Source organism: Bos javanicus, chromosome 4, assembly GCF_032452875.1.
Source record: "Bos javanicus breed banteng chromosome 4, ARS-OSU_banteng_1.0, whole genome shotgun sequence".
Classification (NCBI taxonomy): domain Eukaryota; kingdom Metazoa; phylum Chordata; class Mammalia; order Artiodactyla; family Bovidae; genus Bos; species Bos javanicus.
This window is the reverse complement of record NC_083871.1, coordinates 88,689,231-88,833,409: the sequence shown is the minus strand read 5'-3', so window position 1 is coordinate 88,833,409 and position 144,179 is coordinate 88,689,231. Positions and strand designations below refer to the sequence as shown.

At 39.3% G+C, this 144,179-nt stretch overlaps 2 protein-coding genes, 1 long non-coding RNA gene, 1 other non-coding gene and 1 pseudogene across 8 annotated transcripts; 3 read left to right on the top strand and 2 right to left on the bottom strand.

Moving 5' to 3' along the window:
• The first annotated feature begins 9,804 nt into the window (after nucleotides 1–9,804).
• Nucleotides 9,805–9,983, top strand: LOC133246982 (small nucleolar RNA U3; annotated as a pseudogene).
• A 33,663-nt stretch (nucleotides 9,984–43,646) lies between these two features.
• LOC133246361 (hyaluronidase PH-20-like) lies at nucleotides 43,647–63,108 on the bottom strand. Of its 5 annotated transcripts, none has more exons than XM_061414574.1 (4): nucleotides 63,023–63,108; nucleotides 50,239–51,385; nucleotides 49,678–49,767; nucleotides 43,647–44,280 (listed from the first exon to the last, which is right to left on the bottom strand). In XM_061414574.1, exons 2-4 carry the CDS (start codon nucleotides 51,196–51,198, stop codon nucleotides 43,666–43,668), a joined length of 1,665 nt encoding a protein of 554 aa, XP_061270558.1. In that variant the 5' UTR covers nucleotides 51,199–51,385; nucleotides 63,023–63,108; the 3' UTR covers nucleotides 43,647–43,665. The 5 variants fall into 5 exon arrangements, with proteins under 5 accessions (XP_061270558.1, XP_061270560.1, XP_061270561.1 ...); XM_061414576.1 differs by having other exon boundaries at nucleotides 50,239–51,379; nucleotides 63,023–63,106; XM_061414577.1 differs by having other exon boundaries at nucleotides 50,239–51,379; nucleotides 62,971–63,072.
• Nucleotides 60,770–77,118, top strand: LOC133246364 (uncharacterized). Its single transcript, XR_009736019.1, has 3 exons — nucleotides 60,770–62,592; nucleotides 71,808–71,898; nucleotides 75,788–77,118. It is a non-coding gene; the product is annotated as an uncharacterized LOC133246364 (long non-coding RNA).
• On the bottom strand, nucleotides 73,404–85,019 carry LOC133246363 (hyaluronidase-4). Its single transcript, XM_061414580.1, has 3 exons — nucleotides 83,855–85,019; nucleotides 77,577–77,666; nucleotides 73,404–75,484 (listed from the first exon to the last, which is right to left on the bottom strand). Exons 1-3 carry the CDS (start codon nucleotides 84,806–84,808, stop codon nucleotides 75,083–75,085), a joined length of 1,446 nt encoding a protein of 481 aa, XP_061270564.1. The 5' UTR covers nucleotides 84,809–85,019; the 3' UTR covers nucleotides 73,404–75,082.
• Nucleotides 85,020–120,574: 35,555 nt separating this feature from the next.
• On the top strand, nucleotides 120,575–120,779 carry LOC133246981 (small nucleolar RNA U3). The gene has a single exon (XR_009736226.1). It is a non-coding gene; the product is annotated as a small nucleolar RNA U3 (small nucleolar RNA).
• Nucleotides 120,780–144,179: the final 23,400 nt, after the last annotated feature.

Below are 144,179 nucleotides of genomic sequence, written 5' to 3'. Positions count from 1 at the left end.
CCAACTTCCAGAGTTCACCCAAACACATGTCCATTGAGTTGGTGATGCCATCCAACCAACTCATTTTCTATTGTCCCCATATCCTCCCACCCTCAATCTTTCCCAGTAACAGGGCCTTTTCAAATGAGTCAGCTCTTCACATCAGGTAGCCAAAGTATTGGAGTTTCAGCTTCAACATCAGCCCTACCAATGAACACCCAGGACTGATCTCCTCTAGAATGGACTGGTTGGATCTCCTTGCAGTCCAAGGGACTCTCAAGAGTCTTCTCCATTACCACAGTTCAAAAGCATCAATTCTTTGTGCTCAGCTTTCTTTACAGTCCAGCTCTCACATCCATACATGACCACAGGAAAAACCATAGCCTTGACTAGACAGACCTTTGTTGGCAAAGTAATGTCTCTGCTTTTTTAAATATGCTGTCTAGGTTGGTCATAACTTTCCTTCCAAGGAGTAAGCATCTTTTAATTTCATGGCTGCAGTCACCATCTTCAGTGATTTTGGAGCCCAGAAAAATAGTCAGCCACTGTTTCCACTGTTTTCCCATCTACTTGCCATGAAGTGATGAGACCAGATGCCATGATCTTCGTTTTCTGAATGTTGAGCTTTAAGCCAAATTTTTCACTCTCCTCTTTCACTTTCATCAAGAGGCTCTTTGTTCTTCTTCACTTTCTGCCATAAGGGTGATGTCATCTATATATCTGAGGTTATTGATATTTCTCCTGGAAAACTTGATTCCAGCTTGTGCTTCTTCCAGCCCAGCATTTCTCAGGATGTACCTGCCCTGCCTCTTGAGAAACCTATATGCAGGTCAGGAAGCAACAGTTAGAGCTGGACATGGAACAACAAACTGGTTCCAAATAGGAAAAGGAGTATGTCAAGGCTGTATATTGTCACCCTGCTTATTTAACTTCTATGCAGAGTACATCATGAAAAACACTTGGCTGGAAGAGGCACAAGCTGGAATCAAGATTGCCGGGAGAAATATCAATAACCTCAGATATGCAGATATACCACCCTTATGGCAGAAAGTGAAGAGGAACTAAAAAGCCTCTTGATGAAAGTGAAAGAGAAGAGTGAAAAAATTGGCTTAAAGCTCAACATTCATAAAACTTTTAGATCGTGGCATCCGGTCCCATTACTTCATGGGAAATAGATGGGGAAACAGTGGAAACAGTGTCAGACTTTATTTTGGGGGGCTCCAAAATCACTGCAAATGGTGATTGCAGCCATGAAATTAAAAGATCCTTACTCCTTGGAAGGAAAGTTATGTCCAACCTAGATAGCATATTCAAAAGCAGACACATTACTTTGCCAAAAAGGGTCCGTCTAGTCAAGGCTATGGTTTTTCCAGTAGTCATGTATGGATGTGAGAGTTGGACTGTGAAAAAAGCTGAGTGCCAAAGAATTGATGCTTTTGAACTGTGGTGTTGGAGAAGACTCTTGAGAGTCCCTTGGACTGCAAGGAGATCAAACCAGTCCATCCTAGAGGAGATCATTCCTGGGTGTTCATTGGAAGGACTGATGCTAAAACTGAAACTCCAGTACTTTGGCTACCTCATGCAAAGAGTTGACTCATTGGAAAAGACTCTGATGCTGGGAGGGATTGGGGGCAGGAGGAGAAGGAGACGACAGAGGATGACATGGCTGGATGGCATCACCAACTCGATGGACGTGAGTTTGAGTGAACTCTGGGAGTTGGTGATGGACAGAGAGACCTGGCATGCTGCAGTTCATGGGGTCACAAGGAGTTGGACACGACTGAGCGACTGAACTGAACTGAAGTGAACTCTGCATATAAGTTAAATAAGCAGGGGAACAATATACAGCCTTGACGTACTGCTTTTCCTATTTGGAGCCAGTCTATTGTTCCATGTCCAGTTCTAACTGTTGCTTCCTGACCTGCATACAGGTTTCTGAAGAGGCAGGTCAGGTGGTCTGGTATTCCCATCTCTTTCAGAATTTTCCAGTTTATTGTGATGCAATACGGTCAAAGACTTTGGCATAGTCAATAAGCAGAAATACGTGTTTTTCTGGAACTCTCTTGCTTTTTCAATGATCCAGCAAATGTTGGCAATTTGGTCTCTGGTTTCTTTGGCTTTTCTATATCCAGCTTGAACATCTGGAAATTCATGGTTCATGTACTGCTGAAGTCTGGCTTGGAGAATTTGAGCGTTACTTTACTAGCGTGTGGGTCTTCCCTGGTGGCCTGCCTGCAATGCAGGAGACCTGGGTTCGATCCCTGGGTCAGGAAGTTCCCCTGGAGAAGGAAATGGAAACCCACTCCAGTATTCTTGCCTATAGAATCCCATGGACAGAGGAGCCTGGTGGGCTATAGTCTATAGCCCACGGGGTCGCAAAGAGTTGGGCATGACTGAGCGACTTTACTTACTTACTAGCGTGTGAGATGAGTGCAATTGTGTGGTAGTTTGTGTATTCTTTGGCATTGCCTTTCTTTGGGATTGGAATCAAAACTGACCTTTTCCAGTCCTGTGGCCACTGCTGAGTTTTCCATATTTGCTGGCATATTGACTGCAGCACTTTCACAGCATCATCTTTTAGGATTTGAAATAGCTCAACCTGAATTCCATCACTTCCACCAACTTTGTTCATAGTGATGCTTCCTAAGGCCCACTTGACTTAACATTCCAGGTTGTCTAGCTCTAGTCCAGTGATCACACTATTGTGGTTATCTTGGTCATTAAGATCTTTTTGGATGGCATCACCAACTCAATGGACATGAGTTTGAGTAAACTCTATTAGTTGGTGATGGACAGAGAGGCCTGGTGTGCTGTGGTTCATGGGATCACAAAGAGTTGGACATGACTGAGTGACTGAACTGACCTGAAGATCTGTTTTGTATTGTGTTGGTTGGTTTAGTCGCTAAGTCTTGTCCAACTCTTGTGGACCCAATGGATTGTAGCCTGCCAGGCTCCTCTGCCCATGGGATTCTCCAGGCAAGAATACTGGAGTGGGTTGCCATTTCCTCCTCCAGGGGATCTTCTCAACCCAAGAATTGAACTCCAGTCTCAGCATTGCAGGCAGATTCTTTACCGACTGAACTATGTGTGCTAAGTCGCTTCAGTCGTGTCAGACTCTGTGTGACCCCATAGACGGCAGCCCCCCAGGCTCCCGCATCCCTGGGATTCTCCAGGCAAGAACACTGTAGTGGGTTGCCATTTCCTTCTCTAATGCATGAAAGGAAAAGTGAAAGTGAAGTTGCTCAGTCATGTCTGACTCTTAGCACTCCCATGGACTGCAGCCTACCAGGCTCCTTTGTCCATGGGATTTTCCAGTCGAGAGTACTGGAGTGGGTTGCCATTGCCTTTTCCAGAACTATGTATAGTTTTTCTGTATATTTTTGCCACGTCTTCTTAATATCTTCTGTTTCTGTTAGGTCCATACCATTTCTGTCCTTTGTTGTGCCTATCTTTGCATGAAATGTTTCCTTGGTATCTCCAGTTTTCCTGAAGAGATCTCTAGTCTTTCCCATTCTATTGTTTTCCTCTATTTCTTTGCGTTGATCATTGAGAAAGGCTTTCTTATCTCTCCTTTCTGTTCTTTGGAACTCTGCATTCAGATACTTATATCTTTCCTTTTCTCCTTTGCCTTTCTCTTCTCTTCTATTTGTAAGGCCTCCTCAGACAACCATTTTGCATTTTTTGCATTTCTTTTTCTTGGTGACGGTCTTGATTACTGCTTCCTGTACAATGTCATGAACCTTGGTCCACAGTTCTTCAGGCACTTTATCAGATCTAATTCCTTGAACCTGTTTGTCACTTCCACTGTATAATCGTAAGGGATTTGATTTAGGTCATACCTGAATGGTCTAGTGGTTTTCCCTACTTTCTTCAATTTAAGTCTGAATTTGGCCATAAGTAGTTCATGAACTGAGCCATAGTCAGCTCCTGGTCTTGTTTTTGCTGACTGTATAGAGCTTCTTCATCTTTGGCTGCAAAGAATTTAATCAATCTGATTTTGGTATTGACCATTTGATGATGTCCATGTGTAGAGTCTTCTCTTGTCTTGTTGGAAGAGGGTGTTTGCTATGACCCTCTTTGCGTTCTCTTGGCAAAACTCTGTTAACCTTTGAGTTGCTTCATTTTGTACTCCAAGGCCAAATTTGCCTGTTACTCCAGGTGTTTCTTGACTTCCTACTTTTGCATTCCAGTCCCCTATGATAAAAAGGACATCTTTTTTGGGTGTTAGTTCTAGAAGCTCTTGTTGGTCTTCTTAGAACCATTCAACTTCAGCTTCTTCAGCATCACTGGTAGGACATAGACTTGGATTACTGTGATATTGAATGGTTTGCCTTGGAGTCAAACAGAGATCATTCTGTCATTTTTGAGACTGCATCCAAGTATTACATTTTGGACTCTTTTTTTTGACTATGAGGGCTACTCCATTTCTTCTAAGGGATTCTTGCCCACAGTAGTAGATATAATGGTCATCTGAGTTAAATTTGCCCATTCCAGTCCATTTTAGTTCACTGACTCCTAAAATGTCAATGTTCACTCATGCCATCTCCTGTTTGACCACTGTTTATTTACCTTGATTCATGTACCTAACATACCTGGTTCCTATGCAATATCGTTCTTTACAGCATCGGGTTTTACTTCCATCACCAGTTACATCCATAAGTAGGCACTGTTTTTGCTTTGGCTGCATCTCTTCATTCTTTCTGAAGTTTTCCACTCTTCTGCAGTAACATATTGGCATCTACCGACCTGGGGAGTTCATCTTTCAATGTCATATCTTTTTGCCTTTTCATACTTTTCATGGGTTTCTCAAGGCAAGAATACTGAAGTGGTTTGCCAATCCCTTCTCTAGTGGACCATGTTTTGTCAGCACTCTCCACCATGACCCGCTGTCTTGGGTGGCCCTACGTGCCATAGCTGACAGTCCCATTGAGTTAGACAAGGCTGTAGTCTGTGTGATCAGTTTGATTAGTTTTCTATGATTGTGGCTTTCATTCCATTGAGGAAGAAGGATAAGAGGCTTATGGAAGCTTCCTGATGGGAGAGACTAACTGTGGGGGTAACTGGGTCTTGTTCTGATGGGTGAGGCCCTGCTCAGTAAATCTTTAATCCAATTTTCTGTTGATAGGTGGAGCTGTCTTCCCTCCCTGTTGTTGACCTGAGACCAAACTATGGTGGAGGTAATGTAAATAATGGCAACCTCTTTCAAAAGCTCCCATGCAGGCACTGCTGCACGCAGTGCCCCCAACACTGTAGCAGGCCACTGCCGACCCACGCCTCTGCTAGAGACTCCTGGACACCCACAGGCAAGTCTGGGTCAGTCTCTTGTGGGGCCACTGCTCCTTTCTGCTGGGTCCTGGAATGCACAAGGTTTTGTTTTTGCCCTCAGAGTATGTTTCCCCAGTCCTGTGTAAGTTCTGGTGACTCTCAGTTCAGTTCAGTTGCTCAGTCATGTCTGACTCTTTGCAACCCCATGGACTGCAGCACACCAGGCCTCCCTGTCCATCACCAACTTTTGGTGTTTATCCATTAAGTCAGTGATGCCATCCAACCATCTCAGCCTCTGTAATCCCCTTCTCCTTCTGCCTTCAATCTTGCCCAGCCCTAACTCTAACCCTAACCCTAATTTGTCTTTTCTAATGAGTCAGTTCTTTGAATCAGGTGGCCAAAGGATTGGAGTTTCAGCTACAGCATCAGTCCTTCCAATGAATATTCAGGACTGATTTCTTTTAGGATGGACTGTTTGGATCTCCTTTGTAGTCCAAGGGACTCTCGAGAGTCTTCTCCAACACCACAGTTCAAAAGCATCAATTCTTTGGCGCTCAGCTTTCTTCACAGTCCAACTCTCACATCTATACATGACCACTGGAAAAACCATAGCTTTGACTAGATGGACCTTTGTTGGCAAAGTAATGTCTCTGCTTTTGAATATGCTATCTAGGTTGGTCATAACTTTCCTTCCAAGGACCAAGAGTCTTTTAATTTCATGACTGCAGTCACCATCTGCAGTGATTTTGGAGCCCCCAAAAATAAAGTCAGCCACTGTTTCCACTGTTTCCCCATCTATTTGAAGTGATGGGACCATATGCTATGATCTGAGGTTTCTGGATGTTGAGTTTTAAGCCAGCTTTTTCACTCTCTTTCACTTTCATCAAGAGGCTCTTTAGTTCTTCTTTGCTTTCTGCCATAATGGTGGTGTCATCTGCATATGTGTAAGGTTATTGATATTTCTCCTGGCAAACTTAATTCCAGCTTGTGCTTCATCCAGCCCAGCATTTCTCATGATGTACTCTGCATATAAGTTAAATAAGCCGGGCGACAATATACAATCCTGATGTACTCCTTTCCCGATTTGGGAACAGTCTGTTGTTCCATCCCCAGTTCTAACTGTTGCTTCTTGACCTGCATACAGATTTCTCAAGAGGCAGGTCAGGTGGTCTGGTATTCCCATCTCTTTCAGAATTTTACACAGTTTGTTGTAGCCCACACAGTCAAAGGCTTTGGCATAGTCAATACAGCAGAAGTAGACGTTTTTCTGGAATTCTTGCTTTTTCAATGATCGAATGGATATTGGCAATTTGATCTCTGGCTCCTCTGCCTTTTCTAAACTCAACTTGAATATCTGGAAATTCATAGTTCATATACTGTGGAAGCCTAGTTTGGAGAATTTTGAGTATTCCTTTACTGGTGGCTCTATGCTGGGGTTAATGCTGACCTCCTCCAAGAGGGTTTATGCCACACCCAGGTCTGCTGCACCCAGAGCCCCTGCCCTTGTGGCAGGCCACTGCTGACCTGGACCTCTGCAGGAGACACTCAAACACTCAAAGGCAGGTAGTCTGGCTCAGTCTCTGTGGGGTCTCCTGGTGCACTCTAGGTTTTGTTTGAGCCTTCTGAGTGTCTCTGGTGGGTATGGGGTTTGATTCTAAACACAATTTCGCCCCTCTTACCATCTTGCTGGGGCTTCTGCTTTGCCCTTGGATGTGGGGTATTTTTTTGGTGGGATCCAACATTCTCCTGTCTATGGTTGTTCAGCAGCAAGTTGTAATTTTGGAGTTCTCACAGGAGAAGATGAGCATACATCCTTCTACTCTGCCATCTTGCGTTTTTTCCTGGATAGTTCAGGACTCTTGAATTCACTATCAGTTCAGTTCAGTTCAGTTGCTCAGTCATGTCCGACTCTTTGTGACCCCATGAGCACGCCAGCCCTCCCTGTCCATCACCAACTCCCGGAGTCCACTGAAACTATGTCCATTGAGTTGGTGATGCTATCCAACCATCTCATCCTCTGTGGCCCCCTTCTCCTCCTGCCCTCAATCTTTCCCAGCATCAGGGTCTTTTCAAATGAGTCAGCTCTTTGCATCAGGTAGCCAAAGTATTGAAGTTTCAGCTTCAACATCAGTCCTACCAATGAACACTCAGGACTGATCTCCTTTAGGATGGACTGGTTGGACCTCCTTGCAGTCCAAGGGACTCTCAAGAGTCTTCTCCAACACCACAATTAAAAAGCATCAATTCTTCGGTGCTCAGCTTTCTTTACAGTCCAACTCTCACATCCATACATGACCACTGGAAATACCATAGCCTTGACTAGACGAATTCACTATACTCAACTTATTTACTCCTGATGAACTAAAAGATCAAACTGATACTAGGTTGAGAGTCATAGCAAAATAATCAGGTGTGTGGAGCTTGATGTCTTTTAGTTTTGAAATACTAGCAAGGTCAGTTTTGACATATTTAAGAGATAATGGTAATGGTAGCTTTTACAATAGTATTCTACTGTAGATATTTCATAATCTAAAAAGTATATTACATTTGAATAGCATTGTATCTTTCTTTTTAATTTATTAAGCCATCTTATTTTTTTCAAACAGTTTAAAATAGGCATTTGTTAATGTTTAGCTTTGCCTTTAGAACCTTTTGTTTCTGATTTTAAAATTAAAGAGTCAATAAAGGGAAAGAGCTATAAGCTGCTCAACAGTGACATATATTCAAGCTGCAAATTTTTGTAGGGAAGTCTTTAAAAGACGAAAAAAACAAAAACTTCCCAACTTGGGCTCCCCAACATTGGGTTAGGGTTTAAACTTTGGATTAATAATAAATGTAGCTCTAGAATACACAAAATAAAGTGGTTTGAGCTTGATTTTCACCCTTAATGGGTACAAAAATTCAAAGTATAAATTTAAATTTTATTAAACAGGATTCTCAGAAACAGAGAAGCCATTTTTTGATAATATGGAAAAATGAGAAGAAAGTGTTCATTTAAAGACTCTCTACCTGAAGATTATGAAAAGGTTTATAATAGAGAGAGCTGTAGGGAAGAGAGAGATATTTTTAAATTTAATTTTTCAGAACTCCATATGGATATTTAAATTTAGAATTATCAAGCAAATTTATTTTATAAAATATCAGAAACTTCTGGGGAAATAAAGAAAAAACTTTCTGGGGAAATCTTTATTTTGGGAAGTATCAAGTATTATATTGGTTGCTTTAGCAGTCGTTATACTTGGAGATTTCATGCTCAGCTTTCTCCCAAACTCATCAATCTCTTCTTCTTCAAGGGATGGATAAGAGATGAGGCAGAGAAAAGATAGAAGTGTTCCTACCATACTATTCTGGAAACTTGTTTCTCTTCAGTACATGAAAATGGTGGGAACAAATTTCTAATACATGTCTATAGGGTGAGCAGATGTTCTGATGTGCTGGCTTAGTGGCTCAGCTGTATCTGACTCTTTGTTACCCCATGGACTATAGCCTGGCAGGCTCCTCTGTCCATGGAATTCTCCAGGCAAGAAAACTGGAGTGGGTTGCTACTTCCTTCTCCAGGGGATCTTCCCAACCAAGGGATCAAACTTGGGTCTCCCACATTTCAGACAAATGCTTTGAGTGCTAGGGAATGTCACAATTACACCCATTATCCCAGATGATTATTAGTAGTACACCTTTTAATTCTTAATTTAGCTACAATTCAGACAATAAATATGTACATCTAGCATATGTAGTAAGTGCCCTATATAGACTGAGGAGAAGAATAACACAGATCTTTCTCAGTTTACCATGGGATTAAGTCTTTGTGGCTCAGCTGGTAAAGAATCCACCTGCAATGCAGGAGACCTGGGTTTGATCCCTGGGTTGGGAAGATCCTCCAGAGAAGGCAAAGGCTATCCTCTCCAGTATTCTGGCCTGGAGAATTCCATGGACTGTATAGTCCATGGAGTCACAGAGTTGGATACGACTGAGCAACTTTCACTTTCACAAGTCTCAATAAGGCCATTATAAGTTGAAACTCCATTTAGTAAACCTAATCTATAGAACATCATAGCTGTGTGCAGCCTACCTTAAACATACTCAGAACACATACATTAACCTCCTGTTGGGCAAAATCAACTAGCAAAAGTCTATTTTATAATACAATGTTTAATATCTCATGAAATTTATTGACTACGCTAAGGAAAAGAAAAAAAAAAAAGAATGGTTGAATGGGAGCAGAATAGTTATAAGTGTATGAGCTATTTACCCCCATGATCATGTGGCCAGCTGGAAGCTGTGGCACTGCAGCTGCCCAGCATCATAAGAAAGTGAGTAAGACAAATCACTAGACCCTGGAAAAGATCAGAATTCAAGACTGGAAGTATGGTTTTCACTGGATGAATATTGCTTTTTGCATCATTGTAAAGCAGAAAAATCATGGAACCACCCTAAGTCAGAACCATCTGCACCAAAAATAGAAATTTCAAATTTCAAGGATCATTTCTATGAGCTTCCCCTCATTGCTCAGACAGTAAAATCGTCCGCTTTCAATGCTGAAGACCCGGGTTCAATCCCTAGTTCATTATGAAAGAAGTTTCTCTGAATGTGTAGAGCACCTGAAACCCTAAGTAAGAAGCTCAGTGTTCCCTTGTGAGTGTGAAGCTGCTTTTTGGTGTTGGTTCTGCAACTGCCATTTGCCACTGATGATCATTCTTCTTTTCCTTTGGGGAGCAAGAGGGAGAGGACACTGCCTGAGTAAAACAAAGGACAAAAAATAAGCTTTAAAGTACTTTCTAATTTGCCTACAAACTGGAGGAATATGTGAAATTGCAAAAAATGTAAAATTGAAACAATAAATTGGTGACATCAGTTCATATGAGAATTTTATTAACTTTATTCTTTATTTATGGGAATTTAACAGCTTAGAAATGAGTAGGTTTTTTTATTTTAAAATTTAACTAGAGAATTATTAGTAATCTTCGTTAAGCCAATTTATACTTTTTCCCCTCTTTCTTCTCATGAGAGGAAAGTCTTCATATAATCTTTGGTTTAAGTTAATGAGCACATTGAAATATTTTATATATTTGCAAGAGAATGTTAACATTCATTCATACAGAGTAAACAAAAATTTCTTTTCTGGATTCATAACTACAATGCTACCCCCAACACCACCCAATACCACTTAAATTTAAGAAATAATAGTTTTGGACACATAAATTGATAGAACAGAATAGAGAGTTCAGAAATAAACCCACTTATATATATAGTCAATTAAATTATGAGAAGGGAGCCAAGAATATACAATGGGGAAAGGAAGCTTCTTCAATAAATGGTTTTGGGAAAACCAAAAAGCCACATGCAAAAGAATGAAATGGGACCACTAACTTATACCATATGCAAAAATTAACTCAAAGTGGATTAAAGTCTTGAATGTAGGACCTGAAACCATAAAACTCCTAGAAGAAAGCACAAGTCACAAATTCCTTGAATTATTTTTATAATTATTTTTTTTAAATTTTATACTAGAAATAAAGGCAATGAAGTTGAAAATAAACAAGTTGGATTACATCAAAGTAAAATTTCTACACAGCAAAGGAAACCATCAGCAAAATTAAAAAGCAACCTACTGAATGGGAGAAAATCTTTGCAAAACATAAAGGATCAAGGGTTAATATTCAAAATATACAAAGAATCAGAACAACTCAGTTAAAAAAAACAATGATTTTAAATGGGCAGAAGACCTGAATATTAATTTTTCCAAAGAAGACATAGAGAAGGCCAACAGGTACATGAAAAGGTGATCAACATCACAAATCATTAGGAAATCAAAATCAAAATCACAGTGAAATACCACCTGACAGCTATTAAAGTGAATATTACTAAAAAAGCTGGAAATAGGAAATGCTGGTGAGGAAGGATGTGGAGAAAGACAACCCTTGTACACTAATGGCTGCTGCTGCTGCTAAAGCAGATTCAGTCGTGTCCGACTCTGTGCGACCCCATAGACAGCAACCCACCAGGCTCCCCCGTCCCTGGGATTCTCCAGGCAAGAACACTGGAGTGGGTTGCCATTGCCTTCTCCAATGCAAGAAAGTGAAAAGTGAAAGTGAATCGCTCAGTCGTGTCTGACTACTAGCGAACCCATGGACTGCAGCCCACCAGGCCCCTCCGTCCATGGAATTTTCCAGGCAAGAGTACTGGAGTGGGATGCCATTGCCTTCTCCACACTAATGGCAGTAAAGTAAATTGGTGTAGTCACTGTGGAAAACAGTATAGAGGTTCCTCAAAAATTAAATGTGCTGCTATCACATGATACAGAAATTCCACTTCTGGGTATTTATCTAAAGAAAACAAAAATACCCAACTAGAAAAGATATATGCATTCCCATGTTCAATGAAGCATTATTTACAATCAAGATATGGAAACAATCTGTGTTCATGGATCAATGGATTAAAAAATGTGATACACACATATGTATATATAATGAAATGTTATTTAGACATAAAAAGTGATTGTCATTTTCAACAACATGGATGGATTTGTGGGGATTACATTAGGTAAAACAAACCAGACAGAGAAAGACAAACACAATAGGAGCCCATTTATATGAGGAATCTAAAACCAAGCTCATAGATACAGAGAACAGACAGCTGGGTCCCAGATTGGGGAGTGGGAAGGAGGAGATGGGAGAAATGGGTAAAGTGAGTCAGAAGGCAAAAACTTCCAGTTATAAAAGAAATAATCCAAGGGGATGTAATGTACAGCAGAGTGATCATCATTAATAATACTATATTTCATATTTGGAAGTTTCTAAGAGAATAAATATTAAAATTTTTATGATTAAAATTAAAATTATAATAAATTAAAATTATTAATATTAAAAAAATTTGTAACTATATATGGTGACAGATAGTTAACTAGACTTATGATGGATACCATCTAGCAGTATATTCAGATATCAAATCATTATGTTCTACACCTGACATTAATATAATATTGTATGTCAGTTATGGGGCTTCCCTGGTGGCTCAGACTGTAAAGGATCCCCCTGCAAAGCAGAAGACCTGGGTTCAATCCCTGGGTCGGGAAGACCCCCTGGAGAAGGAGATGACTGCCCACTCAGTATTCTTGCCTGGAGTGTTCTTGCCTGCTCCTCAGTCCATGGGGTCGCAAAAGAGTCAGACATGACTTAGCGACTAACACTTCATTTCATAAGTTATATCTCAATTTCTTTTTTGTTTTAGTTTTTAAATGTTTTAGTTTAATAAGATTTTTTTCAAGTGTTTCAGTATGAACCAAAAATTAATGAGAAAAAAATAAGTAAACATCAAAATTGATACCATCCACATGAGTCAACAAGGGACAAGAAATGAGCAGTTGATAAAGGAAAATTAATGAGGCTTCAAGAGAATGAAATAGAAATACAAAATAATAAATTATGTTTCAAAATAATATTGAGATTTGAAATGGATGAGTATTATACTAGAAAGAATTTTTAAATGCAGAGAAATAGTGACTGCATTCTAATTAAATCATAACAGATGATAGACTTTTTTGACTTTTTAAGTACCAAAAGAAACATCTATTTTTACTTTATAATGAATTCATGTACTAAAAAATGATTTCAGAAAAAAATTCATATTGGGATTGAAGTCAAAGAAAGACCTAGTTTAAAATGCAAGACATTCATTGTAGAAAAATGTCTGCTAAAAAGAACAAAAAGAACAAAAAATATGAAGCCAAAATGGATAAATAAAGTGATTAACAAAAATGTTAACAAAAGAATTCATAATTGCCTTTCAAAGTAGTATATATTTGAAAAGATCTAGGAAAATGAACTGCTCATGAAAGAATAATGAATTGAAAATATTACCTAAAAAGGAGTTATGAAAATAAGTCATTTTTTTCTTGCCTCATAACAAGAAAATTACAGGCAATGTACAATTAAAAGATAACACATCTTTATGTAAGGCCGTGAGGGGAAGGAAGAGAAGAGAATACTTTGAATGTGAATCAGTCATAGAGAACTGGCCCTACTATTTAACAATATGAAAGGAGTTTGGAATAAGTCTACTGATGTATTTAGAGTTAACTGATAAATATGGGTGCCTCACCTGAATGATTGTAATACCCTCTTACAAGTCTTCCATGAGCTTCTCAGGTGGTGCAGTGGTAAAGAATATGCCTGCCAATGCAGGAGGCCCAAGAGATGTAGGTTTGATCCCTGGGTCTGGCAGATCCCCTGGAACAGGAAATGGCAAGTACTCCAGTATTCTTGCCTGGAAAATTCCATGGACAGAGGAGCCTACAGTGGACTACAGTCCATAGGGTCACAAAGAGTCAAATGCAACAGAGGGCATGCACACACACACACACACACACACAAGTCTCCCAACTTATACTCCTGCATCCTCCAATCTAGTTGCAACATGACAACCACAGAGTCCTCTTAAAATCTTAAGTCAGACAATACCCCTCCTGTGCTCAAAGCTTTTCAATGATGCCCCATGTGCCTCAGCATAAAACAAGGTTTTATATGATTCTGGAAGGCCCTGAATGATTAGGACACAGTTACCTACCTCTCTGACTTCCTCTCCTTACTCTCCCCAGGATCACTCTCTGTAGTCACATGGGCACCCTTGGAGTCATGACAACAGACCAGTGAGGTGTCTTCCTCAGAGCCTTTGCACAATAAATATTATATCTATTGTCTATCTCTACAACTCTAGAATGCAAACTTTGAAAGGGTGAACACCATGGTCTCTTTCGTTCACTGATCCATCCCAAGAACATGGTAGAGTCTCTGATACATAGTAGATTCTTGCCGAGTGAATACATGAATGATGAAGAGTTAATAAAAATAGATTTCCAAGATATGTTGAAGTAATAGGTTTATAAAATAAAGTAAATGCTACACAAATTCATCAAAATTTAATAATTGGGGGAAATGTTTGCACTGTGCTCAGTCATAGCTGACTCTTTTCAGCCCCACAGACTGTAGCCCACCAGGCTCCTCTGTCCATGGGGATTCTCCAGGCAAGAATACTAGAGTAGGTTGCCAGTCCCTTCTCCAGGGGACCTCCTCCACCCAGGGATCAAATCGAGTCTTCTGCATTGCAGGTAGATTCTTTACCATCTGAGCAACCAGGGAAGCCCCTAAACACATAAACAACAAACAATAATAAAAAGCAACATAAAGGCTACAGGTTTCTTTGGTGAAACTATGGCAGAGGAAAAAAATCTTTGAAAGACCTTGCATCAGTAATTATATGATCTTGTCTGGGAATTACATATAACACTTCCATCACAACCCATTACCCATTAACTAGAAATAGCCACGTGCCTCACCCAACAAAAGCAGGGACCAGAAAGTACATTTCTACAATTTATCTGAAGGCAGGAAGCTAGAAACACTTGATGAATTAAGTGTTCATGATTAAGTATTGAATCCAAGTTTCCTGCATTGCAGGTGGATTCTTTACCATCTGAGCTACCAGGGAAGCCCTAAGATATGTTACAGTCATCCTAACAAATTTCATTAATGATTTGGACTTGAGGGCATTAATCTGTTACCCACATCTTTCCTTCCTTCCTTCTTCACTTTCTTCCTTTTTCCCGTCCCTCTTCCTCCCTTCAGCAAATATTTAGTGAACCCTTCTATGTGCAGCTAATGGTACTGGACTATGAAGACACAACACTTCATAGCAAGATTCCTGCCCCCACAGAGCTTATAGTCTACCAACAATAAACAGATGAGCAAAATTTTTAAATGTAAATAGTCATGGATTGTGGTAAATGTTATAATGGAGATAAATACTTGATAAAGAATGAGCAGGATAGTCAGGAAAATCTGAAGAGATATTGGAGATGAGATCTGGGGACTCATCTGGGGATTGCAAAGATCCAGCTAAATTCTGAAGAGAATTCCAGACATAAGGCACATGATTGAGAAATAAGAGAGTCTTGTATGGTCTAAACCATAAGAGAGAGAAGGAAAGTGATGAGGAATGAAGTTAGAGAAGCAAGCAGAGACCAACCTATGCAGAGCCTTACCCATGCAGAGCCTTGTTGATGAAGGTGATGGGTTTTGATTTTATTCCAAGATCAATGGAAAGTAATCAAAGGGTTTTAAGCAGGATTAATATGATTTCTTTTGTGCTTTTAAAAGATTACATTGACTTCTAGGGGAAATATAGAATGGATGGGAGACTATTAGGAAGTCAAATGCAGAAACAGAGTAGGTTTTCATTAATTTTAGGAAAGGAAAGGAATCAAACATATTTAATAAGAAAGTCAACAAGATTTCCAGTTGGATTAGCTGTAGAGATAAAAGGGAAAACTCAAAGACTGAGGAAATTGACTGAAGAGTGAGGCCATTTACTGAAATGGAAGAGACAGAGAAGAAATAAATCGGAATTGAGGATAGTCAAGAATCCTTTATTTAACACACTAAATTATAAAGGCTTCTCAAATATCCAAGAGGAGATGCCACGCATGCTAGATGTTTTAACCTTGATTTAACATTTATTAAAGCGTCCCAGGTAGCGCTAGTGGTGAAGAACCTGCTTCCCAATGCAGGAGACACAAGAGACAGGTTTAATCCGTGGTTGGGAAGATCCCCTGGAGGAGGGCATAGCAATCCACTGCTGTATTCTTGCCTGGGGAATCCCATGGACAGAGGAGCCTGGCGGACTACAGTCCATGGGGTCACAAACAGACATAATTGAAGCAATTTAGCATGCACACACACACACTTATTATGAGCAATGGATGCATTATTTAATGTATATAGCATGGTCATAACTTTAAGTCATATTGTGTCATATATACATTTCACATATATATGTTTATTTATGAATGTACTTATTGTCTTAAAAAATTACATAAAATGCAACTGCTTTCTCTACAACTACTTTGGTTTTCAGTTTCAATCCTCTACATCTGAATAAGAAAAAATTTAACTGTCCAATTCCATTTAAATTTAATCCAATCCAACATCTTTAAAAGTATAATGTTTCTTTCTATAGTAAAAAAGTCTCAGCTGGTCTCCTCAATTTTGCCTCTCCTCTAGAGATGGTGTGCTTTCACGCAGGGGTACCTGGGGGCAACTCCTACAACCTCACAGCAGCAGGGAGCCATCAGGGGTCTCGAGTATCATGGCCTCTGCCTCTTCTGGTTTCAGTGGAATTTCTTTATCCATCAGGATGTTGCTGAAAGCTCTCCAGCCCAGTGTTCAATTTCTTGAGATCAGCTTATCCTATATAGGCTCAAAGGCAACGCAGCTCCAGGCCTTCCTCCTCCTGACCTTGGTTCATTCTCAGGTTGGAATATGACCGCCCACATGTGTGCTTCCTCCCAGAGCCTCAGATGGAGAGTAGAGGGTGAAAGTGAACCTCCCCACTCTTGGTGTTCCTCTCACTTAAAGAATGCCCAGATCTAGATGGGATTCACAACCCAGAGAGGGAAAAATGTGGAGAGACATCCGCTTTGTTCGCTCTCTTACTGTTCTCTTCTTCCCATAATTACCCTACCTTTGAAAGTGGTGAGTTTTACCCAGAGAGGGCCTGGCTGCTGTCACAGGTAGAAGGGGTAAGATCTCTCCATCACTGGTGAACTGCTAAGCCAAATCCTCCAAGCTTATAAGGCTGTCATCCTACTATACAATCCAAATGTATAAGTCAGAATCAGAATTTATTAATATATTCTATTTGTATTCCTCATATAACAAATTTTAGATTTATCCTGCACAGAAAGAAACTTTCTTAAGACCAAGATAAAAGTCATGAGTTCAGAGAAGTCAAAAAGAAAATTATTTATTTTAAAAATTACTCAAAATATATTTATTATCTAATTTAACCAACTCTCACATCAGTGTTTTTATTAATCCTATTTTAGAAAGGAGATGAATGATATGAAGTTTCTGTAACACAAGTTATAAAATGACTGTTGGGATTTCAACCAATTCTATCTACCAAGTTCCTGCTAAAACGCCTTTTCTCAAAATTTTTGTGGTTAATCCTTACAAAGAGAAGAAAATGAAAGTCAAGGATTCCAACACAATATGTAATACAGATGAATATAGATCGATTTAAAATCTATACATTAACAAGAGCCCCAAAGCTAAATAATCTGAAATGGATTCAAGTTATGTATTGGTTAGGAATGATGTAAGAAAGTAGAACATATTTGCTGAGAGAAAGCTGGCGTTATTTTGGGCATGTGCTCAAGGGTTACGATCAACCCAAAAATCTGAGTAGCTTAACATAAGAAGTTTATTTTTTGTCCACATTACGTCTCCCACTATGAGGTAGCCAACTTTCTGCACCTCACAGTCACTCAGAGACCCAGGCCAGTGGAGCTGCCGCCATATTGGAGCTGCACCAGCCTGAGCATGCAGCTTCCTCAGGTGTTCTGTTAGGGGTAAGGGGAAATGAGCCACTTGCAAAGGTGTTTCAAATAATACAGTTACACCCATTAGGATTTCTCTGGTCAGAACTAATCCCTCGGACCCTTCTAATTGCGAGGTGAGGAGAAAATGCAGGAGAGCAAATGGAATGTTTGAGCTGCTCTGCCACGGCGCCCTGAACATAATCCGCGTATCCAGCCTCCTGCCCACTCCTGACTTCAGCTCTTTCATTTCCAAGGTTGCTTTTACATTCAGGATAAATATTATTATCCTTGTTTTAGAGACTGCTTTACATATCATGGTCAAGGAAGAATACTACAAAATCTTTACAAATCTTTATTAAAGGCTACGTTCTACAATCATTGTAGGTAATACCATGTGAGTGTTTTATAATGAAGCAGTGTTTATGGAATGAGAAGACATCTATTCTTATACCTGTCAGTGGTAAGGCACCACACAAGTAGAAGAGTGGAGTCTGCTGATTGCATGGTTTCTATCCCCATAGCTTGCCTTTAACTTTGGTCTTACTTCTAGTTTAAACACACAAGAGTGACTTCAGAGTTAAACATCTGAATGTGTTGCAACCGGCTTTTCACCTACAACCGACTGGGTTCCATTTACAAAATTCCTTACTACATTATGAGTCTCGAATAACAGAAGTTTGAGAATTTGAATATTAACACGTGGAATTAAGCCTCCTGAAAAAAAGTTACTTCAGAAGTTGAGGTCTTTAGGAAATGTAAGGAAGTAGCACCACCTGGTGGGTAAGAATGACAGGAGAATCCGGAGATTTGTTAGAAGAAATGATAATGGCTATAAATATAATCATGTTCCCAAATAAAAGCCTTTAGAGAGCTTTGGAATTGAGACTTGAGGAATGAAATTCTCTTCCTAGGAAACAGGGACAAATAGAGGGTGTATGACTTTAAAAAAAAAACAACTCACGTTTTCGTTTCTGATTGACAGCTTCTCAGTGGGACCTGGGGAAACCCAGGTCAATGAAAGTGGCCTATGGTAATGATGAAAGGGTGGTTTACAAACTAACCCGACACTATTATCACCAAAGAGCTGAGTGTCTTGGAAAGCTTAGAAAGTTTACACACGGTAGACCAAGGCACTGACCACGGGCTCCAACTCACTTAGTATCTGAGTCAGCAGGAGGTCCGTCTTCACATCTGTTTACTGGTCAGTATCGGAAATTAATGGTGAGATTTTTTTGACAAAAGCAAGAACAACAAAAATTTTCCGTTTTCAAGTATCTGTGCCTCATTTATTTAGCTGACATTTTCTCACAGTGTGAAGATTGCGTTGTTAACCTGAAACAAATATTTCTGCCAGGTATTTCTCCAGCAAAGATAGGTTTGTTTGGGATCAGTAAAGAATCCCAATTCAGGGTCTGCAACCAGGTCAAGCCACGAGAGGGGCAAAGGAAGTTGGGAGGGCTCTAGTAGACAGAGTCCATGACTTTTCATTGGCTGAGTCCTTGCCAGGAAAGAAGAGGAGTCTTCTCTTGTTGGGGTACAAGCTGAAATGGCTCCCACCATAGCGCAATACCATGACTCTCCCTGGTGATTATTGTACATTCCACTAATTCTATTTCTGATTAAGCCAGTCAAGCTGATAATCATGTAGACTACATTAATAGTAAGCTCTCAAGTCCTGAGGAGCTCTATTTAACAATAGGGACCAAGAGATATTTGGATCTCAGATTTTACCACTGTAAAATCAGTTTGCTTGGCATAAAGATAAAATATGCTTTATAGTCATCTGTCTAGCAAATACATCAAATTGTTCTTAAGCGAAGAATACAGAAGGGGACTTCTATTTGCTGAGAGCTTACTATGTTGCACATGCTAGTTGCTATAAGGAATATTTTGGACCAGGTCAAGGTTCAGCATGTCATAAGGTCCTCTATGTGTGCCTGATAGCAAAACTTCTTCTCACAGAAAGTTCAGAGGAGTTGTGACCATCGCAGAATGCTCTTAAGGACTGATACAGATGCCCTGACACACATTTTGTTTTGCACAGGTCCAGGATATCTGTAGGTGAGAACTTAAACTTGGTCCACATATTGTATTCGGGCATCCAAACCAGTCTAGGAGCCTGGGATTCCTTGAAGAAGGCTGGCCTGGAGAAAGGGACCTCAGAAGCTATAAGAAGATATGGAAGAGCAACTCTAAGCTGGTAACTTGTCTGGATGTCAAAGGGAGGCAGGATGTGGCAGCAGGAGGCTGCACATGACCTTCCCTGATATTGCTCTTCATCAAGTGTGAGTGTGCTATGGCTGAGACCTACCTGAAGACCTGGCTCGAGAGAACTTACTTGAAATATCTTTCATCACGAGACCCGACAGGAATTTTTCTACTATTCAGAGAGGGAAACATGAGAGCAGTGGCCTGGGACTAAACATAGAGGATGTGAGGACAAAGTGACTGCAGGCAAACCTTACCCACAGGGCCCCCATACAAAATTAAGATAATGGGAAGAGCTGTCACCAAAAACCTGACTTTTTTTATTAATTTAGCAGCTATAGACTCAAAGCCTTGAGATTCAGGATATTATCAGAAATGTGAAATACTTATATGTCCTGTCAGCTGAAGTCTAAGGCTATAGATTATGTTCATTTAACCAACACAATTAATTTTACATAAAAAAAAATTGAGGCTGGATGAAATAAGTCATCTAAGTGCACAGAGATAATAAGCAGCAGAGCCAGGATCAACACCTGAGCTGTGTGACTGCAAAAACCAGGATTATTCCTTATATCCTTTGCTTCATGAGATACAGAAGGTTTGGTGGAGCATAATCAACATGCATTATAGTCTTCCAAATAACACTGACAAAAAGCAACGTATGTTGAGCAACTACTCAATGCCTGTGCATCAATGTGGTTACTGAATAATTAATATATTGATTTTATTGGGTTTTCACCAAAGAACAATGCCAAGGCTCTATGCCTCTGAAATTCAGATTTCTTTTAGCCTCAGAGTGAGAGTATAGAACTCATTCCAAAGTCCTCAGCCAAAATAGGGATTAAACTGGATTGTCCCAAAGGAGATGAAAATGGAGGCTTTGGGAGAGTGGCTCAACCCTGGAGGTGGTCCCTGAAACATGGGGAGAATTGTAGATTTCTTCAAGTGCCTAGACTCAGCATTCTGGAGACAACAAGCCCTTGTATGAGAATGGATGTTTGAGAATTATCTTTAAATGTTGCATCTTGAGTACCTCCAGTAAGACATTTTTGGCTATGAAGTCAGCAGAAAGGAACACTTTCAAGTATTAGTATATATTGGTTAGCTCACCCAAGGAGACCCCTTTCAGTTTATGGTATAGAAGCAGTGCCCAACTATTGTGGAGCATTTAAAAGACTGAGCTGCCATCCATTTCTTTGAAGGTTGTACCCCAGTATATAACAAGCAGATGGAGCCAATGGGGAAAATAGTCGTCCCTATTGACCCAGAGCCAGGCCCTTCCCCATTTTCCTAGGAATATGTAAGCCCCAGGGATTTTGTAAGCATCAGTGAAAATAACCTCATCTAATCACTTAAATTGGATTCAGTAAGTTGATCTTAATAAATTGTGATTTGGAGAAGGCTTTATTTACAAAAAGAGAATCATGACATCTCTTGCACCTTGATTGTTATGGAACTAGTCATATCCACTATACATATGGTAGGCTTCCCAGGTAGCACTAGTGGTAAAGAACCTTCCTGCCAATGCAGAAGATGTAAGAGATGTGGGTTTGATCCCTGGTCCTGGAAGATCATTGGAAGGACTGATGCTGAAGCTGAAGCTCCAATACTTTGGCCACTTGATGCGAAGAACTGACTCATTGGAAAAGACCCTGACGCCGGGAAAGATTGAAGGCAGGAGGGGAAAGGGACCACAGAGGATGAGATGGTTGGATGGCATCACCGACTCAATGGACATGAGTTTGAGCAAGCTCTGGGACTTGGTGATAGACAAGGAAGCTTGGCGTCCTATAGTCCATGGGGTCACAAAGGGTCGGACATGAGTGAGCGACTGAACTGAACTGATACATATAGTAACTCACTTTCTATTCACACAACACATTCTTAAGGTTCTAGTATCTTCCTCCTTTTTAAAGATAAATTAGACCTTAAAGAAGTTGAGCAATTTGCCCTTGTTCACACAACTCTTGAGCCTTTCTTAATATAGATAATTTAGGCTTTTTTTTTTTTTTTGACTTGCCAGCCTTATAAAAGGCACTGCAATATAGCTTCTTCCACATGCCTTGAAAATTTTATTCAAGGAGTCTGTCACCGCAAGCTATATAAACAAATGGTTATCAGCATTAATAGGATTTGTAGCAGAATTAATTCTTTAAAAATGTTTATTGATAGTCAATTATATATAGGGCATAACAGGGTTATCTGTAATAAGGCAAGTCTTAGAATTTAGTTGGAGACAGAATATATATCAATAAAAGTACAGTTAACTAAGTGTCAGAAGAGTGTTACAGATAATAAGTACTATAGGAATTTGGATTGGAAAAGTAATAGATGGTACAATGAAAAGATTAGATGAGGCATAAGATATCAGTTCTCTTCTGACACCAACTGTGCCACTTTTAGCTCCCTAACCTTCAAGATTCTGAATTTCTCAGCGCCTCAGATTTGTCATTTAGAAATTGTTCCCACTGCTGGGCATACACACTGAGAAAACCAGAAGGGAAAGAGACACATGTACCCCAATGTTCATCGCAGCACTGTTTATAATAGCCAGGACATGGAAGCAACCTAGATGTCCATCAGCAGATGAATGGATAAGAGAGCTATGGTACATATAAACAATGGAGTATTACTCAGCCATTAAAAAGAATACATTTGAATCAGTTCTAATGAGGTGGATGAAACTGGAGCCTATTATACAGAGTGAAGTAAGCCAGAAAGAAAAACACCAATACAGTATACTAACGCGTATATATGGAGTTTAGAAAAATGGTAACAATAACCCTGCATACAAGAAAGCAAAAGAGACACTGATGTATAGAACAGTCTTATGGACTCTGTGGAAGGAGAGGGTGGGAAGATTTGGGACAATGGCATTGAAACATGTATAATATCATGTATGAAACGAGTTGCCAGTCCAGGTTCAATGCACGATACTGGATGCTTGGGGCTAGTGCACTGGGACGACCCAGAGGGATGGTATGGGGAGGGAGGAGGGAGGAGGGTTCAGGATGGGGAACACATGTATACCTGTGGCGGATTCATTTTGATATTTGGCAAAACTAATACAATTTTGTAAAGTTTAAAAATAAAATAAAATTTTTTAAAAAAAAGATGCTAAATCAAAGATGAAGTAATTGATTTAGAAGAAAATTTGATGATATATAGTTAAATAGATGAATATGGCTATATATTAGCCTAATAAAAAGTCCTTTAAAAAAAAAGAAATTGTTGATAGCAATGTGTTCCATGATTTCCTCACAGAGTTTTTAACATTATATGTGAAAAAATGTTTACAAAACTATGATGAACTATACAAAGATACTATTTCTCTCTTTTTATTACTGACAGGTTTTCATGATTCATGGTAACTATTCATATGAAGATACTTTTGTGTGTCAACTTGGCTATAATGCCCAGTTGTTTCATCAAATATCAGTCTAGATGTTGCTATGAATTCTTTTTTTTTATTTTTTTACGTTATTATCTAAATAAGTAGACTTTAAGTAAAGCAGATTACCCTGCATAATGTTGCCAGGCTTCATTCAATCAGTAGAAGAACTCAAGAGAAAAACTGAAGTTCCCTGAAAAAAGAAGGAAGTTTGCTTCCAGGCTGACTTCAGACTCAAGGCTACAACAGCAACTCCTGCTTATTGGTCAGCTCTCTAAATATCAGACTTGCCACCCCCTGAAATTGTATGAGACAACTCTTAAAAAAGCTCTCTCCCAAATCAATATAAAATGTATATATATATATATACACATACATATATAAATGTATATGTATATATGTGCGTGAGTATACATAAATAAACAGTCTTCCCTTGGTGTCCACGGGGGATTAGTTCCAGAAGCCACCATCGATACCAAATCCATGGATACTCAAGTCCCTTATATAAAATGACATAGTATTAATACAATGAATACCGTTGGTGCTCCTTATTTGCAGATATGGAGACCTCACCATATGAGTATATATACATCAGTGAATACGTACACATGCACACACACACGCATCCTATTGGTTCTGCTTCTCTGGAGAATATTGACTAATATAATAACTGTTCTGAATGAGGAGCTTACTTTGACAAGAAAAACATGTAAAGCAATCCAAGAAAATTCAGAAAATACTATTTTATTCTTAACATATTTTCTGTTGGTAGATTTTTTAATTATATATGAAATAGTAATTAAAGAGCATATTTCATGATAATACCTTTCATTAGTTAATGAAATATTTACACACATTTAATATATCCAAGTAGGAAGTATGATGAAATACAAATGTTTGCTACTGGGGGAGCTGATTGGCCTGTTGCGGCCTGAGTGTGTGCCTTTGCTCAAGGCACCCCTTGCATTTGAAATACCTTCCCTCCTAGACACCCTTTGTGTAAATAGTAAGCAACCCATTTTTCTAAGGCATAGTTGAATGACTCCTCTAAGGGGGAAATGCCCAATTGCTCTAGCTGAAAGTTGTCGCTACCTCTTTTACTCTGTTCCTCTTACAGTATTCATCACTTTATGTTCTGAAGTACAGTTATTTGTGTTTGTGTTTTTCCATCTCTGTAAATAGCAATTTTCTTGAGGACAGTAGTCACTGATAAATCATAGTTTTCATCAGAGTCTGCAGCAGCTTGCCTAAGATATCTTGATAAATACATACTGCGTAAATAAACCTTCATGGGTCATTTTGGTCTCTCAATAAGCTCTTTTCTCTAATTTGTCTATAACAAGTGCCATAAGGAGTTTCTATCAGAGTGACTGTGATCACTCACATGTGGCAGAGCTCCAGTGGTGAGTATTTATTTATTAGGTAGTGAAAGAATGAAAAGCAGCATCATGGGGCTTTAGCTGCAAGGTTGAAAGTTAACTTAAAATGATATTTTAAATGAGGGAATTTTATGAACAGAGGTAGCTGAAAGCACATAGGCTTTGAAGTGCACTCTGGTGACTTCACAATAACCAAGGTACTTCCTTGTTGTCCCATGTTTTTGATATTTATCAGTGAAATAAACTCACTGCTAAATATGTAACAAAAGCAAACCACAAGTATCCATGTACACATCAAATATTTCACTTTCAAAGATATTTCTGTGTCCTCAATGAATACTGTGTACTTTCTATCTGAATTTAGAGCACTTTATTAACTTTTCTCATTGTTGTCGCTCAGTCACTCTTTAGACCCCATGGACTGCAGCACACCAGGCTTCCCTGTCCTTCACTATCCCCTGGAGTTTGCTCAAATTCATGTCCATTGAGTCAATGGAGCCAACTCAATGTCCATCCAACCATCTTATGTCCATTGAGCCATCCAACCATCTCATTCTCTGCTGCCTCCTTCTCCTCCTGCCCTTAGTCTTTCCCAGCATCAGGGTCTTTTCCAATGAGTCGGGTCTTTTCTAATGAGTTGATTCTTTGAATCAGGTGGCCAAAGTATTATAGCTCAGCATCAGTCCTTCCAATGAATTTGTTGTTGTTCAGTGGCTAAGTTGTGTCTGACTCTTCGTGACCCCATGAACTTCACCACTGCAGGTTTCTCTGAATTTCACTATTTCCTGGAGTTTGCTCAGATTCATGTCCACTGAATCAGTGATGCTATCTAAACCATCTCATCTTCTGCTGTTCTGTTCTCGTTTTGCTTTCGATCTTTCCCAGCAGCTTTTCCAATGAGTCAGCTCTTTGCATCAGGTGGTCAAAGTACATGAGCTTCAGCATCAGTCCCTCCAATGAATTTGTTGTTGTTCAGTTGCTCAGTCATCTCTGACTCTTTGTGACCCCATGGATTGCAGCATGCCAGGCTTCTCTGTCCTTCACTATCTCCCAGAGTTGGCTCAAACTCATGCCCATTGAGTAGATGATGCTGTCCAACTATCTTATCCTCTGTCGTCCCCTTCTCCTCCTGCCCTCAATCTTTCCCAGCATCAGGGTCTTTTCCAATGAGTCAGTTTTTTGCACCAGGTGGCCAGAGTATTGCAGCTTCAGTTTCAGCATCAGTTCTTCCAATGAATATTCAGGGTTAATTTCTTTTAGGATTGACTTGTCTGATCTCCTTGCAGTCCAAGGGACTTTCGCAGGTCGAAAGCATCAATTCTCTGGCACTCAGACTTCTTTATAGTCCAACTATCACATCCATATAGGACTACTGGAAAAACCATAGCTTAGACTATATGGACCTTTGTTGGCAAAGTGATGTCTCTGCTTTTTAATACATTGTCTAGGTTTGTCATAGCTTTTCTTCCAAAGAACAAGCATCTTTTAATTTCATGGCTACAGTCACTCTTTGCAGTGGTTTTGAAGCCCAAGAAAATAAAGTTTGTCACTGTTTCCATATTTTCCCCTAATTATTTGCCATAAAGTGATGGGACCAAATGGCCATGATTTTAGTTTTTTGAATGTTGAATTTCAAGCCAGATTTTTCACTCTCCTCTTTCACCCTCACCAAGAAGATCTTTAGTTCCTCTTTGCTTTCTGCCATAATGCTGGTGTTATCCGCATATCTGATGTTACTGATATTTCTCCCCGCAATCTTGATTCCAATCACTTGTGATTCATCCAGCCCGGTATTTCGCATGATGTACTTTGCATATAAGTTAAATGGGCAAGGTGACAATATACAGCTTTGACATACTCCTTTCCTAATTTTGAACCAGTCTGTTGTTGCATGTCCAGTCCTAACTGTTGCTTCTTGACCTGCATACAAGTTTCTCAGGAGACTGATAAGGTGATCTGGTATTCCCATCTCTTTAAGGATTTTGCACAGTTTGTTGTGATCCACACAGTCAAAGGCTTTAGCATAGTCAATGAATCAGTAGTAGATGTTTTTCTGGAATTCCCTTGCTTTCAGAACAGAATATAGGCCATTAGAAACCCAAATTTAGTAGAACTTTTCAGTTAAGAGCTATAGGATTAGAAGTTGGCGAGTGGGAAACCCAACAATGTATTTGTTGAAGAAAGAATGCAGGTGCTGCTTGGTTGCTTCAGTCACGTCTAACTCTGTGCAACCCTATGGACTGTAGCTAGCCAGGTTCCTCTGTCCATGGAATTCTCCAGGCAAGATTACTGGAATGGGTTGCCATGCCCTCCTCCTCCAGGGGATCTTCCCAACCCAGGGATCGAACCCAGATCTCCTGCATTGCATGCAAATTCTTTACCACTGAGCCACCAGGGAAGCCCCAAAGAGAGGATATGCATTATAATAAAATAATAGCAACAGGCAAATGAGAGAAACATCAGGAATTGGCCTTGGAAAGCATATCTTTGGAAGGAAGTAACCCTAACCCAACGAAAGGCAATGCCAAAGAATGCTCAAACTACCACACAATTGCACTCATCTCACACGCTAGTAAAGTAATGCTCAAAATTCTCCAAGCCAGGCTTCAGCAGTATGTGAACCATGAACTTCCTGATGTTCAAGCTGGTTTTAGAAAAGGCAGAGGAACCAGAGATCAAATTGCCAACATCTGCTAGATCATCGAAAAAGCAAGAGAGTTCCAGAAAAACATCTATTTCTGCTTTATTGACTATGCCAAAGTCTTTGACTGTGTGGCTCACAATAAACTGTGGAAAATTCTGAAAGAGATGGGACTACCAGACCACCTGATCTGCCTCTTGAAAAATTTGTATGCAGGTCAGGAAGCAACAGTTAGAACTGGACATGGAACAACAGACTGGTTCCAAATAGGAAAAGGAGTTCATCAAGGCTGTATATTGCCACTCTACTTATTTAACTTATATGCAGAGTACATCATGAGAAACGCTGGACAGGAAGAAACACAAGCTGGAATCAAGATTGCCGGGAGAAATATCAATAACCTCAGATATGCAGATGATACCACCCTTATGGCAGAAAGTGAAGAGGAACTCAAAAGCCTCTTGATGAAAGTAAAAGTGGAGAGTGAAAAAGTTGGCTTAAAGCTCAACATTCAGAAAACGAAGATCATGGCATCCGGTCCCATCACTTCATGGGAAATAGAAGGGGAAACAGTGGAAACAGTGTCAGACTTTATTTATTTGGGTTCCAAAATCACTGCAGATGGTGACTGCAGCCACGGAATTAAAAGATGCTTACTCCTTGGAAGGAAAGTTATGACCAACCTGGATAGCATATTCAAAAGCAGAGACATTACTTTGCCGACAAAGGTTCCTCTAGTCAAGGCTATGGTTTTTCCAGTGGTCAAGTATGGATGTGAGAGTTGGACTGTGAAGAAGGCTGAGCGCTGAAGAATTGATGCTTTTGAACTGTGGTGTTGGAGAAGACTCTTGAGAGTCCCTTGGACTGCAAGGAGATCCAACCAGTCCATTCTGAAGGAGATCAGCCCTGGAATTTCTTTGGAAGGAATGATACTAAAGCTGAAACTCCAGTACTTTGGCCACCTCATGCGAAGAGTTGCCTCATTGGAAAAGACTCTGATGCTGGGAGGGATTGGGGCAAGAGTAGAAGGGGATGACAGAGAATGAGATGGCTGGATGGCATCACTGACTCGATGGACGTGAGTCTGAGTGAACTCCGGGAGTTGGTGATGGACAGGGAGGCCTGGCGTGCTGCAATTCATGGGGTCGCAAAGAGTCGGACACGACTGAGGGACTGATCTGATCTGATCTGAAAGATGGCTTTAGATAGAGTAAAGTGATAAAAAATGAAACCTGACCTAACAAAAGAGAGTGATAGAACATATCCAGAGAATAAAGCTCCTTGTGACCATGCTTTGCTTCCTATTCTTTGGTATGAAATAGTTTTAGTCATAGCCTTGGCTTAAACTGTCTTAATTGAAGTTCTTTCTCCAATGAATGATTACATTTTAAAACCTTGACTGGCATAAATCCATAATATATTATAGCCGCAACAATTGTATATTGTTAATTTCTCTCTTTACTTACAGGCTTGGTCTCTCTTTCCTATTCCTGCCCAACTAGCTTAGAAAACAAGATTGTTCAGTACAGGCAATATCACCACTTGATTATCTGCTTTCTTCATTCTCAGTGTAACAATTCATTTTTTTAATCACTTGTAGCTTTGTTAATTCAAAACAGATAAAAGACAAGAGCTTCCAGACAAAGGTATGTTCCTTTTTCCATGAGAAATTTACAAGTTTTCTGGTTAATATATACTTTGAATGGTAAATAAAATGTTCAAAATGATCAGCTTCGGTCTTTAATGTTGCATTTTTGCAGTGGAAGTGTATTCTATTCTACTATTATTGTGTGCATTTCTATCACTAACAGTCATTGCCACCTTCAAAATAAACTTATTTTCTTTGCTTATGAAACTATTATGTATCAGGAGTGTCAAAAAGTCAAGTAAGATGGGACAGGGAGCTGATACCCGGCAAAAGCTCTCCCAGTGAAAATGGGAGAATTTTGAAGGAACTTACCTGGCTGTTTTTTTGTTTGTTTGTTTGTTTTTCAGTCGCTCAGTCATGTCCAACTCTTTGCAACCCCATGAATCACAGCACACCAGGCCTCCCTGTCCATCACCACCTCCCGGAGTTCACTCAAACTCACGTCCATCGAGTCAGTGATGCCATTCAGCCATCTCATTCTCTGTCGTCCCCTGCTCCTCCTGCCACCAATCCCTCCCAGCATCAGAGTCTTTTCCAATGAGTCAACTCTTCGCATGAGGTGGCCAAAGTACTGGAGTTTCAGCTTTAGCATCAATCCTTCCAAAAAACACCCAGGACTGATCTCCTTTAGGATGGACTAGTTGGATCTCCTTCCAGTCCAAGGGACTCTAGAGGGGAGCTTTACCATTGATATCTTGATGGATCAAAACAGAAATGTCAGCTGGGATTTAAAAATTTTGCATTGGGAAAGCCAAGATTATTTAGAAGAAAAGGAGATAGAGAACTACACAATATAAAGTAGTTTCTTAGAACTCTGAACAGTCTTATTTTAGATTTTCCCTCCCTTCCCTTCCCTTCTATGTTTTTTCCAAATTTTAGACAACAAATATTTATTGAGAATCTGTGCTAAGCAATGGGGAATCGTGTAACTGAAAAATTCAGATATATGGGATTGTATGCACATCCAAATATCACTTGCCCACATGTTCATGAGAGTAAGGAATTCTATTTGCAGTGTAATTTCCCACTTACATTTACCATATTTTAAGAAAAGAGAGTTGGGAGAACCCTAGAGAAAAGCAAAAATAACAATGAAAGGGCATAAAATAAGAACTTAAATTGCAATATTGTGGACAAAACCATACTTACAATTTGAAGGAAAGGTTAAATAAATATTTGAGGCTTGAGCCAAAACTTATGGTTATTATAATTTTTCACCTTCTTTTATAAAGAAAAAAGAAGGGCAAGTAGTTAACAAATGGCATTTAGAAATGTTAGGTAGGAAGTTAGGCATGAGTAATGAGGCCTAGCCAAAAAGGATGTAAACCGATGTCTAAACTCCATCCTAGACATGCCCATAAACCAAGTCAACAGATACAGATAAGATGTTGAAAATTTTCTGACAGAAAAAAATCAATTAAGACATATATAGTCAAGGCTAACAAGAGATTGTAAAAGGACTGGAACCCAGCAGTTCTCAGTATGGGATAGATTCTTCAACTCGTAGCTACTGTTCATTCATCTGTCCTCCTATATAGCTTCTTTTTTTCACAATGCTTTTCCACATCTCTCTCCCCCATCTTCAAAACAGTTTGGTAGTCTACAAGTTTAAAAACTGGCATTCTGGCATAAAAATTACTATCTTTCATATTTTAATAATTAGAAACATTAGATTCTTTCTCTAGACTTGTAATTTTTAAAAATTTTGGAATTTCTCCAAAAACACTTCTGGGATACATACAGCCTACATGGCATAACTTAATAGCCTAATTAGAAATTCTGCTAACAAAGAAATTATGCCCCAAATCCACCACTATATATTTGAAGAATTACAATGCAGATTCTTTACCGACTGAGCTATGAGGGAAGTACTTGAAGAATTACATAGGATGCCAAAAATGAAGGACAGTTTCAAAGTAGGAGGCTTAGATGCAACAAGGTAAAAGTAACACTTCAACTCAACAGCTTGTTCCCTTAGCTAAGTGAAGGCAGAGCAGATCACAGGAAATGATGGTCAATGACAAAACAAATAGTATTTGAGTAACAACTCTGCACTGGTAATTTACACATGCAACCTTGGTGAATTTTATAACTTTCAAGTAGGATTAATGATTTCTATTTCTTTATTAAATAAAAATTATTTTCATTTTATGGATAAGGAAGCAAACTTAGAAAAGCAACTTGGCCAAACCCATAAGGTTAAAGTGGAAGAACCAGAACTCCAATTTAGGACTACCTGAAACCTACGTTTTTGTCACTATCCTGGTTCACAGGTTTGAAACTATTAGAGCTCTAATCTCTACTTCTCAGGAATTTATAATGCTTTCCACTATCAATGTGGCTTTAATTCATAGGAACCTCACTTTTGATACTAGAGGCAAACTGATTCAACTTCTAAGTTTCTCTTGTTAGTTCTGAAATTCAGGGTCAACTCCTGGTTTATATTTCTAATATTTCCCTTCTAAACCTGATTATTTTATAAAAAGTTTGCTTGCTTTAAAAAAAAAAAATCACTTTTTAACCTAACATTATTAATGAAGTTTAACCCAAATTTCATGTGAAAATTCCTAGGACTATATGATCACATTTTCTTTTGTAGATTTATTACTACTTAGCTAATTTCATTATGAGCAGCTTTAATTTTTTGTAACATTTCTTTTTGCTTGTGGCCAGGCCTTCAGGCTGTGTGGGATCTCAGTTCCCCCACCAGAAACTGAACCCAGGCCTACATAGTGAAAGTCAGAATCCTAACCAGTAGGCCACCAGGGAACTCCGGATTTTTAACTATATTTTTAAAGAAAGTGAAAGTGAAAGTCCTCAGTTGTGTCCCACTCTTTGAGACCCCATGGACTATACAGTCCATGGAATTCTCCAGGCCAGAATACTGGAGTGGGTACTGGAGTGGGTAGCCTTTCCCTTCTCCAGGAGATCTTCCCAATCCAGGGATCGAACCCAGGTCTCCCATATCCCAAGTGGATCTCCGACATCGCAGGTGGATTCTTTACTAGTTGGGCCACAAGGGAAGCCCAAGAATACTGGAGTGGATAGCCTATCTCTTCTCCAGGGGATCTTCCGGACCCAGGAATCGAACCAGGGTCTCCTGCATTGCAGGCGGATTCTTTACCAACTGAGCTATGAAGAAAACCTCATATTTTTAGAGTGGTTTAGCAATCTGTTTAGTACATTCATAATTTATACTGCGACCTTTCAGAAAGGTTAAAATCAAATCGTTCTACCAAATTTAATTTGGTATAGATGTCTTAAGTTTAATATAGGGAACTTTTTTGTTTATTGAAATGAAATAATCGTCAAGCATAATAAAGTTTATGCAACAAACGCTAATTTGTTTAAAATGGAGATGCTTACTCTATAATTCACAGCCATGGTTATCATGTATTATTTCCATACTCCAAAACTTCATTTTAAGGCAGTTGTCTAGTATTTAATTTACTGAACAGAGGCGGTTATCCTAGGCAGTTTTCAATATTCTGAGGCATACAAACTTAAAACAAACAAACAAAAAAACTCCTGAAATTTAGTGTAAGGATTAGATCAATGGATGTATTTTTCCTGAGTGACATCCCTAAATGGGTACATTCATTTTCGATAAAAAGAAAACAAGTCCTTTGGGGTCTGAGAGAAAAGGGCGAGGGCGGGGTAAATATTTTTTAATTCACAGAACTTGGGGGTGCGAGATGTGTGGTGGACTCTCAGAGACATAAGCCTGAATTGCAATGTTACGTTTATCCTACTAGACACACCAGCAGGCGGTAGAAACCTTTCTATGTACGTTGCTTTTTTGAAACATCCATCAGCAAGAACTCTCACAATCCTGGGAGAGGCCTGTTTGTCCATTCCCAAAAGTCTGGACAAAGTTTGAGAAACCGCGGGCAACTGCTAAGGAAATCGGCAAAGAGCACGGAGGAGCGCGTCCGTTCTCCCATCTTCGTCTCCAGCTTCCTTTCTGATAGGAGGTGCAAATGTCCCGCTGTCACGCCTCAGAAAGAAGAGCTATTTCAGGAAGGGAGAACAGTCTTCACTGACGCACCGCAAAGGTGTGCGTCGCAGAAGAGAGCCGGGCAGCTTGGCCGCGGAGACCTCCTCTCTCCCGGGCTCTGCTAACCGAGAACACCGGAGGGAAGAGCCTAAGACCCCGGAGCCGACAACCGACCGGTAGCCCCGCCTTGGACAGCGCTGCCCTCGTCTCTGCCGGAAGGGGCGTGGCCTCGGGCGCCGCCAGCCTCGACGTTGGTGGGGGCGGGTCTTCCCCACCTCTTGCGTCATGTGGTTTCACCGGTCCCCGCCTGGTTGGATTGCCCGGCTGCCAGCGAAGCTGCGGTCAAAGGAGGGTTGGAGGAGTTGGGAGTTTATCCCATTCACAGGAGGAGACGACGCTGGCCTTCCTACTCCGCCGGAGAAACATGAGCTCCGGCCAGCAGCAGCCGCCGCCGCCGCCGCCGCCGCGGAGGATCACCAACGTGGGGTTCCTGCTACTCACCCTGCAGGAGAACGAGAACGAGTCCCTCTTCACCTTCCTCGTCAAGAAATGTGTGGTCAGTGGCCGAGACCCGCATCGCCGCCCCACCCTTAGCCTCCGGAGCCCGGAAGGGAGCGCCGGGAGGTGGGAGTGGGGAAGGAGGCGGGAGCGACGCGGGGAGGGTCGGACTGCCGGCCAGGCCTCTCTCTTACCCGGCTCCGTGGTTCCGGGCAGTGCGGGCCGGAGGCCGCCTCTAAGACCTACCGGGGGAGCAGGGAAGTGTCAGGTCCGCAGGCCTGTCCTGGAACCCTGCTCGCTCGGACTCGGGTCCGTGCCTCTGCTGCAGGTTCAGACTTTACTATCAGGCCTCGCGGGGATCTTTTTACAGGAGCTGCTTGATCGTAGTAACTGGGCTCCTGGACTGGCCCTCGCTTCTCCTCCTACGACCCCGATGTAGGGGACACCTTTCTTCACCTGGGCTTCTCAGGCGGCGCCTTGGTAAAGAATCAGCCTGCCAATGCAGAAGACTCAGGAGGTAGGGAAGGGGTTGGATCCCTGGGTGGGAAAGAACCCACTCCAGTCTTCTTCCAGGAAAAGTCTCAGTCTCATGGGCAGGGGTGCCTGGCGGTCTGCAGTCCATGGAGTTGCTGGAATGGACTGAGCACGTGTAGTGTTGTGAACTTCACAATGCCAGAGATTTCAGGAGTGGGTAGATCGGGGACTGAAACCCAAATATGAATGAATCGGACCATAAGGTGGTTTTTTTAATCTCCCTTTAAGATCTCAGGAGAGAATGGAGCCCAGTGCCTCGGTTCAGAACAGGGGGCAGGAAATGCTATTGCTCACCACTGCAGAGAAACGAGGTTTATTTCTCCAGCAGTCTCGCTCAGGACTGGTTTCTCTCCTCTCCACTGTTTTTGTTGTTGTTTGTTTGCATTGGTGGGAGATGCTGCTCTCCCAGAACCAAGCTCAGGGGAACCGCGATCTCCAGCAGTTCTTGGCCTTTTGGGATCTGAGAATGGGTCTTAGGTCGGTGCTGTGCGGCCTATTCCAACTCCAGATGGCCGGTTGGAGCCAGCAGCTCTTCTGTGGGAAGGGGAATGTGTTGTTGATGGAAGCATTCATTACATTGGCTGCTGGTGCTTCTGGGGTTGGGGAGGTTGTGCTCTGTGGGCACAACCAGTAAGATGTCAGCCTGCATCTTACTGGGGTGGCCGAGTTGAGCTGTGGTTGAGATTGTTGAAACGCTGTTCAGGTCCGTTTCTCCCCACTTAACTGGTTAACACCTGCAGAGTCTGTGCCACTGGCCCCAGGGAATCATCAAGGAAATGTCAACAGTGGGTGAACATGCTAAGTTGCTTCAGTCGTGTGCTACCCTATGGACTGTAGCCTACCAGGTTCCTCTGTCCATGGGATTCTCTGGGCAAGAATACTGGAGTGGGTTGCCATGCTCTCCGCCAATGGGTCTTCCTGAACCAGGGATCAAATCTGTGTCTCTTAAATCTCACGCATTAACAAGCAGGTTCTTTACCAGTAGTGCAATGTGGGAAGTCCATGTGTTACATACCAGACACAATAAGTTTAGGCAGAAAGTATATTACATTTATGCACAAGTATACTGTTTAATTGCTTTGTGTTTACCTGTAATGTTTACTGGTTTAGAAAAAAATGACAGGTATAGAAGAATACAAGAGAGTTAGAATGAATTTTTGTCATTTAAGTGCCTCAATGTTGTGAAATCAAGACGCCAAGGACAACTATTCACAAATAGTCCACTAGGTGTTAAACTCTTTGCAACCCCATGGATTTACCAGGCCAGAATTCTGGAGTGGATAACCATTCCCTTCTTCAGGGGATCTTCCCAACCCAGGAACTGAACCCAGGTGTCCCACATTACAGGCAGATTCTTTACCAGCTGAGCCACCATAATTTCCTGTCTTTGTTTCTGCACTTTCTCTGTATAAGTCTCACCCCTGGCGCCTGACCTCAGAGTGCCCCTAACCACTTCTGGTTTGGTGCTACTGAATTCTCTTTGATTTTTGCTCAGATAAACTTTTTAAATTGTTCATTTGCCTCATTTTAGAAACAAACACACAAATTCACTTCCTTATTCCTAGGGAATTTCTGGAATTACATACAAGAAACCATAACCAGAAGTTATCACTGGTAGAGGGAAGAGGAAAGAGGACTTTTGATTTTCCACTGTGTAATGGGAAATAGATGGGGAAACAGTGTCAGACTTTATTTTTTTGGGCTCCAAAATCACTGCAAATGGTGACTGCAGCCATGAAATTAAAAGATGCTTACTCCTTGGAAGGAAAGTTATGACCAACCTAGATAGCATATTGAAAAGCAGAGACATTACTTTGCCAACAAAGGTCCATCTAGTCAAGGCTATGGTTTCTCCAGTCGTCATGTATGGATGTGAGAGTTGGACTGTGAAGAAAGCTGAGCGCCAAAGAATTGATGCTTTTGAACTGTGGTGTTGGAGAAGACTCTTGAGAGTTCCTTGGACTGCAAGGAGATCCAACCAGTCCATTCTAAAGGAGATCAGCCTTGGGTGTTCTTTGGAAGGAATGATGCTAAAGCTGAAACTCCAGTACTTTGGCCACCTCGTGCGAAGAGTTGCTTCATTGGAAAAGACTCTGATGCTGGGAGGGATTGGGGGCAGGAGGAGAAGGGGACGACAGAGGTGCGAAGAGTTGCCTCATTGGAAAAGACTCTGATGCTGGGAGGGATTGGGGGCAGGAGGAGAAGGGGACGACAGAGGATGAGATGGCTGGATGGCATCACTGACTCGATGGTCGTGAGTCTGAGTGAACTCCGGGAGTTGGTGATGGACAAGGAGGCCTGGCATGCTGCAATTCATGTCCCAAAGAGTCAGACACAACTGAGGGACTGAACTGAACTGAATGTTATATTATTCTACTGTGAGCAGTAATAACTTTAAAAGAATAAAAAAAGATTTTAAACCAAAACAGTATAAAACACTGTACATGCTGACACATGTATAAAAAATTATTGGAGCTTAAAAATGTACAGTAACACTCTGAATCATCTTGATTGCTTTTGCAACTCCATCAGAGTTTAGACATAAAGAGAAAAAGTCTGTAACAAATACAGCATGTTCTTTTTTCCTCACAGGAAATAGAATGCCTCAGACAGTTTACTTTTAAGATATTAGTGACTTTGTACCACAACCTGCAAGTCTGTAGCCCCCTTGGATTTGGCACATACCGCACAGTGCCACCGCTGTGTGCCTTCGTGTTTGCTTCTTAAAAGAAATCCGAGGCCCAAGTAGAAGGAGGTGGCAGTGACATTTGTGCAGATGAGCCCAGGTAGGGCATTCGAGTACAAGCACTCTTCTGTTTTACAGGGAATTGAAGGCTATCTGTGGCTACATCTGAAGTTCTTTTCAACCCTGTGCAAATTAAGTCCTCAGTGGAAGCAGAAAGCATTCTATTTCTTTTTCCTTGTCTCTTCTCTCCTTTTCTTTTCTTTTCTCCCAAGCCTCCTTTCTTCCTTTGCCATCTGACTGCAAGCAGAGGAGAAAAGAAAATACTGAATTTTATTGATGGGTTTTATCGATAGGTTTTCAATTTCCAAAGTTTAACCACTCCATATGAAATTGCAGTGTCATCAAAATGTCAGTATCTTGTGCGGATGACTGTGTTGACACAATCCTGGCAGTTTTGCCTGTGAAACAGATCATCTTAGAGGACATCTCAGTCCTCTAAGCTGGGGCCACTGGTGGGCAAACTGCTGAGTCCTGAAATATCAGTCCTAGACCCAGGATTGAGATTGCACTGTTTGTCAGGTTCAAAGGAAACTGCCATTCACCAGGTGTAGTAATTCAAAAAGGTCTTTCCAAAATGAGTTCTCCATGAGAGATGCTCCTTTGGGACCCAATTAGTATACAAAGCACACCTTAAAATGGGCATATTGTTCATTTCAGCTACCAAATAGGCTTATGAACTTATTACAGAGGAACACAATACTAACAAAGGGAAAAGAATCTCTGCTTTCCCATTTGTTCTGTGAGTCTTCGTTTATAAAGGTGACTGAGTGGCTACATAGAGGACCACATGAAAAACATCAGATTTTGGACAAAACACAGAAGCAGGATCAGGGGAGAACTTATACCAGGGTGAACAGTTCGGTACAGGCTCATTTGAATAACAACAGCTGGCTTTGGGCTGCAGGGAGGAAAACATTCTATTTGACCCTCTTATGGTCCTTGGTTGGGTCTGAAAATTAAACTGACAAAGGCAGATTACCAGAAGAAAAGCATACAAATTTATTTAATATAAGTTTTATAGGACATCAGAGCCTTCATTAAAATATGAAGGCCCCAAGAAAGTTAAACCTGTGTGTTTTTATTCTAGGCTGCATTAAGAAGGGCAGTGGGAGAGAAATATAGGTTAAGGAGTATAAGGTAATTGTAGGAAACCAGGGGAAACAGCAAGGGCTGTTGGTTAGGTTCTTCTTGGCATCCCTTTGTCTTCAGTGAAAAAGCTGCTGCTTTCCTCCAGGTCCACAGGGGACAACTTTCACATGAGGATTCTAGTGTCTGTTTTGGGGAAGAAGGGTGAGGTGGGGAGGTTCTTAAAGTGATCTTCCTGCTCCTGCTGTTTTCTCAAAACTCCTTCAGCTGAAAATTTTCAGTATGTAAAAGTGACATATTTAGGGAAGTATGTTCTGAACTGCATCAGGGCTATCGAGGTGCTCTCTAGTTGCCTGGTACCTGGCCCTGGGATAATGAAGGCAGAGGAGTATTGCCTCCTGAGGCTTCCCTGATAGCTCAGTAGGTAAAGAATCTGCCTGCATTGCAAGAGACTCCGCTTCATTCCTGGTCAGGAAGATCCTCTGAAGAAGGGAAAGGCTACCCAGCCCCAGTACTCTTGGGCTTCCCTTGTGGCTCAGCTGGTAAAGAATCTGCCTGCAATGAGGGAGACCTGGGTTTGATCCCTGGGTTGGAAAGATCCTCTGGAGAAGGGAAAGGCTTCCCACTCCAGTATTCTGGCCTGGAGAATTCCATGGACTGTCTAGTGCATGCGGTCCCGAAGAGTTGGACAGTACTAAGTGACTTTCACTTTTCTGTGCAGGCTGCAGAGAGGAGGTAGGACTCTGGATTGGTTAGTTTTCATATCAAATAGCATGTTTTTTGCTACCTCTCAAGATTGACTAGCTTTGGAAGAGGCAGTCCCTTCCCTGCAAGAAACGTGTTTTAAGATGTCGGAACATCCAAGTATGCAGAAAGTAAAAAAAAAAAATTATTAATCTGTTTTTATTAAACAGGAATTTAGGAGTGAGATCATTTTCAGCATGTGCCCAAAGAAAGAGGAGAGTGGTAAGGAGCATTTCCAAAGTCAAAAAACTATTTTTAAATGAAGTAAAAAATAATTTTAAATGAAATGTTTCAAAATAAATACCTTTCTAGCAAAGAAAAAAATGCATTCATCACATGGTAGCTAACCAACTAAATTAGAAACATATCAAATTGGCTCTCAATCCATAGTAATTATATTCAGTAATCATTGCAACATTTTTTCAACTTTTTATTGAGCACCTATTCTGTGCCAGGAATTGTGCTGTGTCGTAGGATCTCAGCACGTGGTTGTGCCTTCACTAAGCTTATCTGAGAGTGGGGCGGAGAGAATACAGGTCAGAATCCCTAGAGCAGTGCAGTGTGAAGATACATGTCAAATAAATGTCCTCACCATCCTCAAACATCTAGTCACACAACAGTAGTATGTGCCTAACTGTCCTCCTCCTCAGTGCTGGGTTATGTACCTTCTAAAGTGAAAGTGAAAGTCACTGAGTCATGTCAGACTCTTTGCCACCCTATGGACTTCACAGCCCATGGAATTCTCCAGGCCAGAATACTGGAGTGGGTAGCCTTTCTCTTTAAAGACCAATAAATTTGCAAATTTATTTTTAAAAATTGAGAAATTTCTTTTATTGCCTCTACGTTACCAAATAAAGCTCAGAATTTTGAAAATACTTCTTGTTCCGTGGCCTTCTACTCTCCCTTTTATCATATCTACTCCTGTGGGCTATCATTTTCCTGTTAGTCATTTTTGTGTTAGCATAATCCAACAACTAATTTTCCTAAATGAGTATATTTATCCAAAGTTCACTCTTAGAGGTTTTTAACACTACATCTCATTACTACTTAATACCCTTAATTCATTGCATTAGTGAATGTCTGTTTACTTCCCACAATATTGAATTATATCTATGCAGTAAATCCAGAGGTCTACTATATATTATTCTCCTTTCAAATTCACTTGCAGAAATAAAAGCATATATTCTCTGTATAACTTTGGGACCGAGCCCTCTGCTGGAAAGGAGACAGGTTTTGTATGTTAGTTGAAAGTTCAGAGATGCCATGTATATCTAACAAATTAATTCCCTATCTTTTGAAATGAAATTACACAATTCCTTTGTACTCTGTTAATTAGATGAATCTGTGTTCTCGTAGCACTTTTTTTATACTTCAGAATTATGCCACATTCTGTGGACAAGTTCTGTTTACACACCGAGCATTTCTATCATTGTGCAAGTTCATGAAGAGCAGGGGTACTGTTCTACTTTCTACTATTCTCTTTGTATCTCAGATACAAGGATGATTTCTGCAAAAATCCTGGATCTAAATGGAAATACAACTTTGCCTCTATGAACCTAACCATATACAAAGTTATATAGAATATTCCTGCCAAGTCTCTTTGTCTGTTTAATGGTCTCTTTTCTCATGGGCTTCATGGCTAAGTCTGCCATGATGGAACTTTACTGTTTGGACCTTCCCCCAACAATAGTAATATAAGCATCTTCCATACTCATTGAAAACATATCCACCCCCCCACAGACATTTACTGTGTTATTTCTAAGGCCAAATGCTTTTCATGTGCTATTCAATAATCTCAAGAACCTCTAAAAAGTATAATTATTGCCATTAAAACCTAGAGAGCATATTAAAAAGCAGAGACATCACTTTGCCAACAAAGGTCTGTATGGTTAAAACTATGGTTTTTCCAGTAGTCATGTATAGATGTGAGAGTTGGGACCATAAAGAAGCCTAAGCACCGAAGAATTGATGCTTTCGAACTGTATTATTGGAGAAGACTCTTTAGAATCTTTAGGACAGCAAGGAGATCAAACCAGTCAATCCTAAAGGAAATCAATCCTGAATATTCATTGGAAGGACTGATGATAAAGCTGAAGCTTCAATATTTCAGCCACTTGATGCAAAGGACCAAGTCATTGGAAAAGACCCTGATGCTTGCAAAGATTAAAGGCAGGAGGAGAAGGGGACAACAGAGGATGAGATGGTTGGATGGCATCACTGACTCGATGGTCGTGAGTCTGAGTGAACTCCGGGAGTTGGTGATGGACAAGGAGGCCTGGCGTGCTGCAATTCATGTCCCAAAGAGTCAGACACAACTGAGGGACTGAACTGAACTGAATGTTATATTATTCTACTGTGAGCAGTAATAACTTTAAAAGAATAAAAAAAGATTTTAAACCAAAACAGTATAAAACACTGTACATGCTGACACATGTATAAAAAATTATTGGAGCTTAAAAATGTACAGTAACACTCTGAATCATCTTGATTGCTTTTGCAACTCCATCAGAGTTTAGACATAAAGAGAAAAAGTCTGTAACAAATACAGCATGTTCTTTTTTCCTCACAGGAAATAGAATGCCTCAGACAGTTTACTTTTAAGATATTAGTGACTTTGTAGTGAAGGACAGAGAAGCCTGACATGCTGCAGTCCATGGCGTCTCAGAGCTGGACATGACTGAGCAACTGAACAACAACAAAATATAATAGGAACTGATCCAAGTTAACATCAGGTTCATATAGCTAGTCAGTGTTGAAAGTTGGTATTTGCCCTTGTAACTGTCTATCTCCCAAATTCATACCTTTTTCAATTCATCTTGCTATCTCCATTCTATCACCTGACAATCATTTATGTATTCTAAGGAACCTAGTCCATATATAGTGTCCTTTTCAGAGCATTATCAAATTGTCTCTTTTTGTGGCTTACTTGTGAAAACATGACTTTCACAGTAGAATCATAATTGGAGAAAAAACCGAAGGACAGAACTAAGGAAAAGGGCAGCATCAGTTCAAGATGATTCAAGTGACTATGACAACTCCCACACTTAAAATTCTTTAGTGGCTCCCCATTGGCTTTGATTTGTTCAACAAATATTTCGTGGGCATCTACTAAGTCCTGGAGAAGGAAATGGCAACCCACTCCAATATTCTTGCCTGGGAAATCCCACAGACAGAAGAGCCTGGTGGGCTACAGTCCATGAGGTCACAAAAGAATCCAACATGATTTAGCGATGAAACAATGACTAAGTTTCAGATGCTATTCATTACACTGTGAATTACAGCAGCAAGATATATCCCTTATAGGAAGGTGATGGGAAGTAAAAATGGAGAAATATGTCATGCTATGATATATGTCAGAGAAGGCAATAGCACCCCACTCCAGTACTCTTGCTTGGAAAATCCCATGGACGGAGGAGCCTGGTAGGCTGAAGTCCATGGGGTCGCTAAGAGTTGGACATGACTGAGCGACTTCACTTTCACTTTTCACTTTCATGCATTGGAGAAGGAAATGGCAACCCACTCCAGTGTTCTTGCCTGGAGAATCCCAGGGATGGCTGAGTCTGGCGGGCTGCTGTCTATGGGGTCGCACAGAGTCGGACATGACTGAAGCGACTTAGCAGCAGCAGCAGCAGCATGATATATGTGCATGGGGAAAAAATGAGGTAGGTCAAGAAGTTTGGGAGCATCTTCCTTGTAAAGTCCAGACATCTTAGTATGTTTACAGCAGCCCTCACCAGGTGACTACCATCTACATCTACTGAATACCATCATAATAACCACATTCAGTATTCTGTTCTACTGAAATTCCATTTTTCTCATGTACTCACATGAGCTAACTGCTGTTCAACCTACAACGCAAAGGACACATCATCTCATGATGTCTCTGAAATCTTTCTTCTCTGACACCCTCAGATTCTTGTTTGTATGCCAGAGCATACTGAACTATATCTGTGTTGTAATTTTCCACTTTGAGTGTCTATCTTCAAATATACAGCAAACTCATTGATGGCAAGAAGTATACTATTTCACCTTGAATCTGGGACTCTTAATTTTATGCCTAGCAGAGAATAAACAATAAATGCTCTATGAAAGATGCTTAATTGAAATAAGACATTTTAATAAGATATACAAGATTGTCAAATTTGACAAGGATGAAAAGAAAATTAGAATAATTTATATAAGAATTCTAAAGACATATTAAACCATGTACAGAAGTTGACAGGGTAATCACTTTTTAAAGATTATCTTTTTATAAAACAGAACGAACACATTATCAAGGTAAAATAAAAAAACATGATTCCATGTTTCAGACAGACTAGTACACTTAGGATATTACATTTTAAAAGATATTGGAATTAATATTTTCTTGACAATTTTATTACATACTACAAACTACTTGTAAAGATATTTTATTTGCAGTAAATTGGTATTATTCACATCTTTACTTTTCTCAGAAGAAAATTAGGCCTCTAAGTATTCTGGGCCTTATATAATCAGTCTTTGGTAGAATCAAGAATATAACAGGTACCTCTTAGTATATATACATTCACAGTATGTAAAATATTTGCAATACACTCATGGCAATTGGGCTTCCCTGGTGGCTCAGCTGGTAAAGAATCCACCTGCAAAGCGGGAGACCTGGGTTCAATCCCTGGATTGGGAAGATCCCCTGGAGAAGGGAAGGGCTACCCACTCCAGTATTCTGGCCTGGAGAATTCCAGGGACTGTATAGTTATGAAGGGTCGCAGAGTCAGACACAACTGAGCAACTTTCACATGGCAATTAGAGAATACAAAATTGGATATCTTCCATAGCAAATTCTATCTATCTTCTTTATCAAGTGTCTACTTTGAGTTTCAAAAGCAAAATGTGGTATGAGTGGATTTATTAACACCTGCCCCAACTATGAGTTTGAAAATTAAAGGCACTGGTCACAATTCTTTATCAATTAATAATAACTCCAGGTTCAATTTAATCATGAAAAACAATCTTTGCTCAAAAACTTAAAATACTCTCTTGGCCATGAGTTTTGATTCACATTTCAAATGTAAAAGTTTATATAGGTATCATTACTTGCCTAAAAAAAAAATCATCTGGCTAAATATTAAATATAAAAATGTACAAAATATAAAAGCACAAAGCATGTAGACAGGAAACTTAAGTACTGAATTTAATTTTAATAGGTTGTTTGATTTTTAATATTTTGAATAGGTGACTGATAGGAAATGTTCTTCAATTTAACACTTTGACACGCCTTTTGGGTGACGTTGGGGATGACTTCCGAACACCTGACTTTGAGGCACTCAGGGGAGTGTTTCTCAGGAGTACATGGAGATACTGTGGCAGTTGTAGTGGAGGGTGAGATACTGCTGAAGGTGGTAGTAGATGCCTCCTTCTGGCTGGAGGAATGATCACTGGGTTGTAACTTCACAGGGCTGTCTATACAAATGTCTTCTGCCATACATACGTTAACACTATGAACATTTTTTATATCAACTCTCTTCTTACAGTGGATGTTGGCATAACAACTGCAATAAAATGTATCAGAAAACTTTTGCAGGTCTTCAAGTGTGACTGTCCCAGGTACTGTGTATTTTCCACCTTCCCCAGTTTGAATAGCAAAATTCATTGGGTTCAGGTGAAGATAGTCGCTTGAATTCCAGTGTTTCCTTGTACACACTCCTTCATCATGGCAAAGCACTTGGCTGCACATTTTGGCGGCTAGGGTGACGTTGATTATGTAAGGATTCAGTGTAGTGTTCAAGTAAGTGCCTAGGTTCATGCAAGATTGCTGTAAAATTATAAGATCAGATTATTAAGATCTAAGTAAATTAGTTCATATATGAATTAATTCACTACATAAAGCAATTTTAAAGGAAGTACCAAAAAATCAGTAAGAGGTAGGAAATATTTCATCTTTTTTGCTTTATCAAGACCATTCCAGCTATTTTTTTGTGTGTGACATTTGTAAGTAAGTTTCACATGCCATTTCATGTCACTAAATCACGGACCCATTGAGGTTTAATACATCCTAGCCACAGTCTCCTCAATAATTCCTACACTAACAGGGATGGAAGGGGCGGAATGGTACAGTGGAGTGGAGTGGGGGTGGAGGGCTTAGAGCATGGAGTCTGGAGCCCATCTGCCCAGATTGGAGTCACAGTTCTATCAATGGCTAGCTATGTGAGCTTGGGAATCCCGTAAGCTTTCTAAGTCTTGGTTTCCTTTCTGGGTGACCTTGGGAAAATTAATTAACCTGACTATGCTTCAGCTTCATCATCTAAAGATAATTATAGAACCTACCTCATAGGGTTGTTGTGAAGATGAAAAGATGCAGTGTACATAAAAGGGCTAAGCACAGGGTCCAGCATATCATTTTTTACCTCAATGTGTAGCTAATATGAAGTACAAATAAAGATAAGAAGTATCACATTGCTCAGACACTTTTAAGCACTGGAAAGAGTGGTTTCTGAATTGCTAGCTCACCAGCTATCCCATCTTAACACCTGAGAGTGTGTATGTTGGTGCTGCCTTCTCCCTTCATCCCCCTCTCTCCCTCCCCCACTGCGTGCACAAGTCCATTCTCCACATCTGCATCTCCATTCCTTCCCTGCAAAGAGGTTCATCAATACCATTTTAGATTCCATACATATGCGTTAATATATTTGTTTTTTTTCTTTTTTACTTTCTTCAGTCTGTATAACAGGCTCTATGTTCATCCACCTCACTAGAAGGGGTGAGAAGTTGCTGTGTAGGTCAAGGAGCCTGATCTGACACTCTGTGATACCTGGAGGGATGGGATGTGGGGAGAGGAGGAAGGCTGAGGAAAGGGATCTATATATAATTATGGCTGATTTGCATTGTTGTATGACAGAAACCAACACAACCTTGTAAAAAAAAAATTAAATATTTAAAAAAAGAAAAAAATCGCTAGCTCAAAACACCTAAACAGGTTCAACCGACTATATATTAAATGTTACATATAATTCAAGTATGGTTGAACTATGACAGCTGTTTTGCAGATATACTTATTTGGCAGAGTATGAGTGATGAGTCACTAAAATGATTCATCTTGAAATGGATACTTCTTAAAAGTAGGAATCCATCCTTTTCAAAACATAGAAGGTAGTTGCTTTCTTTCATGATCAACAATTCCATTGAGTGAGTTGGCTGTGCTCATCCTTCATTAAGATCAAAGGAAGTGTTTGTTTGTGGTAGGTTGGCAGGCAAGTTGAGGAACCTTGGCAGCTTCCACTTGAATCTATTTCTTGTTACCTTCTTGAAATGATGCCATCAATGGTAGGCAGAATAAGATCCTTCCAAGGATGTTCATACTCCAGTCCCTTGGAACCTGTGACTGTGTTACTTTACATGGCAAAAGGGACCCTCTAGATTTGATTAAGGCTGTGGATCTTGAGATTGGGAAAGTCTAAGGCCAAACCACCCTGAATATACCTGATCTCATCTGATCTCGGAAGCTAAGCAGGGTCGGGCCTGGTTAGTACTTGGACGGGAGGAGATGGGGAGAATATTCTGAACCATCTGATGGACTCAATCTAACCACGAGTCCGTAAAAATGTAGAAACGTTTTCTATTTGGATTTTAAAAATGAGCTGGGAGAAAGAGGACAAACACAAAGGTAAGGGAGACTCAACCCAGCATTGCTGGCTTTGAATGTAGAGGAAAAGGCCAAAAGCTAAAGAATATAGTGACCTCCTGAGAAATGAAATCACTTTAACCATAGCCAGACAGGAAATAGAGATCTTTATGCTATAAACACAAGAAAGTGAATTCTGTCAACAACCCAAATGAGCAAATGAGGGTCTTTCCCTAGACAGGAACGCAGTCCTGCTGACATCTTGATTTTAGTGCATTAAGGTCCATGTTGGACTTTTGAACTACTGAATTGTAAGACAATAATTTTCTGCTGTTTAAACCACTGTTTGTTGTAGTTTTTATGGCAGCAATAGAAAACCTCTTCTTAATCCTCTAATAGCTTTACATGGTGTTAAGAATATAATTCATCTTGTATACAGCCTGCTGAGGTGTAACCTCACCCATCTCTTGTACCCTCACCCACTTGGCCTTAGACACACTAGTTGTTTCACAAGCATGGCAGGTTCATTTCAAGCTGCACTTACTGTTTCCTCTGCCCAGAATGCTCTTCCATCTCATTTTAAACATTACTGACTCCATCTTGTCATTCAGATTGCAGTTTTCATTAGACCAGACCCTTCTTAGACACCTTTCCTGTTCATTTTCTTACATCTCTCTATTTAAATTTTCTGCATAGAACTTACCACATAAAATATTTTTATTGTTTTGTGTTGCCTCTACTGGGCTTACCTGGTAGCACAGTGGGAAAGAATCTGCCTGCCAATGCAGGAGACGTGGGTTCAATCCCTGGGTAGAGAAGATCCCCTGGAGTAGAATATGGCAGCCCACTCCAGTATTCTTGCCTGGGAAATCCCATGGACAGAGGATCCTGTGGCCTACAGTCCATGGGGTTTCAAAAGAGTCAGACACAACTTAGCAACTAAACAACAAGAACAATTGCTTTTATCCCTCCAACTATATGAGCTTCATGAAGGCAGGGACTTTGTCAGTATTCTTCAACACAGTATCACCAGTGCCAAGGGTATATGAGAATTTATACCAAGATCAAAGACATTGATCTGGGCTGCCTAGGTGGCACTAGTGGTAAAGAACCTATGTGCAAAAGCAAGAGACATAAGAGACAAGGGTTCAATCCCTGGATCAGGAAGATCCCCTGGAGAAGGAGATGGCAACCCATTCCAGTATTCTTGCCTAGAAATCCCATGGACAGTGGGGCCTGATGGACTACAGTCCATAGGGTCGCAAAGAGCTGAACACCACTGAAGTGACTTAGCACAGATGACATTAGAGTTGTCTACAGAGACAAGAACTAGGCAGGAAGAGGAGTGAAAGGATGAGAATGTTTGAGAGTCAGTAGCCTACACAAGATGCAGTCTTTGTAGGCTTAAAGTCTTTCTCTAAGACATAAAGTCTAGTTTATAGTATTCATCAAAATCCATGCTGTAAATACTCCTACCATGGCCAATTTTAAGCTACCAACATGACATCACCATTACATAGGACAGGATTATGGTAGGAAGAAACACACCATTGCATAATACCATTTCCACTTACACATATATGATTGATATAAATAAATCAAAAGTACGGATGATAGGACAATGAAGTAAATGATTGATACATTTTTAGTATTTATTGCTTTTGTTTTTAGCATACTTAGCATACTTTTGTTTTTGCATACTTATTCTAAGTTTTTGTAATTTAATTTTTAACAAACAGTTCACAAAATTTCTGAATATTTAACAATGAGGTCTCATGAACTAAAGCCAGTAGAAGCTGACTCTGTCTCACAGTTGGGTCTAGTAAGATGAAATGGAAGGAATGGTTTGCCTACATTTGATAACCATTGTTTTAAGTCACTTCCAATCATTGCAAGTAAACTTGGAATTACCAGTTTTTTAAGTTGTCAGTGGATCAGAGAAAACACAGGCAATCCATAACAGTATTGATGACATAGGAAAAAGGCAAAGTAATGATAGAATTAACATTCAAAATGATTGTAAATTGGGAAAGGTCTACAGGGAACAAGTTCAAATCAGTGTCATTAACTAGGAAGTCTTCATATTAAAGTTGAAGGACTGTCTCTATGTGAATACTGAAGGTGATTTGAGAGTCATGGTAGAAGAATGCGAATCTAAGATTGAAGTGCAATTGAAAAAAAAAGTGTAGCAGTTGAATTCTATGCCATGTCATACTGCTAATGTCACCCTACTAATTGGAGAAGGCATGATTCATTCCTTATCAGAGTAAGTGTGAAGTTCTCAATTAAAAAAAAATTATAAATGGGGAATTTATAAATGGTTCCATCAAAGAACTAATGGGATCCTTGAGAAGAGAGTTTATACATTTGAGAAAACAACTGATAAAAATCAGGAATATTCCTATGAGAATTATAATTCTTAAATAATTTTCTGACATATAAAAGATATTACAAAAGGGACATATCCCATTATCTGAACTTATAGTCTATATTATTTCCCTTTACTGGTGATCAAACCAGAGATAATAGAATCTACCAAATAGGTAGGAGGGCTCAGATAATCTTGAAACGAATTTCAAAAAGCTAAATACCTTTACAAATGAAGGAGAAATACAGCTAGTGTATCTGAAGGACAAGATACAAAAGATCTCTTTTGGTCTTAGAGTGTAAATTCTGTTCTTTGTAAGTCCTAGGATGAAACCTCTGGACCAAGAGCTTCATAAGACACACTCCATGGCACCTAGGTTACTAGTATTTCCACATCGATCAGAGAAGGAAAGTTCAGCTCCAACTCAGCAGTGTCCATGTGACAGCTCTATTCATGTTTTGAGTCAAGAAAACTGAAGAGGTAAAGGATAAAGACCTGATATGGAGAAGGAAAGAGAGAAAAGAGAAAGAAAGAGAGAAAAGGAGTAGGTCATGATAGAATGGTTTAAGGCTTTTTGAAGTAAAGAAAATGCATTAGGAAAAAATGAATACAGTTCATACTATGTAGAGCTAAATAAGCCTTCCTTCCTGATAAAACAAGTTTTGCTTAAAATGGACACTATTAAATACAACCTGTGGAAAATAAAGTGTTCCTTTTCCTCTCCCTTAGGGAAGCTTTGAACAATCTAATACATTTTCAAAGACTAACTGCCAACTGCCCACACCATCCCAGTTGCTGACCCCCAACAGTAAACTGTCATTAACTTAGTAAATAAGTAAGTGCTTAATAAAACAGTAATTGGGTGAATGAAAGAATGAGTGAATGAATGTTGACTAGTTGAGCTCTTCTTTTGAGAAGCAACACGGCACAATAGAGTAAGTAAAAAAAAAAAAAACAAGAATATAGTCCTGTTTTTGCTACTTCTTAGCCAGGTAGCATAGAGAATTTCAATTAATCTCAACAAATTTCTGTTTCCTCACTGGAAAGCTGCCTTATAACACAACCATACAATTGATAGTTTGATTTAACCACTATTAATTGAGCACCAACTACTTTGTGCCAAAGATCATGTTTATTACTTAATCCCACAACAATTCTCATAAACATTCAAACTAGAAATGTTTTCACCTGTTTCCACATCTATTTTCATCATTTCAACTTACCATAGATAAGCTTAGATTGAGACTGCCCCACATTATAATCCCAGAGGCACCTAGAGAAACGATCTCACCAACCGAATTCACAAGGTCACCCTGGCAAAGGTGATAGGGAGAGTTAACAGGGAGGAATACAATGAAGTGTTATACACAGGACAGTAATGCCAAAGCCAAGAATGCTAACCCAACAATAATTATGTAAGTATTTCTCCACTATTCATTTCTATCTTTTATGCCACCACTGTCCTACTATAACAAAAACATGAATTTTCTGCTACTATTTTAATTACTTTTATTGACAAGAGAGTAGGCCCATAAAAGGAGCTAAATTAATACATTGTTTATACTACCCAGTTGTCTATGGTTGCTAAAATATTGTATGATTACATTAAAAATGAAATATATTCTTATTTTACATTCATATAAGGATGCAGAACTACCTGAGTGCATATTCCTAAAGATTATTAAAAGCTAAGTTTTACTCCCTTCAAAAATGGTGTTCCATTCCACTAAACACCATTTGTGGACAATATTCCATAGCTTTCTTACCTTGCTTTATTTACTTACCTGAGAAAGATATGTTGAAGACCCATCAGTAAAAACTGGACGGGCATATACAAAAACCGGAAGTGGACTTTCGACACTCGCTATTTTAGACAACCGAATGGCTTCCTGGACACGATTACGAACATACAAGGCAGCATTTTGAGTAGATTTTAACCTGATATTCAAATAAACAGAAGGGAAAAGGGCAGTGCTTTCCTTCCACAACCAGTCGAGATCATCATTTCTCCTTTTTTCTACATCAGGGCAATTTCCATTGTAAGTAGGTTGGTTATAATTATGATTGTAACAATCAGGAAAAAGATAATAACCCCATAAGTGATTTGGCCGAAGTAATTTTCCCAGTTTTAAAGTCTCTTGCATGAAACTCTTTCCTGCTGTCTCAAAATCCACTTTTGCAATCTTGGAAGCCTCTGGGAAACTGAGTTGCGGATTTTTTTGCAGAACCAACTCAACTGACTCATCCCTGTAAACATCTTTAGGTTTCCAGTTTCTTGCCCAGGTAGGCCTCCAGTTTTCCCAGTCAATGACCGCCAAGCCCACGCTGTCATTTGGTATGTAATAGGCAATGTCATTTTTTGCTTTCTCCAAATGACTTTTTAAGTTTCCCAACTGGGGAATCCCTCCGAATACGGTTTTGCCTGTTTTTTCATCTATATGAGGATAGTAGCCAAGTCTATCAGCATAAAATAATGTAATAAATTGTCCTGTAGCACTTTTCTGGGGGCTTCCTTTTACAGAGAAGAGTCTCAGATCTGGAGGTAGTTGAAATCTTCTGTTAACACAACGTTCAACTGGGGCATTCCAGGCCCAGAGGAAAGAAGTGTTTGAAATAAGAGGGGGTGCTCTGAAGTCCAGAGCCAAACAACACGGAAGCAGAAGGAAGGTGAACACTGCCTGGGGTGTTCCGCTAGACCCAGCAAAGCTCCTAGAGGAGATATGGTGGTGCCTCAGCATTCTCATCACAAAGAGCGATGACTATGAAAGGCACTTTTTTCTCCTACACGCTTTGGTGTACCTAATATTTGATGCAAGATATGAACACAGAATGAAGCCACTTTGATGGATAAAAATGAATAATGATGATTTACATTTAAATATTCTTCTTCCTTCGTATTTAGGAATGTTTTGCAAGTTGCTGCATCTGTAACTGAAAAAAAAAAAAAATAGTAAATGTAGAATGTGTCATTACACTACATTTCCATGTCAGAGATTGTAAGCTTCACAGTCAAGTTCTTGACTTTAAGTGCAGGGAGTTTAATTCAATGTTTGAAGATGAAGGACTCCTGTGTTTGAATTAATGAAATTATTTTCTCTTATGTGTGATACAGATTGTATAGTGACTAATGCTTGTCTCATGTTTCCAAATCACTGTTGAACCTACAGAGAAATGAAGGTGGCTCTTTTACCTTGTGCCTTCCTAGCTGTGCAGAATGCTGTACCAAACAATGCCTTAGCAACAAACTGTTAAATAAAAATAAATTCCAAGTTGAACCTCTCAGTTTGTTATTTCTTGAAAGAACATTTTTCAGTGTTCTGCCAAAAAGTGGGAAAAAACCTCTCATGGAATGGTGAGATTTCACCATTATTTTTTTTTCCCTTTCTTAAGGAAGGCAGGTAGAAGAGGTAAAAGTCACTTCTGCCAGAGGAAATAAGTCAAAAGTTTGCTCGAAACTATTGAATCAAATAAAATCGCCTTTTGAGGGGTACGTTGAAGTGCTATTTTTTGTGCTCCATACTATATCAAAGTAATGTACATTTGTGTTTAAAGTTAATAAAATATTTTATGACTTTATATCTTCCAGTAAAAGGATTGGTTCTGGCCTACCTCATGGAAAGGAATACATGAACTTTGGCCTTTTATAGTCTTCTATAGTTGACATTGTATTATATCATTTTGATTGTCACAGTGTGAAGTGTTAGGGCACATTTTGTGGTACAATAAAACATTCTGAGTCAAGGATAAGAAATTAAACTATGTATTATTTAACATTTGGTATTTGTAAAAATTACCTGCAAGAAGACGCATTTAAATGTTCTGTGATTCTAGGAAGAAACTAGAATGTTGAATTGGATTACTAGCATACTGCTATGTAACTGTATAAAGAGAATTTAACATTTTTCCCAGGAACATGTGGTCTTACCATAAATATCCATTTATTCCCATTGCTGAAAAGCAGTTGCTCTAAAGAGACCACCACAGACAGAATAAAATAAAATCTTAAGAACCATTACAGTCTCATGCTTTGAAGAAAATGGATTTTCCCTGCTAATGTTTAAAACATATAAAAGAACTAAAATTTTTCATAGTTTAAGCCCTTATAAACTTTCTTACTTAGGAGTTAGAAAATCTTCACCTTAAGTAGCATTGGAGGAAACACTCCTCTAAACTACCAATACAAACACCTGAATGGCAGCTGGTGAGACAACTACATGGAATAAAGAAAGGATTAGGTTAAACTTGTTGAAATAAGGTTCATACCTAATTTCCACATGATCATTTCATATAAAAAAAGCTTGGGGAAGAATGAGCCTAATGGGAAGATCTCTACTTACAGAAATTGTCAAAAAAAAGAATGGACACTTCTATCCTTAATTGTGAATTTGAATTTTAAAAAGTAACAAAGCTATGACATTTAAAGGAGGATAGTTACTCTAATGGGTTGAACAGTGTGCCCCCCGCAAATGCAATTCTACCTCAAACCTCATAAGAATATGACCTTATTTGGAAATAGAGTCTTTGCAAATATAAATAGTTAAAGATATAAGATGATATCATCTTGGATTAGGGGAGGCCCTAAATTCAGTGACTGGTACCCATAGAAGAAGAGTAAAGGACACAAAGATGTAGGGAAGAAGGCCATGTGACTATGAAGATGGAGACTGAAGTAACACAGCTTCAAACCAAGGCATGCCAAGGTGCCCTGAGCCAACAGGAGCTAGGTAAAGACAAAAAAGACTCTTTTCTGGTGTCTTGAAAGGGAACACAACCCTGCTGACACCCTGATTTAGAACTTCTGGCCTTCAGAACTAAATCATAAATGTCTGTAGTTTTAAGCCACTAAGTTAATTGCAGTTTGTTTCAGCAACCCTGGAAAACTCGTTCTAATCACCAAAGGTAAAAAGGATTGTAGTTTCTACAAGTTTCTTTTCTCAAGCCAGTTTCATCTTCAAGATTAAAAATTAGCATGTTTATATGCATCATAATGTAACTCTTTTACTCAAACTGACCTAATTATAACAAACCAGTGACAGAGCCAGAACCAGAAACTGCATTTCTGTGGAATAAAACCTTCTTGAAGTCTTCAGAGTTTAAGTAAAACTCCATCCTTTGGCCCACCTGATGATCGTCAACCTAACCTCAAATGTCACTGTTTCATACATAGCAAGATGTTTGGTGTCTGTGTGAGCCAAGGCAATGACCAGAGGCAAAAGCCCATGAGGCCAGGAAGACTCACTTGAGCTTGAAACTGATTGCAGGTTTGAGTTTCAGTGGGAATCACTCTGTGTGTGTGTGCTCAGTTGCATCACTCTTTGCTACCCCTCAGACTGTAGCCCGCTAGACTCCTCCGTCCATGGAATTCTCCAGGCAAGAATACTGGAGTGGGTAGCCATTCCCTTCTCCAGGCAATCTTCCCGACCCAGGGATCGAACGCACATCTCCTGAATTGCAGGTAGATTCTTTACTGTTGACCCACCAGGAAGCCCTAGGAAGAAATCTACAGGAATTTAATTTTCCAAACAGATAGTTGGGAGACTGCTGTGTTAATTCATAGGTGAGAGAAAATAAACAGGAGCATTTTTAGGTCTAAAATACAAAGGCAAGATTGAGAAATCACAGATCAGAGGTTTCTGACTATAGTCAGAGAATTAAATGGATTACATTTACAGCAGAAACTTCGAGGTTCTCAACATTCACTTCTGAGACCCGGTTAAAGGAACTAGCCTAAGTCCAGAGCTTTATGAGTAGCAAAGAGCATATTTGGACTAGCTGGGATCTTCATTGTCATAAGCAATTCTTGTTAATAAGAATAAGTCATGATGTTTTATAAGTAATGTGGCCGGAAATAGGTAATAAACTTGATTGAATAAGAGAAGTTAATGACATTTGTGGCTGCGTTCGATCGACTCCTTTCCCTTTTCCCTTTATCATTATCATCACCAGTATTCTTTATTATTCATTCCTTCTCCTACTTTGTCTCGGGTTTGTCAGTATCTCCCACAGATTAAATTTACACAGACTGGAGACCCTCAAGGCTAAAGAAATTGCTAATTTTTAATCTGTGTATCCCCTGTAAGATAAGTTGCTTCAGTCATGTCCAACTCTTTGTAATGCTATGGACTGTAGTCCACCAGGCTCCTCTGTCCATGGGATTCTCCAGACAAGAATACTGGAGTGGGTTACCATTTGGTTCTCCAGGGGATCTTCCCAACCCAGGGATCAAACATCTCTTATGTCTCCTGCATTGGCAGGCAGGTTCTTCACCTCTAGCGCCACCTGGGAAGCTCCTAGCAAGCACAGTTAAGTGCCAAACAACTTCCAAACCCAGAGTGTTGGTCTTAAAAACAGCACATTATGGAACTTCTAATTTTTTTCACCAAAAGTCATACCTCATTTTCCCTATAAACTTATACAATACAATTTTAAAAGACAACTTATTTTTGAAGCACCTTTAAAAGTTTTCCTCTAAGAAGTCAGTAGGTTAGAAACTGTTTCAATCTATTAGCTCTGCAGTGTTTAACCTACTGGGTGAGAAAAGGCAGATCTTTGCCCAGTCAGTTAAAGACTTAAATCTTTTGAGATGTTATTGTATGATGGGGGGAAAGGGGCTTTTCTGTGTGTGCCTGTACATGTGTGTGTATGTTTGAATATGTGTGTGTGAATCCTGGAAACTCAAGTGCCTCCTAACCAAGAGGGTTAGCAATGATGGTAAATTAACATAAGAATGCTATGAATTTTTCTATTAGCATTTGAAATGAGTTTAAGAATGCAATGATAGAACAAATTCTCATTTGCAGTAATTTTGATGTGTTTTGTTAAATAGTGACAAATTTCTGTAGTGTAATATAGATGAAGAATGGACTCAAGGCACCCATTTCAAGGAAGTACAGCATTCACTGCAAAGGTAATCTCTCCTTACAAAATTGGTAAAAATAATTAGATTTCACATTTTCAAAATGTAAAGCTATACTTGATATCTGTTAGCTAAAGGAAAATATTAATTTTCTGAATTCTGCTCCTTAAAATGGGAAGGGAGAGGAGAAAAAAAAGAGCCAAGTAAATAACAAAGTTCCTCAAGAGGAGTTCTGAAACTCTATTTAATGGCTGTAGTGGAACACAGAGATGTAATCTATACATGCTCACTTTATGCAATAAAAGTTTGTCCTATTGTGCCACGATAAAATCAGGGAGTAATATAGCTAAGAAGCTAGAAAACCACAGTATCCTTAAACATGAAAATTCTAAATATTAAAACTGTAAGCAAAGTTATATTGTTACTTTGTAAAAGATATAAATATTTCAGCTTTGGAAAATGCTTGGTAGGTCAATACCTAGGACAATGTTTAATTGAAAATAAGAAAGCAGTTTCATCTTATTCTTAAACAAAAATCCCTTTGGAAAGAATATGAATGTGCTTATAAGGACTTTCTGTGTCCAGAATACCTTTGCAAAATCCAGAGGCCTTGTAAAAGAAGTACATAATATACCTTTAACTGTAGGATTAGGTTATTGTCAACTTTCTAAGCCACTAGTTGATACACAATAGATACACACAGGGATTAGTTATTAAAGGAATGAATGACATACTTTGAATTTCAATAAGCTGAAAATCATGGCTTATGGTGACACTTTAAAGTGAAGATATTTAAACAAGAACCAAAATGTATCATCCAGAAGCCACAGAACTATTAAATAAAAACCAGAACAAGACAGTAATTAAAGCAGTAAAAACAAATTTTGTGAAGACAAACTACTGCAATAGGGGAAAAGAGACCTCAGCATACAACTGGGCTCCATTTTTGAATACAGCAAGGACTCTGAGAATTTATAACCGAGGAACAGAGGGCTGAGGGTGGTCAGTGGCTACAAAATTACTAAAGGAAACATCAGGGGTGAGGGGAGAGTCTGGCTAAAGACACCTGACAGGATTCTTACTGAATGCAAGCCAGGTGGTCAGAGGTCATGTGGGGGATGGTGGCAGATGAGGAAGCTGCTACAGGTCCAGGGGACAGAGAAGGAGGATGGGGCATTCGTGGTAAACTGCCTTCAGAAGGTTCCTGCTAGAATTGGACTCTACAAAGAAGGCTACAGAAGAAGCCCAGCGTTTGAGGCAATGACGAAAAGAGACCTTAGCGAGCCTGACACTAGGGTCCAGTGGAGAATCTTTGTCAGCCCCCTGTTTGTAGATGCAGAGTGAGTTAACCAGTTAATGAAATAAATGACTTTAATGTATCTGAAATTCCAGTAAACTCAAAATCATGGCTTGTGGTGACACTTTAAAATGAAGATGTTCAAATAGACTAAAAAAGAGCTGTAGCATCCATAGCCAGAATTCAAACATTACTCAGAAAACAAGTATGTCTTCTATAGCCAAGCATGACTTCCTGATAAACTCAGATATGACTGAAATGAAGTAATTGAACAGTGGAATAAAGCCATGAAGAGTCTCTAAATCCTAGAGGCTAATTAGAAGTACAGTAGCTTCCCCAGGGGTGCTCCTGTCAGACTGCAGGCTGAGCGCCATGACGCCTGACTTGCAGTCATCCCACCAATATTCCATCACGTAAAGCTGGGACCAGGGCTGGTTCTTCTGTGGTTCCAGTGCCTCAGCTGCCTGCTACTGATGGACAAAGGGGGCTTAGCAGGTTGGAGTTCAGGGCACACAGCCTGCCCCCAAAGATGCCAAAGCTGCATATTGATTATTTCTAATTAATGTTACTTGAAAAGCAGCGCATATGTGAACCCTTTGATCCTTCTTTGTCTCCCTGAATACAGGAGATAAATCTCCCCTCTGAAGGCTGCTAGTAGAGATATCTTTATCACCAGAGATAATTCATTTCAGGGTTGAGAAGCTCATATACACAAACCCTGTTCCTTCTCTAATAATTTATTACACACGTCTAAACTTTCCTTCGGAGAAGGCAATGGCACCCCACTGCAATACTCTTGCCTGGAGAATCCCATGGGCGGAGGAGCCTGGTGGGCGGCAGTCCATGGGGTCGCTAAGAGTCGGACATGACTGAGCAACCTCACTTTCACTTTTCACTTTTTATGCATTGGAGAAGGAAATGGCAACCCACTCCAGTGTTCTTGCCTGGAGAATCCCAGGGACGGGGGAGCCTGGTGGGCTGCCGTCTATGGGGTCGCACAGAGTCGGACACGACTGAAGCGACTTAGCAGCAGCAGCAGCAAACTTTCTTTAATTTTCTTATTTATTACGGCTCCAAACCTAAACTTCTTTGTCCTATCCAATGCTCACAAATTTATTCTTTACATAAAAGATATAAAAGCTGCCCACTTTTGATCAATAAGCATCATTTTATGATCTCTGGTGTACATGAAATTAATTTTTCTCCTGTTAATCTATCTTGTGTCAATTTTATTACCTGTCCATGCACAAAAACTCAAGAGGGGTAGCAAGGAATAGTTTCCCCTTCTGGACAATACCAGTCAAGTTCAAATTCAGGAAGAATAATGAAAACCTCCAATCTTACCAGTGCTTTGCACAACGAAATTCACAACAGTAAAATAGATATAACATGGGCCATGAGTTTGCACTTGGCCTCCTATTAGCCATAAGCATTGTTTCTCCTCCCTTGACGAGTCAGATGACTTTTGGGTTTTATTTCTCTGAATCATCAAAGTCCCAGTTACTAAATCTTCTACATATGGGATTATAGCAGAGGTCCAAATGGTCGCTATAGTCTAACATAAACAGAAAACACCTGTCTATTCATAAATTTCCTTTCTCTAGAGACAAGAGGGACCCAATGGCATTAAATGTATGTGAGCACATTTACTCAGGGTGAAGATAAATACTGTTAAAGATGAGCTCAGCTTCAGAAGACAATACAACAAACAGATGTTTTCATCATATCTGTTTAAGATATCTGAAGCCTACAGAGATATCAGGCTTCTACATGGAAGACCCAGGATGCAGACTGAATTTTTTTCTTAGAATAGAGGACTGGTTCAAAAATGTCAGAATTTGAAGTGATTTAACATTATCACCCTAAAAAGCCACGCTCTTCAGTCTACCATAAGAATGCGTAACCGTGCTTTGCTTTTGTGAAAGCAAAACCATTGGCTGAAGTCTCAAGCAACTAGATGATTTCTCAGCAGGCACGTGTGACCATCCAGTCTAGGCCAGCTTTTCAGCCAAGATGCAAACTAAAATAAAACTCAAATTTTTCAGTGTACCTGAAAGTTCCTGTTCCTTTGAAGGAGAAGTTTGGGGAGTTACAGGTTCTCACAGACAGAATTAATTCTATATGGAAATTCTATATGTCTTATTCCAGTGAGATCCTGCTATGTACCTCTCATGTTAATCTTTCTTAGATTTTAAAAATCTCTATTACAAGCCTAGGGAAATAACTCTATAAGACTGTTCCCACTATGCAGCCTTTCCAAATATCAACAGATCTGACAAGGCTATTTTAAGCGTACCAAAGTGGTCAGAAAAAATGTACTTATTTCTTAGTACACCAGCCACAATTCCTGTTCAAATTTGAAATATCTCCCTCCCTGACAGACTGTAAATTCACTGTTATGTTCCAGTTTCCAGTAGTGTGCCTGTCATGTAGTAGGAGGTCCCTAAGTACTTAATTGAGTGGGTGAATAAATGAATCTATCTATCTGTTAATCATTTTATCAAATTATTTTTTTCCTTTGCCTAAGTTTCACTGCATCAGTTTTATTGTCCTACCATTCTCCCTGGCTTCCCTGGTGGCTCAGTCAGTAAAGAATTAGCCTGCAATGCAGGAGACCTGGGTTCGATCCTTGGGTTGGGAAGATCCCCTGGAGGAAGGCATGGCAATCCACTCCAGTAATCTCCAAACCTGGAGAATCCCTGTGGACAGAGGAGCCTGGTGGGCTATAGGCCAGGGGAGTCACCTAGAGTCAGACACGACTGAGCAACCAAGCACAACACAGCACATTCTCCCAGAGGCAAGTTATCTATTGGATAATATTCAGTTTATCTATAGCCACTATGGAAAACAGTATGGAGATTCCTTAAAAATCTACTTGGGAAAGGAGTAGGTCAAGACTGTATATTGTCATCTTGCTTATTTAACTTTTATGCAGAGTACATCATGCAAAATGCCAGGCTGGATGAAGCACAAGCTGGAATCAAGATTGCTGGGAGAAATATCAATAACCTCGGATATGCAGATGACTCCACCCTTATGGCAGGAAGCAGAGAGGAACTAACTTGATGAAAGTGAAAGAGGAGAGTGAAAAAGCTGGCTTAAAACTCAACTTTCAGAAAACTAAGATCATGGCATCCGGTCCCATCACTTCATGGGAAATAGATGGGGATACAGTGGAAACAGTGTCAGACTTTATTTTGGGGGGCTCCAAAATCACTGCAGATGGTGACTGCAGCCATGAAATTAAAAGACACTTGCCCCTTGGAAGAAAAACTATGAGAAACCTAGACAGCATATTAAAAAGCAAAGATATTATTTTGCAAACAAAAGTCTGTCTAGTCAAACCTATGCTTTTTCCAGTAGTCATGTATGGATGTGAGAGTTGGGCCATAAGAAAGTTGAGTGCTAAAGAATTGATACTTTTGAATTGTGGTGTTGGAAAAGACTCTTGAGAGTCTCTTGGACTGCAAGGAGATCAAACCAGTCAGTCCTAAACGAAATCAGTCCTGGGTGTTCATTGGAAGGACTGATGTTGAAGCTGAAGCTCCAATACTTTGGCCACCTGATGTGAAGAACTGACTCACTGGAAAAGACCTTGATGCTGGGAAAGATTGAAGGCAGGAGGAGAAGGGGAAGGCAGTGGATGAGATGGTTGGATGGCATCACTGACAGATGGACATGAGTTAAGCAAGCTCCAGGAGTTGGTGATGGACAGGGAAGCCTGGCGTGCTGCAGTTCATGGGGTCGCAAAGAGTCGGACATGACTGAACTGAACTGATGACACAGAAATCCCGCTACTTGGCATATAAGCCTGAGAAAACCATAATTGAAAAAGACACGTGTATCCCAATGTTCACAGCAGTGCTGTTTACAATAGCTAGGGCATGGAAGCACTCTAGGTGTCCGTCGACAGATGAATGGATAAAGAAGATATGTATATACAGTGAAATATTACTCAGCCTTACAAAGAATGAATTTGAGTCAGTTCTAATGAGGTGAATGAACCTAGAGCGTATTCCAAGTGAAGTAAGGGAATAGGAGAGCTCACTCAGTGCTTGCATAAGAGCACAGCTAGTCTCTGCACTGAGATCATCGCTGGTCAAAATCTACTCACAGAGAGCATTTCAGAGCAGAAACTAAATCACCTAAGTAGTGAAAGTGATGTTGAGTAGGCTTATCCCTAAAATTTCCCTTCCAAATTGTAGGTCGCAAACTAACAGTGGACCTCGGAATTGATTTAATTGGTTGGAATGAGCATTTAAAGAAAATAAGTGAAATAGACAATAATAGAGTGGAATACAATAAGATAGAATACAATGGGACAGAATAGGAAACTCAGAAAGTACTACACCCCCACACAGTAAGCATGAGTATGAATTTACAAGCCTTTTCTATATATATTATACATGTGTGCACTGGGTCACAGTGTAAGCTGCATTTTTTACTGTGGAATGGATCAAACCACTTTGATACTCGAAAGCTTTCAGTCTGACACACCTGGATACTGCATCTTCAGTCAGCTGTTTTCTAATTATGTGGTCTTGGGTAAGTTATTAATGCTCTTTAACCTCTTCAGCAACCACAACAGAATTCTGAGCTGTCTCAGGGCTCCTTCATGTCTGTAAATGAATAAACTACTGGACTAAGCAACTTGGTTTTCCATGTGAGGACCAGCAGGCCTGGAATCTGGCTTCTCAACTTGGGAGCAATGTGACTTTGCCCAAACTATTTAACTTCACTACACTTTAGTTTTTCTTGTCTTTAATTTTTTTTCTAACTACAAAAATGTGGGTATTAATAGCAGCACTTTCCTGGGTCTCTTGGGAAATTTTCATTAGGTAAAGTGCACTGACCACTTAACACAAAGCCCGTGAAGGGTTCAGACCATGCTACCCCTAAATGTGCCACTTTCCCATATTATTGTGATTATTTTGAGCTGAAGGTGATGCAGCAACAGAAAATACAGACAGTCTCTCTAACTTCCCCCTTTCTTCCTGAAGATTTCCCATGTAAAATGTGTACTCTGTACCAGGATGCGAGGAACATCTTACCACCAGAGGAAGGTAGTTGATGCCAAAATGGATCTGCACAAACCTATGAAAATGACCCTTAGCTTCCAGTAGTTTCCCTCAGATATTTCCTAGTCACAGTTACTGCTGATCAAAGCTCTTTCTCTTTGTCTTGTCACTCCTTCATAATTTATCATTCTCTATTGAAAAGATCTGTAAACTCTTGATCGTAACTTCTCCTTTGGGTCTCCCTTTTTGCTATGGAAGCTTCCATGTACATGTAAAAATATTCAATAAAGTTTATATGCTTTTCTTCTCTTCATCTGGTTTTTTTTACCAGTTGAATTTTCAGGCCCCAGTTACAGAACCTAAGAGGATAAAGTTCCTTTTCCACTATTCACCAGACACATAGTACATACCAAATAAATGGAAGCTGTTCCTGTTGTCATTATTAATGAAATCATCCCTTGTCTACACCCTCTTGTATATGAAAGGAAAGAAGAACATGAAAGAAATGGAAACCCAAAGACCATTTACTGATTCTCAGACCTGCTGACATTAAAACTTCCCTAGGAAACCACTGCCCCCTCCCCCCAAGTTTTTAATGTAAATGTGTGACCCACAGGCAGTTGTCCTGGTGGAAATGAAATACTAAGCACAGTCATAGTACAGAGAAGCCAGATCTAATGGTGGCACTGTGCCTCAGTTTATCACTGTGCTATGTGCCCTGAGAGGGAGCCTACATGAGGTCTCCATGGATTCTGAGGTCTCCGTGTGCTTTATCAGCACATCAGACTAACTCAAGCCTTAGTGTGTGCTGTATGTGGCATTAATATGTCTTCCTCTCTTTTTCATTTGTTTGCCTCTTTGCAACTGGTGGACAAGTCTACTAAGTCTGACTGGAATGTTTTTCTGACCTGTCAAATATGACTTCAGTCTTTTAAATTGGATTATGGGACAAGCAAGTGGCATATAAGTAAGTAACATTTTAAAACAAATAGTAGCAGAACAAACTATTAGTATAGATTCCAGATCTTTTTACAATGTTGGGTTTTTAAATATTAGTATGGCCAAACAGGCTTCTATTTCACAGAAAAGAAGGAAGTAGTTACCAAAAACCAAAGCAGCAATAATTAACAGGAGTATTTCTCAACATCAAACCTACTTTGGCTGTTAGCAGGTTTATTACATCTACACAATAAGAGTCATCATTAATAACCATTATTATTGATGTTATAAAAATAAATAGTACACCTAGCACATCACATATATATCAAAACATGTAACAGGTGCTATTGAAAAACCAACTACGATGTCAGCCTTCTAGTGGCATTACAAAGGTGCGTGAATAGACCTTGTCATCTCTGCCCGTCTCCACTACTCCATAAAGAGCTGAGCACATTTACCCTTGCGGATGAGCACAGCAGTCAATTCTGTCTGTCTCCTCACCAAGAACAGAGATAAACAGGAGCCCCCTATGATTCCCACCTGAGACCAGAGAATTAGGAACACAGAGCTATTGTGACAGGCGACTGAGAATCTGGCCACTTTATGACAGGATAGGAGTGTCCTTGAGGTTCACCAACTGGGAAAAGGCACAGGGAAGACAGAACTCTGAGAAGACGGGGAAATCAGCCATAGACATATCCAGAAATATTCATTAGGATGGTAGGCTGTTCCGCCTACCATTCTAAAGCAGGATTAGAATTTTTAAAGAGTTTGAACCTAGTTTGAGATTGGGGGATGGATCAACTGAGTTTGAGGGATGGGGATAAGAGCTTCATAAGACCTATGGTTCTTGCAACAACAACAAAAAGCCAGAATAGATGGATAATAAGATAACTTCAAAGACTTAAAAAGAAATTTCAAAGGCATGTGCTTACTTGTCAACTTAATCATAAGGCAGTAGGTCTCCCAAGGTTGCATCTATTTAATACTTTAGCTCCTTAATGAATGTTTATAGTTTGGACAAAACTGTTTCTATTCATTTTTATGGCTTACTTGATTTTAATGCTTAACTTATAATAGTTTAAAAAAACCCAAGATATAAGTAGTATTTATTGATGGCCTAAACTGCCATCAATCAAGTGTGAAATATTAAATTTTAAGTGTTAACATGAGAATAGCAAGAGTTTCATCAAAATTAAAGAGAGTGTTTTCACAGGGAAGCGATTTCAACCAAATCTCTAAAACTCAGACAATCAACAATCAGTCATGAAATTATCTAAGGACTCCCAGTAAACAGTTAATTACGGTATTTAAATATTTTAGTAATGCCCTGGTATAGGAATTATCCTCATTTCCCAAATGAAGAAATAAGCATTAGAAAAAGATTAAATAACTGGCCCACCCATCCTAAAACTAGAAAACCCAGTTCTAGCTAATTCTAACGTTCAAGCTCTGCCCAATGCTCTCTATTATATGAGCTACTACTATAGAGATGAAAATATGAGACAAACACAGGACATTTTCCTGAATGGGTGCTTGAATACTTTAATTATCTAAGTATGTAGATGATGGACATCTTTCTGTTTGTATATTTAGCCATCATATGGCTATTAGAATTAACCTCACTTGAAAAAAGGAATTAAAACTGTCTAAATATCTTCAAAGGAATGCATTTAGTTAGACCCTAGTGCAGTTCTCTTGCCCCTAAACTATTATCTGCCTGTTTTTGGTTTAGATAATTTTTACAGAATTGTTAGTCCTTTTATTAATTTTTTTCACTCAGCTATTTGTGTCTGTCTGTGTGTTTGTGTGTATGTGTGTGTGTGTGTGTGTATGCATTTACTCCAAATGATCAGGAGTGTTAGTGTGGCAATTATGTCTTATGTTTTAAGTTAGTTAACTCAGTCTTGATCCAGAAAATGGAAATGCTATATTCATATTTACTAACTTTCCACATCCTGGGACCCAGGAAGTTAGAATGCGAAGTCCTTTAAACTAAGAGACCAAAACTTTACCTAAAGTAGAAGTGAGTTGAATTATTAATCTTTGTGGAGGTCTTTCATCTCCTGGTTAATGTTGTAACCTTCTAACTCTGCCAATAGTGACTAATTAAAGTTATATATTGAAGCCTTGTTCTATCTTCAAAGACATGGAATAAAATTTTTATCATTTAAAAAATTTTGGCCACACCACTCACTTTGTGGGATCTCAGTTCCCTGACCAGGGATTGAACCTGGGACCATGGCAGTGAAAGCACCAAATCCCAGAAGCCTTGTTCTATAACTTCCTCAGAAAAAAATGCCATGGAGAATGGGCAAGTTTGGGTCATCACTACCGAGCCTACATACCTTTGGGGTATAAAGCACCACAAGGGACAGGGAAAAGTATACTAGCTCAAGTCTGGTCTTAGCCCCAAACCTGAGAGGAGTTGAAGCGTCATTAATATTTTAACTTTTCTTCTTTTTTATTCCCTCCCTCTTTCTTCCTTCCTTCTCTTTCAGACACTCTACACATATTAATACCTTTAATACTAATAACAACCTTATGAAGTTGGTTGTCACTCAACAGATGTCACTCGATTTCTTTTTACCTCAGGCTGAGCAAATTTCAGTTGAATCCCTTGGATTCAGATTTCAGAACCATTCTTAGTCCATTGGGAAAGTCCTGGAGAGCCGTAGCACAGAAGGTCAGGTGAAGAAAAGAAACCAGTTGCATGAGGCCCTGTGGGTTCTTCAACTCAAGAGATTCATTTCATCAAAAGACTGGTTGGGGTGCTGTCTGAGAATTTCTGGCTATCTTCAAAGACATAGAATAAAATTTTTATCATTTTTAAAATGTTGGCCACACCACTCAGCTTGTGGGATCTCAGTTCCCTGACCAGGGATTGAACCTGGGGCCGTGGCAGTGAAAGCACCAAATCCCAATCACTGGACCACCAAGGAACGCTCCCTTAGAATAAATTTTTTTAATCTGAGGAAGACAACTCAGAAAGTGCCTGAAGAGCTGTGACTGGAACCAAAATGCCAAACCAGCGGTTTGGCTGAACCTAGGCTGTGTCCGGAGCCCTCTGTCTCCTGTAGCATTGGTCTGCAGTCAAGTGTAGCCCTGGCAGCATCTGGACCATGACAGAGGGTCCTACAAGGAAGGACAGAGACTGCTCCATACCTCAACCCTGCCCCTTCCATATTCCTACTAGTGGTAAAACTGGGGAGTCTCCTTTATTTCAGTCTAAAATCACTGGCACTTCAAATGCTTCCCCTTCACCCAGAAAATGGATTCTACTCTCAGCCTTGCTGTTCTGTCTAGGCTCTTGCTCTAATCTGCTGCTTCTCTGCTTGAATTGTCCCAATGCATTCAGTTTTCCTCTGTGCCCTCGCCTTCACTTCCCTGTTCAGAGCATCCTGATGGACACTGTAGTCTTCCATCTGCTTTGGTTTGGAATCTGGTTTCTCTTCTGTACTATCTTAAGACATCTTTTGTCCTACTTGGGTTGGATAATCTCCACAACCCAAGTGAGGCTCCCCACCCTCCCTCCAAGATCTGTCATCTACTTGTTTGCAATCAATTAAAATCTACTGCATGATTCTGATCTCAACTTGTCCACAGCCTCAGTTAAAGTTTACTCTTTTCTTGCTCCAGTTCCTTAGCTAATTTACTTCTGTTTATATTTTCGTGAAGGAATAGTTTAATAGGCTCTCTCTGTGTGTTCATTGACTGCCTAAATGAGAATTTCAGACATTGCAGGGGGCTATAGAGGAAGTGTTCTAGAATCACTGGGGCATGTCAAACCACACTACAAGTGCCAACTACTTAACGGTTCAACTATTTAAAGTGGGGCATTCATCACATCCAAGCACAGACATGGAGGATACCACATAGACCAGGATCTATTTTTCTGGAGTTTGCATTCTAATAGGAAGAAACAATAAGAAAAACAGTAAACAAGTATTTTCAGACTGATAAATGCTTACTTAATCCATCTGATCTGCTGTAACAAAGTACCACAGACTGGGTAGCTCATGAACAACACAAGTTTATTTCTCACAGTTCTGCAGGTTGGGAGGCCCCAGATCAAGGTTCCAGCATGATCAGATGAGAGCTCTCTTATGGGTTGCAGTCCTCACTTGGAGGAAGGAGTCTTGCAAACTCTTTGAGCCTTCTTTATAAAGGCACCCATCCTTCATGATCTAAACACCTCCAAAAGGCCCACATCCTAATATCATCACAAAAGGCATTAGGAGGTCAGCATATGAAGATTAATGGGCACAAACATTCAGAATGCAGCAAATGCTGTTACAGAATTCAAAGAGAAAAATGAGAAAGGGCAGTCAGAGTTGAAAAGACAATTCTTATCTATATAAAGCTGACTCCTAAAGACATTGTACCAGTTAACAGTTCCTCCAAAAATTAGTGCTTATTCCCCATACCCAAACTACACTGTATTATGATGCCTTGCAGAGCCTCTGCCAATCTGAGTAATGTAAAAATGGTATCTCATTTAATAATAATGTATTTTATTTTGAGAAATTGGGCTATGCATCTTTTCTTTGCTTTAATTTCTGGTCCATCTCCTTTTCCCATGTTAGGTTTGAGATGTTTTGAATTGATTTGCTTAAGAGCTCTTATCGCCTGCAATTCAGGTTCAATTCCTGGGTCAGAAAGATTCCCTGGAGAAGGAATAGGCTACCCACGCCAGTACTCCTGGGCTTCCCTTGTGGCTCAGCTGGTAAAGAATCCACCTGCAATGTGGGAATCCTGGGTTCAATCCCTGGGTTGGGAAGATCCCCTGGAGAAGGGAAAGGCTACTCAGTCACTCCAGTGTTCTGGCCTGGAGAATTCCATGGACTACACAGTCCATGGGGTCACAAAGAGTCGTACAGGACTGAGTAACTTTCACTTTCAAGAGCTCTTACATATCAGGGAAATGAGTGTTTTGTCACATGTCCCAAATGTGTTTTTCCAATTTGTTTTGGCTTGTCTATGGTATTGTTTCCATGCAAAAGGCTAGCTTCTTTTTTTATGTTTGTTTGTTTTCCTAAATATTTGGAGAGTAAACGAGATTCAGCTGGTATTCCCCGTAGCAGATCCAAGGATGAGGTTTCACGTGCAAGTGATTTGTGAGGGAAGGTTTTTCAGGGAAAAAACCTCTTGGAGAATAAAACCCACAGAAGGAAGGGCATGAAGCTAAGAAAGGGTGCAGCTTCATGTAAAGTCCTGCAGGAGGCAGCATTAGCCTGACTATATCAGGGATACATGTAAGGGCTGCAGGAAGCAAAACCACACTGAGTGGGAGAGAGGGAGGAGGGAAGCACAGTGAATCTGGGGGAGGGGATACACAACAGGCAATAGTAGGGACCTTGGGGGAATCTGCCAAGTGTCTGTTAACATTGGGTGGGTCAAGAGTCAATGAAAGGATAGAATTAGAGAAGTTCAAGCCCACGTTTAATTTCAGTGTGGTTATATCTTAGTATTTACTTGTGATTATTAAATGAGATGACAGAAGGAATCTACCCAGTCGGGACAGTTTAGTCCATTCCGCTTTAGCCACTAATGATTAATCATGTCTAATGAATTTTCTCCCCTTCTTCACCTCTTTTTGGATTTCCACAGTCAGGCCTGATGGTGACAAAGTTATTGGGAAAATCAGTTCTCAATAAGTTGAAGGCCAAATAAGTCACTGTAAATGTTGATCTTGAGAGTTTATGAAAAGAGGTACTGGATTGAAAAGAAGATGCTTGGTCTTGGTTAAGGTACATGGAATTTGGTCCTGAACTATCACTCATAAAGGACATCCTTGCTATATTTTTGGAGTAATTAGAAAATAGTCCCTGATACTGACTTTAATTAGTATCACAGATTATTTTCTTTCTGAAGGATGTGTAGGGTCCACTAAGTAAATGTCTTCGTTTCCTTGTGGAGAAAATTTTGATCTGTAAGGTATTAAGTAGAGAGCATTGAAAGACTTACAGCTCTTTTAGTGACAAACAGCTGTATAGCCGAACACAGCTGTATAGCAGAACATATTACCCAATTAGGCCTGGTGGCCTCTCTCAAATGTCACTCCCACATATGCCCACGTGTGTTTATGCAGATAAGTGATTCCCTAAGGAGGCTGGGGATTGGGTACAATAGATAGTGACTGCTAATGGGCTTGGAATTTTTTGCTGGGAGTGATATCAGGATCAGTTCAGTCACTCAGTCGTGTCCGACTCTTTGTGATCCCATGGACTGCAGCACACCAGGCTTCCCTGTCCCATTACCAACTCCTGGCGCTTGCTCAAACTCATGTCCATCAAGTTGGTGATGCCATCAAACCATCTCATCTTCTGTCGTCCCGTTCTCCTCCTGCCTTCAATCTTTCCCAATCAGGGTCTTTTCCAGTGAGTCAGTTCTTCACATCAGGTGGCCAAAGTATTGAAGCTTCAGCTTCAGCATCAGTCCAATGTTCCAAAATATGATGGGGTGATGAAAGCATAACTCTGTGAATAAACTAAAAACCATTAAATCATGCACTTTAAATTGATGTAATACGTGAGTTATATCTCCATTAAAATATTATAACTTTAAAAACTCTTTCTGAAGGAAAGCAACCCAAATTTTGACACTTAGAATTCCCACACACTAAGTTTAACAAAATACAAACTCATAATCAAAGGTTGGGCTTCCTGGATGACTCAGCAATAAAGAATCCATCTGCAATGCAGAAAATGCCAGGAGTTGCCATGGGTTTGATCCCTGGGTCAGGAAGATCCCCTGGAAGAGGGCATGGCAACCCACTCCAGTATTCTCATCTTGGAGAATCCCATGGACGGAAGAGCCTGGCAGGCTACAGTCCATATGGTTGCACAGAGTCGGACACAACTGAAGCAACTGAACATACAAAAGTAGCCGAACACACAAATAAATAAACTACCATGACTGAGCTCAGCAAGAATTTAAGATGTGATAGCTATGAAGTCATTCAGCATCTTGAGAAGCAGTGAGTCTGACAACTCTTGTCCCTCTCTTCTTTGTAAAGCAGAGCCTTGAACTATCTGCCTCCAGAGGGAAAAATAAACTAATATTTTTTTAAATTTTATTTTATTTTTAAACTTTACATAATTGTATTAGTTTTGCCAAATATCAAAATGAATCTGCCACAGGTATCCATGTGTTCCCCATCCTGAACACTCCTCCCTCCTCCCTCCCCATACCATCCCTCTGGATCATCCCAGTGCACTAGCCCCAAGCATCCAGTATCGTGCATCAAACCTGGACTGGTGACTCGTTTCATACATGATATACGTGTTTCAATGCCATTCTCCCAAATCTCCCCACCCTCTCCCTCTGCAACAGAGTCCATAAGACTGTTCTATACATCAGTGTCTCTTTTGCTGTCTCGTACACAGGGTTATTGTTAGCATCTTTCTAAATTCCATATATATGCGTTAGTATACTGTATTAGTGTTTTTCTTTCTGGCTTACTTCACTTAAAAAGGGAATGAGAGCAGATTTCTTAAATCGAGGGGGAAATATGGATTGCTAGAATATAGGCAAATTAAAATTGACAAATGCTTCCAGGTGAAAAATTGTAGCACCCAATTATGGTTAGTTGTACAAACACAGTGCAGTCATTAGAAGACCAGAAATACATCTGCTATATATATATTTTGTCTTGACAAAACAATTTTAAGTTATTTTCTTTCAGTATCTGAATAGAACAAAATGTAATCAGTGGAGGAGGTCTTCCCTGGTGGTCTAGTGGTTAAGAATTCGCGTTCCAGTGCAGGGGACATGAGTTTGATCTCTGGTTGGGGAACTGGGATCCCACACGCTGCAGGGCAACTAGGCCTGTGCATTGCGACTACTGAGCCCACATGGAGCCCATGCCAACACAAGGAGAGAGAAGTTTCAGTGCAATGAAAGATCCAGCATTCTGCAGCGAAGATCCGATGTGTCACAGCTAAGACCTGACCCAGGGGAATAAATAAATAAGTATATTTTAAAATGCAGTAACTAGTCTCAATAATGACCTAAGACTTCTACTTTCCAGACACAGAACAGAGTACCCTGTTCTAAGTTTGCACAATAAAAGTGGTATTTGAAATGAAAAATTGATGGTTCTTGGGCTCACAGAGAGGAACAAAGTGTCAAGTTCATAAACGAACATTCAGTTAACATTAAACATTTTCCAAGTTCTTAAGATTAGTAATAAAGACAAAGGAAGAAGTAACTTTTTATATATTTAGTCCTCTGATAGAAACGAAAGGGATAATATTAATATGAGCATTCACTTTGACAAACTATTTTCCCAGTATTAGATTTTATTCTGTAATTTTAAGTTATAATAACAATAGAGCTGCTGCTCAACATTTAGAATAAGCAAATAGCTTAAAAATTGATAGCTCTATATATCACTTTATATTTGATGTACATGGCTTGGTAATGTTTTCTTCTGGTTCTCTTTTCTTAATGAGATTATTATGTCCTTGAACTTAGTTGGCCAGTCACTTATGGCTTTTATATTTGTGTATTTTAGAGTTGCATCCCCAAAAGATGCTTAAGAAACTTCAGATTAGTTTAACTATCTCTGGGAATTCTTTCTAAAATGTAATTGGACATGGGTAAGATTGAGTCTCCCTCAATATGATCAGAGAGAAGTCAAAATAAAACCTAAACAAAACACTTGTATTTTAGACTTCTTTGACATTAGCAGATAGAGAGCTTCCTCATTCCTTTTTAAGCTGAATGCTATCCCACTGTACCGTTGAAAGTGCTTGGCAATACATTTGGTAGGGGATTTCTATGTGCCAGGTATTATGCTAAGTATTTTATCTACTTGATATGATCAAAACTATATAAAAGGGGAAAGGATACCATTATCATCTTCCTTCTGTCAAGGAGAACACTGAAGATCAGAGAGCCTGAACACCTTGCTGTTTCCATAAAGGGAAGTTAGGACAGTCCCAAGAAGCTGTGGCCATCATTAAGCAGCTTTTAAAGGTGGACTTCCTGTCCAGGAGCATTGAGCCAAATTAAACAGACCATCTGCAGCTGGGAGATCTGGAGACTGACAACATAATCAGTAGTCACAGCCCAAATTAGTAAACACATATTAAGTTGATGGTCAAAAGCTGAATGGATATATTTGGATTGTGTTGCAATAAGAATTATGGTGAAGAGAAAATGTGGCAACTCAGATTTCATATTGCTCTCTTTTGCAAACTGGCTCTTTGACTTTGCTGAGTGATTTATTCTCTTCAGGCCTCAGCTCTTCACAGGGGAGTTGAACTATGTGATTTCAGAGGCTCATGCACTAGGATAAGAAGAGAACGACGCTGGAGAATGATTTGCGGTAACTATCAATGTGCAGAATTTTTAAAAAAAATCTGTAACATAACTTCCACTGATTCAGGTTTCTGAAACACTCATTTATTCATTCACTCAAGTACTTATTGGGCACCTACTGTGTGCCAGGTACTGTACCAAGTAGTGTTCTGGCAGTGAACAAAATGTAATCCTCATTTTCCTAGTTTACATTCTAGTAAGAGAAGACAGAAAATAAGCAAATATGTATAACCTGTACTATGTCAGATGGTAATGAATGCTAAAGACCAGAAAATGATAGGGGAAACTGATGGTAAAGGGAAGTATCCCACCACAGTGCACTCTAGGCTCTGCCTGAACATACCAGGCCCACTCCCAAATGTGCACTTCTGATACATTTGCCTGCAATACCCTCCCCCAAATATCCCCACAGCCAACTCTCTATCATTCAAACATTATCTGCTCAAAGCCACCCAACATATGAATATCCACCCTCCCCAACTCTGTTCTATTTTTCCCATAGATCTAACATCTGATGCAAACTGCTTTTTTGTGCATTGAAAGTCTGTCTTCCCAGAAAGACTATGAGCTCTATGAAGGCAAGGCCTTTTGTTTTGTTCAGGATATATTTCAAAGCCTGATGAGAAGTAATGTTTAATATGTTGATTAATGTCCAAATTAATTAATAGGTGAGTGAATGAATGAATTAGAAAGATGATACAGAAATTGTCTTCTCTAATGAGGGGTTGATGTTATTGTATAGTTGCTCAGTCCTGTCCGACTCTGCAACCCCATGGACTGCAGCACGCCAGGGCTCCCTGTCCTTCACCAATTCCCAGAGATTGCTCAGACTCATGTCCATTGAGTCAGTAATGCCATCCAACCATCTCATCCTCTGTCGTCCCCTTCTCCCGCCTTCAATCTTTCCCAGCATCAGGGTCTTTTCTAATGAGTCTGTTCTTTGCATCAGGTGGCCAAAGTATTGGAGCTTCAGCTTCAGTCTTTCCATTGAATATTCAGGATTGATTTCCTTTAGGATTGACAGTCCAGGGGACTCTCAGGAGTCTTTTCCAAAAACCACAGTTCAAAAACATCAATTCTTCAGTGCTCAGCTTTCTTTATAATCCAACTCTCACATCCATGCATGACTACTGAAAAAATCACAGCTTTGACTAGACGGACCTTTGTTGACAAAGTAATGTCTCTGCTTTTTAATATGCTGTCTAGGTTTGTCATAACTTTTCTTCCAAGGAGCAAGCATCTTTTAATGTTATGGCTGCAGTCACCATCTGCAGTGATTTTGGAGCCCAAGAAAATAAAGTCTGTCACTGTTTCCATTGTTTCCCCATCTATTTGCCATGAAGTGATGAAAGGAATAAATAGTAAATGTTTGATATTTAAAAATCAAAATTTAAGGAAAATTGCTATATCCAGATATGACCTTAAAATAATTTAAATAATATTTATTAAGACTATGAATTAGCATGAAAACTGTAATGTATAGATAAATGAAAAACACAAGATGCAAAGGTATGCATGTATTTTTATTTACAATCATGTTTAAAAAAGCATTTTTAGAAGAAAGGTTAGAAGGAAATATACCAAAAGTTACCAGTATATATTATAGTGATTATTGGTGATTTCCATCATTTCTTTTAGTTACAAATTTTCTATAAGGTTTCATGTCTTTGATATGAAAATTACAAAATGAAAATTTTTAAAAAGTTAACCTACATGATGCTACCTGTCTTTAGTGGTATTATAAAATTTTTTATTTTGATTTGATTGTATTTTACATTTAGAAATTAGACCTTCACAGTGTCACAATGTCAGTAACCCCTGACAAGCAGGGACACAGAGTTGAAAAGGGCACACCTGTATCATCTTTCACAGAAAGACAACAGAGGCAGAGGCGAACGGTGAATCAACTCTCACGCCTTCCATAATAGCATCATACCTTCTTGAGTTTACCTTCCAAGTAGATCATCTCCAAAAAGGAAATCCTATCAACTGAAACAGGCCTTTCAAGAGAACACATGCATAAGTGATTATATATAGAACATAACATCAGAAAGACAAAATTGCCCAAGACTCTGCTTTTTCCGATGTGTTTCCATTACTTTGGTGATCAAGAAAGATAACTGAAGATCAGCAACATGTATTAATAGCTGAAGTATGCATGGGATGTGTTATCCCACTTATTCTTCAGAACAATTCACTGAGTTAGGAATTATATTAACAAATTTCAGATGAAAAAGGACTATGAGTAACCTGCCCAGAGTTACAAGGCCAGAAGGATAGTGAAACAGTGATTCAAATCAAAATTAAACTGATTCGAAAATCACTACTCTAAACTTACATATGAGGGCCAAAATATTGAATATTTCTTAGTAGGATCCCTTCACAACTGCACTTCTGGGTCCCTTAAATGTTGTTTACTAAAATATTTTTTATTAATGATTTTGGGTTACTAGCATGGCTCCAGTTTCTACATCTAGAGCAATGTCAGCCTAGGCAAGCATGAATACTATCCTGAAGTCTTCCACTGTATCTACATGACCAGCGTCTATGAGGGAGGGACTCATGGTGGGTGAGAGAGGCACCACAATGGAATAGATATCTTCACAGGAAGTTGACTACAGCTCCCCTTGCCTCAGTTCCCGTGCCCTTCTGAGAAGTTAACATCAGTCACTGGTTCTGCATTCACTGACCCCGGGCAAGGAGAAGAAGCCAGAAGAAGTTTGAACATAGGCTTGAATGGGAATTCTGCATTTGATCCTCTTCAATGGACCAGATGACCAGGTCACACCCTGAGGTGACCCCATTTGTTAAAGCAGATAATTGCTTAGTAATATATACTTAAGTAAATTGCTAGCTGGAAAACCAGTCTTTGAACTCAATAATTTAGTATTTATGTGTACACTTTTATGTATTTATATTCATGTGAAGACTAAAATATATTAGTTCTAGGTTAAATACAGCTTAAACATTCCAGTAAGGAAGAAGAGTGCATTGGTTTTACTCCTGGGTCTGGCTTCTTAGCCAAATTGGAGCCAAAGAATGCAATGTTTCCTGTTTATATCAAGTGACACACATGTCTACGTATAGTGCCGCTCAATGGATTTCATGTGAGAAAAAAACTGTCACAAGTTTCATCTCTTCCCTAAGTGATGACTCTAGAGGCCAAACAATTCCCTTTAAGCTCAATTATCTCACCACTGACGGCTCTGACAACCTGTGGAAACCAGCAGACACAGTGTGAGTAGTGAGCCCGAAAAAGAGGAAGGCCCAGAGCAGCCATCAGCCGTCTTCATTTCCCTGCAGTCAGCCCCTTGGTATCCCTGATAACAATGACAGGAGAATCTCTCCACCAGCACTGCCAGGTCTGTATCAGATGCTCTGCCTTTCACAGTAAATTCTCCATCCTCAGAGGCCTCTATGTGGTAATTCGCAGGGTTCAGGTGAAGGTAATCAGGCCTTTTCCATACCTTCCTTATGCATCTCCCGTTATTCCTGCAGACATGAAGGCTGCACACCTCAGCGGCTCTGGTTACATTGACTATGTAGCTCCCTAAATCAGAACTCACAAACTGCTTCACCTTTGTACAGTTGCCCTAGAAATGTAGAAACAAATGGGATTTAGTGTTTTTTCTAGTACTGGTAGGGTGGGTGCATCTAGACCCACAAGGCAGCTCTTTGAACTGGATTGAAACTTAATGGCTTGGTTCCTGCCTGTGAAGTCTTAGGCTCAGGTGCTGTATCACAGGGGACCCAGACCTGAAAACGTGAGAGATGGTCATGACAGGAGATGGAGATCAGGTTACGGTAGGCTAACTGAGCTTGGAAATGGGCCCCAGCATCAGCATACGTGACCATGCCTTCTTACAATTTACATCCTTGTTTCTTCTTCCTCCTAGATCCCAAGTTAATCAGTGTGAAAAAAAGAGGAACAAGCCGAAATTTAGAAATCATGCCAGATTTCTGTCTTCTAGCCACCTTTCAGGTGTGTGTACCTTTCAGCGTTGTGTTAGAACCTGAATCCTCCTGTTCTACCAAATTATTGTTGACTGCCAACCTGAGCCTTCTGGATTTTCCTGTTAGTTATGCTCTAATATCTAACGCCCTGGGATCAAGCCACCTCTGCACAGTTCAAAGACAGGGATGCCTAGAAGGCTGACCGGGTCATTTGTGCATTCTTCCTATTGTGTGTTCCAAATGGAGGCCACCTGGTTGTGTACCCAGCTTCCTGATGACCATCTTTTCAGGAACCACATGGACTGGAGGGGAAATATCACAGCTGGAGAGTCAGGTACTGATCCTCTCAGTGTCTACCTAATTCTCATAGGTGGACAGAGGAGACTTAAACTTTATATCGTCACAAATAGTTTCATGAGCAGCATCTTAGGAGCAACAACTTGAGCATGTGAAATTAAAAAAATATCAAATCACCATGAACTTGCAAAAATTCAATTTAACAAAATCATTGAGGAAACATAGTATAATTCAAAGCAAAATGTATTACACTATAGAGATATGAACAGACAGCATTTGGAAATACAGAAGAGATTGCAATTACTGTGGACTGGAGAAAACTAGAGAGACAGAGTAGATAGTATTTGAGCTGGAAGAAATTTGAAAAAAAACATAAACCTTACTTTAAATACTATTAATTTTCAGCTAATTTCTCCAAAGAAGAAAAATAGGTTCAGTGTAGATGTTAAAAATTACTATCTGATTCCATTTTTCAAAATATGCTATCACACATTTTATATAATGGCTAAACGTAAGGGCTCCAGAGTTGTACCATTTGTGGTTAGTGGCAGCTTCACCGTTAGCAAGCCTAAGTAGCTCTTATAGTTAGATTTCCTTCCATTTCCTCATCTATAAATGAGGATGCTAGTCCCTACCTCATTAGGGTTTTATGATTAGTGAGCAAATCCAAAACAAAAAAGCACTTAGTACAATCTTCAGTTCAGTTCAGTTCAGTTGCTCAGTTGTGTCCCACTCTTTGCGACCCCATGAATTGCATCATGCCAGGCCTCCCTGTCCATCACCAACTCCTGGAGTTCACCCAAACTCATGTGCATCGAGTCGGTGATGCCATCCAGCCATCTCATCCTCTGTTGTCCCCTTCTCCTCCTGCCCCCAATCCCTCCCAACATCAGGGTCTTTTCCAATGAGTCAGCTCTTCGCATGAGGTGGCCAAAGTATTGGACTTTCAGCCTCAGCATCAGTCCTTCCAATGAACACCCGGGACGGGTCTCCTTTAGAATGGACTGGTTGGATCTCCTTGCAGTCCAAGGGACTCTCAAGAGTCTTCTCCAACACCACAGTTCAAAAGAATCAATTCTTTGGCACTCAGCTTTCTTCACAGTCCAACTCTCACATCCATACATGACTACTGGAAAAACCATAGCCTTGACTAGATGGACCTTTGTTGGCAAAGTAATATCTCTGCTTTTGAATACGCAATCGAGGTTGGTCATAACTATCCATATAGTAAATATTCAACAGTGGTCAGTATTATGATTAATATCTTAGCAAAATTTCCCCTTTATTGCACCTTCTATATATCAGGTGCTAAATTGGACTTTAATCATAAAACAGGTTTACTATGGAAGACCTGAGAGATCTGATTAAAGTTTTATTGGAGGACAGAGCAAGAATTTAAATAATAGTAACTACACCCCTAAGGTACTATCTTACCTTAGATGAAGTCAAATTCATGTCTCCCCAAATAACAATGCCTGCAGCTCCCAAGGCAGCACTTTCTCCAATAGTACTGATTAGATCTTGCTAGATTGAAGACAGTAGAGTTCATTATTCATTTAAATATAAAACAACATGCCAGGAATTAGGATTGGAAGCTAAATTCAATAAAATAGGATGACCCTATTCTCCAACTTCTTAGAGTAATGCAAATGTTATAAATAAATGAACCAGGGCTCAGAAATTATACTCTATAATCATACAGAAAGCATATTAAACATATGTTTTTAAAACATATTTTGCCAAACAGGATATTATTTTTAAGACATGTAAATCCAAAACAAACAATCCATTACATGTAAATGTAAATAGCCATTAAAAGTTGTTTAATCAAGTTACATGAACAGAGGAACCTGGAGAGCTACAGCACATGGGGTCTCAAAGACTTGAATACAACTGAGCAACTAGTACTTTCCATCAAAGTTGACCAGGGCCATACACACACAAATCAACAATAAGTATATGACCTGGAAACAGAATCCAAAGTTTTCCTTCTCTAAATGTGAGGAATGCCTTGCAGTCATCTCAGCCAAGTTCCCTTTTCAGTTTGCAACTCTCCTGAAAACTTTGCTTCTGCAGTGGCCTGGGGTGGAGGGTGGGGAGAGTTGGTTTTGTTTTTTTTTTTTTCATTTTTATTTTCTATTGGAGGGGTTTTGTGTCATTTAGATTCCCTGTCTAGGCAAAGGAACACAGCGTTATAGATCCGCAGGATCTGATTTGATCTGGCGCTTATATTTGGTCCCTGAAATTATTTGTATTTAATTATTTGTACCTGATTAATGGATTTACTTATGATTCATCCAGTCAAGGTAAGGCCACTGGGATTTTTCTCAATATGGTTAAGATAGATTAAAACAAAATTTCAGCAGAGAGAGTTTTGGTTTTGTAATCCTAAAGGATTACTGTTTTAGTGTTTAAAGATTAATATGAATCTAGGTAATTTCAGAGGGAAATTAAAACTTGAGTGTGTACAGTTGGCTTCCTAAATTAAGTCTCTGCAGTTGATTTTCTAAATAAGTTTGCTATGTTATATTCTCTCATTCTTTTGAATGCTAAGCATTAACCTTCTACTTCAAGGATTAATTTCCATCAGTTATGTGCTGCAAATATAATTGGGCAATCTGTAGAAATTAAAAGCAGAACTTTTAAATGGTGTTTTATCTTAGGCATTTTATATTAATATCAATAGCTGAGAGAGATGTCTCCTTACCTGCACTTTTATAGTCCACCAAATGAAAGATTTTACAATCTCAGTTTTCAAAAAAAATTTTTTTCCTGGGCAATTTTCTGGTAATTTTGGTTTCATTTGTTTTCAGGTGCACATCTCTTTCCATTTCCCAGGACCACAATGTCTGCTGAACAGATCAGAGATGACATGACAGGAAGGGGAGGAGTTTTTGTGAGGTTCAAATGAGATAGTGTAAGTGAAATGGTTTTGAGAATTATCTATGATTTGAGAAATATTGGAAAGAGGAGGAGTAAGTGATGCAGAGCCCAGAATGAGGACTCTGCTGGGTCCAGGTCCATTCCTTCTTTTAACAAAGACCTAAAGGAGCAGAGCTTCTCCCTCCACTCACTTTGAAACTTTCCTGAATATAGAGATGTCATAGTCACATATCATGATTAGAGGGGCAAAATCCCCTAACAGTCTCCCATGATTTCCTGTAATGTGTATGTTACACCTTAGCTCTCTCACAGTTCTTAGATATTCTGTTCTGTTGTGTGTGTGTTTTTTTTTTTTCTGTCTTTGCTCTCTCTGCTTTTTCAGTTTTGGAGGCTTCTACTGAGATATCTCCAAGGCCAGAGATTCTTTCTTCAGCTGTGTCTAGTCTAATAATAAAGCTGTCAAAGATATCCTTCCTTTCTGTTACAGTGTTTTTGATTGCTAGCATTTCTTTTTGCTTCTTTCTTGGAACTTCCATCTCTCTTATGTAGCTTATGTTGTCTGTTTTTGCATTCGTTCTGCTTCATCCATTAGAGCCCTTAGCATATTAATCATAATTGTTTTAAATTCCTGGTCTGATAATTCCAACATCCCCGCTGTATCTGAGTCAAGCTCTGGTGTTTGCTCTGTCTCTGCAAGTTGTGTTTTTGCCCTTTACTGTGTCTTGTAATTGTTTCCTTGATAGCTAGATATGATTTGATTTTTCTCCATAAGTAGATAGCTCATACTAGGTAAAAGTGAAAGTGTTAATCATTCAGTTTTGTCTGATTCTTTGGGACACCATGGACTGTAGCCCGCCAGGCTCCTCTGTCCATGTGGGTTCTCCAGGCAAGAATACTCAAGTGGGTTGCCATTTCCTTCTCCAGGGGATCTTCTCAATCCAGGAATCAAATCCAGGTCTCCTGACTGCAGGTGGATTCTTTACCCTCTGAGTCAAGAGTAGCTGCTATAAGTAGACATTTAGTAATATGCCAGTAAGGTGTGGGCATAATGCAAGACTTTACAGTCCTATGATTAGATCTCAGTCTTAGTGAGGTTTTGCCTCTGGACTTCACAACTGCTTCTCAGTTTTTGCCCCCACTCCCTGTTAGATGGGACAGGCTGGCTAGATGGGGCTAGAGATGGGTATGTTCCTTCTTCCAAGTGGAAATCTAAAATCAGATGGAGTTGAGTATTTCCTTTTCTGCAGATCAGTTAGGTTCTGGTAAAACCTCAGCAATTTGGCTGTGGTTAAACAGTTTCTCCTGGGGGTGGACCTTGTGCAGAAGAACAGAATGCTCTGGAATACTCAAAATGCTTCCTTTTCTCCTTCACCTATTAGATACATGAGGGGAGGGTTTTTCCAATATTCACTGGAGGACCTAGTGAGCTCCTGCAGGTGAAAGTGTGCTCCCCCAGTCCCCATGGCTGGGTGCCCCTGGAGTTTTTAATCTCTCAGTCTTGTTGCTGCTGAGCCACCAGCAGTTTCCTAATTACAGTTCAGCTTTCCATACTCTGTCAGTGGTTCCCACAGAGGTTTCTGCTTAAGGGTTTCTGATCTGGTAAGCTGGGTTTCTCTGTATTTACCTGTCTGTCTCTCCAAATTTGAAGGCAGCAATTTTCCCTGTGTGTCCATACTTCTCTTATTATTCTAAGAAGAGCTGATTTTTTTTTTCAGTTTGTTTAGCCTTTTATTTATTAGGGCCAAGTGGCAACTTTCAAGCTTCTTGCATGCTGAACTGGAAACAAGAAATTGTCCACGAATTCCTTTAGTTTAAGGCTTTGTCATCAGAGGGAGGGGGGAGACACAGAATTTACTATTCTTCTTTATATGTTGTTGACCCGTATGCAGTAACTAGGGAACTACAGATGTTCGTGGTAAAAGCTACCCATTTTGAGGCTGATATTAGGAGGAAATGTTGGTTTCTTTCCAATGTGTCATTGAGTCATTATCAAAGAGAGCTTATTGGGAAGGATTCAAAATGGAAAGTCTTCTAGCATGTTAACTGGAGGTAAGGAGTCATTGGTAGATATTTAGGCCATACCCTCTCAGTGACCAAATTAGCTCACTGTCACCTAGTGGAGAGCAGGGTGCTGAATAATCACATAACAGCCATGTTTAGGGGACCAGAAAACCAAGGACAACTCAGTGGTTGAAGTCGCAAGTAAGATGCCTCTAGGAGTAAATTGGGACCACCTGAGAGCCGGGCCACATGAGTGATGTCACACGAAAGGAGAAGTAACTGAACAGCATCGTAATAGCAACACATCTTTCAGGTCCCAGCATGTTGTAGGGCTGCCATGCCCCACCCACGATTCTCTGCTCAAATCAAGGTTTTGGAAATAGAAAGCAGGGGCACACAGAGGATTTATTCTTTACACTTGGGTTTTAGTCCCTCGAGTTTTACTGCAGTGCATGTAAGTAAGGAGCCCACTGTGGGGAGCTGGAGCATCACTAATGAGCTTCCTTTGTGTGTTACCAGAGGGAATTAATTCCCGGGAAAAACACCTTTAAATCAATAACCAAGAAAATCCCTTTTGTTAGTTTTTTTAAAGCACAGCTCAAGTGACATCAGCATTACATTTATATATGTGGTTTAGGCAATCTGCTGTGTGAAATGGGGCTTTACAACCCCGTATAATGGCTACTGACTGAAATTTCATTCTTACATGTTCCTCTTTCAAGTTCAAGGCTCTGATGCTTATTAGAAAGGGAGCGGCTACACCATATATATTTTTCTAACGCTTTAAATTTTCATTTTTATTTTCTCACTTTTCGTTATGTTTCTCCTAGGTAGGTAAGGCAGGTAATATCATGCCATTTTGTAGATTAAGCAGTGAGGTGCTGAGGTCTGGAGAGATAAAAGATTTGCCACTTATTGATAAATTGTTTTCCTAATCCTAATTATATTTGTGTACACATGCACACACACATTCTAAAATGCAGATATCTTCAGAAAGTCAGAAATGGAAGTCATTACTAGTATTTACAATTTGGTATAAGTGAATATCAGATTTGTAATAATTTATGGGCAGATTTTTATGGAAGATGAAATAAAGTGGTGGTTTGATGGTTTTAAACATGAGGAAATGGCTTGCCATCCAGAAAGTTTACAGAGTGATACCATGGGACTCAAAAAGAAAATTGTTTCGGGGTGAGACTCTAACTGTTGTTCCTTATTCCCTTAGAACAGTATGTCTCTGAGGCTGTAGTTATTCAAGAAGGAGCTTACCATCCGCTTGCAGAATGCACAGAATGCAGCAGTTGTTTAATCTAATCTTTTAAAATGAACACTTTGTCCTTTAAAGTTTATTATTTCTTCCAAAACTTAATGTGTTATCACTAAAGAAAGGAACTTGCTTGAGGCAAACATTGAAAAGCAAAAGAAGTTTCATAGATAAGAAGGTGGTGTTCAACTTTCAATTCTAGAACTTTTCCTATCATTCTCAATCACTTGTTGCTGATTATTCTAGGTAGTATGACGATCAGTTTACAAGAGAGAATTTTTTTCCTTACTCATCTCATCAACAGTGTCAGAGGCATAGTGTTTACCAAATCCTGATGATTCGTGTCATTTTGCTTTCTGAGAAGTAAGCTCTACTCTCTCTCTGCTCCACAGATACCTACTGGTCATGATAGAGCCCTCACTAGGGTGTTTTCTGAATCTCTTCCTTTGGATGCTTAATACCAGAACATCTTTACAGTTTAATACATGCTGGTGAATTGAAACTCGTAATGGTGGAGAAAAAAGAAAAATGATCCACCCCTAGTTTACAGCAATATCTAAAGACACCTCTATTCTGCAAACGTGAAGGTGAACTAGGCTCAAACCGCCTCATCATAAAAAGTTTATGCCTGGAGAAGTTTATTCTTTTGCCTAGAGAATCCCATGGACAGAGAAGCCTGGCAGGCTACAGTTCATAGGGTTGAAAAGAGTCGGACAGGACTAAAGCGACTTAAGTTTAGCTAGCTTCATCTATCTTAAAAGTGACACAGTTTGTGTGAGGTCTTTGGCTACATATATGACTTGAGTAGAGTAAACAGAACAAAACTTCTATTTGTAAGTTTTAACCTAGAGTTACAAAGCCATCTACTAGTAGTGACTTTATTATTGAATTCAGAAATTCATACCACTCTTACCAACTTTCCATGACTTGTGGTCATAGACTCAAGAATAAACCAGATGGTTAAATCTATACAGCTACCTACTTTTAGCAGATTCATAATTCCCTTATACCCTTAAAAATTATTTTTAATTTTATTTATGAAGAAAAACATAAATTTACTATCTTAGCTATTTCTAAGTGTATTCATATTGTTGTGGCTCCCTTATGCCTTTTATCAAACCTGCTATTGTACATTAAAAAGAAAATACTTTTATTCTCTTAAGATTTTTAATGGTGATGCCAGCAGCAGAAATGCCTACAATTCTGCTTCCATACATAAGAACAAACTATTCCATTTGAAAGTATCCTCTCTGATTTTCCAACCTGTTCACCGCCAACCATTTCAATAATCTTTGCAAGAGAGCAATCAAAGTCGGGGAGCAGAAGTAGTTATTGACATTGTACTTTAACCCCCTTCCCTACATACTTTGTTCCTTGAAAGACTAATAATAAATAAGATAATCCAAATTCAGTATGTATAAATGGAGGATCTGAGTGGATGACTACTCAAAGGAGGAATTATGCTCCTAATGGACTACTAGAATCCTTAAAAGAACATAATTAACAAAGCACTGTCTCTTTCAGAAATAAGAAGATATCTTACCTTTGGCAAGAGGCGTCTTACCTTAGAAAGAAAAAGTAAAGGCTGGTCTCTGTAGCCCAGCCTTGTGTAGACAAACACAGGTAGGGCATGATCACGGGATGTCATGATAGAGATCCTCATAGATTCATGCACCCGAAATTGCGAGAAACGCAGGACATTCTCGCTGTCTCCGAGAGACCTCCTGACACCAATAGAAGGATATAAAGCAGCACTGCTGTTCCAGAGCCAAGAGAGCTCATTGTTCCTCAAAACTTCTTCTTCCGGGCAGGACCCAGTATAGTTTGGGCCATAAACATTATAATTGTGACAATCGGGATATAAATAGTACCCCCAAAGGCCTTTGGGTCTGCTCTTAATCCCCAGTTCAATGGTTTCCTTCATGAAAGCTTTTGCACTTTCTTCAAAGGTTGCTTTGGCTAAATATTCAATATCAGCAGCTGATGCATTCTCTTGCGTCTCAGAAATAAGCTTTCTTGACTTCTGTCTGTAGATGTCTTTTGTGTTCCAGTTCCTGGCCCACTGGGGTCGCCAGTATTCCCAGTCTATAACAGCAAGTCCACTGAAATCTTCAGAAGGGATGTAATACCTGATATCTTGGTCGGCTTTTTCCAGATGTACCTGCAAACTTATGTTCTGGGGGAGACCTCCGTTAATGGGAACTCCCTGGGGTGTATACCATGGATAGTATCCCAACCTGTTGACATAAAATATAGTAACGTTTTGCCCCCTGGCCCTGGCCAGTGGACTTCCAATCACCTGAAACATTTTCAAATTCAGCCTTATATTATATTTTATCAAACACTGATCTGTTGGAGCATTCCAGGCAGCTATAAAGGGCTTTCTTTGATAAACTGGAAGTCGGGCAGGTTTCAGGGAAGAGATAGACTTCAGAATGAAAAGTATGAATAGCCATGATATGAGATGTATTGCTTGAACAACATAAAACCTCAGCTGTCCTTCAGATAATGGTTTCATGATGAGATAAAAATCTTATCTTCCACTTTAATATCACTCTGGAAGACCTGTGGAGAGATTTAATTTTCTGTTAGTGATAATTTTGAGGAAAAAGACTTAAACACATTAGCTGGTTATTATAGTTTTTATATTGATATCCAAGTGCATTTTATTTAAAGGTCTTAAATATCCCTATAAATAAATTGAGACACAAAAGTGATTGCAGTGACCCAGTTTCTATTCAAGGGCAAGCAATGCAATTCAACAAACATTCATGGAGCATCAGATGCTGTGTCCAGAATACAAAATGACTAAGATGTGGTCCTTGCCTTAAAAAAAATCTTTAAAAATCTTTAAAAAATCTTATGATCAAATAAAGATGTAAAATAGTATTCACTACCATTTTGGAAAATCTATCAAATCTCAGGTTCTGTTCTTAGGTCTTGAATAAATATTTATTTAATCTTATAATATCTCTCATCATTTCATTCAATAAGCCAAATGTCTGGTTGCTTTGCTGGCCTTCCTTGCAGCTAGGGTGCTGATATGTGACTGTGGCCAGGTCACTTATATTTATCCCACTTTAGACTTTGAATTGAGATCTTGGGATTATCAAAGGGGCGAAAAGATGGTGCCAGTGATAACAGAAATTCCTGTGTCCAGGAGTGGACACTTGGAACATTCAGAATCTGATATCCACAGTGTGAATATTAGGTGGCAGCACTGTGCTCATGGAACAGTGCCTTTCTGCTCAGGTCAGAGAGACTTTGTTTTGGTTACTTCCAAGCAGGAACTCAGAAATGCTTTCTAAGGAAACTGTGGCTTGTATTTCTCACAGTAAAGCTGATCACCACGGGTTACATGTTGTATGTAATTATCATTTTTAACCACCAGGTGTCACCAGCCAAACCTCATAAGATTTCTCAGACCTAGGTCACTGAGGTAAACAAAAATTGTAAGTAAGACTTTATTCAAAGATATTTAAGAAGTCTTAAGGAATGAGCTTCCCTGGTGGTTCAGACAGTAAAGAATCCGCCTGCAATGCAAGAGACCTGGGTTTGATCCCTGAGTTGGGAAGATCCCCCGGAGGAGGGCATGGCAACCCACCCCAGCATTCTTGCCTGGAGAATCCCCATGGACAGAGGAGACTGGCGGGATACGGTCCATAGGGTCACAAGAATCAGACACGACTGAGCAGCTAAGCACAGCACAGCACAAGTTAATGAACATGCACAAAATATCAGTTTTTAAGAGCTCACCCATTCATTGAATAAATATCTGTATTCCTCTTCACTGCACAAATGAGTGAGATTACTTAGTAACATGAAATATACTGAAGGCATAAATTATGGTTGGAAGAGAATAATATTTTCAAGGGAGTGTAAATTTATGAATACAATAAGAATTGTAGTCTTCAAAACTGCCCCTTATCTTTGAATTTTTTTATTATATTTTGCCTCAGGATAACAAAAAATGAATGCACATAAGGTAGTACATTAATAGAAAAAAACTTTTTCTCTCAGGTTATGTTAGCGAAGTTTACATATGTATACAGAAAAAAAAATCTGTTCTCCCAGAATGCTTCTGGCTTTTGCATTTATTCAAAACATCACCTTCCACTGATTATTTTTCCCCTTTGCTCAGCTGCCTCATCACTGTCACACTATGGTCTTCATTCATTTACTACAAAGTTACCAAGTGGTTCTTGTCTCCTATCCTTTGTTCATTGTTCATGAACATTGTTCATCTTTTTATTCCAGTTAATGGGAGGTGCACATTCCATGGCAGTCAGCTGGCAGACCTCCTGATAAAATGTGCAGGTGGAAGGGAATACAGGCAAAAAAAATAAGGAAAATTCACTGCCTGTGTCTTCTGTTTGCTGTTTGTCTTCCCACACAGGCAGGTCATGGCACTGGTGTCCTTCAGTCACTCTCCTAATAACCATGGCTTGCTGAGAGGAGACTCCCTCACTGGGCACCTCCAGACACTTTTTCCTATTCCCTCCCTGCACTGTGCAATCATTATCTGTGTGCTTCTCCCACCCTCCTTCCTTCACAGGGGAACCTTTCCAGGCCCGCCCTTTGCTTCAGAATCTCCCTAGACCACTTCCCCTCACCCCACTCAGGCCATCAGAATCCTAACTGCCCAGTTCTACCTGTATCTTGACTAGTCGTCAGAGCATAGCAATCTGTGAATTATCCACACTTAACCATGAGTCACCAGGAACACCTTCCTTGTTTTTTTCCCTTCCTCCCTCTCACAATCTGTCCAGGAAGTTTTACTCCTTTAAAGAAATCTCTAAGTGGTGACATTTTAGGAAGAACTGGCAGGACATTAGGAGTGGGAATGCAAGAGTAGTTCAACCTGGATTCTTCCCCTAAATTTTATCAACCAGTTTTCTCTTTTTAGGTTTGTTCTGGAGCATGTATTAAGGACAAACTCCTTTCCTCCAACTGGGAAGCTTCAATGAAGGCACTTTGAAGGGCCCTGGATAAATGATCCCAAAGTGACATGTACAGGAAAGCCACAGAGTAAAGAGAAGTAGTTTTCTCCTCAGAACCTCCTCTGGTAGAAGGAAGTCACAGTGATGAAGGCTTAGCTGCCACTGCTTTGACCTTCGCTTCACAGTTCTGACCTTCTTCATCCACTGAGAGGAGAGTGTGACACCAGCAACAAGAAGGTGGGGAATGTTTACTATCAAGCAGGCTTCAGCCTTCATCTCAGTAAGCCTACCCTGTCCTGACTGTGAAGGATGGTGAGGAGGGAGAGGGCCGCCCCTGGGGAAGAAGGCCCGTTATCAGTTCAGTTCAGTTCAGTCACTCAGTCATGTCCAGCTCTTTGCAAACCCATGGACTTCAGCACTCCAGGCTTCCCTGTCCATCACCAGCTCCTGGAGCTTGCTTAAGCTCATGTCCATCGAGTTGGTGATGCCATCCAACCATCTCATCCTCTGTCGTCCCCTTCCCCTCCTGCCTTCCATCTTTCCTAGCATCAGGGGCTTTTCCAAGGCCTGTCATGTACAGATGCAAGAGTCTGAAGAGAAGTCTCTCTGCTCTGTGTATCCCTATGTCCTTTCTCACGCCTTCCTCCCCCAAAGTTTACTTGCTTGTGATACATTTTTTAAAAAGCATTCCCCTAACCACCGCTGATTTCAGAAGTTGTCAACACTCACAACTAGGCCTTGTTATTCTCCTTCTAGTTATAAACAATCTCACAGAATGCAAACTTCAAACGTGTCTACTCTCACACCATAATAAAATGAGACTAAGCAAGGCCACTTTTTCATCGTGTCTAAGCAGAGATAAAACCAGGAACCCGGGGCTACCCTCAGAACATCAAACATCCCTCTCTTGCTAAATGAATGACTTCTGTTCTTTATTCAACATAGAAGTGTCCCTGTGTCCTGACCACATCCAATCCAGAGCAAATCCCTGTTTTCTCAGACCCTCTACTAAATCACCCAACTCAACCTAAACTCAGTCTGACCCCCTCTCACTGAGACACTCCAGCTCCCACAGGTGCATCTTCCTTTGCTACATGTGTCATCACCCAACTCACGGAACGACAGCTGTGTTCCTGGTGGTCTCTGGGGCCCTGGCACCTGCATGAAAGCAGAGTATTTAGTGTTCAGGAAACTTGTATCAAGCACCTTCTGTATACCAGGTTCCCGTTCTAAGTACTAGGAATACAGTAGTGAGCAAAACAGACAAAAGCCCTCTGCCTTCACAAAGCTTAAATCCTTGCAAGGGAGACAGACAATAAACAAGGTGAGCAAATAAATATACAGTCCATTGGAAAGCGTTAATAGCAAAGAAAAGAATTAAGGAAGGATTCTTTTTAGATGGGAATGCCTCGGCAATCTGAAAAGAAGTGATATGAAAAGAAGATAGAGTGTAAGCTTGGAGGATGTCTGGGGAAGTATGGGAGCAAAGCAGATACAAAGGCCCTGAGGCAGGCACATGCCTGCTGTGTTTCAGAGACTTCAAAGATCCCAGTGACTAAAGACAAGGGACAGAGAGATAAGAGAAGGGTCTTTTCATGTGTTTGTTAGCCATCTGTATGTCTTCTTTGGAGAAATGTCTATTTAGTTCTTTGGCCCAGTTTTTGATTGGGTCATTTATTTTTCTGGAGTTGAGCTGTAGGAGTTGCTTATATATTTTTGAGATTAGTTGTTTGTCAGTTGCTTCATTTGCTATTATTTTCTCCCATTCTGAAGGCTGCCTTTTCACCTTGCTAATAGTTTCCTTTGTTGTGCAGAAGCTTTTAAGTTTAATTAGGTCCCATTTGTTTATTTTTGCTTTTATTTCCAATATTCTGGGAGGTGGGTCATAGAGGATCCTGCTGTGATGTATGTCGGACATCACTCATTATCAGAGAAATGCAAATCAAAACCACTATGAGGTACCATTTCACGCCAGTCAGAATGGCTGCGATCCAAAAGTCTACAAGCAATAAATGCTGGAGAGGGTGTGGAGAAAAGGGAACTCTCTTACACTGTTGGTGGGAATGCAAACTAGTACAACCACTATGGAGAACAGTGTGGAGATTCCTTAAAAAACTGGAAATAGAACTGCCTTATGATCCAGCAATCCCACTGCTGGGCATACACACTGAGGAAACCAGAAGGGAAAGAGACATGTGTACCCCAATGTTCATCGCAGCACTGTTTATAATAGCCAGGTCATGGAAGCAGCCTAGATGCCCATCAGCAGATGAATGGATAAGAAAGCTGTGGTACATATACACAATGGAGTATTACTCAGCCATTAAAAAGAATACATTTGAATCAGTTCTTATGAGGTGGATGAAGCTGGAGCCTATTATACAGAGTGAAGTAAGCCAGAAAGAAAAACACCAAGACAGTATACTAATGCATATATATGGAATTTAGAAAGATGGTAATAATAACCCTGTGTACGAGACAGCAAAAGAGACACTGATGTATAGATCAGTCTTATGGACTCTGTGGGAGAGGGAGAGGGAGGGGAGATTTGGGAGAATGGCATTGAAACATATATAATATCATGTATGAAACGAGTCACCAGTCCAGGTTCGATGCACGATACTTGATGCTTGGGGCTGGTGCACTGGGACGACCCAGAGGGAGAGTATGGGGAGGGAGGAGGGAGGAGGGTTCAGGATGGGGAACACAGGTATACCTGTGGTGGATTCATTTCGATATTTGGCAAAACTAATACAATATTGTAAAGTTTAAAAATAAAATAAAATTTAAAAAAAAAAGAGAGAAGGGTCTTGCAGGACCTTGTTGAGGCTCTGGCCATCAGTCTAAATGAGATGGGAAGGAATTACAGAGTTTGGAGAGAAGAATGACTTGGGTTTAACTGGATTCCTCAGGCAGCTGTGCTAAGGCCAGCCCAAAAGGGAAAGGGCACAGGAAAGAAGCAGGAAGCCTGGGAGGAAGCTCTTGTCAATCCAGGACAGAGATGAGAGTGGCACGATCCAGTTATTTGGAAGAACTTCACAGTATTTTTAACACTCACCAACACAGAAAAATAATAATATTATACATCCAGAAATTAACCCTGCTAGTTTTAATTTTGATTGCCACTCTAAATTTCTGTTATACACTCCGGGTAGTTTTTTCTTCCATAGAACATGGTGATTCATACTAATCCGTAAGATTAGAGGAAATACTCTGGGAAGTATTCCCCTAAAACATACACATGCATCTCAATATTAATGTATTAGTGAAAGGAATTAATTTCCCTAATCTACAACTCTTCTATTTCTTTTTTTTTTTTCTTTTCATGCTACTGGTATTTGTTTTCAAAATCTTTAAGACTCCAAGTGCCTGCCCCTAAACCCACAGGGTTTAAACAGATATCCTGAAGGTCATGGTTCCCATTTTTGTTGGAAATTTTAAAATACAGTGTTTTACTTCCAAACCTTTAAGGGAAGTATTTTCTGAGTGGTATTTTGTTGCCAATAATAAATATATATATGCTAAATGTTTGTCAGAATGGAAAACAGAGCAGAGATGCTGAGTTCAAATCAACTCTGTAGAAATAATTGTTAACCTGCTAATTAGAGAAAAAGCCTTTTTCCTCTGAAGGATATTATTGCCCTAGTCTGTTAATCACTGTCTTATCCTGATGGTTCTTAAGTTATTCTCTCATGAAATATCAGTATTGTAAAAGCTAGACCTAATTGTTCCAGCAGAAGAAAATTTATATTGTAATGGTAGAGATTTTCCCATACATTTTTCTTAACAACTTGATGCATATAAGTTTATAATATAATCTACTATATGATAAGATCGCTATAAGTTTCACAATTCATCACTAGTTACTGACTTTTATTATAACTTTATATCATGATTGAAGAACACAAGTATTCTTCCATCTGCACAAATTTTAGAACTACTGGACTTTCCTGATTGTACAAAACTGCTGCCCTTCCTAAAAATGAACTTAAGTTTTGTAAGTATATGAAAAATGCCTGTTTCAATGTTATTTGTGCTAACAGGAAATTCACTCTTCAGTGTGAAAGGCCATGGTTTTTATGAAGCAGGAACATTTTACAACCTGAAAGAGTAATTGTCTTTACATAAGCATATACACTTAGTCATTGTCAAAAAGTGTTACTTCTGCTTCAGAACTTGAAATTTCTTGCAGTCAAGATCAACAGCTTTCTTGGAAAAGCACACAAAATCTTAGGACCACATTTTGAATAAAATGTTCCCTCTGTCAAGCCATTTTTAACTAAGCTCCTTAAAATAACATTAGGTTGATTTAAATCCTCAGTTTTCTACTCAAAGTTTTTGAACTATAAAGCAATTTAGTGGCCTATGAAATGTTACTAAGATTGTTTTCAATGTCCATGGTCAAGATTATAACTTAAAACACCCAATTACCCCAAAATATTTTGCAAGTCATTGACCAGAAGAGCTGGGATATAGGCAGAATAAGCAACAGAAACAAGGAACAAGAGCCTGAGGCCAAACCTCAGGTCCAGGGACTGCGATGATATTTAAATAGGAGTTTGATCTACGTTCTGAGTGTCAGATACCAGATCTGAATGTCAGGCTACACACTGGACAGGCAGGACAGGCATGTGGAAGGACAAAGGTTGTGGCCAGGTCATATTGTTTTGTTTTAGACATGCATGACTTAATTTTGATTTCTGCCTTTGTCTTGGAATGGCTTGGAATCTAGGGTTGGCCTGGTTTTGCTTGCAGCACCCATTTCTCTGTACAAGCACACATATTTTAGCAAGGTAGGAAATTTGAGCAAGGTGAAATGTGCAAGCACTGGCTCCAAACTGTTTGTAATGAAGAAACAGGAGACTGGAAATTTCTATCTGAATTACAAATGCACAAAAACTTTCCCCTAGAAATCACACTTCTTCGTTATTCACTGCAGCCTTGCCCATCATTTGCAATTTGGAGAAAAATGTCCATCATCAAGGGACTGGTTAAATAAACCATGGCTTTCCACACAATGAAATACTATCCAGCTGAAACAAAGAATGAGGTTTCTTCTCTTTATAAATAAGGATATTCACCAGGTTTCATAATTATTCTTTAAGGTATATATTTGTTTTATGTATATGTCTTACAATATACTTAACATTTTTTAAAAGCTAGCTATGCATATAATGCTGCCATTATTTTTCTGAGAAAATGATATATACATGTATATATAAGTATGTGTAGGCCATGGTGTCTGAAGGTAAAGAATCTGCCTGCAATTGATCCCCTGGAGAAGGGAATGGCTACCTACTTCAGTATCCTTGCCTGGAGAATCCCATGGACAGAGGAGTCTGATGGGCTACAATCCATGGGGTCGCAAATTACTGAATGACTAACACTTAATATATGTAATGTGTATATGTAGATATGTGATATGTGTACTATGGAGTATCTCTGGAAGAATACTCAGTTATATTGGTTGCCTCCAGGAAAAAGACCTTGTGGCTGAAGGAGAGAAATGGGCAGAGGTGGGATGAGATTTTGGTGGGAAGGAAACTTCTGTTTGGATTTTGTACTATGTTGATTTAGCAGCTATTCAAAACCATTACTCAAATTAAAAAAAAAAAAAGATCTTTGGAAAAGAAAGAAGTGGTACATTAATACTGACTATAAGGAATCAGGCATAACGATAAAAAAGGTAACATTTGAGTTGATTTTACTACAGAGATCATTTTTTATGAAGTTATTTGAAAAAATGGTAGGTTTTTCTGCAATATGGCAAGAAAAAGCCCTTTTCAGTAAATAAGAGGGGCTTTTTTTGTAATTGTAGTAAATAGTATCAGCCATGTAACTTAACTTACCAGTCTATTCTGACACATGAATATTAAAAGCTAATTTTGGGTTAAATATTTGTGGTAAAGGAAAACTAACAGTAGACAGACCTGAAAAAATTGATGAGTGTTATTACTTTCTACAAAAGGCAATGCACAGTACCACTATACCGTTTATTACAAGTGAGAAAATGTGTTGTAGAGTAATAGGCCTTCCCTGACTGTAAACAATGCAAAGCTGTAGTCAGAATGATAGACGTATTCAGAGAGAGACTGGAGACGAAAATGATGCTTGGGGCGTTCTTTTTATTTCCTTGCCTATACTTTAACTTTGGTGATTTACCCAACCAATTTTAAATAACACAGGAAATTGGATTTTACCTATTCAACTTCAGATCATTTTTTTCTTGTGTTTTTTTAAGCACTTCAATTCTGTTGTGTTTTGTCCAATTGTACCTTTTTGAGAGAAATTGACTTCCTTTTTTCAAAAAACTCTTCAGTTTTTATGGCATTATTTTTATTTTTTATTCTTCCGCATGCCTCTCTTCCATAAATCCTTTCCCAAACCATATTTCTTTCCTTGAGTTCTGTCTAACTACCCTGGTGTGTTTACAACACAAAATAAGGAAATCTCTGTGCAATATAACAGAAGTCAAGATGGAGCAGAGGTTAAAATCTTAGATTCCAGGACCAGTTACTATCAGTCCACTAGGAAAAGTTTCACGGTCTCACCTATTTGATTTTTATTTGTATCGTTTTAATTTGTCTTCACAGTGTATCACTGTATTTCCAGGAGGGTAGGGACAAGGGTATGATGATAAACAATGATAGCACTTGATATATCTAAATATAGTACTGATATCTATCCTCTGTTTCTCAGCTTTTGAAATTTATTCTTGTGAACATAAACTCTAATTTTTAAATATGTGAATATGGAATGGAATCTAGCCCATCACCCCTTCCTCCATGCCTCTCTGCAACTTGGTAGCCTTCTGGTTGACATTTTCACACGGGACAGATTTTCTAACCAAGATGGCAATCCCTCTGAATTGAATTGCTCTCTGGACATCTCCACTACGGCCTGACTTCCTGATACTCAGTCAACACATACCTGAATTTGCAGTGCCCTTTGGCATTGCAGCTAACATCCTAGTCAACATTCAGTAAACTTGCCTATAAAATGTCAAACCCATTACAGTTAAGCTTTCTGAAAGGACTGTGGCACATAAAAAAGTAAACTTTGGAGAAATTATGTTGGCACATATTCTTCACTTTTCAGGTTTGGATCATACATGCTTAGCCACCTAGATATATCTGCTTTTAAGGCTCCAGGCTTCCACTTCAGGTACACCTGCTGGATGAAAGATAAGGTTCTTAACATTGCAACTGAATGTGCCAGTCAGCCTGAGCTCCATCAGATTTTAATAAGAAATGGTATCTATAATTGTGAAATTGCAGAAATTATGCTTTTTTAAAAAAATTATAATAAACTGTTGAAACACCAAATGTAGTAACTAATTAGTCATTAATTTGTATGAATTTGTAAAAGATCATTATAGAACTAATTCTCCACTGTGGTTGCCCATTCACATGATAGAAATGTGTTGCACTTTAATATTAGTAAAGAAAGTTGAGTTTATACATTAATTATAGTAGTATATACTAACCATAAATGTGAAGTAAATGCTTTTTTATATAATGAATTTTTAGTTCCTTAAAAAGTGTATTTGTTCAAGACCATCAATTGTATGCAATTACATAAACCATAGAGGCTTCCCCAGTGGCTCAGAGGTAAAGAATCTGCCTGCAATGTAGGAGAGATGAGGGTTTGATCCCTGGTTGGGGTAGATCCCCTTGAGGCAGGCATTGGCAATCCACTCCAGTATTCTTGCCTGCAGAATTCCATGGACAGAGGAGCCTGGTGGGCTACAGTCCTTTGGGTCACAAAGAGTCGGACACGCCTGTAGTGACAGCGTGCACACACCTGCTTAACATAAACCATATAACTTGAAAATATTTTGAAATACATTTTAGTTTCCAAATGTAACCTTGAGAGAATTTCCTAATACTATAAGGAAATTTGGAAATATTCCAGTCTTAAGATCTGGGTTGCACTAAGGCTGCAACAAGTTTATTCTGGAATGCCTATGACAAAGGCAGAGTAATATCAGCCTAGGATAACAGCCAATTCTTAAACCACCCAATATAATGCATCTAGGAAATGGTGGTCCTTGAAAATTGAAATGTGGTTTTTTTTTTTTAAATATACTTGAAGAGAGGGAACTCGATCAAGAATTTATTGATTTGGATCTATTATGAACATTGGACCAATGCTTAGGTGAAAAACTTCAGTCTGTGAGAAAGACTACTGAAAATTGTTCCTGTTAGAAATTCATAGCATCTGCAATTCTATTATAGGTAAGAAAAATTCAAGGAATGTGCTTCAGGAGACTAGGTTCAACAAACTAGTAATTATAGATGATTATGTAAGTATAATAACTATAAATCTAATTACTGAATTTGCTAAAGGTTTTCACAAAAAAGAATCAGGTTCCCATGGAAGTTTATTGCTAAGAAAATATGGTATATATTATGATTCTCAAAAACATTATAAAGGACATTAACCCTGAATCTCTGAACATGAAGTTTTTTTATAACTTGTTGTTTTTTAAATATTTTTTACACTCTCCACTTAACATCTTTCCAACTCTTTGCTCCTGATTCTATTTAAACATTAAAAATATATGGGTAAAACGCCTGCCTGAAATGCAGGAGATCCAGGTTCAATCCCTGGGTTGGGAAGATCCCCTGGAGAAGGAAATGGCAGCCCACTCCAGTACTCTTGCCTGGAGAATCCCACGAACGGAGGAGTCTGGCAGGCTACAGTCCATGGGGTCATAAAGAGTCAGACATGGCTGAGAGACTTCACTTTCTTTTTTAACAAGGAACCTACTTTCTGTCATCAGACTGAATTCTAACTTATAGATGAGGCTGAAATAAATTGTATGATTAAACTCTCAAGTATTTTTACAATATAAGTATTTATTAGTAACATAAATATCTTACTAATGGTTCTAGACAGAAGTTCATTGTTCAGGAGCTGGCAATGAAGGAGTTAAAGAGGTCATATTTAACTTCATTTGTCTTTCTCATATTGTTTTGGAACTTGTTCTTTCCATCCTGGAAAATCTAAATCTATCTATCTTTATGTATGTGTACATTTACATCCTCTTCTCAATTACTGATTTTCTTATATGAAGTGCCTGTTGATTTTTATCTCTAAATATTCAGTCCCTTTATTAGTATTTGGAAAGAAAATTTAAAACCTATTTTTATTCTTCCAAAATAACCATCTTCGGAACCATTTTAAATGTCATATGTTTCCTAAAAACTGCAATACATGTTCCAAATAACAGTTCTCTAATACTATCCAATATAGTAAGTATGATAACTATGTAATATATCTTTTAAAGTACACTTTTATTAACAATCATGCAAAAATGAAATCTTCATCAAATAAAGAAATACACTTATACTCTAAAGAAAAACATTTAGGTGTATAAAGTTAGCTTGAGGAATTCTTCACAGCTACTTGTTATAAAAAGTATTAACACTGTGGCTGTCTCATAAAGCCATATGTTCTATGTCTTATATAAGTTAGTTTACTAACCTGCTTCAGAGAATACATTCTGATGCTACTGTAAGTGAAGTACTAGGTTATGATAACCCAACATAGTGCAAAAAGATGCTTTTCAGAGAAATTGTGCATGTAGAAGAAAAATGAAACAATTTTGAATAGTTATTAATGTGAAAATAATCCTCAAATACAAATTTATAGTAAATAAAAAATGAATTGGAGTTTAAGTTCTATGTATCAGTGACAAATGTATTTTTTACAATGTTAGGTTCAGAATAGCAAGTTCATGTTCTGAAAGATACTGAATTTGGAAAGTAAACAAAAGTAAGTTAGGCTGTAAAAGAAATTGCGGTATGCCAAGAATGTCATTTTCTTCTAAACTCCTCTGAGAGAGCATGTTTCTAAAAACAGTCTAAAATTTTTCAAACTAAACAAAAACTATATTTTTACCTTTGCTTTTGTTTGCTGCCAGTCCTTTAGTCACCTGATGCAGAGCAGAGATTCAGTGGCAAAAGGATGCCCTGTGGCTATTCAGAGAAACATGTCATTACAGAGGTGACTCAGTCCTCCGAGGTAAACTGGAGGCTGGCATTATATCTCTTTATAACCAAAGTCAGACTCTCTTAAAAGCACATAGGTATAAGTGACCACTGCTTTCTGAAAGTACCCAGTTTAAATTCACTGACTGAAGAGGGTGAAAGAAAACTGATTGACACTTTAGTTGGAAAATGAAGTGGTAAAAATAGCTGTAAGCTGGAAAGATTTCCAAACGTCCTTGATGATAATGGAATGACAACCTCTTAGGGGGGGTCTTAGTTATCATCCTGAGTAAATACACTAATTTACCAGAACCAGTGGTTCAAGATGAACTGGGAACATGGGTTAACTGTGTTATCTGGAGTAGATGTCCTTAGAAAAAGTACAGTTAAAGCTGAAAATAAGAAGGGGTGACATAAGTCAAAGATTGAAAACAGAAGGAATTGAATCAGAGAATTTTTAATAGAGAAATTTACTTTAGAGGTGTGAATGCCACTTCCACTGGGGAGACACTCCTTCGGCGCAGAGACAACAGATCCACAAACAAGTGCGTGGAAGACCAATTGTCTGAGCAACGAACTACAATACTGCTTCCAGGAGAGCAAAACCAGTCAGACCACTCAGCTTCCCAGCGTACTAGAAGGATAAGTAAAAGAGACATGTGACCCCAGGACATTTAAACATAGAGAAAGATCTTCCCAGGGAGGGTTCAGAGGGGCTGTGAGGCCAAATACAAGAGCAGTGCTAAACTGAGTACAGCTGATCTCCCCGCAGGCATGGAGGGGACAAGAGGGAGCGGCTGCTCAGTCCTTGAGGGAGTTATACTGCTCTTCCAAGATAATTTTCTCCTTACTTTGATAATTGTGAGGGTTCCTAGCAACCTGCCTGTTTTCTGCTCACTTGCTCCAGATGGAATCTTACTTGTCAGCATACCCCAGCCCCTTTCACAGTTTACAGCCCATTCTCCCTTTCAACATAAGAGTCCTGTTGCGTAAATATATGTCCAAACAAATGCAGGTTACCGGGGACTGGGGAGATCCTTAATGACTGAGAATCACTCTGTTTCTTCATAGCTATAAATGGATAGCCAAGGATCACATTACACACACAAGAAAAGAATTCTTTGGGATTAAAAACATGAGTGTCAGAACATAGCGAAGACTAAAGTAGTATTCTAGAAGAACAAGTTGGCAAATCTATGATACAAAGCGAAAAAAGACAAAGGCTTAGAATACATGAAAGAAAAGCAACACCAAGCATAGATCTAGAAGGACAAAGACCTATCGGATAGCAATTTCTTAAATGAACAGAGAGAATGAAAGAAAGGGAACCATTTGAAAAATTATGAAAGAAAATTATCCTGTGCTGAATACAAGAGTCTAAATTAGAAGAGAAAACTAGAAGGCTTTGTGAAAAATAGCTCCCATATACAAATAAACACAATGACACGAATATGCTAAAGACCAGGAAGTACAATTATGACATAGTGCTTCTGAGATGAAGACATAAACTCCTTCTGATTTAAAAATGCATGGCATAGAACAACTACAACACTGGAAGAGAACAAATATCTCGTGTGTCTCCAATCAAGCGTGCTGTGATTTTAACAATTAATTGAAGGTAAGAAATAACACTGAATTAGAGAACAGACAAAGTATCTTTAATTCAGGAAGGAGATGGGAGCTCTCAGGGTTTCTAACAGATATTATCTATCATCTTAGAAGGTATGTTTCATTTACTAAAATGGTTTGTAGCATTTATAAGATATTTTGCTTACATTTGTAACCTTTATTAATGTCTCTTGGAGAATTATGCCATAGGAATGATATTTAAATTCTAATCTTTAAGAAAAATAGAAATGTTTGTTTTTGGATTAGATATAACTGATAATATAATTTAGATAAAACTTTTTGTGAGACAGTTGTCTGTAAACCCAAAGTTACGCAAGTCAAAATAAATAACAATAATTCAGTGTTTTCCACAATCTATTTTTAACTTGAGCAGATTATTTTTAACAAACAAAAAATTTGAAGTATCGATTGTTAGAAATATGCCATCCTTTGGTTTCAGTTTCTTTGGGTTGCTATTAAAGTGAAGTAAAACATTTTTAATTTAGAAAAACTTAAATGATGATTTGTGGGTAATAGAATTGAAGGTCATATTTTCTATGTATTTTCCATATGCTTTCCCTTTTTCTTTTATCTACCTTAATTCTTCTTCTTACGCCTTGACTATTTTGGAGGCACCGCTAAACAATGGAGAGCAGTCATGTGTATGACATCTTTTACATATTCACTGATTTGTGGGTAAAATTTGCTATACCTCTAATAGCGCTATATCATATTTCTTATTTTCTTTATCTTCAAAATGGTGATTATATATATTAATATATACATTTGCCTGCCTTATTAGAATTCACTGCATATCAAGACTCATATAATTGTTGAAAAAGTTTTCACTGTAAGGATAGAAGGAGATATTCTTTTTCACTTATCATGACTTAGCTCCAACTTATTAACAGTGGTAAAAAAAAAAAAAATTTCTTGCTTGGGCACAAGAACCTAATTACTTCAATTGCAGCTTTGTGACAGCAGGATACAAACAAAATAGGTGAACTTAAAAATAGCCCCCAATATGACTCACTGCCCCTTTAACTTTTACTTCTCTTGAAAATTAATGAATACACAAACAAATGAAGTTTGAATCTGAAAGGGATCTACCTATCTATGTTCTATATGCCTGGATAAAATACATACAAAAGTCTAATATTTGGAAAGAATCAGGCAAGTTAACACATTCCCTAAATTAAGGAGGAAAACAATATTTGAGATTATAATTTCTTTGGGGTCTTTATGAAAGAAAATGATCTGAATTACAGCTAGGTCAGATCAAAGGGCATTGAGAAATTTTCAAATGGCTTGCCATGAATTTCAAACTAAGAGAAAATCAATTGCCTAGATATAGTATACTTTAATAAACCAACAAGTATCACATCAAGGAATTTCCTATATAAAACCCAGGTCTCTCACACTGTAGACAGACGCTTTACTGTCTGAGCCACCAGGGAAGTCCTAAATTCCATCTTATGAGAGTCTAACAGGACTTACCTTCTGACACTGATGATTGCCAAATGAATTATTTGGAACAAAATGGAGCCCTGTAGTATTCAGTATAGATTCCTTCTTGACCCATGATTTGATAACCTGGGGTCTCTTCTGTCATGTAGAATTCCCAATCGCTGGAGTAGAAACAGCTACAACACAACAGGTGCCTTCCTTAGCTCTCATGTTATTGTGCTTTCCATATCTCATATGGCCTTATTACAAATTTCCCAATTTGTGGTTAACAACTGAAATCTCAAGACCATTGTCGCAACATCTAATCATATTATATGTTCTATCCAATGTACAAGAGACAGGAATCAAGACCATCCCCAAAAAAAGAAATGCAAAAAAGCAAAATGGCTGTCTGAGGAGGCCTTACAAATAGCTCTGAAATGGAGGGAAGTGAAAAGCAAAAGAGAAAAGGAAAGACAATCCCATTTGAATGCAGAGTTCCAAAGAAGAGCAAAGAGAGATAAGAAAGCCTTCCTCAGCGATCAATGCATAGAAATAGAGGAAAACAATAGAATGGGAAAGACTAGAGATCTCTTCAAGAAAATTAGAGATACCAAGGGAATATTTCATGCAAAGATGGGCTCAATAAAGGACAGAAATGGTAGGGACCTAACGGAAGCAGAAGCTATTAAGAAGAGGTGGCAAGAATATACAGAAGAACTGTACAAAAAAGATCTTCATGACCCAGATAATCACGATGGTGTGATCACTTACCTAGAGCCAGACATCCTGGAATGTGAAGTCAATTGGGCCTTATGAAGCATCACTATGAACAAAGCTAGTGGAGGTGATGAAATTCCAGTTGAGCTATTTCAAATCTTAAAAGATGATGCTGTGAAAGTGCTGCACTCAATATGCCAGCAAATTTGGACAACTCAGCAGTGGCCACAGGACTGGAAAAGGTCAGTTTTCATTCTAATCCCAAAGAAAGGCAATGCCAAAGAATGCTCAAACTACCACACAATTGCACGCATCTCACATGCTAGTAAAGTAATGCTCAAAATTCTCCAAGCCAGGCTTCAGCAATATGTGAACCGTGAACTTCCTGATGTTCAAGCTGGTTTTAGAAAAGGCAGAGGAACCAGAGATCAAATTGCCAACATCCGCTGGATCATAGAAAAAGCAAGAGAGTTCCAGAAAAACATCTATTTCTGCTTTATTGACTATGCCAAAGCCTTTGACTGTGTGGATCACAATAAACTGTGGAAAATTCTGAAAAAGGTGGGAATACCAGACCACCTGACCTGCCTCTTGAGAAACCTGTATGCAGGTCAAGAAGCAACAGTTAGAACTGGACATGGAACAACAGGCTGGTTCCAAATAGGAAAAGGAGTACATCAAGGCTGTATATTGTCACCCTGCTTATTTAACATCTATGCAGAGTACATCATGAGAAACGCTGGGCTGGAGGAAGCACAAGCTGGAATCAAGATCGCCAGGAGAAATATCAATAACCTCAGATATGCAGATGACACCACACTTATGGCAGAAAGTCAAGAGGAACTAAAAAGCCTCTTGATGAAAGCGAAAGAGGAGAGTGAAAAGGTTGTCTTAAAGCTCAACATTCAGAAAACTAAGATCGTGGCATCCGGTCCCATCCTTTCATGGAAAATAGATGGGGAAACAGTGGCTGACTTAATTTTTGGGGGCTCCAAAATCACTGCAGATGGTGACTGCAGCCATGAAATTAAAAGACGCTCGCTCCTTGGAAGGAAAGTTATGACCAACCTTGACAACATATTAAAAAGCAGAGATATTACTTTGCCAACAAAGTTCCATCTAGTCAAGGCTATGGTTTTTCCAGTGGTCACGTGTGGATGTGAGAGTTGGCCTGTGAAGAAAGCTGAGTGCCGAAGAATTGATGCTTTTGAACTGTGGTGTTGGAGAAGATTCTTAAGAGACCCTTGGACTGCAAGGAGATCCAACCAGTCCATCCTAAAGGAGATCAGTCCTGGGTGTTCTTTGGAAGGACTGATGCTGAAGCTGAAACTGCAATACTTTGGCCACCTGATGCGAAGAGCTGACTCATTTGAAAAGACGGTGATGCTGGGGAAGATTGAAGGCAGGAGGAGAGAAGGGGATGACAGAGGATGAGATGGTTGGATGGCATCACCGACTTGACGGACATGGGTTTGGGTGGACTCCGGGAGTTGGTGATGGACAGGGAGACCTGGCGTGCTGTGATTCATGGGGTCGCAAAGACTTTGACACGACTGAGCTACTGAACTGAGCTGATACTTATTTTAAAAAAAATAATAATATATAGATATATCTTGACTCATTTTCCTCCAGAAATTTCTCTTAAATTATTTTTTTAAAGTTACCTTCACTCAGACTCTAGTTCAAATAGAGTTAATTAGTGACCTGACTCGCTCTTCCTCCTGCACCAGTCACACTGGCCTTCTTGAGGACTTGAAACCCTCCACACCTGCTCTCACATAACGCCTCATGCATTTGTTCTTCCCTAATCCGAGAATGCTCTTCTCAGACATCTTGTAATCTGGTCCTCCTAACTTCAGGTCCTCTCATTAGGGAGCTCTGTCTGACGACCCTGGATACAGTGCTCTCCCCAGTCCTTTTACCCTGCTTTGTTATTCTCCACAGCACTTAGCACCATTTGATATAAATGTATTTGCTTATTTAGTATCATTCATTTTCCTAAAAGAAGCTAAGCTCCCCAAGGACAGAGACTTTGGTACTTCACATCCTTATCCTTAGTGCCTTACATGAGGTAAGCGTCCAATAAATACTTGCTCTATCAATGCATGAAACCAATGATTACCTGTTTTTTAAACTTCAAAGGTAACAAATATTTTAGAAGTAAATTGAAGTTAAAAAAAATCAGCACTTTCTACTCTTCAGTATTTCAAGGAAAAATTGACATGCCATAGGGGGTGAAAAATAATGAACAGAATCACAGATAAGGTCATGCTGAGAAAAACTGATAATTTAAAGTTAGCCATCGGAACCTTGTTCTTCTCTCTCAAGACATCTGAAGAATGTTTCTGGCAAGAGTCTCTACGCCAACCATGACAGTAACAGCAGTGACACACAAATCCATCCTTCATGCTCTTTATTGTCTTCAGTTTATTGACTAGAGAAATGGTGACCCTCAAGCTCTTATTTAGGATATATTTCTTACTGCTACTTTCAGGCATATGGAGACAGGAGGAAGATTCAGCTGTTTTTCAAAAACATCCCCTATTATTGTTACATAGACTTTGACTGCATATTAACATAAACAGCATAAGCCCAATGGTCCTTGAATAATATTTTGCACAGACAAGCAGTTCCCCCATAGGGGAAACAGAGATCTCATTAGGATCACTTTCAAAATGTGATTCTATTATCCATGTGTTTGCATGCTAAGTATCTTCAGTCGTGTCCAACTCTTTGCAACCCTGTAGACTGTAGCCTGCCAGACTCTTCTGTCCATGGGATTCTCCAGGCAAGAATACTAGAGTGGGTTGCCATACCCCTCTCCAGGGGATATTCCTGATCCAGGGATTGAACCCACATCTCTTAAGTCTCCTGCAAGGGCAGGAACGTTCTTTATCACTAGCGCCACCTGGAAAGCCTAGTATTACTAATACCTGACTTTTGTATTTTGGTAAGACTCAGGAGAAAGGTGGAGAAGGCAATGGCAACCCACTCCAGTACTCTCGCCTGGAAAATCCCATGGACAGAGGAGCCTGGTAGGCTGCAGTCCATGGGGTCGCTAAGAGTCAGACATGACTGAGCGACTTCACTTTCACTTTTCCTTTCATGCATTGGAGGAGAAAATGGCAACCCACTTCAGTGTTCTTGCCTAGAGAATCCCAGGGACGGGGGAGCCTGGTGGGCTGCCGTCTATGGGGGTCACATAGAGTCGGACCCAACTGAAGTGACTTAGCAGCAGCAGCAGCAGGAGAAAGAGCCTTAACAAAATACAAAGAGGATTAATCATTTAAATGATAGACTAATCCCTTATAAAGTCCCATAAGAGTTTTATATCCAATATGAAGCAAAATAGTGGAGACTCATACACAGGGATAAGCCTGGTCCATCCAGTGAGGTGCCAGTAACTCTTATGATAAAAAGTACAGAGGAGTTGGGGAGAAGTAAAGGCATCTGGATCGTTGTATGTAAATAGAATCCAAATACAGTGTCTTTTATGCTATTCTTTATTAAGCCATTTTAAAGTATGAGGGCTTAACTATAAGAAAATTTTGGTACTAAAAGACCACACATTTGCAATCTTGATAGATATTTGACTGTCCCATAAAGATATATTGGAGGAGAAGTCAAGATGGCAGGCAGGGACCCCAAATTAAGAGACTACGTAAACCATTGGGTGAGAAATGATAAGGGTCTCAACAAAGACAAGGTCAGTCTGTGTAAAGCAGAGAGGACAGATTGAACAGTTCTTTGGAAATCTAATGGATATCTAATGGATAAGATTTAGTTACCCACTGGATAATGGAGAGAGAAGGGAGGCATCCAAGTGACTCTCAAGTGGGATGACTAAGTAGATTATAATTCACCAGGATGAGAAACAGAGGAGGTCATGTTCATGATTATAGACCAAGGGCAAAGAAGCAGGAAATAGGGAGAGATGAAAGAGAGAAGGAATGATTGATGGACAGTCTGCATTCTTTCCTTCCCTGCAAGGTATGGAGAATCAGAGATCCAGTACAAAGGAAAAGTGTTCAAAAGGCAGAATGAGAAAATGGCCATGTTACAGCAAAGCTCCTCTGCATTATATGAAGTCTCCAGTAACCTAGCACTGTGTTTCACAATTTGTCTATGTAATGAAATGAGAAAGAAAATCATTCTTCTGTTATAGTAACTAGCATTTTGTTCATTAAATGAAATCAAGTCTCTCATTCAAATTGAGACACTGGAAAGAAAATATCCAGCAGAGTTAGTTTAAAGTGATTTCATAATTATATTATGGAGAACATAGAAATGATATTATGACATAATAAATGTTATTTAGACAGTAAATGAGAAAGATCCATGCTGTTTGTTGATATGTGATACACGGAAGGCAATAAGATAGCATTAAGGCATTTCAATATACTACTACTCAGATAATTCTATATTTTGGTTTTCTGAAGTAGAGCTCAGAGGTGATATTTAGTCCCTAATTTACTTTAAAAATCAAAAAGTACCCAAAAAATGGGAAAGTTATAAATAAGACTTTCATTAAGATGTAGCTCATCCCATTATCTTAAAACAAACTATCTGACTGCATGGATTATTATTTTCTACTCATTGTTACTAATAATATATTGTATCTAACACATTGTAAGCACTCAATATATTTTTTGAATGAATAAATATAATCTAGTCTTTTTCCAAAAAGGATTTAAGAATATGACATCAGTTGAGAGATTTGTTAGTTGAGAAATAGCTCATTGAGACAACTTTGGTAGGCATGACTGACATCATCAAATACCTGGAGAACTGATTTTTGAAATAAAGATTTGATTTATTCACTGTTGCACCAGAAATTAGGATTAGAATTAGTAGTGGTATGAAGTTAGCTAGAGGCAGAATAGACTCAACATACCCAACAATTTCCAGGAATTAGTGTTGTTCCCATATGGCAGTTTTCCTTCTGAAATACAGAAAGCCTTATCAAAAAGTGCTACAAAAAGGTAAGAAAAGATGCATGTTTGAGTGAGAGGCAGATTAGGTACCTCTGACACCCTCAACTTTTTGTCATGGTACTGTTTCTTTTCCTCCTAAATCTGAGTAATCCTAAATTTTGAGTAATACTGAGTAATCCTTCAAGGATGGAAATGTCAGATCTAATCAACAGTGTTTGGATCAATAGATTTAATTCTAAAATATTTGAGGAAGAATTGGTACTGCATTTAAATGTTATCTCAAATATAAGTGGTTCACGAAGGTGACCTATCTATTGTCTATTCAATGGCCCCACTTTTGTGTTAGTTCAGTCGCTTAGTCATTTCCGACTCTTTGCAACCCAGTGGACTGCAGCACTTCTGTGTTAGGTACTAGAACAGCAAAATAATGAGCTCACAGGTATGAATGGAAATTTAAGGAGTTTCTCACCTACCCACCCCATCAAATGATTGAATTCCTACCACAACGTCCTATTTAAATGACAATCTAGCTAAAATTTGAACACTTTCAAGTGTCTGCAAATTCATTATCTTCCAAAACAGCTCATTTCCACATCTTTGTGCTTCCCACATTGTGTTAAGTCAAAAAATAATATTCAGTTCACTTCAGTTGAGTTGCTCAGTTGTGTCCGACTCTTTGTGACCCCATGGACTGCAGCACACCAGTCCTACCTGTCCATCACCAACCCCTGGAGCTTGCTCAAACTCATGTCCATCAAGTTGGTGATGCCATCCAACCTTCTCATCCTCTATTGTTCCCTTCTCCTCCTGCCTTCAATCTTTCCCGGCATCAAGGGCTTTTCTAACGAGTCAACCCTTCACACCAGTTCAGTTCAGTCGCTCAGTTGTGTCTGACTCTTTGCAACCCCATGGACTGCAACACGCCAGGCCTCCTTGTCCATCACCAACTCCCGGAGTCCACCCAAACCCATGCCCGTTGAATTGGTGCAGCCATCCAACCATCTCATCCTCCGTTGTCCCCTTCTCCTCCTGCCCTCAATCTTTCCCAGCATCAGGGTCTTTTCAAATGAGTCAGCCCTTCGCATCAGGTGGCCAAAGTATTGCAGTTTCAACTTCAACATCAGTCCTTCCAAAGAACACCCAGGACTGATCTCCTTTAGGATGGACTGGTTGTATCTCCTTGCAGTCCAAGGGGGTCTCAAGAATCTTCTCCAACACCACAGTTCAAAAGCATCAATTCTTCGGCTCTCAGCTTTCTTTATAGACCAACTCTCACATCCATACATGACCACTGGAAAAACCATAGTTTTGACAAGATGGACCTTTGTTGGCAAAATAATGTCTTTGCTTTTTAATATGCTGGCTAGGTTGGTCATAACTTTCTTTCCAAGGAGTAAGCATCTTTTAATTTCATGGCTGCAATCACCATCTGCAGTGATTTTGGAGCCCCCAAAAATAAACTGTTTTCCACTGTTTCCCCATCTATTTTCCATGAAGTGATGGGACCAGATGCCATGATCTTAGTTTTCTGAATGTTGAGCTTTAAGCCAACTTTTTCACTCTCCTCTTTCGCTTTCATCATGAGGCTCTTTAGTTCCTTTTGACTTTCTGCCATAAGGGTGGTGTCATCTGCATATCTGAGGTTATTGATATTTCTCCTGGCGATCTTGATTCCAGCTTGTGCTTCCTCCAGCCCAGGTGTTTCTCATGATGTACTCTGCATATAAATTAAATAAGCAAGGTGACAATATACAGCCTTCATGTTCTGCTTTTCCTATTTGGAACCAGTCTGTTGTTCCATGTCCAGTTCTAACTGTTGCTTCTTGACCTGCATACAGGTTTCTCAAGAGTCAAGTCAGGTGGTCCGGTATTCCATCTCTCTAAGAATTTTCCACAATTTGCTGTGATCCACACAGTCAAAGGCTTACATTTATATAAACCATTTTTAGGGCATTGATACTCACTACTAGATCACACTGTAGATTCTCAACAATAAAATCAGCAGGATATGTTACTTTTCAAGTAACCTAATGCATTAAAAAATTAAAATGTAATATACTGATTATATAGTTGGTTAATAATTTACCTAAGCTCTATTTTTTGTGTTTTTTATTTGAAAAATTGCTGCTACTCTTTGGTATTAAGAGCTTTTTTTAAATGAAATTTTTCCCTGGTTCAAGCTAATCTATCTGTTACATAATTTAGCTTATGCTCAACAATTGTTCTGCAGGAAATCCTTCTAAATGTTAAGCTGGTAGGAATCATCATCTAAAAACACTAGGTAAAGAACTATTTGTCATTGACACTGTTCCAGAATTGGCTTGACATTTGAAGGGGTAGCTTTAATAAGCATTCTAAAACAGTTTTTCCTAAATTTATACTCTACTAAATTTTATTTTCTAAAACATGTGAATGCATTTTTTCTTACATGTGACAAAGTTTCAATACTATGCAAATAAAATGGTCTGAAAAAAAATAACAACTGGTGAAATATAGCCATATCTAGCCATTTCAGCAATTCTCATAGCTTCTCTAACTCAACAATGAACAAATTTCAAAGCATGTGAACTTGACATACTGAAATATAAAGACTCTGCTTTTTTCCCATAGCCACTGAAGTTGGTCATTGCGGAAAATTTCGTCACTTGGGCATTTACCTGTGTAGGTCTGTGGATTTATCCTATAATCATAATTGTAGCAGTCTGGATAGAGATAAAAGCCCCATAGACATTTTGGTCTCGTTTCTAAAGCCAGTGTGAGAGTAGCATTCATAATTCTCTTTCTAGCAGTTTCAAATTCCTTTTGGGCAACTGTTCTCACTTTCATTTCTGACCAATCAGGATGGTGGTTTCTAGTAAAGTCTAAAGAGTGGTTTTTACTACATTGCCCCAATTTCTGTCCCACTGTGGCTTCTAGCTTTCCCAGACAATGATAACAAGACCTTCTGACCTCCACCAAGGAACAACTTTTGCAGTGTTATCAGCAGTCTTCCTCAGGTGTGTAGGAAGGCTCATATTCTGTGGTCAGTTCAGTTCAGTCACTCAGTCATATCTGACTCTTTGTGACCCCATGGACTTCAGCATGCTGGGCCTCCCTGTCCATCACCAGCTCCTGGAGCTTGTTCAAACTCATGTCCATTAAGTCGGTGATACTATCCAACCATCTAATCTTCTGTCCTCCCCTTCTCCTCCTGCCTTCAATCTTTCCCAGCATCAGAGTCTTTTCCAATGAATCAGTTCTTCACATCAGGTGGCCAAAGTATTAGAGTTTCAGCTTTAGCAACAGTCCTTCCAATGAATATTCAGGACTGATTTCTTTTAGGACGGACTGGTTTGATCTCCTTGCTGTCCAAGGGACTCTCAAGAGTCTTCTTTTGAACACCACAGTTCAAAAGCATCAATTCTTCAGTGCTCAGCTTTCTTTATGGCCCAACTCTCACATCCATACATGACTACTGGAAAAACCATAGCTTAGACTAGATGGACCTTTGTTGGCCAAGTAATGTCTCTGCATTTTAATATGCTATCTAAGTTGGTCATAACTTTTCTTCCAAGGAATAAGAGTCTTTTAATTTCATGACCGCAGTCACCATCTGCAGTGATTTTGGAGCTCCCAAAAATAAAGTCTGTCACTGTTTCCATTGTTTCCCCATTTATTTCCCATGAAGTGATGGGACCAGATGCCATGATCTTAGTTTTCTGAATGTTGAGTTTTAAGCCAACTTTTGCACTCTCTTTCATGTTCAACAAGAGGCTCTTTAGTTCTTCTTCGCTTTCTGACATAAGTGTGATGTCATCTGCATATCTGAGGTTATTGATGTTTCTCCTGCCAATCTTGATTCCAGCATGTGCTTCATCCAGTCCAGCATATATTCTGTGGTATCCCTCCATTAAAGGATTTTCCCTCTGGAGAGAAATAAGGATAATACCCTAATCCATTTGGATAAATTATGGCAATTGTTGATCTACTCTGAGTCTCCAAAGGATTTGATATAATATTAAATAACTGAATATTCAGATCCACATTGAAGAAATGCTGACACTGCCTTGTTGGGGCAGCCCAGAAAATGTTAAAAGGTCATTGTTTGATCACTGGAGACATTGCTGGCTTGAGGGCTGAATGAGTGAACACTATCAAGAGCAGCATCTCTTTTAACCATGCCACCCAGGGGTCACACTGGCTCATAGTTTTCACCATCACAGCATTCTCCTTAAAAATGAGAAGAGGAAAAAGAATTAGACATGATGAAGCCAAATGTCTCTTTAGTTTTATGTTACAAAATGAATAGCAAACCAAGTAAATTCATGGTAGTGTTTAAGCTGAATTTATACTTTTATCCTAAAAGGGAAGAAAAATGAGGGTCTTTTTTTTAACTAGAAAAGTGAAAAAAAAAATCCAGTGAATAAAAACCAAAGTAAAAACTTTCACACAAATTCTTAGCTATGAAAACTCTATTTTCTAGATGTTCTGATTTTAATTTCCTGTAATTCCAACTACAATCAACCATTAAAACAGACAAAAAGATGTATCAAATGGTACTAACAGTAAGTAATACCTGGCTTGCTATTTGAAATGGATTGGCCCCAAACGTGTATTTGTTCATTTGTTGGTTTGATTTTTTAAAATACAACATTTACCTTTAGAATTAGCAAATAGGTAGAAATGGCATTTATCTGCTGTTATTTATAGATATCACTGCTATCTTCTCCTGGGTACATAAATAAAACTAGGAACCAATTAATTATTTAACTCCAGGGTTTTCCCCTGAAGAAACTGGACTATATTTTCACTGATCAATTCCCAAATGAAATTTGGCTAAATCCCTTCTAAACAAACAGTTGAGCCAAAACCTGCCAAAGAATCTCCCCTGGCAAGGACAGTCTAATTGTTATGCATTCTGGCCAATGAGATCTCATCCTGAAGCAATGTGGTTGAAATTATATATCAAAAATTATTATATCATTCAGTTTTCTTTTAAATAAAAGAATCACAAACTTGGCTCTGTTGCAATTAAACTCAATGTCTTTTTAAGAGTCAAACATTACTTTTTTTGAAGTTGCCATCCTAAGACAAAAGTCAGTTTTAAGGACTCAATTACAGATTGATACTTGTCAAATAAACACTTCCTGCTTCTCCCTGAAGCCACTCCACTCTTCTTTCACCCTGAAGGAGTCAGCAGCTGCCTGGTATTTAGGAGAAAGACAGTGGAGAAGAAGCCAGTCCCACTTCCCTTCTCCCATGGCAAATGTGTTCCCAAACAATTTAAGCCAACAAAAAAAAAGGAAAATGTTAATTTATATTAAACTTTAATTGAACTCTATAATGAGTGACCATGGTGCTAAAATCTAGTCATTGTAACTAGGGGTCTGTGGATGATTCAACTCGGAGAGGGTTAGCCTGATGTTCAGTTGAATCTGATTCCACGTGCTTCAATAAATTGGGGTTGTCCAATAAGTAACTAATGGAAGAGCAATGTTCCCAAACAGCAATGAGGAAACACCTGCTCCTTCTCTGTCCAGTGAGAGTTGACACGTGAGACAGAAATAGCCATCAGTCAACGGGCTGCAGGGGACATGTCCATGAGGTGGATAGCGGGTTGATTGCACAACAAAGTCACTGAACTAAAAAAAAAAAAAAAAAAACAAAGTCACTGAACTGTACATTTGAAAAATCATTAAAATGGTAAGTTTATGGTATGTTTACTTTACCATAGTTAAAAAATAAACTAAATAAAATGCTGCAGAGAAAGCAAGAAAGCACAGTGAACATTCAGAAAAGAGATGTATGATCTAAGGGATTAACTTGACTGCAGATTTTAAATTACAAGGATAAAATGGACAGGTTTGTCAGTCAGGGAGATATGTGAATCTAGATCCCTGAAAGGATGGAGAGAGGAAAATACAAGTGATAAAAATAACCTGGGAGTTTGGGTTTTATGTGTTAAAGGCATGATGGATGCATTCTGATGGAGTCTTACAAGGATGTCATACAGAGTGATGTAGTCAGAAAAACAAATATCATATATTAACACATATATGTGGAATCTAGAAAAATGGTACAGAAGAATCTATTTGCAAAGCAAAAATAAAGATACAAATGTAGAGAACAAACGTATGGACACCAAGGGGGAAAGAAAGAGTGGGATGAATTGAGAGATTGGAATTTACATTTATATACTGCTATGTACAAAATAGATAACTAATGACAACCTACAGTATAGTACAGGGAATTCTACTCCGTGCTCTGTGGTGACCTAAATGGGATGGAAATCCAAAAAAGAGGGGATATGTGTGTATGTATTGCTGACTCACTTTGCTGTACAGCAGGAACTAACACAACATCGTAAAGCAACTGTGGGTGTGTGCTAAGTCGCTTCAGTTGTGTCCAGCTCTGTACAACCTTATGGACTGTATCCCACCAGGCTCCTCTGTCCGTGGGGATTCTTCAGGTGAGATTACTGGAGTGGGTAGCCATTCCCTTCTCCAGAGGATCTTCCCAACTCAGGGATCAAACCCAGGTCTCCCGGGTTGCAGGCGGATTCTTTACCAGCTGAGGCACCAGGGAAGCCTAAGAATACTGCAGTGGGTAGCCTATTCCTTCTCCAGCGGATCTTCCCAACCCAGGAATCAAACCAGGGTCTCCTGCATTGCAAGCAGATTCTTTACCAACTGAACTACCAGGGAACCCCAATTACCTCAGGATCCAGTACTAAATCATACGGAGGGGTTACAACAACTTTAAACCAGCAAAGGTTTATAATTACATCACAGAGCCTCTTACAATGGGCTGCGGGGCATTCCACACATAGCTGAAGTTTTCTCTCAAGGCAGGCCTTGTTTGCATGAAAATTAGAGCTTTGTAAAAGGGACAGAAGGCACATGGCATCAATAAGCTTTTTATTTACCTGCAGGTTATTTATGGCCTTGATTTTCTCAGAGAGAGTAATTCATGCTTCGTGCTTAGTCGCCCAATCTTGTCTTACTGCTTGCGACCCCATGGACTCTGGCCCTCCAGGTTCCTCTGTCCATGGGATTTTCCAGACAAGAATACTAGAGTGGATTGCCATTTACCTTCTCCTAAAAAGGCAAAGAAGAGAAATAAGGATTAAAGCAGATTTGACTTCATTAGGGCACTTGTTCAAATTCACCCATATTTCCAATTTCTAATAAAATGCAGGACAGGTCAAATTCAAATTATTTAAATCCTCCTACAAAAAATAATAATAAAGTAAAATATTCTTTATAAAGGTGATGAAAGTACAGACTTACACTGGTTTACTCACTTACATAGACTGCGCAGCATTAGAACCACCTCAGTCTAATGGCCTTGGGTTCCCTAGAACAGGAGTCCAGACATATTTTATAGTCTTTGTGAAGTGTAGGACTGTGGGAGAGAGCATAAAACTTTCCTGCAGATAGCTTTCCAATTTGTAAGATTTGTCAAATGAATCTAGGCTCCCTGAAAGAGATTTGATTGGGAGGGACTACAGGAAGAGTGTGGTATTCTTGAAGGGTAGGGAGATTGAGGTCCAGCATCCAAAAACTGGAGGGAAAAGGTCCATGCACAGTGTGAGACTGGGCTGACCATCTTCTGACCCTTCTTTGGCTCCTCCCTAAACTCCTTCCTTAAATAGCTTGCCTGCTCTGGATAAAGAGAGCAATGATACGGATGAAAGTGCTGTGGTTCACTGGAGAAGGCACTGGCACCCCACCCCAGTACGCTTGCCTGGCAAATCCCATGGATGGAGGAGCCTGGTAGGCTGCAGTCCATGGGGTCATGAAGAGTCGGAAACAACTGAGCGACTTCACTTTCACTTTTCACTTTCATGCATTGGAGAAGGAAATGGCAACCCACTCCAGTGTTCTTGCCTGGAGAATCCCAGGGACAGGGGAGCCTGATGGGCTGCCGTCTATGGGGTCGCACAGAGTCGGACACGACTGAAGTGACTTAGCAGCAGCAGCAGCAGCCTTGGTTCCTACTGCTACTGGGCCCTATTATAATTTATCCATGGAATTGAAATAGCAAGCTTCTCAGACATTTGGGGAGAGATAAGAGGATAAGAAATGCAAAAAAGCAAAATGGCTGTCTGGGGAGGCCTTGCAAATAGCTGTGAAAAGAAGAGAAGGGAAAAGCAAAGGAGAAAAGGAAAGATATAAACATCTGAATGCAGAGTTTCAAAGAATAGCAAGGAGAGATAAGAAAGCCTTCCTCAGCCATCAATGCAAAGAAATAGAGGAAAACAACAGAATGGGAAAGACTCAAGATCTCTTCAAGAAAATTAGAGCTACCAAGGAAATATTTCATGCAAAGATGGGCTCGATAAAGGACAGAAATGGTATGGACCTAACAGAAGGAGAAGATATTAAGAAGAGGTGGCAAGAATACACAGAAGAACTGTACAAAAAAGAGCTTCACGACCCAGATAATCACGAAGGTGTGATCATCCACCTAGAGCCAGACATCCTGGAATGTGAAGTCAAGTGGGCCTTAGGAAGCATCACTATGAACAAAGCTAGTGGAGGTGATGGAATTCCAGTTGAGCTATTTCAAATCCTGAAAGATGATGCTGTGAAAGTGCTGCACTCAATATGCCAGCAAATTTGGAAAACTCAACAGTGGCCACAGGACTGGAAAAGGTCAGTTTTCATTCCAATCCCAGAGAAAAGCAACGCCAAAGCGTGCTCAAACTACCGCACAGTTGCACTCATCTCACATGCTAGTAAAGTAATGCTCAAAATTCTCCAAGCCAGGCTTCAACAATACGTGAACCGTGAACTTCCAGATGTTCAAGCTGGTTTCAGAAAAGGCAGAGGAACCAGAGATCAAATTGTCAACATCTGCTGGATCATAGAAAAAGCAAGAGAGTTCCAGAAAAACATCTATTTCTGCTTTATTGACTATGCCAAAGCCTTTGACTGTGTGGGTCACAATAAACTGTAGAAAATTCTGAAAGAGATGGGAATACCAGAACACCTGACCTGCCTCTTGGGAAACCTATATGCAGGTCCGGAAGCAACAGTTAGAACTGGACATGGAACAACAGACTGGTTCCAAATAGGAAATGGAGTACCTCAAGGCTGTATATTTTCACCCTGCTTTTTTAACTTCTATGCAGAGTACATCGTGAGAAACGCTGGACTGGAAGAAGCACAAGCTGGAATCAAGTTTGCCGGGAGAAATATCAATAACCTCAGATATGCAGATGACACCACCCTTATGGCAGAAAGTCAAAAGGAACTAAAGAGCCTCTTGATGAAAGTGAAAGAGGAGAGTGAAAAAGTTGGCTTAAAACTCAACATTCAGAAAACGAAGATCATGGCATCTGGTCCCATTACTTCATGGGAAATAGATGGGGGAACAGTGGAAACAGTGTCAGACTTTGTTTTTTTGGGCTCCAAAATCACTGCAGATGGTGATAGCAGCCATGAAATTAAAAGATGCTTACTCCTTGGAAGTAAAGTTATGACCAAGCTAGATAGCATATTGAAAAGCAGAGTCATTACTTTGCCAACAAAGGTCCGTCTAGTCAAGGCTATGGTTTTTCCAGTGGTCATGTATGGATGTGAGAGTTAGACTGTGAAGAAAGCTGAGTGCCAAAGAATTGGTGCTTTTGAACTGTGGTGTTGGAGAAGACTCTTGAGAGTCCCTTGGACTACAAGGAGATCCAAGCAGTGCATCCTAAAGGAGATCAGTCCTGGGTGTTCTTTGGAAGGACTGATATTGAAGCTGAAACTCCAATACTTTGGCCACCTGATGCGAAGAGCTGACTCATTTGTAAAGACAGTGATGCTGGGAAAGATAGAGGGCAGGAGAAGGGGATGACAGAGGATGAGATGGCTGGATGGCATCACTGATTCGATGGACATGAGTTTGAGTAAACTCTGGGAGTTGGTGATGGACAGGGAGGCCTGGTGTGCTGTGATTCATGGGGTCGCAAAGAGTCAGACATGACTGAGCGACTGAACTGAACTGAAGAGGATCAGTATTGAGAGGAGAGGAGTAGACTGGTAGTCATACAGAAATGGGCTAGGAAAATCCCTTAAGTAAACTGTAATAATGGTCACAAAGTCAAAGCATAGGACATTTGAGCAGAAGGAATTCAAAGTGTGCATCAAATCAGAACTTTTCTTCTCCCAGCCTCCAGGACTCCTCAAGTCAAAAATTGGAGGGGGCAGAGTAGAATACTATATATCCATATGAGGGGTCTCCGAGCACTGGAGTCTGCGTATTGTCACACATGTGAACCATTCATCCTCAGTGGTGGGTAAAGTCAGAAAAAATATGTGAATAACCCCAGTCATCCCATGTTTCTTTAGGAAAAAAGTGTTGTGTCCTATGTGCCATTTACTACTGTGCTTTAGTCACATTAGGTGTGTGGTGGCTTATGAGGATAATCATCCTGGTTATAGAGGGATTTGTTAAGAAAAGCTACATTTTCTTAACAAATATATATTATAGTAGGAGTCAGTTGTGAACTACAGTATAAGGATATATAAATAACCTACAAAATATATGGAGTGGAATCTCTTTTATAAGACAGCCCAGAGGACTGCCTGAGTTCAACACATGAAAATATCAAATGTGGTTAAAAAATCTGGATAAGCTTGAGCTAGAAGTGGTATTTGAGGCTTGAACTTCACAGAATTTGAACACGCTGAAGCTGCAAAGGGACTCCAGATGGAGGGAAGAGCAAGAAGGAAAGCACAGAGGAAGAGAGACAAAAGGCCTGCACAAAAGGTAACAGACATTGCTTTGTGAGGTGTAGATATTTTGAGATGGAGAAGTCCAGCAGGCGGTTAGAAATTTTTATAGAAGTGTAGAACTAGGAATCTTCTGTGTTGAGGAGGTCATGGACAAAAAGAAGGAAAATATCTACAGAGAAAAGATGATACCAGAAGGTTTTAAAGATCACCTCAAAGTTGAAGAAGGAGAGAAAATAATCAATAACAGATGGGGAAAAAACTAAAGCCATGAGGGAATAGGGAGCACAGGACAGTGTATCCAAGGACAAGGGTTCACAGGTGATGAACTGCGTAAGATGAGAACCAAGAAAAGACAACTTGCTGAGGCAACTAGATGCTGACTAACCTCAGCATAGCAGTTTCAAGAGAGGGAAGGGTTTTATGAGTAAAGCGGTTTAGTGAAGGGAGCATTCTTCCTCAGACTGAGTGCAGTCTCTGTGTCCTCTCGATGTCTCTCCCTAGAGACTCTTCAGCCAGGGTGAAGGGAGGATTCCTTTTCAAGAAAAGATGCCTGGATGGTTCAGCACTCTCAACTTTGATATACTCAACTGATTTGCTCCTGTTGAGCTAAAAGAACACACTGATGCTAGATTTAGAGTCGAAGTAAATAATCAGGTGTGTGGAGCTCAATGCCTTTTAGTTCTGAAATACTAATATGGTCAGTTTTGATGGATTCACGAGATAGGGGTAATGTAAGCTGAGATAGTAGTATACAAATGTAGGTATTTCATAATCTAAAAGATAGATTACATTTAGAACAGTACTGCATCTTTATTTATTAAACCATCCTGTTTTTTTTTTTCCAAGTAGTTGAAAATAGGCTTTTGTGAATGTTTATTGTTAGTTTCTTTTGTTTCTGTCTTTAAAGATTCAGTACCATGGAAAGATTTGTAGGCTGCTCAGAAGTGACAGACACTCGAGTGGCACTCTTTTGCAGAGAAGCTTTTAAAGGACGAAAACCAAAAACTTCCTAACCTGGACTGCACAATTTAGGTTAGATTTTAAATTTTAGGTTAATAATAAATGGAGCTCAAGAACACAAAAAATAAAGTAGGTTGCACCCTTAATGAGTACAAAAAGACAAAAGCTAAATTTAAATTTTATTAAACAGAGAATTCTCAGAAACAGAGAAGCCACCTTTTGATGATATGTAAAACTAAAAAGAAAGTGTTCCTTTAAAAAGAATTTTCTACCTATTTTGAAAAGATTTACAGTAGAGGGAGCTGTAGGAAAGAGAGAGAGATTTCAAATTTAATTTTTCAAAACTCCATATGGACATTTAAAATTAGAATTATCAAGCACAAATTATCATTTTATATAATATCAGAAACTTCTGCAACAGGCATCTGGGGATATCTTTATTTTGGGAAGTATCAAGTATTACATTGGTTGCTTTGGCAGTGGTTATACTTGGAGATTTCATGCTCAGTTTTCTCCCAAACTTGTCAATCTCCTCCTCTTCTAGGGAAGGATAAAAGAAGAGGCAGAGAAAAGTAAAAATGTTTCTACCATACTATTCTGGAATTTTTTTTTCCTTCAGGACACAAAAGCCATGGGAAGAAATGTGCTTCTCTAATACAGGTATATAGGGTGAACAGACATTTTGGTGTGCTGGAGACAGTCATAATTGACACCTTGTAGCAGAGAAGGCTATGGCACCCCACTCTAGTACTCTTGCCTGGAAAATCCCATGGACAGAGGAGCCTGGTAGGCTGCAGTCCATGGGGTCACTCAGAGTTGGACAGGACTGAGCGACTTCACTTTCACTTTTCACTTTCATGCATTGGAGAAGGAAATGGCAACTCACTCCAGGGTTCTTGCCTGGAGAATCCCAGGGTCAGCGGAGCCTGGTGGGCTGCCGTCTATGGGGTCGCACAGAGTCGGACACGACTGAAGTGACTTAGCAGCAGCAGCAGCAGTGCACTTTTAATTCTCAATTTTATTTCAATTTAGAGAACAAGTTTTATGTACACCTTACATATGTAGCAGTTCCTCCATATAGATTCAGGAGAAGTATACCACAGATCTTTCTTAACTTAAAATGGAATTAAGTCTCAATAATCCCATTATAAGTTGAAAATATCGTTGAGTTGAAACCAGATTTAATAAATGTAACCTACTAAACTGCTGTTAAAGTGCTGCACTCAATATGCCAGCAAATTTGGAAAACTCAGCAGTGGCCACAGGACTGGAAAAGGTCAGTTTTCATTCCAATCACAAAGAAAGGTGAAGCCAGAGAATGTTCAAGATATTGCACAATTACACTCATCTCACACACTAGCAAAGTAATGCTCAAAATTCTCCAAGCCAGGCTTCAACAGTATGTGAACCATGAACTTCCAGATGTTCAAGTTGGTTTTAGAAAAGGCAGAGGAACCAGAGATAAAATTGGTAACATCCATTGGATCATAGAAAAAGCAAGAGAGTTCCAGAAAAGCATCTACTTCTGCTTTATTGATTATACCCGAGCTTTTGACTATGTGGATCTGTGGATCACAACAAACTGGAAAATTCTTCAAGAGGTGGGAATACCAGACCACTTTGCCTGCTTCCTGAGAAATCTGTATGCAGGCCAAGAAACAATAGTTAGAACTGGACACGGAACATCGGACTGGTTCCAAATTAGGAAAGGAGTAGGTCAAGGCTGTATATTGTCACCCTGCTTATTTAACTTATATGCAGACTGTATCATGCGAAATACTGGGCTGGATGAAACACAAACTGGAATCAAGATCGCCAGGAGAAATATCAATAACTTCAGATACACAGATGACACCACCCTTATGGCAGAAAGTGAAGAGGAACCTCTTGATTAAAGTGAAAGAAGAAAATGAAAAAGTTGGCTTCAAACTCATTATTCAAAAAATGAAGATCATGGCATCCGGTCCCATCATTTCATGGCAAGTAGGTGAGAAAACAATGGAAACAGTGACAGATTTTATCTTTTGGGGGCTCCAAAATCACTGCAGATGGTGACTGCAGCCATGAAATTAAAATACACTTGCTCCTTGGAAGAAAAGCTATGACCAATCTAGACAGCGTATTAAAAAGCAGAGACATTACTTTGCTGACAAAGGTTCATCTAGTCAAAGCTATGGTTTTTCCAGTAGTCATGTATGGATGTGAGAGTTGGGCCATAAAGAAAGCTGAGCACTGAGGAATTGATGTTTTTGAACTGTGGTGTTGGAGAATATTCATTGAAAGGACTGATGCTAAAGCTGAAGTTCCAATACTTTGGCCACGTGATGCAAAGAGCTGACTTATTGGAAGAGACCCTGATGCTTGAAAGATTGAAGGCAGGAGGAAAAGGGGACAACAGAGGATGAGATTGTTGGATGGTATCACTGACTCAATGGACTTGAGTTGAGCAAGTTCCAGGAGTTGGTGATGCACAGGGAAGCCTGGTGTGCTGCAGCCCATGGGGTCACAAAGAGTCGGACAAGACTGAGCGACTGCACTGAAAGTGAAATGTACTGAATATCATAGCTTAGTGCGGCCTATCTTAAATATACTCAGAATATGTACATTTGGCAAAATCAACTAACACAAACTATTTTATAATAAAATGCTAAATATCTCATGAAATTTATTGAGATAAATAAATTTTGTCTCAGAAGGAAGGAAAAGAAAATACAGCATGTTTGTATGGGGGCAGAATGGTGGTAAGTGTATGAGTTGTTTACCCCTGTGATTGTGTGGTCCACTGGAAGCTGTGGCACTGCAGCTGTCCAGCATCACAAGAGAGAAAGTAGGACAAATCACTAGCCCCGGGAAAATATCAGAATTTAGAATCTGAAGTATGGCTTCCATTGGATGAATACTGCTTTTGCCTCATATAAAGTTGAAAAATCGTCGAACCTCTGTAAGTCAGGAAATTTCTGCACTGAAAATAGAAGTTTCAGACTATGTTTTCAAGGGTCATTTCTGTAGCTCATTATGAAAGAAGTTTCTCTGATATGAAGAGCACCCAAAACCCTAGCAAGCTTAGTGTTCCCTCCTGAGTGTGAAGCTTCATTTTGGTGTTGGTTCTGCAACTGCCATTTACCATTGATGATCATTCTTCTCTTCCTTTGGGGAGCAAGAGGGAGAGGACACTGCCTGAGTAAAATAAAGAACAAGAAAAGAAGTTTCAAAGTACTTTGTAATTAGCCGACAAACTGGAAGAATATGAAATTACAAAAAAATGTAAAATCAAAACAATAAAATTGGTGACATCAGTTGATATAATTTTATTTATTAACTTTATTCTTTATTTATGAGAATTTAACAGCTTAGAAATAAGAGTAAGGTTTTTCATATTTTAAAATTTAACTAGAGAATTGTTAGTCATCTTCAATAAACCAATTTGTACTTTTTTACTCTTTCTCCTCATGAGAGGAAAGGCTTCATATAATCTTTGGTTCAAGTTAATGAGCACACTGAAATATTTCATTTATTTTAAAGACAATGCTAAGGTCCATTTATATAGAATACACCAAAATTCCTTTTCTAGATTAACTACCAAACTATCCCAACCCCACTCAATTCCAATTAAATTTAAGAAATAATTGTTTTGGAGACATAAACTGATGGAACAGAATAGAGAACCCAGAAATAAGCCCATACACATATAGTCAATTACTTTATGAGAAAGGAGTCAAGAATATACAATGGAGAAGGATAATCTCTTCAATAAATGGTGTTGGGAAAACTAAACAGCCGCATGCAAAGGAATGAAATTGGACCACTATCTTCTACTACACACAAAAATTATCTCAGAATGGACTAAAGACTTGAAACCATAAAGCTTCTAGAAGAAAACATAAGTAGTAAGCTTCTTGACATCTATCTTGGCAATGATTTTTGGGGATTTGATACTAAAAATAAAGGAAACAAATGCAAAAATAAACAAGGAACTACATCAAACTAAAGCTTCTGCACAGCAAAGGAAACTATCAACAAAATTAAAAGGTAACCTACTGAATGGGAGAAAATATTGGCAAATCATATTCTGGATCAATGGTTAATATTCAAAATATATAAAGAACTTACACAACTCTGTGACAAAAAACAAACAATCTGATTTTAAAATAGGCAGAGGAGCTAAATAAACATTTTACAAAGAAGACATTAAGACCATTAGGTACATGAAAAGATGCTCAATATCGCAAATCATTAGGAAATGAAAATCAAATTAACAATGAAACCTGACACCTGTTAGAATGACTATTATTTAAAAGATAAGAAATAACAAGTGTTGGCAAGGGAGGAGATGTTGAAAAGGGAGCTTGGATACTAAATATGGAAGTGTAAATTGGTGTAGCCACTATGGAAAGCAGTAGAGTTTACTCAAAAATTAAAAATAGGACAATCACTTGATATAGTAATTCCATTTCTGGGTATTTATGTAAAGAAAACAAAAACACCTAACTTGAAAAGATATATGCACTCCCATGTTCATGGAAGTGTTATTTGCAATAGCCAAGATATGGAAACAACATAAATGCCCATTAATGGATAAATGGCTGAAGTAATGTGATACACACAGATCAGATCAGTCGCTCAGTCGTGTCTGACTCTTTGGGACCTCATGAATCACAGCAACCCAGGCCTCCCTGTCCATCACCAACTCCCGGAGTTCACTCAGACTCATGTCCATCGAGTCAGTGATGCCATCCAGCCATCTCATCCTCTGTCGTCCCCTTCTCCTCCTGCCCCAATCCCTCCCAGCATCAGAGTCTCTTCCAATGAGTCAACTCTTCACATGAGGTGGCCAAAGTACTGGAGTTTCAGCTTTAGCATCATTCCTTCCAAAGAAATCCCAGGGCTGATCTCCTTCAGAATGGACTGGTTGGATCTCCTTGCAGTCCAAGGGACTCTCAAGAGTCTTCTCCAACACCACAGTTCAAAATCATCAATTCTTCGGCGCTCAGCCTTCTTCACAGTCCAACTCTCACATCCATACATGACCACAGGAAAAACTATAGCCTTGACTAGACGAACCTTTGTTGGCAAAGTAATGTCTCTGCTTTTGAAAATGCTATCTAGATTGGTCATAACTTTCCTTCCAAGGAGTAAGCATCTTTTAATTTCATGGCTGCAGTCACCATCTGCAGTGATTTTGGAGCCCAGAAAAATAAAGTCTGACACTGTTTCCACTGTTTCCCCATCTATTTCCCATGAAGTGATGGGACCGGATGCCATGATCTTAGTTTTCTGAATGTTGAGTTTTAAGCCAACTTTTTCACTCTCCACTTTCACTTTCATCAAGAGGCTTTTGAGTTCCTCTTCACTTTCTGCCATAAGGGTGGTGTCATCTGCATATCTGAGGTTATTGATATTTCTCCCAGCAATCTTGATTCCAGCTTGTGTTTCTCCCAGTCCAGCGTTTCTCATGATGTACTCTGCATATAAGTTAAATAAACAGGGTGACAATATACAGCCTTGACGAACTCCTTTTCCTATTTGGAACCAGTCTGTTGTTTCATGTCCAGTTCTAACTGTTGCTTCCTGACCTGCATACAAATTTCTCAAGAGGCAGGTCAGGTGTTCTGGTATTCCCATCTCTTTCAGAATTTTCCACAGTTTATTGTGATCCACACAGTCAAAGGCTTTAGCATAGTCAATAAAGCAGAAATAGATGTTTTTCTGGAACTCTCTTGCTTTTTCTATGATCCAGCGGATGTTGGCAATTTGATCTCTGGTTCCTCTGCCTTTTCTAAAACCAGCTTGAACATCAGGAAGTTCACGGTTCACATATTGCTGAAGCCTGGCTTGGAGAATTTTGAACATGACTTTACTAGCATGTGAGATGCGTGCAATTGTGCGGTAGTTTGAGCATTCTTTGGCATTGCCTTTCTTTGGGATTAGAATGAAAACTGACCTTTTCCAGTCCTGTGGCCACTGCTGAGTTGTCCAAATTTGCTGGCATATTGAGTGCAGCACTTTCACAGCATCATCTTTCAGGATTTGGAATAGCTCAACTGGAATTTCATCACCTCCACTAGCTTTGTTCATAGTGATGCTTTCTAAGGTCCACTTGACTTCACATTCCAGGATGTCTGGCTCTAGGTCAGTGATCACACCATCGTGATTATCTGGGTCATGAAGATCTTTTTTGTATAGTTCTTCTGTGTATTCTTGCCATCTCTTCTTAATATCTTCTGCTTCTGTTAGGTCCCTACCATTTTTGTCCTTTATCGAGCCAATCTTTGCATGACATGTTCCTTTGGTATCTTTAATTTTCTTGAAGAGATCCCTAGTCTTTCCCATTCTGTTGTTTTCCTCTGTTTCTTTGCATTGATCGCTGAAGAAGGCTTTCTTATCTCTTCTTGCTATTCTTTGGAACTCTGCATTCAGATGTTTATATCTTTCCTTTTCTCCTTTGCTTTTCACTTCTCTTCTTTTCACATCTATTTGTAAGGTTTCAAACAGATGTATATCTAATGAAATATTTAGCTATACGAAGTGAAATCTTTCCATTTGCAATAATGCGGGTGGATCATGAGGGGATTACAAGTAAAATAAATCAAACAGAGAAAGTCAAATACAATAGAAGCTCACTTGAATGAGGAATCTAAGAAAAACCAAGGTAACAGACACAGAGAACAGATAGGTGGTTGCCAGACCAGGTAGTGGGAGGGAGGAAGTGGGAGAAATGGGTAAAGGGAGTCAGAAGGCACAAACTGCCAGTCATGAAATAAATAATCCATGGGGGTGTAATGTACACAGTGACCATACTTAACAACACTGTATTGCATAACTGAAAGTTGCTAAGAGATTAAACCATAGAAGTTATCACAAGAAAAATTTTGAAAACAATGTGTGGTGACAAATAGTTAATTAGACTTAAGATGGACACTGTCTGGCAATATAGTCAATGTCAAATCATTATGCTGTACACCTGAAACTAATATAATGTTGTATGTAAATTATTTCTCAATTTTTTTAAGTTTAAAAATTTTTTAAGGTTTAATAAGATTTTTTTTTCTAATACCTCAATATGAAAATAAAAACTGAGTGAGAAACAATATAAGTAAATGCCTAAACTCACCACATCCTCATGAGCCAACAAGGGGCAGGTTATGAGTGGTGGGTAAAGGAAAATGTGAAACTTATTCTTCAAGAGGATTAAATACACGTAGAAAACAATGCTGGCTAATAAATTATGTTTCAAAATAACATTGAGATTTCAAATGGATGAGTATTACACTGGAAGGAATTTTTTAAATGTAGAGAAACAGAGTGACTTCAAACTAATTAAATCATACAGATGATAGACTTTTTTGACTTTTTAAGTACTGAAAGAAAAGAAACTTCTATTTTTACTTTATGAGGAATTTGTGTACCCAAAAAAATGTGTTCAGGAAAAAATTCATATTGAAATTGAAGTCAAGGAAAACCAGGTTTAAAATGCAAGACATTCATTATAGATAAATGTGTCATAAAAAAAAAGAAAACATGGAGCTGAAATGAATAAATTAAAAAATGGTAAGAAAAATGTTAACGAAAGGATTCATAATTCCCTTTCAAAGTATTGTATGTTTCCAAATATCTAAAGAAAAGAATTTGCTGATAAAAGAGTACGGAATTAGAAAATATTAGCTAAAATGGAGCTAAGAAAATAAGTGATTGTGTACACCCGCGGCGGATTCATGTTGATGTATGGCAAAACCAATACAATATTGTAAAGTAACTAGCCTCTAATTAAAATAAATAAATTTAAATTAAAAAAAAAGATTACAGGAAATGTGCAGTTAAGAAATAGCAGCTTTATGTAAGGCTGTGAGGAAAAGGAAGAGAAGAGAATACATTGAATGTGAATCAGTCAAAGAGAAGTGGCAGCACTTTAACAATATGAAGCGAGTTTGGAATGAGCCTACTTATATATTAAGAGTTAACTGATAAATGTGGATACCTCATTTCTGAATGACTGTAAGTCTCTTACAAGTCTGCCAACTTCCACTCCTGCATTCTCCATTCAGTTGCAACATGGCAACCACAGTGTCTTCTTACAACCTTAAGTCAGAACATACCCCTACTGTGCTCAAAGCTCTTCAGTGATGCCCCATGTGCCTCAGTGTAAAACTTAAGGTTTTTTATGATCCTGGAAAGTTCTACATGATTGGGACACAGTTACCTACCTCTCTGACTTCTTCTCCTGACTCTCCCCAGGATCACTCTCTAGTCACAAGGACACTCTTGGATCATTACAACAGACTCGTCAAGTATCTTCCTCAGAGCCTTCACTCCAACAGCAATTCTCAAGGGATGCCCCAGGAATCTCTAAGTTTCAAGGACCCTTTCATGGAATGTAAAATGTCAACTACAGAACAAAAACTCAACAAACTTGAAGAGTGTAAGAGAGCCAAGACCGAATTATTGAGAATCCCTTTCCAGCTTGAAGGGCACTTCCCTCACAAATCTGCTGGGATCAGTCCCACACGTCCCTCAAGACTTTGCCTGTTCCTCCCTCTCCCAGTGAGCCCTACCCTGACCACCTCCTCTAAATCCTAGACTTCTGAGTCTCCCTTAGGTTTTCTCATTTCCTCTGTTATTTTTTTTTAATTCATTTCTTTTTAATAGAAGGATAATTGCTTTACAATATTGGGTTAGTTTCTACCAACCATCAACATGAATCAGCCATAAGTTTACCCATTTCCCATCCCACTTGAACATCCCTCCCACCCCCTGACCCCTCCCACCAGGACATGGTAACACCTAGAGGGGAAGGAAATCTTTGAAATAATTTGTATATGTAATTATATGCTCCAGTTTGGGAATGACACACACCACTTCCATTACAACTCATTACCCATTAGCTAGAACTAATCACATGGCCCCACCCAACCAAACCAGGGACCAGAAAGTAGACTTCTACCATCTACCTGAAGGAAAGAAGCTGGAAATATTTCATGACTAGAACTGTAGTACATGGTGAATTGCATTTCAAATTTGGTAAAACAATTTAATAACCAAGATTAATAAAATTTCCTGTGAAATTAGTTCAGAATACACAATGATTATAGAAAACATCTATGCTAATTTTGTTATAAATAATACGTGGTTATTGAATTATATAGTAGAAAATAGGTTAATATATATTATATTCATCATAATGAACTTTATTAATGATTTGGCCTTGGGAGCATTCATTTGTTACCCATATCTTTCTTCCTTCCTTCTTGGCTCCCTGCCTTACTTTCTTTCTTCCTTCTGTTTTTTTTTTCCTTCGCTCTTCTTCCTTTCAGGAAATATTTCTTGAACTCTTCTATGTACAGCTAATGGTACTGGATTATGAAGATATAACAGCGAATATACAGGATTTCTATAAGCCCCCACAGAGCTTATAGTCTGCTGACAACAAACAGGCAAACAGAATTTAAAAATGAAAATAGTTATGGATAGTGATAAATGTTATAATGGAGATAAACATTTGATAAAGAATGAGAAGGATAGTCAGGAAAGTCTGAAGAGGTATTAGAGATAAGATCTGTGGACTGTGAGGAAGCAAGTCTTGCAAAGGTCCAGAGAAAGAGAATTCCAGACACAAGGAACATGACTGAGAAATAGCAGAGTCCTGTATGGTCTGAGCTGTGGGAGGGGGGAGGAGAGTGGTAAAAGATGAAGTTAGATAGTCAGGCAGAGAACAACCCATGCAGGGCTTTGCTGATGAAGTGATGGGTTTTGATTTTATTCCAAGATCAATGGAAAGTCATCAAAGGGTTTTAAGCAAGGAATTGACAAGGTTACTTTTATGTTTTTAAAAGATTACATTGACTTCTGGGGGAAATACAGAATGGATGGGGGACTATTAGGAAGTTAAATGCAGAAATCCAATTGGTTTTCATTAAGTTTATATAATGAAGAAAGGGAGAAAGAAACATTCAACACATATTTAACAAGAAAACCAACAAGATTTCCTGCTGGATTAGATGTGGAGATAAAAGAAAAGGGAAAACTTATTAAGCACTTATTTTGAGTACTGTGTTCATTATTTTATGTAAAGAGGAAGCTCATAATTTTGAGTCATACTATGTCATATATATTATATACATTTCACATATACAATATATACATTTTACATATATGCATATATATGTTTATTTATGAATGTACTTATTATCTTAAGTAAATTACATAGAATGTAATTGCTTTGTCTATAAATACTTTGGTTTTCAATTTGAATCCCCTACCTCTGAATAGGAAAAACTTTAACTATCAAGTTCCATTAAAATTAATCTGATCCAACATCTTTTAAAGTATAATGGTTTTTTCTATAGAGTAAAAGTCTTATCTGGTCTCCTTCTTTCTTCTGTCTCTTCCCTAAGGATGATGTCCTTTCATGCAGGGGTACATCCTGGAGTGTAAAGTCAAGTGGGCCTTAGGAAGCATTACAATGAACAAAGCTAGTGGAGGTGACGGAATTCCAGTTGAGCTATTTCAAATCCTAAAAGAACGTGCTGCTACAGTGCTGCACTCAATATGTCAGCAAATTTGGAAAACTCAGCAGTGGCCACAGGACTGAAAAAGGTCAGTTTTCATTCCAATCTCAAAGAAAGGCAATGCCAGAAAATGTTCAAACTACCACACAGTTGCACTCATCTCATGCTAGCAAGGTAATGCTCAATATCTTTTAAGCTAGGCTTCAACAGTACATGAATCAAGAACTTCCAAGTGCACAAGTTGGATTTAGAAAAAACAGAGGAATCAGAGATAAAATTGCCAACATCCGTTGGATCACAGAAAAAAACAAAGGATTTCTAGAAAAACATCTACCTCTGCTTCATTGACTACGCTAAAGCCTTTGACTGTGCAGATCATGACAAACTGTGGAAAATTCCTAAAGATGTGGGAATACCAGACCACCTAACCTGCCTCCTGATAAATCTGTATGCAGATCAAGAAGCAACAGTTAGAACTGGATATGGAACATCCATGACTGATTCAATATGAGGAAAGGAGTAGGTCAAGGCTGTATATTGCCACCCTGCTTATTTAACTTTTATGCAGAGTACCTCATGCAAAATGCCAAGCTAGATGAAGCACAAGCTGGAATCAAGATTGCTGGGAGAAATATCAATAACCTCAGATATGTAGATGACACCACCCTTATGGCAGAAAGTGAAGATGAACTAAAGAGCCTCTTGATGAAGGTGAAATAGGAGAGTGAAAAAGCTGGTTTAAAACTCAACATTCAAAAAACTGAGATCATAGCATCCAGTCCCATCACTACATGGCAAATAGTTGGGGAAACAATGGAAACAGTGACAGACCTTATTTTTTGGGGTTCCAAAATCTCTGTGGACAGTGACTTTAGCCAGGAAATTAAAAGACGCTTTCTCCTTGGAAGGAAAGGTATGACAAATCTAGACAGCATATTAAAAAGCAGAGGCAAGACTTTGTTCACAAAGATCCATATAGTCAAAGATATCATTTTTCCAGTAGTCATGTAGGGATGTGAGAGCTGAACCATAAAGAAAGCTGAGTGCTGGAGAATTGGTGCTTTCAAACTGTGGTGCTGGAGAAGACTCTTGAGAGTCCCTTGGACAGCAAGGAAATCAAACCAGTCAATCCCAAAGGAAATCAACCCTGAATATTCACTGGAAGGACTGATGCTGAAGCTGAAACTCCAGTGCTTTGGCTATCTGATGCAAAGAGTCAACTCACTGGAAAAGACCCTGATGCTGGGAAAGATTGAGGCAGAAGGATAAGGGGATGACAGAGTATGAGATAGTTGGATAACGTAATTGACTCAATGGACATGAGCTTCAGCAAACTCCAGGAGACAGTGAAGGACAGGGAAGCCTGGTGTGCTGCAGTCCACAGGATGTCAAAGAGCCAGACATGACTGAGAAATTGAACAACAACAATGTAGGAGCAGCTTATACAACCTCATCTCAGCAGGGCAAGATCAGGGGTCTTGAGTGTCATGTCCTTTGCCTCTTCTGGTTTCAGTGGAATTTCTTACTCCATCAGGATGCTGCTGATAGCTTTCCAGCCTGATGTTCAATTTCTTGGGGTCAGTTTATCCTATATAAGCTCAAAGGCAACACAGGAAACCTAAGGCTCCAGGCCTTCCTCCTCCTGACCTTGGTTCATTCTCAGGTTGGAATATGACCGCCCACGTGTGTGCTTCCTCCCAGAGCCTCAGATGGAGAGTAGAGGGTGAAAGTGAACCTCCCCACTCTTGGTGTTCCTCTCACTTAAAGAATGGCCAGATCCAGGCCAGAGCCACAACCCAGAGAGGAAAAAATGTAGAGAATCCTCTCTTTTCACTCTCTTACTCTTCTCTTCTTCCCATAATTATCCTTCATTTGAAAGTGGTGAATTTTACCTAGAGAGGGCCTGGCTGCCGTCACACAGGTAGAAGGGGTAAGATCTCTCCATCACTGATGAACTGCTAAGCTGAGTCCTACAAGTTAAGTTTATAAGGCTGTCATCTTATTGCATGATCAAATGTATATGTCAGAAGCAGAATTTTAATTTATCCTATTTGTATTCCTCATATAACAAACTTTAGATTCAGCCTTCACAGATGGAAACTCTCTTAACACCAAGGTAAAATCATGAATTCAGAAAAGTCGAAAAGAAAATTATACTATTTACTTTTTTTTTAATTTTATTTTATTATTTAACTTTACAATATTGTATTGGTTTTGCCATATATCAACATGAATCCACCACAGGTATACACGTGTTCCCCATCCTGAACCCTCCTCCCTCCTCCCTCCCTGTACCATCCCTCTGGGTCATCCCAGTGCACCAGCCCCAAGCATCCAGTATCATGCATCGAACCTGGGCTGGTGACTCGTTTCATATATGATATTATACATGTTTCATTGCCATTCTCCCAAATCATCCCACCCTCTCCCTCTCCCACAGAGTCCAAAAGACTGTTCCATACATCAGTGTCTCTTTTGCTGTCTTGTATACAGGGTTATTGTTACCATCTTTCTAAATTCCATATATATGCGTTAGTATACTGTATTGGTGTTTTTCTTTCTGGCTTACTTCACTCTGTATAATAGGCTCCAGTTTCATCCACCTCATTAGAACCGATTCAAATGTATTCTTTTTAATGGCCGAGTAATACTCCATTGTGTATATGTACCACCGCTTTCTTATCCATTCATCTGCTGATGGACATCTAGGTTGCTTCCATGTCCTGGCTATTATAAACAGTGCTGCGATGAACATTGGGGTACATGTGTCTCTTTCCCTTCTGGTTTCCTCAGTGTGTATGCCCAGCAGTGGGATTGCTGGGTCATAAGGCAGTTCTATTTCCAGTTTTTTAAGGAATCTCCACACTGTTCTCCATAGTGGCTGTACTAGTTTGCATTCCAACCAACAGTGTAAGAGGGTTCCCTTTTCTCCACACCCTCTTCAGCATTTATTGCTTGTAGTCTTTTGGATCGCAGCCATTCTGACTGGTGTGAAATGGTACCTCATAGTGGTTTTGATTTGCATTTCTCTGATAGTGAGTGATGTTGAGCATCTTTTCATGTGTTTGTTAGCCATCTGTATGTCTTCTTTGGAGAAATGTCTATTTAGTTCTTTGGCCCATTTTTTGATTGGGTCATTTGTTTTTCTGGAATTGAGGTGTAGGAGTTGCTTGTATATTTTTGAGATTCGTTGTTTGTCAGTTGCTTCATTTGCTATTATTTTCTCCCATTTTGAAGGCTATCTTTTCACCTTGCTTATAGTTTCCTTTGTAGTACAGAAGCTTTTAAGTTTAATTCGGTCCCATTTGTTTATTTTCGTTTTTATTTCCAGTATTCTGGGAGGTGGGTCATAGAGGATCCTGCTGTGATGTATGTCGGAGAGTGTTTTGCCTATGTTCTCCTCTAGGAGTTTTATAGTTTCCGGTCTTACGTTTAGATCTTTAATCCATTTTGAGTTTATTTTTGTGTATGGTGTTAGAAAGTGTTCTAGTTTCATTCTTTTACAAGTGGTTGACCAGTTTTCCCAGCACCACTTGTAAAACAGATTGTCTTTAATCCATTGTATATTCTTGCCTCCTTTGTCAAAGATAAGGTGACCATAGGTGCGTGGGTTTATCTCTGGGCTTTCTATTTTGTTCCATTGATCTATATTTCTGTCTTTGTGCCAGTACCATACTGTCTTGATGACTGTGGCTTTGTAGTAGAGCCTGAAGTCAGGTAGGTTGATTCCTCCAGTTCCATTCTTTTTTCTCAAGATTGATTTACTTTTAAAAGTTCTCAAAATATATTTATTATCTAATTTAACCAATCCTTACATCAAACTTCTAAGATTGGTACTCTTCTTGATCCTGTTTAGAAAAGAGACAACTGATGCTCACCAGGATTATGTAACACAAATCATAAAATGACCTCATTGGGATTTCAACCAATTCTATCTACCAAGGTCAAACTAAAACTCCTTTTCTTGAAATTTTTGTGGGTTAATCCTTGAAAAGAGAAGAAAGCAAAAGAATTAAAGTTAAGGATTACAACACAATATGTAATACAGATGAGTGCTTAGTGTGTGCTTAGTCTCTTCAGTGGTGTCCGACTCTCTGTGACCCTATGGACCATGGCCTGCCAGGCTCCTCTGTCTATGGGATTCTCCAGGCAAGAATACTGGAGTGGGTTTCCATTTTCTTCTCCAGGGGTCTTCCTGATGTGTAATACAGATGAGTACAGATCAACTCAAAATCTAAGTTGATTAGATTTAGGGGCCCTAAAAAGAGCCCCAAAGATAAATAATCTGAAATGGATTAAAGTCATGTATTGGTTAGGAATGATATAAGAGAGCAGAACATATTTGCTGAAAGCTGAAATTATGTGGGCATGTGCTCAAAGGTGGCAATAAACCCTGAAATCTGAGTTTAACACAAGTTTATTTTTTGTCCACACTACATCTCCCATACGAGTTGGCTGACTTTCTGTGCCACACGATCATTCAGAGACAAGCCAGAGGAGCTGCCGCCCTTCCGTAACTGCTCCAGCTTGAGCATGCAACTTCCTCAGGTGTTCTGTTAGGGGAGGAGGGAAACAAGCCACTTGCAAAGGCGTTTCAAATAATACACTTATATCCCTTAGTATTCTGCTTGTCAGAACTAGTTCTTTGGACTCATCCACACAAAGTGACCAGGAAACGCAGGAGAGCAAATAGGTGTGATCTGCTTCCTCCTTTGAACATAATTCAGATATCCAGCATCCTGCCTCCTCCTAACTTCAGCTCCTTCATTTCCAGAGTTGTCTTTAAATTCAGGATAAATACTATTACCCTTGTTTTGTAGACTGCTTTACATATCGTGGTCAAGGAAGAATACTTCAAGATTTTTAGTTTATTCAAGGCTAAGTTATATTCTAAGATCATTGTAGGTAATATCATGTGTGTTTTATAATGAAGCAGTGTTTATGGAATGAGAAGACATCTGCTTTTACAACTATCAGGAATAAGACACCACACAAGTAGAAGAGTGGAGTCTGCTGGTTGCATGGTTTCTATCCCCACAGCTTGCCCTTAAACTTTGGCCTTACTTCTGGTTTAAATATACAAGAGTGACTTCAAAGTTAAACATCTGAATGTGTTGCAACCAGGTTTTCAACTAGAACTGGGTTCCATTTACAAAATTTCTTATTTCATTATAAGTCTTGAATAACAGAAGTTTGCAAATATGAATATTAACACAGAGAATTGAACCTACTATAAAAAGTTATTTCAGAAATTGAGTCTTAGGAAATGTAGGTAGCACTTCCTGGTGGGTAAGAATGCCAGGAGAGTTTGGAGATTTATTTATTAGGAAATGCATAGTTGCAGGAAATTTTTTTAAATTATAATTGCTATAGATATAATCAGACTTCCAAATAAAAGCTTCTAAGAGCTTTGAAATTGAGGCCTGAGGAATGAAATCCACTTCTTAGAAAACAGGGACAAATAGAGGGTGTATGACCTTTTTTAAAAATTTTTTCACCTTATTATTCCTGATTGATAGCTGCTCACCAGAACCGGAGGGATCCCAGGTCAATGACAGTGGCCGGTGGTAATGATGAGAGGGTGGTTTACAACCAACCTGACACTATTACTATCAAAGAGCCCAGTGTCTTGGTAAGTTTAAAAAATTTGCTAGCCTAAGGCCCTGAGTACAGGCCTCCAATTCACTTAGTACTTAATAGTAAAGAGTCAGCAGAGGACCCTTCTTCACAGATGTGAAGAAGATGTGAAACAGATCTTCACAGGTCTGTTTATTGGTCAGTATCAGAAACTAATGGTAAGATTTTTTTGACAAATGAAGAACAACAAATGTTTTCAGTTTTCAAATATCTGTGCCCCATTTACATAGCTGAGATTTTCTCGCAGCTTGACGATTGCTTTGTTAACCTGAATTATTTCTGCCAGATATTTCTTCAGTGAAGATAGGCTTGTTTTGGATCAGTAAGAATACGAATTCAGGGTCTGCAGCCAGGTCAAGCCAATAGAGGGGAAAAGGAAGTTGGAAGAGCTGTAGTAAACAGAGTCCATGGCTTTTCATTGGCTGAGTCCATGCCAGGAAACAAGAGGGGTCTTCTTTTACCCAAAGGCTGTGTTATCTCTGCAGGGTGTGAGAGCTCCTTTCTGGTCTCCCAACTCTATTTAATTGATGTTTCTATTTATCAATTTTTCACAGCTTCTTGAGAAATAAAGTTTGGTGTCCTAGTTGACCACCTCGTTGATAGGTGAAATTAGCTAAACAGAATAACAATGCAATGAACCTGTTCTGGAATACCCCCTATTCTGATACTTTAATCCCTTCTTTTTCTGTGATGTTCAGCAGCAACAGGACAGTGGTAGACCTGATCTACAGTAAGGGAAGATACAAGAATATTCAAAGCAAATAGATGTTGAAACTTTATACAACATGTCACACATCCATTTATAATTAAGACTCATGAAGCCAGTTTCCTTGAAGGGACTATTTCCACCTCACTTTCCCACCCCTGTGCATATCAAAACTAAATGTATTTTATACTATTCAAGTATGCAGAGCAAGAAAGTCTAGATACCAAGTTTTGGGGGTCAAGAAATATACTTAGACCAGGAGCTGAAAGTTCAAATCTTGAACCAGATTTTTTTTGAAATTTGTTACTCATTAGCTTTACTTTCCCTACCTCACACCTACTTCCCATTCCACTCACCCAAAGCAACCACTGATCAACTCTCTATCTCTGCAGCTTTGCCTATTTGGGACATTTTATGTGAATGGAATTATATCACATGCAGTCTGTTATTGGCTTATTTCAATTAGCAAAGTGTTTTCAAAGTATGTCCATCAGTTAAGTTCAGTCACTCAGTCATGTCTGACCCTTTGTGACCCCATGGACTGCAGCACGCCAGGTCCCCCTGTCCATCAACAATTTCCAGAGTTTACTTAAACTCATGTCCTTCGAGTCAGTGATGCCATCCAACCATCTCATGTTCTGTCGTTCCCTTCTCCTCCTGCCTTCAATCTTTCCCAACATCAGGGTCTTTTCAAATGAGTCAGTTCTTTGCATCAGGTGGCCAAAGTATTGGAGTTTCAGCTTCAATACCAGTCCTTCCAATGAACACTCAGGGCTGATCTCCTTTAGAATGGACTGGTTGGATCTCCTTAAAGTCCAAGGGACTCTGAAGAGTCTTCTCCAACACCACAGTTCAAAAGCATCAATTCTTCAGCGCTCAGCTTTCTTTATAGTTTAACTCTCACATCCATACATGTCCACTGGAAAAACCATAGCCTTGACAAGATGGACCTTTGTTGACAAAGTAATGTCTCTGCTTTTTAATATGCTGTCTAGGCTGGTCATAACTTTCCTTCCAAGTAGTAAGTGTCTTTTAATTTTATGGCTGCAGTCACCATCTGCAGTGATTTTGGAGCCGCCAAAAATAAAGTCAGCCACTGTTTCCCTATCTTTTGCCATGAAGTGATGGGACCAGATGCCATGATCTTAGTTTTCTGAATGTTGAGCTTTAAGCCAACTTTTTGACTCTCTTCTTTCACATTCAACAAGAGGCTCTTTAGTTCTTCTTCACTTTCTTCCATAAGGGTGGTGTCATCTGCATATCTGAGGTTATTTTTTTTAATTTAAATTTATTTATTTTAATTGGAGGCTAATTACTTTACAATATTGTATTGGTTTTGCCATACATGAACATGAATCCGCCCAGGGTGTATATGTATTCCTCATCCTGAAACCCCCTCCAACCTCCCTCCACGTACCATCCCTCTGGGTCATCCCAGTGCACCAGCCCCAAGCATCCAGTATCATGCATCGAACCTGGACTGGCAATTCATTTCTTATATGATATTATACATGTTTCAATGCCATTCTCCCAAATCATCCCACCCTCTCCCTCTTCACAGAGTCCAAAAGACAGTTCTATACATCTGTGTCTCTTTTGCTGTCTCACATACAGGGTTATCATTACCATTTTTCTAAATTCCATATATATGCGTTAGTATACTGTATTGGTGTTTTTCTTTCTGGCTTACTTCACTCTGTATAATAGGCTCCAGTTTCATCCACCTCATTAGAACCGATTCAAATGTATTCTTTTTAATGGCCGAGTAATACTCCATTGTGTATATGTACCACCGCTTTCTTATCCATTCATCTGCTGATGGACATCTAGGTTGCTTCCATGTCCTGGCTATTATAAACAGTGCTGCGATGAACTTTGAGGTACACGTGTCTCTTTCCCTTCTGGTTTCCTAGGTGTGTATGCCCAGCAGTGGGATTGCTGGGTCATAAGGCAGTTCTATTTCCAGTTTTTTAAGGAATCTCCACACTGTTCTCCATAGTGGCTGTACTAGTTTTCATTCCAACCAACAGTGTAAGAGGGTTCCCTTTTCTCCACACCCTCTCCAGCATTTATTGCTTGTAGTCTTTTGGATCGCAGCCATTCTGACTGGTGTGAAATGGTACCTCATAGTGGTTTTGATTTGCATTTCTCTGATAGTGAGTGATGTTGAGCATCTTTTCATGTGTTTGTTAGCCATCTGTATGTCTTCTTTGGAGAAATGTCTATTTAGTTCTTTGGCCCATTTTTTGATTGGGTCATTTGTTTTTCTGGAATTGAGATATAGGAGTTGCTTGTATATTTTTGAGATTCGTTGTTTGTCAGTTGCTTCATTTGCTATTATTTTCTCCCATTTTGAAGGCTATCTTTTCACCTTGCTTGTAGTTTCCTTTGTAGTACAGAAGCTTTTAAGTTTAATTAGGTCCCATTTGTTTATTTTTGTTTTTATTTCCAGTATTCTGGGAGGTGGGTCATAGAGGATCCTGCTGTGATGTATGTCGGAGAGTGTTTTGCCTATGTTCTCCTCTAGGAGTTTTATAGTTTCTGGTCTTACGTTTAGATCTTTAATCCATTTTGAGTTTATTTTTGTGTATGGTGTTAGAAAGTGTTCTAGTTTCATTCTTTTACAAGTGGTTGACCAGTTTTCCCAGCACCACTTGTTAAAGCAATTGTCTTTAATCCATTGTATATTCTTGCATCCTTTGTCAGAGATAAGGTGTCCATAGATGCATGGTGAAAATTTGAAATGGTGAAAAATTGAAAACATTTCCCCTAAAGTCAGGAACAAGACAAGGGTGCCCACTTTCACCACTACTATTCAACATAATTTTGGAAGTTTTGGCCACAGCAATCAGAGCAGAAAAAGAAATAAAAGGAATCCAAATTGGAAAAGAAGAAGTAAAACTCTCACTGTTTGCAGATGACATGATTCTCTACATTGAAAACCTTAAAGACTCCACCAGAAAATTACTAGAGCTAATCAATGAATATAGTAAAGTTGCAGGATATAAAATCAACACACAGAAATCCCTTGCATTCCTATACACTGATAATGAGAAAATAGAAAGAGAAATTAAGGAAACAATTCCATTCACCATTGCAATGAAAAGAATAAAATACTTAGGAATATACCTACCTAAAGAAACTAAAGACCTATATATAGAAAACTATAAAACACTGGTGAAAGAAATCAAAGAGGACACTAATAGATGGAGAAATATACCATGTTCATGGATTGGAAGAATCAATATAGTGAAAATGAGTATACTACCCAAAGCAATCTATAGATTCAATGCAATCCCTATCAAGCTACCAACGGTATTCGTCCCAGAGCTAGAACAAATAATTTCACAATTTGCATGGAAATACAAAAAACCTCGAATAGCCAAAGCAATCTTGAGAAAGAAGAATGGAACTGGAGGAATCAACCTGCCGGACTTCAGGCTCTACTACAAAGCCACAGTCATCAAGACAGTATGGTACTGGCACAAAGACAGAAATATAGATCAATGGAACAAAATAGAAAGCCCAGAGATATATCTGAGGTTATTGATATTTCTCCAGGCAGTCTTGATCCCAGCTTGTGCTTCTTCCAGCCCAGAGTTTCTCATGATGTACTCTGTATATAAGTTGAATAAGCAGTGTGACAATATATAGCCTTGACATACTCCTTTGCCTATTTGGAACCAGTCTGTTGTTTCATGTCCAGTTCTAACTGTTGCTTCCTGACCTGCATACAGATTTCTCAAGAGACAGGTCAGGTGGTCTGGTAGTCCCATTTCTTTCAGAATTTTCCACAGTTTATTGTGATCCACACAGTCAAAGGCTTTAGCATAGTCAATAAAGCAGAAATAGATGTTTTTCTGGAACTCTCTTGCTTTTTCCATGATCCAGTGGATGTTGGCAATTTGATCTCTGGTTCTTCTGCCTTTTCTAAAACCAGCTTGAACATCTGGAAGTTCACAGTTCATGTATTGTTGAATCCTGGCTTGGAGAATTTTGAGCATTACTTTACTAGCGTGTGAGATGTGTGCAATTGTGTGGTAGTTTGAGCATTCTTTGGCATTGCCTTTGTCCATATTGTAGTATATATCAGTCCTTCTTTCCTTTTTGCAGCTGAATAATATTTCTTTCCTTGTATGTAGAAATCACATTTTGTTTATCCATTTGTCCTCCAATGGATATTTGGTTTATTTCCACATTTTGGCTGAATAATACTGCCTTGAACTTTAGTGTGTATATATATATATATATATATATATATATATATATATATTTATGCGAACATATGCTTTCATTTGTATTCAAATGAAATTACCATATCCTAGAAATGGAATTTTAGGTTATATGATACCTATATTTAATAATGATGACTTGATTTTTAATTCTGTCTCTTTTCTTATCCTGTGTTTTTAATCAAACTATTCCTCAGTTATTTTTTGTTTAGAATGGAGCCAACAGTTCTTCACATGCTTGTTTTAAAGCAATTAACTATGTAAAAGGTTTATAACTATAAACATCATACAAGTGTTATTTAAATCAATTTTAAGTTCTTCTTCTCCAAAGATTTTGTGAGAATCCTAAGCATTTTGTAACAAAAGGAACAGTCTCAGATTTCATCAGACCTGGACACCTTTTCCAGTAATAATCATTGTTTGTTTTCCAAGAATGTCTAAAGCCATATTTTTCTGTGTTTAAATTGAGACTTTTCTTTAGTGCCATGCAATTTTTTCAGGCAAGAATATTGAAATGGGTTGCTGATTCCTTCTCCAATAGGTATTAATAAATAGTGCTTATTATTTACATTGGCAAAAGATCAGAGTTCACCTAAATAATAAACTTTATAGAGGCTTCATTTCCCTGCAGTGTAGCTTCCAAACACTTTACTTCCTACTTTACTTTTAAGTTCTGGGGAAGAGTTTTAATTATTTTCTTGGCCCTACACTCTTAACCCTAGTGTCTTACCCTATATGTCTCTGTCACATGGCACTCAAGGAGCCAGTTTTATTCTGCTCCATTTTTTGGTATGAATTTCTTGCTTGTTGGGATACAAGGTGAAATGGCTCTTACCATGGTGCAATACCATGACTTTCCCTGGTAATTTACTGTACATTCCACTAGTTGTATTTCTGACTAAGCCAGTTAAGCTGACAACCATGTAGACTACATTGATAGTAAGATCCCAAGTCCTGGGAAGCTCTATTTTAACAATATGACCCAGAGGACTTTGGGTCTCAGATTTTATTACTATAGAAGCAGTTTGCTTGGCATAAAGATAAAATATGATTTATAGTCAACTGTCTGGCAAATACATCAAATTGTTCTTAAGCAAAGGAGATAGAAAGGGACTTCTATTTACTGAGATCTTACTATGCGGAAGATGCCAGTTGCTTTAAGGAATATTTTGGACCAGGTCAAGTTTGAAGCATGATATGAGGTCCTCTATTTGTGCCTGATAGCACAGCTTCTTGTTGCAAAATGTCCCAGGGACTTTGTGACCATCACAGAGTGCTCCTAAGGACTGACATAGACATCTTGACACACATCTTGTTTGGCATGAGTTCAGGATATCTGTAGGTGAGAAGTTAAACCTGATCCACATATTGTATTCAGACATCCACAAACAATTTGAGGGGCCTGGGATTCTTTGAAAGAGGCTGTCCTGGAGAAAGGGATCTTAGAAGTTCTGAGAAGATATAGAAGAACAGCTCTAGGCTGGTAGCTTGTCTAAATGTCAAAGAGAGTCATGGATGTGGCAGCAGGAGGCTGCATATGACCTTCCCTGACATTGCTCCTCACCAGGTATGAGTGTGCTACAGCTGGGACCTACCTGCAAATCTGGTTCTAGGGAACTAACTTGAAATATCTCCCATCATGAGACCTGACAGGAATTTTCCTACTGCTCAGAAAGGGAGAGAAACATGAGAACAGCAGCCTGAGGCTAAGAGTAGGGACATGAGAAAAAAGTGGCCGAAGGCAAACCTCACCCACAGGCCCTCCCAGACACAATTAAATTAGTGGGAAGTGGTGTGCTGCGTTTAGTCACTCAATCTTGTGCAACTCTTTGCGACCCCATGAACTGTAGCCCACCAGGCTCCTCCGTCCATGGGGATTCTCCAGGCAAGAATACTAGAGTGGGTTGCCATGCCCTCCTCTGTGGGTTCCCAACCCAGGGATCAAACCCAGGTCTCCCACATTGCAGGCAGATTCTCTACCATCTGAGTCACCAGGAAGGGCTGTCATCAAAAACCTGATTTTTTTATTGTTGAGGAGATGGTCTCAAAGCCTTGAGAGTTAGAGACATTATTATAAATGTGAAATATAATACATTTATTTATTATTCAGTTATTTTTTGGCTGTGCTGGGTCTCCATTGCTGCACAGACTTTTCTTTAGTTGCAGAAAGCAAGGGCTGCTCTCTAGTTGTGGTGGGAAGCTTCTCATTGAGATGCTTTGGGAAGCACAGGCTTTAGGGCCTGCGGGCTTCAGTAGTGAAGTGCAAGAGCTCAGGGGTTATGGTTCCTAAGCACAGACTCAATAGTTGTGGTACACTAGTTTACCTGCTCCATAGCATGTGGGATTTTCCAGGGCCAGGGATTGAACCTGTGTCTCCTGCATCAGCAGGTGGATTCTTTATCACTGAGCCACTAGAGAAGCCCTAAATGTGAAATACTTATGTGTCTTGTCAGCTGAAGCCTAAGGCTGTAGGTTATGTGCATTTAACCAACATAATTAATTTTACAGAAGAAAAACTGAGGCTGAGTGATATAAGTCATCTAACTGCACAGAGATAATTAACAGCAGACCCAGGAGTCAACACCTGATCTGTGTAACTGCAAAAGCCAGGATCACTGTCCCCTACCCTTTGCTTCCTGAGATACAGAAGATTCAATGGATCATAATCAATATGCACTTACAGTTTCCCAAATAACAGGATAAAAAGGAACATATGTTGAGCAATTATTCTATGCTGAGTGATTTGCCTGTGCATTAATGTAATTTATTGATAAATTAATCAATATTTTTATTTTTTCTATTGTGTTTTCACCAAGGAATAATACCAGGGCCCTACACCTTTATATTGTCACCCTGCTTATTTAAGTTATATGCAGAGTACATCATGAGAAATGCTGGGCTGGAGGAAGCACAAGCTGGAATCAAGATTGCAGGGAGAAATATCAATAACCTTAGATATGCACATAACACCACCCCTATGGCAGAAAGTGAAGAAGAACTAAAGAGCCTCTTAATGAAAGTGAAAGAGGAGAGTGAAAAAGTTGACTTGAAGCTCAATATTCAGAAAACTAAGATCATGGCATCCGGTCCCATCGTTTCATGGGAAATAGATGGGGAAACAGTGAAACAGTGGCTGACTTTATTTTTCTAGGCTCCAAGATTACTTTAGATGGTGATTGCAGCCATGAAATTAAAAGACATTTACTCCTTAGAAGGAAAGTTATGACCAGCCTAGACAGCATATTGAAAAGCAGAGACATTACTTTGCCAATAAAGGTCCATCTAGTCAAGGCTATGGTTTTCCCAGTGGTCATGTATGGATGTGAGAGTTGGACTATAAAGAAAGCTGAGCGCTGAAGAATTGATGCTTTTGAACTGTGGTGTTGGAGAAGACTTTTAAGAGTCCCTTGGACTTCAAGGAGATCCAACCAGTCCATCCTAAAGGAGATGTTGTTCATTAGAGGTTGTTCATTAGAGGACTGATGTTGAAGGGGAAATTTCAATACTTTGGCCACCTGATGCAAAGAGCTGACTCATTTGAAAAGACCCTGATGCTGGGAAAGATTGAGGGCAGGAGGAGAAGGGGACGACAGAGGATGAGACGGTTGGATGGCATCACCAACTCAACGGACATGGGTTTGGGTACACTCTGGGAGTTGGTGATGGACAGGGAGGCCTGGTGTGCTGTAGTTCATGGAGTTGCAAAGAGTCGGACATGACTGAGCGACTGAACTGAACTGAACACCTTTGAATTTTAGATTCCTTTTAGCCTCAGAATGAGTTTCAGGACTCATTTCACAGCCCACTGCCAATACAGGGATTAAGCTTGACAGCCCCAAAAGAGATGAAAATGGAGGCTTTAGAAGAGTGACCCAACCCTGGAGGTTGTTCCCCAATTGAAACATGAGGAAGATTGTAGAATCTTTGAGTGCTTGACTCAGCATTCTGGAGATAACAAGCCCTGGTGGCTTAAATGATGAAGAATTGCCTGCAATGAGGGAGACCTGGGTTCTCTCCCTGGGTTGGGAAGATCCCTTGGAGGAGGACATTGCAACCCACTCCAGTATTCTTGCCTGGAGAATCCCCATGGACAGAGGAGCCTGGTGGGCTACAGTTCATGGGGTTGCAAAGAGTCGGACTGGACTGAGAGACTAAGCACAGCACAAAACATATGAGAATGGATGTTTGAACACCTGTGATAATTATCTTCAGATGCTGTATCTTAAGCACCTGGAGTAAATCATTTTTGGCCAAGGAGTTGGTATAGAGAAACACTGCAATTATATATTGGGCAGGCCACCCAAGGAGGCCATCTCCAGTATGTGGCATAGAAGCAGTCCCCAACTATTGCTGAGAACCAGAGGGGGATATTAGCCATCCCTGTTGGCCAAGAGCCAGGCCCTTCTAGATTTTTCTAGGAATATGTAAGCCTCAGGGATTTTGTAAGCTCCTGTGAGGGTAACCTCAATTAATCACTTATACTGGACTTCATATATTGACTTTGATAAGTTGTGATTTGGATATGGCTATATTTAGAAAATAAAGAACCATGACAACTCTTGTACCTTGAGTGCTATGGAGCTATTCATACCTATTATACATGTAGTAACACACTTTCAGTTCATGCAATACATTTCTGAGGTTCTTGTATCACCTTCATTTTTACAGATAAAGAAATCAATCCTTGGAAAAGCTAAGCAACTTGCCCCTGTTCACAGAACTCATAAGCATTACTTTAAAAAAAAACTTTTTTTAACTGGAAGATAAATTGCTTTACAATATTGTGTTAGTTTCTGCCACATATCAACGTGAATCAGCCATAGGTATACGTATGTCCCCTGTCTCATGAACCTCTCTCCCATCTCTCACCCCATTCCACCCCTCCAGGTTGTCACAGAGTGGAGAATTTGAACTTCCCTGGGGGCTTAGTAGTAAAGAATCTGCCTGCAATGCAGGAGATGTGCATTCATTCCCTGGATCAGGAAGATCCCCTGGAGAATGGCATGGCAACCCACTCCAGTATTCTTGCCTGGAGAATCCATGGACCGAGGAGCCTGGTGGGCTATATAGTCCATGAGGTCGCAAAGAGCTGGACATGGCTAAAGCAACTTAGCACATCACAGTACTAAGAATATGGAGAACTTAGGCTTTTCAGACTTGCTAGCCTTATAAAAGTCACTGCAACAAGTTTCTTCCACATGCCTTGAAAACTAATCCAAGGAGTCTGTCACCATAAACTATATAAACAAATTGTTACTCAGCATAAATAGGATTTGTAGCAGAATTCACTCTTATAAAACATTTATTGATATTCAATTATATATAGGACATAACAGAGTTGTCTGTAAAAAAAAGGTACATCTTCGAATTTAGCTGGAGAGATAGAATCGTCAAGAGAGTGTTACAGAAAATAAATGTTACAGGAAATTGGATTGGATCACTAGTAGACAGTGCAATGGAAGGATTAGATGAGTCATAAGACATCAGCTCCATTCTGATACCAACT

Coding starts and splice junctions, on each gene's coding strand:
- LOC133246363 (XM_061414580.1), bottom strand. CDS start 84,808: ATGAAACCATTATCTGAAGGACAGCTGAGGTTTTATGTTGTTCAAGCA. Junction 77,667..83,854: donor CTTTACTTTTTCTTTCTAAG/GTAAGACGCCTC, acceptor TCTTCAATCTAG/CAAGATCTAATCAGTACTAT. Junction 75,485..77,576: donor TGAATTTGACTTCATCTAAG/GTAAGATAGTAC, acceptor CTACATTTCTAG/GGCAACTGTACAAAGGTGAA.
- LOC133246361 (XM_061414574.1), bottom strand. CDS start 51,198: ATGAGAATGCTGAGGCACCACCATATCTCCTCTAGGAGCTTTGCTGGG. Junction 49,768..50,238: donor CTTCAACATATCTTTCTCAG/GTAAGTAAATAA, acceptor CACCTTTGCCAG/GGTGACCTTGTGAATTCGGT. Junction 44,281..49,677: donor TCAATCTAAGCTTATCTATG/GTAAGTTGAAAT, acceptor ATAATTTTACAG/CAATCTTGCATGAACCTAGG.